The sequence below is a fragment of the Ipomoea nil genome, unplaced genomic scaffold (assembly GCF_001879475.1).
Source record: "Ipomoea nil cultivar Tokyo-kokei standard unplaced genomic scaffold, Asagao_1.1 scaffold1043, whole genome shotgun sequence".
NCBI classification, from domain to species: domain Eukaryota; kingdom Viridiplantae; phylum Streptophyta; class Magnoliopsida; order Solanales; family Convolvulaceae; genus Ipomoea; species Ipomoea nil.
The window spans coordinates 7,820,851-7,965,029 of NW_017617471.1; the positions used below are offsets into that span (position 1 = coordinate 7,820,851).

General features: G+C 33.5%; 10 protein-coding genes, 2 long non-coding RNA genes and 1 other non-coding gene across 16 annotated transcripts; 7 read left to right on the top strand and 6 right to left on the bottom strand.

Moving 5' to 3' along the window:
* Window positions 1-6,303: 6,303 nt before the first annotated feature.
* Window positions 6,304-8,018, top strand: LOC109182210 (geraniol 8-hydroxylase-like). Its single transcript, XM_019332314.1, has 2 exons — window positions 6,304-7,161; window positions 7,368-8,018. Exons 1-2 carry the CDS (start codon window positions 6,304-6,306, stop codon window positions 7,971-7,973), a joined length of 1,464 nt encoding a protein of 487 aa, XP_019187859.1. The 3' UTR covers window positions 7,974-8,018.
* Window positions 8,019-10,687: 2,669 nt separating this feature from the next.
* LOC109182212 (alcohol dehydrogenase-like 7) lies at window positions 10,688-14,343 on the top strand. Of its 2 annotated transcripts, none has more exons than XM_019332319.1 (11): window positions 10,688-10,878; window positions 11,425-11,574; window positions 11,660-11,796; window positions 11,915-11,961; window positions 12,166-12,491; window positions 12,595-12,677; window positions 12,753-12,828; window positions 12,934-12,998; window positions 13,224-13,319; window positions 13,409-13,570; window positions 13,847-14,343. In XM_019332319.1, exons 2-11 carry the CDS (start codon window positions 11,508-11,510, stop codon window positions 13,961-13,963), a joined length of 1,176 nt encoding a protein of 391 aa, XP_019187864.1. In that variant the 5' UTR covers window positions 10,688-10,878; window positions 11,425-11,507; the 3' UTR covers window positions 13,964-14,343. The 2 variants fall into 2 exon arrangements, with proteins under 2 accessions (XP_019187864.1, XP_019187865.1); XM_019332320.1 differs by having other exon boundaries at window positions 10,688-10,874.
* A 2,868-nt stretch (window positions 14,344-17,211) lies between these two features.
* On the top strand, window positions 17,212-25,852 carry LOC109180892 (L-ascorbate oxidase homolog). Its single transcript, XM_019330596.1, has 7 exons — window positions 17,212-17,524; window positions 17,679-17,788; window positions 19,688-19,958; window positions 23,473-23,575; window positions 23,676-24,021; window positions 24,818-25,183; window positions 25,281-25,852. Exons 1-7 carry the CDS (start codon window positions 17,372-17,374, stop codon window positions 25,603-25,605), a joined length of 1,674 nt encoding a protein of 557 aa, XP_019186141.1. The 5' UTR covers window positions 17,212-17,371; the 3' UTR covers window positions 25,606-25,852.
* TRNAR-UCU lies at window positions 20,127-20,199 on the bottom strand. The gene has a single exon. It is a non-coding gene; the product is annotated as a tRNA-Arg (tRNA).
* A 3,486-nt stretch (window positions 25,853-29,338) lies between the features above and the next one.
* LOC109180958 (putative tRNA pseudouridine synthase Pus10) lies at window positions 29,339-34,143 on the top strand. Of its 3 annotated transcripts, none has more exons than XM_019330683.1 (14): window positions 29,339-29,651; window positions 29,942-30,321; window positions 30,682-30,802; window positions 31,106-31,333; window positions 31,477-31,548; window positions 32,042-32,129; window positions 32,219-32,289; window positions 32,372-32,491; window positions 32,665-32,739; window positions 32,815-32,895; window positions 33,162-33,235; window positions 33,321-33,381; window positions 33,559-33,614; window positions 33,765-34,143. In XM_019330683.1, exons 1-14 carry the CDS (start codon window positions 29,484-29,486, stop codon window positions 33,838-33,840), a joined length of 1,671 nt encoding a protein of 556 aa, XP_019186228.1. In that variant the 5' UTR covers window positions 29,339-29,483; the 3' UTR covers window positions 33,841-34,143. The 3 variants fall into 3 exon arrangements, with proteins under 3 accessions (XP_019186228.1, XP_019186230.1, XP_019186231.1); XM_019330685.1 differs by having other exon boundaries at window positions 32,042-32,110; window positions 32,209-32,289; XM_019330686.1 differs by having other exon boundaries at window positions 31,106-31,261.
* Window positions 34,144-36,409: 2,266 nt separating this feature from the next.
* On the top strand, window positions 36,410-37,243 carry LOC109182098 (RING-H2 finger protein ATL64-like). The gene is made up of 2 exons (XM_019332150.1): window positions 36,410-37,010; window positions 37,052-37,243. The coding sequence occupies exons 1-2, from the start codon at window positions 36,445-36,447 to the stop codon at window positions 37,059-37,061; spliced, it is 576 nt and encodes a 191-aa protein (XP_019187695.1). The 5' UTR covers window positions 36,410-36,444; the 3' UTR covers window positions 37,062-37,243.
* Window positions 37,244-40,303: 3,060 nt separating this feature from the next.
* On the bottom strand, window positions 40,304-46,300 carry LOC109182097 (prolyl endopeptidase-like). Its single transcript, XM_019332149.1, has 12 exons — window positions 45,914-46,300; window positions 45,514-45,733; window positions 45,190-45,390; window positions 44,996-45,066; window positions 43,910-44,072; window positions 42,601-43,194; window positions 42,072-42,452; window positions 41,908-41,983; window positions 41,656-41,719; window positions 40,856-40,991; window positions 40,655-40,768; window positions 40,304-40,544 (listed from the first exon to the last, which is right to left on the bottom strand). Exons 1-12 carry the CDS (start codon window positions 46,234-46,236, stop codon window positions 40,479-40,481), a joined length of 2,409 nt encoding a protein of 802 aa, XP_019187694.1. The 5' UTR covers window positions 46,237-46,300; the 3' UTR covers window positions 40,304-40,478.
* Window positions 46,301-46,807: 507 nt separating this feature from the next.
* Window positions 46,808-56,024, bottom strand: LOC109181908. The gene is made up of 14 exons (XM_019331877.1): window positions 55,585-56,024; window positions 55,399-55,483; window positions 53,911-53,950; window positions 53,569-53,817; window positions 52,619-52,718; window positions 52,159-52,233; window positions 51,829-51,927; window positions 51,250-51,366; window positions 51,033-51,148; window positions 50,766-50,865; window positions 50,124-50,482; window positions 48,222-49,968; window positions 47,970-48,107; window positions 46,808-47,829 (listed from the first exon to the last, which is right to left on the bottom strand). Exons 1-14 carry the CDS (start codon window positions 55,714-55,716, stop codon window positions 47,062-47,064), a joined length of 4,125 nt encoding a protein of 1,374 aa, XP_019187422.1. The 5' UTR covers window positions 55,717-56,024; the 3' UTR covers window positions 46,808-47,061.
* A 3,588-nt stretch (window positions 56,025-59,612) lies between these two features.
* Window positions 59,613-62,314, top strand: LOC109181031 (rop guanine nucleotide exchange factor 1-like). The gene is made up of 5 exons (XM_019330783.1): window positions 59,613-60,100; window positions 60,555-60,671; window positions 60,757-61,295; window positions 61,374-61,715; window positions 61,795-62,314. The coding sequence occupies exons 1-5, from the start codon at window positions 59,830-59,832 to the stop codon at window positions 61,984-61,986; spliced, it is 1,461 nt and encodes a 486-aa protein (XP_019186328.1). The 5' UTR covers window positions 59,613-59,829; the 3' UTR covers window positions 61,987-62,314.
* A 10,567-nt stretch (window positions 62,315-72,881) lies between these two features.
* Window positions 72,882-75,119, bottom strand: LOC109181078. The gene is made up of 2 exons (XR_002054161.1): window positions 74,386-75,119; window positions 72,882-73,128 (listed from the first exon to the last, which is right to left on the bottom strand). It is a non-coding gene; the product is annotated as an uncharacterized LOC109181078 (long non-coding RNA).
* Window positions 75,120-91,875: 16,756 nt separating this feature from the next.
* On the bottom strand, window positions 91,876-93,729 carry LOC109180881 (cytochrome P450 CYP82D47-like). The gene is made up of 2 exons (XM_019330584.1): window positions 92,730-93,729; window positions 91,876-92,577 (listed from the first exon to the last, which is right to left on the bottom strand). Exons 1-2 carry the CDS (start codon window positions 93,699-93,701, stop codon window positions 91,954-91,956), a joined length of 1,596 nt encoding a protein of 531 aa, XP_019186129.1. The 5' UTR covers window positions 93,702-93,729; the 3' UTR covers window positions 91,876-91,953.
* Window positions 93,730-106,710: 12,981 nt separating this feature from the next.
* Window positions 106,711-107,721, top strand: LOC109181346. Its single transcript, XR_002054177.1, has 3 exons — window positions 106,711-107,013; window positions 107,099-107,145; window positions 107,443-107,721. It is a non-coding gene; the product is annotated as an uncharacterized LOC109181346 (long non-coding RNA).
* Window positions 107,722-110,780: 3,059 nt separating this feature from the next.
* On the bottom strand, window positions 110,781-114,968 carry LOC109182313 (probable alpha-amylase 2). The gene is made up of 13 exons (XM_019332452.1): window positions 114,493-114,968; window positions 114,132-114,197; window positions 113,877-113,910; window positions 113,656-113,693; window positions 113,186-113,312; window positions 112,866-113,092; window positions 112,561-112,706; window positions 112,350-112,462; window positions 112,168-112,256; window positions 111,773-111,895; window positions 111,547-111,582; window positions 111,335-111,433; window positions 110,781-111,206 (listed from the first exon to the last, which is right to left on the bottom strand). Exons 2-13 carry the CDS (start codon window positions 114,147-114,149, stop codon window positions 111,015-111,017), a joined length of 1,242 nt encoding a protein of 413 aa, XP_019187997.1. The 5' UTR covers window positions 114,150-114,197; window positions 114,493-114,968; the 3' UTR covers window positions 110,781-111,014.
* Window positions 114,969-144,179: the final 29,211 nt, after the last annotated feature.

The window sequence follows — 144,179 nt, forward strand, 5'->3', positions numbered from 1 at the left end:
TTACACGAGCATTGGACGCCGCTGTGGCCGAGGACTGCTCCATCTTCTTCAGATTGGACTTTTCCAGATCTTCTGGATGGTAGTTCCTCTGCGTGAACTGGTTCCACTGCGGAACAGCTATGGATATCACCGAAATTGGAGATCGAGCGATCGAAATAGATGGAGCTCCTTCCTTCCGCTGCGGAAGGGCTATGGAGATCGACGATGGACAAACTCGAATCGCCTTCCGCTGCGGATCGGCTACGGAAGTCTTCTCCGAAAATAGATTCCTCTCTGGAATCGTTGTTGATGCCGATCGAATTGGTGATCGAGCATCGGCTCAGTAGAGACTGCGGCGGCAGCGGCGGCGGCGTAGGATCGCCGCTCTGATACCATATTGGAAGTGGTTACATGCTGAAGGTGAATGGGTGAATGGAAGACTTCATTGATTAACACAGTGAGTACAGAATGAGGTGACAACAGAATGTGGAAAACTGAGATACAAAAGGTGGTGAAGAGAGCTACAATATAAACAGATAAAACGGAGAGAAAACTGTTGGAACTAACTCTCAAGAAACAAATACCATATTGCCCTCACACTATATTGCTTCTTCTTCTTTATTGGACACTGGTGCCTGGTGCCTTTTGTTGCTCTAACACATCCAAAAAGGTCGGTAGTTTTTACCTTTCAATTTTTACGTAAAAATACTATGACTTTTTTTTTTTCATTATGTCTATTTTATTTATCAAATTGGTTATGTTGGCCCGTCGAGTAATTAGCCCGGATCACGAAACTAATATTAACGCTGTCTGTGGGGAACAATACAAAAGGCGTCGTGATCTCCATATCAACATCGTCCTCCTTGGTTGCAGTCTGACCATCGGTTTCCCACCGTCGAGACTTGCAGACTTGCAGTCAAATAGATCCTGGCGACCGAGCAATTAGCATGGAATTAAACTGATATGTCCATTTTATAAAAAAGACTCGCTGCGAATGGGAGGTAACCAATTGCTTTTTACATACATAATAAATACAATTTAGACTTGATTAAATTTGTATAGTTTGTCTAGTTCCTAGTTTTCTACATTCGTTTAACCCCACCCCCCCCCCTACCCTCCCCCCAGAAAAAGTATATGTAATAAAAATCACATTACAATAAGACGTACCTTAAGGACAATTAGTTGAAAAGTCAAAAAGATGAGGTTCGAATTAATGGAGAAGATAATATTTAATGGAAAAGTTAACGAATAATCATATAATTAAGGATAAATTAGAAAATCTTAAGGAAAAATTAAAATCTGATCAATCTGAGCCATTCATTTGATTAAAACAATTTTACCGTCATTTTTTCTACCAATTATAGGCCTAACTCTCTTTAGCTCTTATTAGCATATAATAGTAGATATAAATAACAAAATTGATATTTGCACAAAATATAAATGACATCACTTATTCATTTTCTTGCCAACTAGTCAACTACCTCTTCTTTTGATTTAATTCTAATGGATGTAAAAGATATATTGAGTACTTTTACTCACAATTGTATCTCGTTTGTTAAGTGTTCTGCGAACCGGACCGCCCATCTTTAGATAGGGAGTCCGCTTCCAAGTCTGAACGTTTGGAGTGATTTGTCAACCCTCCTTTTTCATTTGTACTGCTCTTTATCATGATTTAATCTTTTTGAAAGGAGCCTGTACGACATTTATTCAAAATATGCAGAAATAGAGATTGGTGGACCTGAGTCCGAGTACATAATAGTTGACTGAGATAAAGTAGTAGATGCTAGTGTATGAGCTAAATAATTGTCTACTCTAGGAATATAACGAAGCGAACAATAATCAAAAGATAGCCCTGCAACTATCAATGGCATAACCCAAGTATGAGCGTGGCGAGTGTGCCATTGATGATAGGTATTGTTGAAGCACCAAACAATCCGTGAAAAGTTCGACTGACCTTACCCCACGATTTCTTAACCAGGATAAAGCCTCTTTGCATGCAAAAGCTTCCGCCATTAGAGGTGAAAAATAGTCCATCATGGGAGTCAACATAACAGAAACATAACCTCCTTGCCCGTTGAGTAGAATTGCCCCCATCGTCGTTTTGTTTGTTTGGTGAACATATGCCACGTCGAAGTAACACTGGTGCCGCATGGTTGAGGAAGCAGCGTGGTGTTGCGTTACTGGTGCAGTTGGCCGAGGGAGCTGTGGTGTAGGCGCAGGTGGAGTCGGATGCGTTACAGTGGCTGTAGCAGTAGTAAGTTGGTTTCCATTGTGCACTGTGGTAGCTACTGGAATTGCATCCATCACGGCAGTAATATTCCGGCCAATTGCCGCAGAGGTGGTTATCGTACTTGTCCGACCGGGGTGGACCAGTTTCCATGCTTGTACAACCGAGGTTGCCATTGCAATCACTTTCCGTGGTCTGGGTAAACATGCCTCCCATACAGCCCCATTTCTCGTACGCCAAATATAGTATAGAAGAGCCACTGCATAAACAATCTCATTATCATCTAAAATGTTTAACAAATCATTAAACCAATCACTGAAAATATTTGTGACACTATTGGGGATTGGAAAGTGGGATTGTGTCCAAATGTTGGCCGTATAATCACATGTGATTAAAGAATGCACAATATCTTCATGCATGATCCCACACATGGCACATGTTAGATCAATATCAACTCTCTTTATAAGTAGGTTCTTCGTAGTGGGTAAAATATCATTTAGAGCTCTCCATAAAAATGTTTTCCACTTTGGGGGATCTTAAGCTTCCACAAATTCATCCATTTATCAAAGGTCCCCACCGGTTGAGTGTAGTCACCAACTACTGTTCTATAGCCATTCTTAACTGTATATTCTCCTTTTGGGTCCCCATACCAATACCATAAATCTTCATAATCTGGTGATACAGGTATTTTTAAAATTCGTGCCACATCTTCAGGTATAAAAATATCCGTGAGAATATCCTTATCCCAAGTTCCTGTTTGTTGGTCCATTAGTCCCATTATCTTTGCCTGTGCTGGGGTGGTTTTTTTGTTACTATTTTCGAGATATGCTCATCATGCAGCCATGGATGATCCCATATGAGGGTTGATTCTCCATTCCCAATCCTGTGTCTCACTCCTCCACAAATTAATTCCTGTGCCGCCAGTATACTACGCCAACAAAAGCTTGGATTATTCCCCAAGCGTGCATCAAAGAAAGTGGTAGTTGGATAATACCTGGCTTTGTAAACTCTTGAAACCAAAGATTGTGGCTGTGTTAGAAAACGCCACGCTTGTTTGCCCAGCATAGCAAGATTAAAGGCACGTAACTCCTTAAACCCCAAACCTCCATATTTCTTGGGAATGCATAGCTTATCCCATGCTTTCCTGCTTTCCAATGGATACCCTGGTCATCCTTCGATCTCCACCAGTAACGGTTCATGGTCCTCTCAATGGCAGTGCACAGAGTCATAGGCAATAAAAAGACACTCATTGAAAAGGTAGGCATAGACTGAACCACACTTTTCAATAAAACCTCCTTTCCTGCCTGTGACAAAATTTTTTTGTTCAACGAGCCAATCTTCTGTCTTATTTTGTCCTCAATATATGAAAACTACCAATAAATGTGAGTATAATTTTAAAAGAAAAAGAAAATCACATTCAGGGAAATAATTGGCTAGTACAAAAGGAAACAGTGTGGCATTTGGGCTGGTATAGAATGATGCCTTTGGGGTCTCATTGAAATAAGAAAGAGACAATCCATATATAGTGACTGCTCTGCTCTTTTCCAGAAAATCACATGCCTTTGTAGCTCTGCTAGTTGATTGTCCATCGTTGTGGTAGGGTAACCCTTACAGATGATTTGCTCATAAAATCTTATGACTTTATACCAACTTGCATTTTACCCCTTACTTTTTAATCCACCTTCGTGTTTGATAACATAGTTAGGTTATCAATTAAATTTGATTTATTTGATTATTATTAGCTATTTGACTTGATTAAACAGTCAATATAAGTGGATTAATTAGCTTTTTGTAACAGCTTATTGCTTCAAAATGTTAAAATTCAAAAAGTTAGAGAAAGTCATTTTGTATGTAATCATTTATCTGCTAACAGCTAATTTACCAAACATCTTTTTATAATAAGCTAATGTTATCAATTAGTCAAACCCACTAAAACAATCAATTAACAGCTATTTGCCAAACATCTCCATTACTTCTAAGAACATTCTCAAGATGAATTTTTTCCTAAATTTTGTCTTTATGTGGGTGGGAGAGAGTGTGAGATAAAAGGCATATAAGGTTTGGGTTTGGGGGGAGGGGTGGGGGGAATGAATTTGCAGTTAAGTGGGTGTTTTGTGGGACTTGTTGGGGAGACAGAAAAAGAAAGGATGTTGGAGTTGGGGCTTTCCAAACTAGAGTTTGGGCTCTTGGACTCTTTAGACTGGAGTTTAAGCTCTTCAAATTAGTAAAAGTGGGAAGATGAATCCCTTATCTTGCAGAGTCAATGATAGAAACTGACTGAGCCACTGTTTGAGCGACTTACGATTTACCTATTCTAGTAACACTTGGACCCGCAAAGGTTCTGGGGACTTAGGACAAACTAACGTTACTTTATCTTTAATTTATTTTTATTTTTTATTTAATACTCGTAATGAGATTGGGTGATATTGAAAACATGCACATGCAGGAATGAGATTCAGAATAGAAGGTATGGAACGACATGCCCAATTTTGCCAGGACACAATTTCACCTACATGTTGCAAGTGAAAGATCAAATTGGAAGCTTCTAGTATTTCTCCTCTCTTGCATTTCACAAAGCTGCCGGTGGTTTCGGAGGTATTAAGATCCTTAGCCGCCCCAAAATCCCTGTCCCCTTCCTTGATCCCGCCGCTGATTGGAGATTGGTACAAAGCCAATCACACGGTACCTACTTCTCTAATAATAAATTTATAAATATTAATAATAATTTATTATTTAGAAAATATTATATAATTAACAATCAATTTACATTTAATAATTATTATATAATTAAATTAATTTTATAAAATATGTCCTTATATAATCCGTAATTATTAACCTCCTTTTACTAAGGTTTTTTTTTTGGGTGATTTTGTGACTTTGTGGAGTGTCGGTAAGCAAGCAGAGCCAGTCGAATTTTGACCATTGGATGTACTTTTATTGCTGGGTCGGATCATTCATAGCTTGCTGTCTCTATGAATAGCAATAGGGCGGTGGTGGGTGCGGGGATATATCCCCTGCCCCTGCACCCGCTTCCAATCTACTTCCCGCACCTGTGCGAATAATGAAATTTTTATCACATACTCGCTTTTACGGAGATTTTACGGGTGCGGGTAATATTCAACCCGCAACTTTAATTATTAATATTATACTTAATTAAATCTAATAACAATTTTATACTACAATTCTAGTTATCACATAAATTTTTTTATAAGTTTGAACATAACTTTATATAAAATTTAATAAGAGCCAATGAAGTAAGTCCTTAATTGGAACTAAAATTGTGTTGGTAGTATAAATTGTATTAAGTGTTTATTCATTATGTAATTTGTATTGTTCATATTCAATTTTCATAAACAAAAAACTAAAAAGTTTAATTTATTATGCATTTTTAATTATAATAAAATATACACAAACTTATATAATAAATGAATACTAATAACAATATATATATGACTGCGAGTGCGGGCCGGGCATACCACCCCGCACCCGCCTCCATACCCGCACAGGTATATAAAATTTTCCACATAACAGCATCCATTACTCAAATTGTGCAAGTATTTTAAAATCGGTAAAAATAGAGATGTGGGAAACTCGTTGAAAGCGGGTAGAATTGTCATCCATGCCTGTCTCTGAGTTGTGTTCCAACCATTTTAATGGGACCAAATAATAAAAACATTACTTGCTAATTATAACATGTGAGTTCACTTGTCAATTTTTTGCACACAAAACTATATATATATATATATATATATATATATATATATATATAATCCAAAGCCCACATCCATAAGATTTGCACGCACCATATCACATTCACACACACTGTCGTATATAATCAACTAAAAACACATTACCATATGCACATACCAGTGTTGTTACTGGCCATTCTCAAGCTCTGAGCTTTTGTCGTTTGTCGTTTTCAGATTCTTCTATACACGTTATTTTTTTTATCAGCTCTCTATACAAATTATTACTAGTCTGATCGAGTGACATTGTGCATGGAAAACTGATCTGTAAGTGACATTGTGCTTTGTCTTTCCACTATACATCCTTGCATTTAATTTGAGGTTCAGAGAGAGAGAGAGTCGTCCATGGATATGGATTACGAGAGGATTTTGGTAGCACTATGCTTGGCCTGGACTTTGGTTCAATGCCTCCGTCTATTATTAGCAAAAAGGGGCAGCAGGAAGTTTCCCCCGGGGCTGTTCCCGTTGCCGGTGGTCGGAAACCTTCATCACTTGCTTGGAGACCAACCCCACAAGTCCCTAGCCCGGCTAGCCCGAAAATACGGTCCTGTTATGATGCTGAAATTGGGCATGGTAAACACAGTGATCATTTCTTCATCCGCCATGACCAGAGAAGCTCTACAAAAGCAAGACTTAGCCTTCTCCACCCGCTCAATCCCTGACGTCCTGAGAGCTCGCAACCATTGCCAATTCTCTGTTATTTGTCTCCCTGTCTCATCCAAGTGGAGAACCATCCGCAAGATCATGAATTCCAACATCTTTTCCAGCAGCAAGATCCAAGAGCTTATTACCTTCTGCCAAAACAACAGCCAGGCTGGGGAGGCCGTGGATATTGGCCGCGCAGCTTTCAGGACTACAATGAATTTGCTCTCAAACACCATTTTCTCCAAAGATTTGACCGACCCTTATTCGGATTCGGCCAAAGAATTCAAAGAACTGGTTTGGAACATCATGGAGGGAGCTGCAAAACCCAACCTGGTTGACTTCTATCCTTTTATGGAAAAGTTTGATCCCCAGAGATCACAGCGTCGCATGAGTGTTCATATCACTAAGGTGCTAGACCTTTTCACAGACTTGATTGATGAACGGCTGGAGGAGAGGAGAGTCAGCGGCAACAAAAACGTTGATGTATTAGATACACTTCTCAACATCAGCCAAGAAAAACCAGATGAGATTGATAATAATACCATAATTAAGCATCTTTGCTTGGTATGTTCCCTTCTTTCCTTACCTCATTGCTTTAATAACTTTGTTACTTGTTAATACATGACAGTGGGATGGTTTAATTTTCTGTATTTTCACCCAAATGCAATCTTTAATTAGTTCTTTACCTGGCCTGTGTCAAATTCAAGACACTTGCATGCTATAATTGCTTGATGTTGATGTTCCATATTGGTTGTCTCCTATATCAACAGGACTTGTTTGCTGCCGGGACTGATACATCTTCAAACACAGTAGAGTGGGCAATGACAGAACTTCTTACTAACCCTGATGCTATGACAAAAGCTCAAGCAGAGCTTGCAGATGTTATTGGCAAAGGCAGACTATTAAACGAAGGTGACGTTACTAGCCTTCCATACTTGCAATGCATCATGAAAGAAACGTTCAGACTACACCCACAAGCTCCGCTCTTACTTCCACGTAGAGTTGAACAAGATGTGGTCCTATGTGGATATACCATACCTAAGGACTCCAAGATTCTATTCAATGTATGGGCAATGGGGCGGGATCCAAGTATTTGGAAAAATCCATTGATGTTTAATCCTGAAAGGTTTTGGAATTCTGAAATAGATGTTAGAGGGCGTGATTTTGAGCTTATTCCATTTGGTGCTGGTCGAAGGATTTGCCCTGCAATGCCAATGGCATTGAGAATGGTTCCAATAATGCTAGGGTCATTGTTGAACTCATTTCGGTGGAAGATTGAAGGTGACATAGCACCAAAGGATTTGAACATGGAAGAGAAGTTTGGAATTACATTGGCTAAAGCTCATCCTCTTAGAGCCATCCCTATTCCCTTGTAACATAGTAGCATGCCAGTTTTATTCTCCATCCATATATAATAGTTTTCAATAACTATATATGTTGCCCCGAATTGTATTTTTATTGTTATAGTAGTGTTGTTGTTGTTGTTGTTGACTATGGAAATGTTGAAGCAATGGGTGGAGAACTGTGTGGGAATGGCAATCCATTACTGCAATTTCGGCGCCCATTATCAGTAATCATGCAATGTCAACTAGCAATTCTACCATTCCCCCTTCGACTTGGCTAGTGAAATTAAAGTTGATGCGTCTGTCCAGCAGAATTAATGATGAACTTGGATATTATGGTATTGTGGTTTTTAATTTGATGATGGTGGTGGATTTGTGGCGGCAAAGTGTGGTTCATCCGTTGTCTAAAGGATCAACATCATGTAGAAGCAATAGCTATTAAGGAAATTTTTTCTTGAATTATTTTTCAAGGTTGGCGTAATGTCGTCATTCATTCGGACCTGTCAATAGGTGTGCAGGTTCATTAACCAAAATCTTTGGGATAATTCCTAGGCAATATTATTAATCAAAAGTCTAACTTTAAAGTCTAACGAAAATTAATTCCTATGCAGGCAAAACCAACTTTAAAGTCTAATAAAAATTAATATTAATTCAAAATTTAAAAAAAAAAAGTAAAATCTACAAATAATATTAATTTTTTTTGTATTTAAATTGTTTAAAAAAATACATTTTTAAAAATATTATATATATATATATATTGGTTCCAATGAGAACAGGTCTTCCCGTGCGGTCAGTGCGGCATATACCATTAGGTATGCATAAATGCATCATACAGTGTTCGAGAATACACCAGAATGAAATGGAAAAAAATGCACCACAAAAAAAAAAAAAAAAAAAAAAAACACCACACATAATGGTGTATTTTTAAACACTGTGTGGTGCATTTATACATACCTAATAATGTATGCCACAGTGACCGCGCGGGAAGACCTGTTCTCATAGGAACCTGACCCTATATATATATATATATATATATATATATATATATATATATATATATATATATATATATATATATATATATATATATATATATATATATATTGAATACCGCGGCAGAAAAGGAGAGGAATGGTGGAGGCACTGTGGAGCCTATGGCGGTGGATCGCCGGAGCACATCTCCGGTGGCAGAGGAGCGACTGACTGCGGAGGAGAATGATGCGGTTGAGGAGGAAGGTCCTAGGCTATGAGCTGGTGAAATTCCTTTATTACATTCCACTCTAATAGATCTTTGACCCTAAACCTAAGGGAGGACCATATTAGTTAACATTTACAAAATCGAGAGCTTTATTGGGTAACAAAAATAGTCAAGGATCAAATTGATAATTTTACAATAGTCAAGGGACCATTTTGGTAATTAACTCTTTATATTTTCTAGTGAGCAGTTGCTAGAGATTTGGTTGAAAGGACCAAATGTGATAAGAAAGTATATTTGTGTACTAAACGTAGTAAAATTAATAGTTGTAACCAAATGTAGAGAGTGAGTAATAGTCGAAAGACCAAAAGTGGTAATAACTCTTTAAAAAACTATTGTATGCAAAGTTCAAGTGAGAAAGATGCTTCAATAACTTTTCAAGAAATTTAATTGTTGTATTTTTTTGTGACAAGGGAAACCACAAACCAGTGTGCGAAACCCTTAGGTTGTTCCCGACTTTTCGCTGAAAGTGTAACCTTATAGTTATCAAGTCAACATCCTAACTAGTTTGACTGAAATTGCCCTGAAAGTGTTTTTTTATTTATGTTTTATAAGTTGATTAAATATAAATGATTAAATAATCAACTTGGTTGGTATGAGTGTCCATACACTCTCATTCCTTAAGTTAAGAGAGGTCGGGAGTTTGAACCCCTCTCGTATGAAAAAATCAATCTCCAATCTAGCAGCGGCTCAGGTCTAGGGATGAAAATTCTACCCGACCCTACGAATTTTAAAATAGTCGCACAATTTGGGTAATGGGTACGGGTATGGGGGGAAATGGACTAGGGATGAAAATTCTACCCGCCCCCCTATGGGTTTTAAAATACCCGCACAATTTGAAAATGAGTGCGGATATGAGAGGGAAATTTGTATACCTGGGCGAGTGCTGGGAGGTAATCCCGCCCCACACTAGCACTTATATATATTGTTATTAGTATCATTTATTATATAATTTTATGTATATTTTATAATTATTAAAAATGCATAATGAATTAAACTTCTTAGTTTTTTGTTTATGAAATTTTAGTAGTAACAACACAAATAACGTAATGAGTAAACACTTAGTACAATTTATACTACCAACACAATTTTAATCTCAATTAAGGACTAATTTCATTGGCTATTATAAAAAAAAAAAATTCATGTGATAATTACAATACTGATTTTTATTAAATTTAAGTGTAATATTAATAATTAAAAGTTGCGGATTGAGTATAATCCGCACCTGCAAAATCCTGGCAGAAACAGATATAGATTAAAATTTTCATTACCCAGCGCGAGAACAGAATAGAGTAGAATTTTCATTACCCCGCACGAGTAGGAATACGAGTACAGAGAATGAGTTGAAAATGGAGGTATGGGGACGGGGATATATCCCCGCACCAACCCATCCCATTGCCATTCCTACTCAGGACATCTTACCAACAAAAAGTACAAATGAGTAAATATTATTAAGATGGATTTAGACGATTACCTAACATTACCCGGGAAAAAAAAAAAAAAAAAACTTATCTTGGACCATTGCAGCCGACGTTTTCAAGCTTTGGATACTACAGAAGACGCTGACAGCATAAGAGAAGAATGGAGAGCAAAGATTCCCAATTTACTGAATAATCTTCTTATCAAATAAAGATGGCTGCCAAATGTTGTGTACACCATTCCACCCAAACTCCTGTTCTGTACGTATGAATATCTCTCCATCTATTCATCTCTGTAAAATGATAACTCCGTAGAGCAATCTTGTTTTGTGATACTGGGGATTTTTTATTTATTTTTATTTTTTTTGGGTAAGGATTTTCAGTGCTGACCACTTGAAGTTATTGTAAAGATGAATTGCAAACTGCTTCAAGTTTGTATAATTTCCATTTTCTGTGTCGGTTTGGTAGATGGTTACTATCATATAAAAAAGCAGTGAATTTGGCTCACAAAGAATTGAACTTTACAGATATATGACCTATTGCACAACTGCATTTGGTTTTTGTGATTATCCATCCAATTTAATTCACTGTTTGTGGCTTTATACAGGTGTGGTTATTCTCTTTTGTTGTAATGTTGAGTGGTTACTCTCTTATCATCTTTGAATTTTCTCAATTTATTAAAATCCAGTTAAATTTTATTTTGGTCTAACTTAGAGAACAAACTATATGTTGGGCATATATTCATATGTCATTCAAAATCCTCACTAGTAAATTGAGATATGATGATGGGGTTAACAGTTTCTCTTCTCAGTTCTTGAAACCGAGCAAAACTTGCGCTAGAGACTAAAGAGGGAGAAGAGTGTGTGGCTGTGCGTGTTGTATTTAGTTCTTGAAATGGATTCAAAAGCAGAAAAACAAGCGCCAATTGGGAAAACAGCTGGGAAGCCGATTAGATGCAGAGGTATACTTTTGCGACATTTTATTACTTTGGTTACTGTTTCACCGTTATAATCATTGGCTGTTTGGTTTCATTGAATGCGGTGCAGCTGCAGTGGCAAGGAAAGCTGGGGAGCCACTGGTGATAGAGGAGGTGATAGTGGCCCCACCGAAATCTCATGAAGTTCGCGTTAAGATTATCTGCACTTCTCTCTGTCACACTGATGTTTTCTTCTGGAAACTACAAGTAAACATTATGGCTAGTTTATCGTTTACAGTTTTTCTTATAAAGGCAGCTTTCTAATCTGTTTTGTTTTGTTCTTTTTTTTCTTTTTGTGTATTTTTTCTCTGATTTCTTGCTCAAGCAATTCCCAGGTTGTTTTCCAAGAATCTTGGGCCACGAAGCTTTTGGGTATTCTCAGTTTCTTTTCACTAATTTAATTCTTCAAAGATTCACTTTTGTGATTGTTTGCATAGTTTGATATGTTAAAGCATCAAACTTTATTAATGGTTTGATCTGGAATATTCTTTTGTTAATTGTAGAGTACTTACAGCATAAAATCGAGGTTTATATATGCTTCTACTATTCTAATTCTTCAGCATGTACTAAATTTAGGATTGTAGAGAGTGTAGGAGAAGGTGTTGAGGATTTTAAGGAAGGCGATTCAGTAGTTCCAATATTTTTGCCAGACTGCACAGAATGCATAGACTGCAAATCCAAGAAAAGCAATCTGTGCACGAAATTTCCATTTAGGGTCACTCCTCTTCTGCATAGAGATGAAACAAGCCGATTCACCGACCTCGAAGGAGAGGCTTTGCACCATTTCCTGTTTATATCAAGTTTCAGCGAGTACACTGTTATCGACATTGCTAATGTCACAAAGATTGATCCTAGCATCCCCCCCAACCGGGCTTGCCTCCTAACCTGTGGAGTGTCAGCTGGTATGCCCCACAGATTATTTTCGGTTTATATTTTCGGTCTTTGAATTGGAAGCTGAATTTGGAACAGTCTAGATGACTTTATTTCCACACGTTTTCTGTTCAGGATTAGGCGCTGCAATCAGATCAGCGAATGTGGAACCGGGATCAACTGTTGCTATCTTTGGTTTGGGAACAATTGGATTAGCGGTATTCCTGCTGCATTTTGCTAAAACATGAATTTCGGTATGAGTTTCTCGAGGTGTTATAAGAATTATTTAGCAGGTTGCGGAGGGAGCCAGGCTTTGTGGCGCTGCAAGAATTATCGGTGTGGATATAAATCCAGATAAATTTGAGATAGGTGAATACCCTTTCACTTTCTCCTTGGATTGTTATTTTGTGGTTTGATCTTCTTTCTGCTACACATCTAAATTAACATCTATTATTCCTCATTTCCTTCTTGTAGGTAAAACATTTGGGGTTTCCGACTTTGTCAATTCTTTGACTATTGGGAATAAATCAGTAAGCCAGGTAGTTTTTCTGAATCAAAGCATAAGCTGTCAATCCAAAACCTATAGTTAGTAGTGAAGGCGCAACTTTATTTTCTTATACCGCCACATGCGGGCCCACATTTTTGAGAGGCAAGGTGTTGGACTTGGCCCTTCAGGCCCCCGTCAAACAATCCCCTAGCCACCTGGTGCTGGACTTGGCCTATCTATCACCCAACAAAAACTCATCTTTTGTTCACCTGAGCAGGTGATATGTGAGATGACTGGGGGCGGTGCAGACTATTGCTTTGAATGTGCCGGCCAGGCAACATTGATGCAGGAAGCATATGCCAGCTGCCGGAAGGTTTTTCCCCTCCCTTCCTTAACGTTTTACATGTACGTTGATCGGTGAAATTTGGTTCTAATCTCTGTGGCATTCAAATATGATTTCAGGGTTGGGGCAAGACAGTGGTTTTAGGAGTTGATCAGCCCGGAACGCTGAACTTGAACTCTTTTGAGGTTCTTCACAGTGGCAAAACCCTCACCGGGAAGCTGTTCGGAGGTCTCAAGCCAAAATCTGATATCCCCGTCCTTGCTAAGCGTTACACAGATGGGGTAATTTAAGAAAATCTTTTGATCATAATAAGCGTTACGATCCATTCCCAGCTTAATGGTTTTGTATGCTTGGTCTAGTAGACATTTTTGTTCTTACCATAAAACCAACAAGAGATCAGATTGTGTGATTTTGTTTAGTTCTATACTCATCCTTGTTGAGCATGTAATATTATAAATAATAAACGTTTAGCCCAACTATTAGCTTAGCCTTTTAGTTAAAATGGAACATACACATCTTTTAATTATCCTAGTATTGATCCTCGTTTACGTGTGCAGGAACTAGAACTAGATAAATTTGTGACTCATGAAGTGGGTTTTGAAGACATCAACAAAGCTTTTGACTTGCTTATTCAAGGGAAAAGCTTAAGGTGTGTTATTTGGATGGATAAGTGATACTTCTATGGTATCACTATGTGTATCTTACATTGCTCTTTATATGCAATTGCTATATATATTGTGTAAGTAACATATGTAATACCTATGTTTGTGTCTGTTGATTGGCATCGATCAATATCTCTTGCACTAGGTACACACCCAAAATGCTTTGGGGGAAGTTTTGGGTATCAAATCGTTTCGATAGTATTGATACAAACTTAAATATTTTGTATTCATTCTTTTGTTGTGTGCAAAAGACATTGATGCTGATCGGGTTAGTGATTGAACCTCTATAATTTGTATTGCTCTGTGTCATTGAATAAGTTGAAACAATATATTTATTACATGCGTGCATGCAATATGTTTGCATACATATGCCAAGTTATATTTTGAATTGATATATATTTACTCTTTGGGTTGCATTTTACTAGTTTTTACAGTAGTTATTAGCATGTTTTTTCCAACTCAAATGTAAATCATATTGCTCCGAAAGAGTAGTTCAGTGGGTGTAGCATGATTCTCTTACGAAGGTCACAATTAAGTTTGAGACGATTTATTTCTCATGCGTGGGTTGTGAGCTATTATTACACATGAGCGTTTGGCGTGAGATGGGGATAAACTAACTTACCAGACATGGAGGCTGCATGGGGGGAAGACTGGCATGCAAAGAAGTACTTAATTACATCCATCAAGTATTCAAGTATTAAATCATAATATAGAGTTAAGATATCGTTTCATTGGAGATAGTTCTTGTAATGTTAGAAATTGATGCAAAGTGAGGTTAAACACAAGTTAAAACTATCATTTTAGAAGCTAAATCGATTTGAGTTGATATAAAAAAAAAAATAAAATAAGACAAGTAAAACAAAAGATCATGATTTGGTTGATTCAAGCTAAGATGCAAATATTGTACTAAGGATTAGATAATTAAATCGAGACATAGGGTAAGTGAGATGCACATAAGTGTCCAAATACCACTCTCGTAACAATTATACACAATTTCACAACAAATCCTAGAATACCAAAATAATCTCATTTATGCAATACAACTCAAATAAACATCAATAGCAAGAAATCAAACCAAATCTTAGTCTCAAAACACTTAGCTACTCATAATATAACAATAGATACACAATATTAACTCAAAATACTTAGCTACTCATAACATAACAATATATACACGTTATTAAAGAATTAATTGAAAGCATAAATAAAAAGCAAAAGAAAGAGATGAATAAGAAAACTTCTCTATTTAAATCTTGAAATCCTAGATTGCAAAGTGTCTTGAGCTTGGAAATGGAGAGAAACAAGTAATCTACCATAATCTATGCTATTCTAGAGCTAACCCTAACGAGATAAAGAAGGGAAAATGAAAGTTATGTTTTTGGGTGGAAGAAATCTCTTGATGGATACTCGATTGATACCACATAACAAATGTTCAAACTTGACAGTCAGCACTCGGTATGCGGGGCCAGTCAATCTTGGCTCCCTAATTATTCTTCCATAACCTCCAATTAATTAACCATAAACCGCATTATTACCCATAAATCCTCATTATTACTCATTTCCATACTATAAAAGGCCTTAGAACAAAGAAGAGAGTCAATCAACATCCCTTCGGAGGACACAACTATACATGTAAAAAAATTATCTACAAAATAGTGAATTTTGACTAGGCACCGCTCAAAAGGGCCTGTGATTTTTACCTTTCGATTTTCATGTAAAAATACTATTGTGACTCTCTTTCTTTTTTTCTTTCCATTATGTCTATTTTATTTACTCCAATCGGTTATGTTAGCCCACTGAATAACTACCCTAAGTCGTGAAATCAACAATGACGAAGTCTGTTAGGAATGATACAAAAGGCCTCGTGATCTCCACCACAACAACGTCCTCCTTCGTTGCAGTCTGACCATCGGTTTCCCACCATCGAGACTTGCAGAGTTATAGTCGAAAAAATTCTAACGATCAAACAATTAATAGGGAATTAGACGGATATGTCCCATTTATGAAAAAGACTCAATTGCTAATGGAAGGTAACCAATTGCTTTTTACATCCATAATAAATACAATTTAGACTTAATTAAATTTGTATAGTTTGTCTAGTTTCTAGTTTTTTACATTCGTTTACACCCCCCCCCCCAAGTATATGTAATAAAAATCACATTACAATCAGACCTCAAGAACAATTAGTTGAAAAGTCAAGAAGATGAGTGCCCACAAAAATTTATTTTGTATTAAGCACGTGGGAAACCATAGGACCCAACTTCTGTTCATGGTGGATCCCGCCGCCGACAATGCTGCTTTTAATAATTTCATATAAATCCATCATTATCATTTCAACTATATATGATCATAATTTTTGAAACAGAACTTCTCACAAGATATAATACTGTATTAATCAAAATTTCATCCACCAGCTCGTAATAGAGTTGAACCCAACAAATCTAAGAATATTGAATAGATATTAAAAAAATTGTCAACCGTTACGTTTTAAAATATTGAGAAAATGGTCAAATAGGCCACTCAACATTACTCAATAAGTTAATTAGACGGTTAAACTTTCAAATGTTACAATTAAGTCTTTAAACATATTATTTTAGAACATTGAGACTCAACAACTTGTTGGTGACCTATAATTACATGTCAATAGGGTTCTGGCGAGATTCTGACCATATTCCAGAAAAAATACTGGCAAAATGGTCACCAGTGTCGTTTGGTTGCCTTCTCCTTCGTCGGAGAAGGCAAGCAGTTTGGTTGCCTTCTCCGGCGACCCATCTGGTCACCTTCTCTTTCGCCGGAGAAGGCAACCAATCGACACCGACGACCATTTCGCAGGTGTTTTTTTGTCAGAATATGATCAGAATCTTGTCGGATGTTCGCCGGAACCCTAGTGACCTGTAATTATAGGTCACCAACTGATTGTTGAGCCTCAATGCTCTGATCTAAAATAACATATTTAAGCACTTAATAGCAATATTTGAAAGTTTATGAGTTTAATTGATTTCTTAACATGTTAAGGGCCTATTTGATCTTTTTTCTAAAATATTTAATAAAAATTTAGTACAAATAACAAACTTTTACCGCTGTTGAAAAAAAACAAACAAAATGTCAAAATCAAGAACAGAACACAAAAATGACGAAAAGGTGTTAAAGTTATTTTAGTTGAGAGCTTATGTTCACAAAAGCAAAGGCAATAGATGACAGTAACATATAAGAGATACATAATAGTTACCATAATTCCCCCTACGGCTAAGAAAAGCAGAAAAAAAGCATATAATTTTCCACCAATCAGCTCCCACATTTTAAACCCACCCATACGCTCTCACTCACTATATTCTTCATTCATTCCCTTCTCCATATTCTTCTTCGATCCTCTTTCTACTGCTCTGCGGTGACTCAAAGCTCACCGCCCTCCGCCGCACAATGCCGATGGTGACGTCGAACGTAGCGGTGGCGTTAGTGGGCGTGGTAGTACTCTGCTACTTAGCGGCGGCGGCCAAAGCTGAGGACCCCTACAGATATTTCACTTGGAATGTTACTTATGCCACCATTTATCCCCTTGGCGTTCCCCAACAGGTAGCTTTCTCCTTTTTCACTTTTTGAACATTCAAAACCCATAACTTTTGACGTCTGATCTGATACCAAATTAAAACATGTGTTCTATCTCAACTAAAAAGTGTCGATATAAATATCACTTATTATAATGCATATATGTTTGATGTGTTGATAGGGTATTTTGATCAATGGGCAATTCCCAGGGCCTGAAATTGAGTGTGTCACCAATGACAACCTTTTTATCAATGTCTTCAACAGCCTAGATCAGCCTTTCCTTCTTTCTTGGTACGCCCCCCACTTTCTCTCATCTTTATTTACTTTCCTCCTTTCTTCTTTTAGCTAGTATTCATGATTTCACAATTTTATCTACTTATATTTACAAAAATATAATTACACTTTTCTTCTTCCTATTTTAATAAAAATACATCAACATATTACCACCGTAATCGCTCTATTTCATTTTAAAATAAGTTAATCCCACTAACACTTATATTTTCTCTTTTTGGTAATCAACTATTAATTTACTATTCTTGATTTCTTGACTTTTTAAAACCAACTAATTTAAATTTAAAATGTCCACATTTCATTATATAAATAATAATGGTGATGTTTGGTGAAAGAAATGATATTTTAGTCATTTTAAATTGAATTTAATTTATATAAAAAAGTTGAGAAAACAAAAGTAATAGGTCGATGGAATTTAATGCTTTGTGTACTCTTTTTGAGACAAGTATGAGAATCAATAAATGATACTCCGTATATTAGTTATAATGTTATAGTTGGGTGAGACCTATTGAAGAAATGGCTGGCAAATTTATCATTGTAATTCATGAATTATTTTTTTTTAAGAAATTAAAAACACATAACTCAATTATAAATCAAGAATTTTATAGTCTAATGGCACCAAATTGATTTCTTATAGTCTCAGTGAAATTTATGTAAAATAGATTGTATACAATCTTGAATAAACAATTCTATATAAGAAAAGATCAACCGACTTATATAAATAATTTTTTTTTGATATTTGCACAAAATATAAATGACATCACTTATTCATTTGTTTGGCAACTAGTCAACTACCAATAAATGTGAGTATATATATATATATATATATATATATATATATATATATATATATATTAAATCACATTCATTAGGGCAATAATTGGCTAGTACAAAAGGGAACAGTGTGGCATTTGGGCTGGTATAGAATGATGCCTATGGGGTCTGATTGAAATAAGATAGAGACTAATCCATATATAGTGACTGCTCTGCTCTGCTCTTTTCAGAAAATCACATGCCTTTGTAGCCCTGTTGATTGTTCATCCTTGTGGTAGGGTAACCCTTACACATGATTTGCTCATAAAATCTTATGACTTTATACCAACTTGCATTTTACCCTTAAACTTTTTAATCCATCATCTTGATAACATTGTTAGCTTTTCAATCAATTTTGATTTATTTGATTACTATTAACTGTTTGACTTGATTAAACAGTCAATATAAGTGTTTGATTAATAAACTTCTTGTAACAACTTATTGCTCCAAAACGCTAAAATTCAAAAAGCGATTAGCTTTTTGAGAAAGTCATTTTGTATGTAATCATTTATCAGCTAACAGCTAATTTACCAAACATTTTTTTATAATCAACTAATGTTATCAATTAATCAAACCCACTAACACAATCAATTAACAGTTATTTACCAAACATCTCCATTACTTCTAAGAGCATTTTCAAGATGGATTTTTTCCTAAATTTTGTCTTTATGTGGGTGGGAGAGAGTGTGAAGTAAAAGGCATATAAGGTTTGGGTTGGGGGGCAGGGGGGATAAATTTGCAGTTAAGTGGGCGTTTTGTGGGACTTGTTGGGGAGACAGAGAAAACGAAAGACTGTTGGAGTTAGGGTTTTCCAAGCTCGAGTTTGGGCTCTTGGACTCTTTAGATTGGAGTTTAAGCTCTTCAAATTAGCGGAAGTGTGAAGATGAATCCCTTATCTTGCAGAGTCAATGACAGGAACTGATTAAGACACTGCTTGAGCGACTTATGATTTACCTCTTCTAGTGACACTTTGACCCGTACGGGTTCTGAGGACTTAGGATAAACTAACGTTACTTTATCTTTAATTTATTTTGATTTTTTATTTAATACTCGTAATAAAGATTGGGTGATATTGGAAACATGCAGGAATGGAATTCAGAATAGAAGGAATTCATTTGAAGATGGAGTATATGGGACGACATGCCCAATTTTGCCAGGACACAATTTCACCTACATGTTGCAAGTGAAAGATCAAATTGGAAGCTTCTATTATTTCCCCTCTCTTGCATTTCACAAAGCTGCCGGTGGTTTCGGAGGTATTAGGATTCTTAGCCGACCCAGAATCCCTGTCCCCTTCCCGGATCCGGCCGCCGATTGGACCTTCCTCATCGGAGATTGGTACAAAGCCAATCACACGGTACCTACTTCAATTCTCTAATAATGATTTTACCAGAAAATCATATTTTTATTAACCAATTCATATTCATAAGTAGTAGTACAAAGCCAATCACACGGTACCTTTATTAACTAATTCATAAGTAGTAGTGTTTCTTCAATGACAAAAAATAACAAATCAATATCCACACACACCCAGTGGGACTCGAACCCACAGTCGCTTGATTAGAAGTCAAGCGCCTTATCCATTAGGCCATGGGCGCAAATATTAAATATTACTCGTTGGCCTTCTTTGGTAAAAATATGTTTTGCTGATTAAGTACAGTATAAAATGTTGTAGCACAATTTGAAATCTGCTTTACTTCATTTTTTTTATTATATATAATTATATTAATTTATAAATATTAATTATATTTTATTATTTAGAAAATATTATATAATTAACAATTATTTTACATTTTAATAATTATTATATAATTAAATTAATTTTATAAAATATGTCCTTATATAATTATTAATTAACCTCCTTTTACCAAGTTTTTTGTTGAGTGATTTGGTGATTTTGTGGAGTGTCGGTAAGCAAGCAGAGCTAGTCGAACTTTTGACCATTGGATGTACTTTTATTGCTGGGTCGGGTCATTCATAGCTTGCTGTCTCTGAGTTGTGTTCCAACCACTTTAATGGGACCAAATAATAAAAACATTACCTGCTAATTATAACATGTCAGTTCACTTGTCAATTTTTTACACACAAAACTATATATATATATATATATATATATATATATATATATATATATATATATATATATATATATATATATATATAGGAAAATGACATTTTTTCCCCCTGAGTTATATACTTATAGCACTTTTTCCCCCTCAATTATTTAGGTAAGCACATTAGCCCTCTCAATTATTTAAAAAGTGGTGTTTTTTCCCCCTGATATATTAAATTGACATTTCTACCCTTAAAGTAAACATTTTATTTATTTTACTTCTCCAACAAATTATTGCGTATACGTAGGGATGACCACGATTCGGTTTGAACTGAACCGGACACTAAAGCAATTGAATTAAAAGTTTCCGGTTATGATTCAGATCTAGAACCCTATATTTAGATGTCAATTTATTAAAATTATGTATCAAAAAAATTGAATCTTGAACCGTGAACCGGCGGTTCCGGATCCGGTTCGCGATTTTGAACCGTCTTTATTTTAAAATAGTCTAAATTCAACAATAAATGTATTTTATTTTTTCAGTTCGGAACATGAACCGTCCGTTCCGGTTCACGATTTTAATAAACTCTAAATATTGGGTTTCGATTCTAAATTGTAAGTGGAATATTTCAGTTTGGTTGCTATAGTGTTTGTTTGGTTTGAACCAAATTATGGTCATAATTTGTTGGAGAAAAAAATAAATGAAATATTTATTTTAAGGGTAAATATGTCCATTTAACATTTCAAGGGGAAAAACAGTCACTTCAATAATTCAGGGGAAAAAAATGCTATATGTATATAATTCAGGGGGAAAAAGTGCCATTTTCCCATATATATATATATATATATATATATATATATATATATATATATATATATATATATATATATATATATATATAGGGAAGGGTTCAGGTGCGGGTACAGCTTCTCGTGCGGTTGTGCGGTTAGATCTGAGCCGTTGATCAAATCTAAATCAACGACTCAAATCAATGAAAATAAAAAATAAAAAAAAACGCGTGTTTGGAAGAAAGCCACGCACCTTAACTGTTAGATCTTAAGCACAAACTCACGCACATTAAGTACAAAACCCACACACATTAAGTACAAACTCACGTACATTAAGTACAAAATCCACGTACATTGTTGGACAAGAATTCGCACTTTTGGTAGACGCTTTTGGTTTTGATAGACGCTTTTGGTTTTTGTAGACGCTTTTGGTCATTTAGACGTGCTGCATGCTTCTTCATCCAACCACATTAAGCACAATCTCACGCACATTAAGCACAAAACCCACCACTTTAAATATTAACTCACAGACTTTAAGTTTCAACAACTCTGAAGTTAAGCACAAACTCACGCACATTAAGTATAAAACTCACACACATTAAGCACAACCTCACGCACATTAAGTACAAAACCCACTCACTTTAAGTATTAACTCACAGACTTTAAGTTTTAACAACAACTCACGTTAAGCACAACCCCATGCACATTAAGCACGCACCTTACGCACAAAACTCACGCATCTTATATACAAAACTCACACACATTAATCACAGATCCGCTCACCTTAATTTTGACCTAGATGCAAAAATTACAAAATTATCACTGCATCTTTTTTTTAAAATTTTGGCAATCCTGGACGTTGATTTAAGCGAGATGAATGGCCTAGATTAAACCGCACAACCGCACCTGAGCACCCTAACCGCACCAGAACCTAATTGTATGTATGTATGTATCTATGTATGTATGTATGTATGTATGTATGTATGTATGTATGTTCTCATTTTCTACTCTCAATTTTCTCTCACACATAGAACCTTGATGTAGACACTTGTATTGGGACCCACATAAAAAAAAAAAAAAAAAAAGTAACTTATCAAAGTACGCCACATCAAGGAGTAAAATTGAGAGAGTAAGATTTGGGAGTATACGTAGTAAAACTTTATATATTGAAATTGACTAGCAGATATTGACATTTGCTACAAATTAAACATGCAACTCATTAATGTAATTATCATACAAAAATGTTATGGTTTAGGAAGTAGTTTATTGGTAAGCTACATTTATTTTTAAATGTAACAAAAATATTAATAAGGTTTAACTCATATTAAAGATTTTATGTAAAGGGAATCAAACTCTCCTAGAGAGTGGGGATGTACTGTTATTAGTGTTTTGACTAACTAAAATGTCAAACTCTTTGTATTTAGTATTTTTATGAGAAAATATAAAATAAGTTGGTCATAAAACATAGATACAAATAGGGTTTGATGACGTAGGTAGTTGATGAATTTATAATTTTTTTAAGATTAGAGAATCATATTTGTAAGAATTAAAAGAAAGGGATTAGATTTATAATTTAAAATCAATTGATAGACTAAAAATTGTGGATTTCTTTTTCTCTAAAATTCTATATATTGAATTAAGTTCGTGCTGACAAAAAATGTAGATTCCTTGAAACACCAAATGATTACAAGTATTCATAATAGGGTTTAGCCTATGTAGTATAGAAATGTGTTGTGATTTGAGGCTTATTATATAAACGAGTTTACACTGTATATACCCTCAAATAGTGGCTGCGAATCTCTTGTCTATATATACCCTTAAATAGTGACTACTCATTTCTCTTGTCATTATATTAAAAAAAAAAAGGATAATAGGAAATAGAAAATGGGAAATGACAATTTCAAAGAATATGAAAACACAAAATGACACCAATCTATCATAAGTTGAAATAGTAGTAACATTTTGCATAATCTATGATGTTTCCTTTCGAATGATGAAATGATTGATCACTTGAAATGTTTATATACAGACCTTGAAAACAGTACTTGACAATGGGCATAGGTTGCCTCCCCCTGATGGAATCCTTATCAATGGTCGCGGCCCTAATAGCAACTGGTTCACTGTTGAACAAGGTTAGAAAGAAGATTATAACCGCATCTTAACCAATTCAACCGACTCAAATTGGATCTGCTAATCTGAGCTTCAACATGAAACATATATGCATGTTTGTAGGAAAAACATATAGGATCAGAATATCCAATGTGGGACTGGAAAATTCACTCAATTTCCGGATCCAGGGACACACCATGAAGTTGGTCGAGGTGGAAGGAACACACACAATGCAAACAACATTCGCCTCCATAGATGTTCATGTTGGCCAATCCTATTCTTTGCTCTTCACAGCTGATCAGCCTCCTATGGACTACTACATTGCCGTCTCCTCCCGATTCACCGTTGATATCCTCTCTACCACCGCGGTTCTTCACTATAGTAACTCAAACCGCCCCGTCTCTGGCCCACCTCCCGGTGGACCTACCATTCAAATTGACTGGTCTATTAACCAAGCCCGTGCAATCAGGTACTTTCACTCATTGTAAAGTTTTACGATACAATCTCACATCAGTTTCATAAGAGATTGCGAAGTCGTACTTAAATTATGACTAAAACCTCCACTTATGAGTTAGCTTTTGTAGTGACGTATCATTTGGTGTGTTTGTTGAGAGATCAGAGTGGAGTGAGAAAGGGCTACTTAGAAGTATGGGTGTCAAAGTGGACTAAAGAGTAAAGCCGCATGTCAACCCTAAAGCGCCCCGCGGTGGGAATGGTTAGGACTTAAGATTTTTTACCTGCAAAAATTTGGACCTTGCGGGCTTGACCTACACAGGTTGACAAGCTACGCGAATTAGCTCGTGCGGGCTTTGAAGTTGACCCGCGAGCCTGCATGAGGCTGGTAGCCCGTGGGCTTTGTGGGCCAGTTCACAAAGGCCCATGAATATTACATCTTGCAATGAGGCGGGCCAGACTTTATTGATACCCTACCTGAATACCGGCCTTGTGCTTAATAAGGTACAAAGTGAAGCCATCCAAAGGAGAAAAATGTTACTTTGTGCTTGATAAGATCTAGAGTGTGAGCATCTTCTCAAGAGGTGAGCAATGATTCTATTCCACATCGGTTTCACAAGAGATTGTGGCCGAAATGGTAAGTTGGGCTCAAACATCCATTCATGAGTTAGTTTTTGTAATGGAGTTAGGATCTTGATCTGAGTGACATATCATCTTACAATCAATTTTAAATTTTAGTTGAAATGAAATACGTATACGTTATTCACTTTCACCTACCACTTAGACTAATTATTGTCATGGTATGGGATTAGGTCAAATCTTTCAGCAAGTGGACCTAGACCTAACCCGCAAGGTTCATACCATTATGGTATGATACCAACAAGCAAGACTATTAAGCTTGCAAACTCTCCTGGTCAAGTGAATGGCAAGCAAAGATATGCTGTCAACAGTGTATCCTTCATCCCTGCTGATACTCCGCTCAAACTCGCCGACTACTTCAAGATCGGAGGCGTTTTTCGTGCTGGGAGTATATCGGATTTCCCCTATGGTGGTGGCATTTACCAGGATACATCTGTCCTGAATGTTGACTATAGGGCATTTCTTGAAATCATATTTCAAAATGACGAAAACATTGTTCAGAGTTGGCATATTAACGGATACCAGTTCTGGGTTGTTGGGTACGTAAATACTACTTAATCTCAATTATCACAACATATATCTATGTAAGATCATATGTTATGTTTTTTAAGTTGTTGTTTTGGTGTAAAAATGCAGAATGGATGGAGGAGAATGGACACCGGGGAGTAGGAATGAGTATAATCTTCGCGATGCAGTGGCTCGTTCCACTGTTCAAGTGTACCCAAATGCATGGACCGCTGTTTATATGGCACTTGACAATGTTGGAATGTGGAACATTAGGTCCGAGTATTGGGCACGACAATACCTAGGACAACAACTCTACATGAGAGTCTACACGGATTCAACCTCGTTAAGAGATGAATATCCTATCCCAAAGAATGCTCATCTATGTGGCAGGGCAGTCGGCCACCACACACGACCTTCTTATGTTGGAATAACCTCTCCAAATTCTGGTAATTAAGCCAAGAGGACTATCATTCTTCTAGATTACACAGTTTTTTTATTTAAATATGTAATCTTTGCTTTCAATATGTAGTGCTAAATAAGCAACAATGCGGACATAGAATCATGTTATATTTGTATTCTTGATGACCTTATCTCAAGGTTACGTTCTATGACTTCTATTATCCCCTCCTACTAAACATTAAATTTGGTTACATATTGTTTTAAGTTCTGAAATAGTGCAATAATATTGCACAACGAATGAAGTGTATTTGCTCATTTATCCAAAAGGCATTGCATGCTTTAAAGAATAAGTAATTACTAATTGTTACGACACTAGCTAGATAAGACTTTAATAGATTTGAGCAAGTTTTTGACTCCTAATCATATTCGAGTTACAATAAACTACCTCCATTTTTAGAAAAAAAAATAAAAATAAAAAATACTCATGATTTTTTACAAGGTAGTATTTGTTCTATACTTGCTCAAACATTTTCAGCCCAAAGAATCTAAACACTTACAACCGGAGTTTGAACCTATGACCATTCATTTGAAATGATAACCGCTACATGGTAGTTGGCTTAACAACTCCATTTGACAACGCTTTTACAACAATTATACTGTGGCCCGCAGTCCACAAAGCTTTGTGGACCATGGTCCAAAACGGCAGACACTATAGTGTATCTAAACTGACACTGTCTCACGTATTATTTTTATTATATTATATCAAATGAAACTGCAATTGAGTTGAAATGAAACTGTAGTTGCGTTGAAATGAAACTGCAGTGTTTACAAAATGAAACTGAATAACAATTTCACATATTTGAGTGTATATTATCTAGCGAAACTGTAGTTATATCAAAATGATATTGTAATTGTGTTGAAATAAAACTCCAATGCATATTTGATGCCTGAACCACAATGCATTGTGGATCGCGGTCCGCAGTATAATTTGTCTTTCTACATTCGTTATGCTATGGACCCGTGTCCACCATGCATTGTGGACACAGTAACGGTGCCGTTAGTGACACCGTTATCTTCCAGTTTTTTTTTTTATTTAATAATTTCAGACCGCTTCGTTATAGGAATATATGTTTATAATTTTGTCACTATATGTTCATAATTGTAAGTTCATAATGTCAGAGCTCTGTGTTCATAATTCCATAACTGTACATTCATACTTCCATAACTGTACATTCATAATTCCGTAACTGTACATTCATAATTCAATAACTGTAAATTCATAATTTTTGAAGCTCTATGTTCACAATTTTAGAGCTCTATGTTCATAATTTTATCACTATATGTTCATAATTGTAAGTTCATAATGTCAGAGCTCTGTGTTCATAATTTCATAACTGTACATTCATAATTCCATAACTGTACATTCATAATTCAATAACTGTAAATTCATAATTTTCGAAGCTCTATGTTCACAATTTTAGAGCTATATGTTCATAATTTTATCACTATATGTTCATAATTGTAAGTTCATAATGTCAGAGCTTTGTGTTCATAATTCCATAATTCCATAACTGTACATTCATAATTCCACAAACGAATAATGCCGTTAACGACGAGACAAAATCAATTTTTTTTTTTAAACTGGAATGCCACGTTTTCCCTAAAAACGACGTCGTTTTGGACTTGTGTCCACAATGCATTGTGATTGTGGACACGAGTCCACAGAATAATTTGCGGCGCGAGAGATAACATGACAAATTATACTATTGCAAATTATTCCAATGTGAATTCAGATCTAAATGTTCACAATTTACCTTTTACAAATTTACAATTTGTATACTACGAACACACAATGTTAACATATATGTAATTGATTACCTTGTTTTGCATTCACAAGTTCCTTTCAAATATTGCAGTCACACAATATTAACATATTAGGAGTTGATGACCTTGTATTGTATTCACAAATTCTCTTCTACAGTTGTTATGTGTTTTGACTTATAAACACAATTTATATTCTAGAAGTTCACAATTCCAATACTAAAAATACATAATTTATACGTCATTTAGGACCATGGTCCACCTTGCAATGTAGACCCTAGTCCATGGTATAACAACTCTTATACTATTGATCATGGTCTACACTATAATGTTAATCATTGATAGATATTTACTTTTAATATACTAAAAGATTATTTTTAAGTTGTATACCAAAAAAAAAAAAATTAACATTCAATATATTAAAAAGGGAAAAATGGTCAAATAGGCCATGAACTTCATCAAAAAGTTAATTAGGCCCTTAAACTTTTAAAAGTCACAATTAAATCCATAAAGATACTATTTTAGAGTATTGAAGTCCATAAACCGGTTAGTGACTTGCAATTGCAGGTCACTAGGATTCCGACGTACTTTCGACCAAACTCCGGCGAAAAACACCGACAACCGACCCAATCGCGTTGACCTTCTCTCGCAAAAGAGAAGGCAGACCAACTGGTTTTCCTTCTCCGGTCCAAGGAGAATGGCAACCTTATTGATCGCCTTCTTCGACGAAGGGATCGAAAGGTGACCAGTTTGGTCGCCTTCTCCTTCAACTTTAGAACGCGACCAAACTGGTCGCCTTCTCCTTCGCGGGAGAAGGTAGAGAATTCGACCAGCGACCATAGTTGTATATTTATAGCAATAATATATTATTTGAATTGAAATTTTATAATTATTAATTTTTAATTTAAAAATAAATTATAATAATTATAATTACAATTATAATTTTTAGAAGGATAATAAATAAAAAATAATTAGAATATGATTTTTGTAAATTGGTAAGTTAACAAAAACTTGAAAAAAAAATTGTAAACTATTAGAAAGAAGAATTTTCTACATTGAGTGAGATACTAGAGGATGATGTGTATGCTATGGCCTATAAAAAATTAAAGAAAAAACTTCAACTTGTCTGGTTGCTCTAAAAATGACCCACTTAATAAGATAAACCATAATCCAGGTATAATGCTTGATTTTAGTGGTAAAACAAAAGTTTTTTATAAGAACAATCACATTTGTGATTTTTGTGAGGTTTTTGCAGCAAAAATAAAATTAATAAAAAATGGAGAGATGGTTTGTTAACAAATGAGAAGTTAGATTTTTGTGTGATTTTTTCTCTTACAAAAACACCTCTCTTTTTTTTTTAGGAGAAAAAAGAAAAAAAAAAAAAAAAAAGAGAAAGAGATTACCTGCGCTTAAAGCGCACAGTGTGCCCCAACGGGCGCATGTTTTCCACGCGCCCGCTGGGACGCTTCATAGTGATCGGTGGACATTGACTCTGAATTCTATTTTTTTGTTTATATATATATATATATATATATATATATATATATATATATATATATATATATATAATTTTGCCAATCTTTTATTTTATTTCTTCTTTTTTTTTTGGTAAACTTTTTTTCAATTTAAATTTGTTGTTTATTTTTTTTTAAATTATGCAATGTAAATGTAGTATATAATTTTAATTTTATAATTATCATTTCAATTAAATATAGGTATTCTATTTTAATTAATTAAATTTTATTATAATTATAAAATTAAAATTAAAATAAATAAATAAAAATAATTAAAATATAGTAGAGTAAGATGGTGAGTCCACTAGAAAAAATTTAAGACTAATGATGAGAGATTTTGAAATTGAATGAGATAGTTGATATTGGAACCCATAAAAAAAATTAGGCATCACTAATGAAGTTGTTCTAAGTGGAAGTTTTTATTTTTTATTTTACTTGCACGTATCGCCGAACAAGTCAGAAACAGTTGAATCACATTGACGTACGCAATATTGCAGGTATTCCCGATTTCCCGCACGCTTTTTGAGTGGAATACTTGATAAACCTCCAAAACCCCGAGCCGTAAAGAGAAACCTACCCAAAATCGTAGATTCCGGCGATGGCCAGTGACGAGAGCGAGCAGCAGGTTATCACAGACAACGGAGAAACGCTAATTAGTTCTACTATAATCGCCGAGGACGACAAGGACAAGGATGTTCTGAAGCTTATTAGCGATGCTGTTCGGGAAGTACCTGCGAACGCCATCAAGGACTTGTGGTCCATTGGGGTTCGTTCTCTTCAACCTCTCTCAATCACGGTTTTTGTTGATTCAATTTATTGTTTCAATTTGAGTTTTGAAAGTATAATCTTTTGCTTTAGTTTATGAGCTCACGTTTATCTTCAATATCTTTTCCAATCTATTGTTTAAAATATGTTATTTTGAAACATTATAATGTTTGATGTAAAGGCAGCTAGTTGAGCATTCAAGTGAGTTGAGTTAATGAATCTCATTAATTGAACATTTTTGAAGTGTGGTCTTATATTGAAGGTTTTAAAGTTTCTTCTCTTCTGGTGCAGGTGTGTGCACGCTGTATCTTTCGAGTGTTGGGCCTTCATGAGCTGATTTGTTCTCACCCTTCACTCTCATATTCGGTGTTAATAACTGTTTTAGGAGTAGTGAGAATTGAAGGAGGTGATGGGGTTGATAGTTCTGCCAAACATGAGCTGTTAAATATACAGGAATTAACTACAGAAGCAAATGTTTGCAAAATCTGTTTAGGTGTTTTGCAATTTGTGTTTTCTGATGAGAATGGAACTTTGTTGAAGAAGGATAGTGCATATGACTTTGCTTCTAAAATCGCTGAACTTGTAAAGCAACAGCAACATCATCAAATTGGTAGTTTTTCTCTTGAAGTCTCACTACCTCCACTTGTAACTGAAAATGATCAGGCAATTTGGTGAGTTCCCTTTTGATTAATATCCTCAGAATTTCTGTAATCTTGTCTAAACTTGGTTTTAGTACACTTCTTAGTTGATTTGTTTTATCTGGGTGGAGATTGAAGAGGGGGATAGTGACGCTTCATAATTTGGTTTGCAAGTTCTGTTTATTTGTTACAATCTACTGGTGCTAGTCTTGGGTCCTCCCCATAATCTGATGTTTTCTAATAGATATGCTATAATTGTCTCCATTTAATATTGGTCTTATGTGTTTTTTTATCATTAACTTGCATAAGTGTCATCTGCTTGTCTACATTCATGTGATATCACTATGATAGAGTGAGAGAGAATGTAACAGGTGATACATATTTCTCTTCCAGGCTTTATGTCCAAAAGAAGTATGAATCTGAGCTTTGGTTCCAACAAAAGGCTGCATCTCAGTGCTTTTCTACTAAAGATGTCTTGAAATTGTTAGTAATAAAGCCTCTACAAACATTATTGGTAAATTTCTCCTTCATACTGTATTTTGATATTCTTAGAAACTTTTATTTGTAAATTAGAATTTGTTATTGTGGCAATATCATACATGTGAATGAGTATCTTAGAAGTCATAAGTTCATTTCTTGAACATGTTGATTTTAGACTAAAGGAGTATAGATGGGGAAGGGGCCACAAAAGCAGCCTCCCAAAAAGAGCCCTGTTGTGTTAGTGTTAGGGTTAGGGTGGATATATATAACTTATTTTTTCTTGAGCAGCTATATGTTGAAAAGTCTAGTGTCTGACCAACTTTTTGAATCACTGTAGGGTCTAAAACATATGGAAAGCACTTTCCATATTCGACTGACATATTCTGGCTCATTAAGACAACAGAATGCTAACGAAAGAAATGTAGGTAACAAGAGGAGGAAAACAGATTCTGCTTATACTCAGTCTGTTGATATTCAAAAGGTTGAAGGAGAAGCATTCACCAGAACTTCGTCATTGAAGTCACAAAAAGATTGCTTTGATTATGTAAAACTTCTAATAGAGAAGGTAGTTTTACAGCTTTATGCATTTCTTCCACCATACTCATTGAGTCATTGTGAGCTTGAATGCAAATTACTACTAATCACTATTTTGGAAGAACTTGGCTCATTGGCTGCTTCTTAAATCATGTGAATTGTCTACTGTTCTAGGTCATTCAACCTTGCCACTTGACAACTCAATGCTATAGGAATCCCATCTACATTGGGGGGAGGTACCTTAAGGTGTGTGATATCCTCCTTTGAAAGCTTGTATTTAGTTAACATACTCTCATGAAATATTTGCAATATATGTATGGATTGCCATTATTCTCTCACGTATAATTATAACTTCCTTTTCCATGGATGATACATCAATACATTATCATCCGTTATAACTTCAACCAATTACTTCTGAATTGATACCAATTTTGGTCCTAAGAATCATAGTGGCATATTCAATTCTATTCATCTATTATCAATTTGACCAAATTTATTTCCTTGACTTTTTGAATTGACCAAATTTAGTCCAAAATGTCTGAAATACGACATTATATGGCATTTTGGATTGAGTTTGGTCAATTAAAAAAGTTAGAGGACTAAATTTGGTCAAATTAATGATCAATGACTAGAAGTGGAAATGACACTATAGTCAAAAGGACTAAAAGTGTTATTAACTCAATTACTTATGCTTGTAACTTCCCTATGTGATGTCAAATGAACATCTTGCTCACTGCAGTACTCAAGAAATGTTAGCCAGACTCGATGGGTTATTGATGATGAAAGAATGGGTGAAGCATCTGTTGAGGTACCACAATTCTCTTCTGGTAATTCTCATTTTCTAAAAGTTACTTTTGAAGTGTGTGATTGGGAACAATTGACACTAATAATAGCTTACTTCTCAAGGAAATATTAGGTGGATGCATTCTTCCATTGTGTCAGGGTGATGGGTACAAGTTTCACGCTGCTGGTAGGGAGGATATTGATGTAAGAATATTTTCCGTAAGTTAAAGTGGCAATTGGATAATAGTATTCAGATCTGGAACAAATCTTTTGCTTTGTTCCTCAGGTTCGGATGTTGGGTACAGGCCGTCCTTTCCTGGTTGAGATACAAAATGCACGACAAGTTCCTTCTGAGGGGTTCATAAAAGATATAGAGATCAAAATAAATAGCTTAGAAAATCAACTTGTAAGTTAATAATGGATTATCCTATTCTCTCTCTCTCTCTCTCTCTTTTTTATTAATTCTTTTTGGGGGAAGGGGAAGTGCTGGGATAGGGAGATGAGGTGGGGTAAGGGGTGGCATCATGTATGTGTGTGTATTCGTTCATGATTTGGATTTACTACATGATGTGCATACAGGTAAAGGTCAGGAATCTTAAAAGTTTAGGCAGCCAAGGGTGGGCAATGATAAATGAAGGAGAAGCAGAGAAGCAGGTATGTTCCAAGCTTTGGAAACCGAATTGCTCATTGTGATTTTATCAACAAATTTTGTTCTTTGGTTGCACACAGAAGCAATATTCTGCATTGGTTTGGATTTCTCGTGATGTCAACAATGAAGATTTGCAGACTATATCATCAGTGAAGGACATGGTGTGTTTGGTTGACCTTGTCTTTAATATATAGACTTATAAAATGGATTGATGGCATTGTGGGTTTTACAATATTTCACGCATAATTATATTAATGTGGTTGACATGCTTGGCACAATCGCTATTCAGGATTTAAATAAATTTCATCACTTGAGCTCTTGCATGTCAACATTTTTTCTCAGCATTAAATAAAGTTGTTCTTTCAAGTTGGACTGATATCTATAATATGGTTTTCATTCAACAAAATTTTTCTGTTTGCCTTTTCAGAAAATTATTCAGAAAACACCAATCAGGGTTCTCCATCGTCGAAGTCCTATGGAGCGAGAAAAGATCATACATTGGTATTAATTATTTCAAGTGACAAATTATGATGTGAAGTTACATCAACCATGTCTGATTACTTCAGTCTCCTGTTGCCTGTTGCAGGATGAAATTAGAGAGGCTTGAGGGAAGTTCTCAGTATTTTCTTTTGCATCTATGCACACAGGTTCTTTTTCTCCTTTTCTTTTTTGTTTTATTTTATTATGTGTTTGTTAATTTGAAGGGTATCAACACGCAAATATGCAATGCATTATGTGACGAAGTGGTGTATCTTTAACACCATGTAGTGTTTTCTTGATTATTGGTTAGTGGAGTATAACGTAATGAAGGTTATGCATATCAGGCTGGGACATATATTAAGGAATTTGTTCATGGAGATCTCGGGCGCACCAATCCCAGGTATTAAATTGTTCCAACCATATGACAAGCCTGACAAATTAATCTCATTTATATTTCGACATTTAGGCTTTTTTTTTGTTCAGAATATCATCCGTGGAAAAAACTTAAATAAGAAAATGTCAAAATTGTAATTGATGTTGTATTTTGCAGTATTGGGTCAATGCTTGGATGTAGAGCAGAGATATTGCAACTTGATGTCACAGACGTGAAAATGGACTGCTTCTAGACTGAAACCCGATTGTTTCTTCCTTGACAACATGAAACACGTATCCCTCTAGTGCAAAGGAATGCTTGAAAGGGTATATTAATGAATCAAGAATAAACTTCAGAATTCTTGCTGGGGTTTATTTAATTTTTCATCATAGAGGAGTAATATCCGATTAAACTTTATCCTTTGAGTCTTCTAACTCAGGCAGTAGGATGTTTATTTGTAGTAGTTATTTCTCTTTCTATTGTTTTCTTTCAACGAAAAATGTTATTTCTCGAACCTCTAGTTTGGATCGCTCTTATATTGGTTTGATTTTTTGCACTTGTAATCACCTCATTAAAATATAATTAGTGGCTGTTGCATAAATATGGGTATATCTTAATACTCTATAATATGTCATTACCCGTGGTAAGTTCAAAAAATAAATTGAGTTTGACCGGAAATCAAATAAATTTTTGATATTTTATCATAGATGTCTCATAATTTAAAAATAACGTTGTAAAATCTTTCTGTTCATGTTGTACTATTTAGACTTTGAGCAATAAAAAATTAAGGTTAATTTTTATTTGTATAAGAGAGATTTATCCTCTTCACTATGTGTCTTGTTACATATGTGATGGAGTTTAAGTGATATACTTCCCACTACAAAGAACTTGATTATAAAGAGAGTGGAGATTGATCCGACTTGTGCCATGTGTGGGATCATGCATGAGAGTACTATGCACTCTCTAGTTAGATGTGATTATACAAGGGCCATTTGGGCTCAATCCTACCTTCCAATCTCCAATAGTGTGACAAATATTTTTCATGCTTGGTTTAGTGAATTATTGAATGTTCTAGATGATAATGAGATTATTTATGTAGCTGCGCTACTATACTATATATGGCAAGCAAGAAATGGGGCTGTATGGGATGCATGTTTACCGAGACCACGAAAAATTGTTACTGTAGCCTCCTCAGCTGTACATTCATGGCGGCTGGTGCACCCCGACCGGAATCATCTTGTGGCCGAACACACTGGTAGACTGAACGCCACAATTATGGCCCCAACCCAGGATGTCACTGCCACACTACTCGATGCTACGATCGCCGCTCCAGCTGCATCACGAAGCCACCCTACTGCTGTGTTACCGAACCGGAGCGTAGCAGCCTCACGGACGGTCACATCCCAGATTGGCCCTGCTGCAGTACGGAATCGGTGCCACTTCGACGCCGCTTTTTGTCACGAGACAAACAGGGCAGTCGTTGGGGCGATTCTCCTCGACGGACAAGGAAGATATATCTCAGCTCTTTTTGCACTTATGCTAGACTGCTTCTCCCTGCTTATGGCAGAGGCGTTCGCATGCAAAGAAATCTTGTCTTGGTTATGGGACCGTGGGGAACGATCTGTCGAACTCTTCACGGATTGCTTAACGCTTCAAGAGTATCTATCATCTGCGACTAGTTCGCCTCGCTCGTATCTTGGCTATGCTATTGATAACTGCAGAATTCGTATGGCTTCTTTTGATTATTGTTCACTTCAATTTGTTCCTAGATCAGATAATTACTTAGCTCATACTTTAACATCTACTGCTTTTATTCAGTCAACTACTATGTATTCGGACTCTGGCCCGCCAGACTCTATTTCAGCATATTTTCAATAAATGCCGCATAGGCTCCTTTCAAAAAAAATACTACGGAGTATATAGTAATATAGTATCCCTTTGTGTTGATCAAATATCAATTTGATTCTTCCTCTTATGGGATTGGATATTCAGCAAATATGTCAGACGACCAAATTTTACTGAACTTGTCAAAATAAATAAATGTCTAAATTTGTCAAATACTTTGTGATTAAGTAATATGAAGTGACTCTCCCAATTACGAGGTCATGAGTTCGAGCCTTAGTGGGGTGGTATTGACTCGTTGGGCTTCAGTAAGTTGAGAAAGTATATGAATAGATACAATCTGTAACGAGCAGTAAGGAAAATGTGCTGTGTAATTAAATGTAGATAATTTGTATTTTATGCTTATTTTTGTGTATACATACAAATTCGTATTTTTTTCAATATGTTTTTTTTTCCCTAAAGTTGTTAACACTATTACAAAACGTATTTTTTTGTGATCTAGTTGTACGAAGTAACTCTCCTATATGAGAGGTCATGTATTCGAGCCTCAGTGGAGGCGGTATTGACTATTTGTGCTTCAGTAGGTTGATAAAGTAGTTAGAAACAATACTATGTATAGTACTATATATATACATTGTACTTATATTCTTATACATTTGTACTTTTTTTTTTTTAAATGCCACATTTCTTCTTTGTTCATGATGCATGCATTAATTATTTATATTATTGTTATCCGTTGTAATAATATAATTTGACCATTCATGTCATATGTCATTTAATTTTGAGTAGGTATAGTATATAATACATGAATATAATGAAGATGTTACTATGTTAGACGAACAAAGTTGACTGTATCTGTTAAGGCAGATAGAATCAAAGCATGCTAAACTAACGGCGGCGCAACCAATTAATGTAACTTCCTGGAAAACACCTATAACAGCTCTCATCTATCTATCTATCTCCACCTTTATATATATAGAGAGAGAGAGAGAAAGAGGGAGAGAGAGAGATCGAAATGAGATCCATAACGAGGTTGTGTTCGGTGATGCACAGACTCATCTCCGTTTTCTTCTCCGCATGGCTCCCCCATGCTTTGAAGATCACACTACTCTCCGCCATTCTGGCCGTGAGCGCCGCCGCACATGCGATCACGGACTACAAATACAACGCCATGATCAAGAAGAGGACTTCCAGGTTCGTTTACTACCGCCACAAGAGCCACTACTACTACTACTTCTCGCGGCGGCGGCCGCCGTCCTCGGCGGAGGCGCTGGAGTGCGCGATTTGCATAACGGAGTTCTCGGACGGGGAGGCGGGGATGGAGCTGGAGAGGTGCGGGCACAGGTTCCACGCGGGGTGCATGGAGAAGTGGATGGCGCATGGGACAGGGCAGGCGAACTGCCCCCTCTGCCGGGCTCCGGTGGCAAGGGAAGGCGCAGTGGAAGAGCACCGGAAAGTGAAGAGTGAAGGGCGGCTGCTGAGCAACGCGTTCCGGGAAGAGTTGGGGCTTCTTTTGCTTTCGGGGTTGAGAGGCGTAAGTTGCTGTCAGGGACACAATACAGCGGACTGCAAGTTGACTAGTTGCAGGAATTGGTAGCATTATATTGCTCCGATCCAGCTAGGAATCATTAAATTTGTGGGGTTATTACATTGTTTCAAGATTGGCGATTAGTGGATGATTTTCCATGCGTTAGATAGGGTTTGTTAGTTGAAGTCTTGAATAGTGAGTAGTCAACAATGGCAGGGTGGCTGCTGGTAGTGATATATATTTAAGTTATAAAATTGATTTGTATATATAATTCATTAAATGAAATCACATACATTTGGTCAACTTTATGATGGTATATGCATGTTAAGATCTAGCAATATATCGGCCTGTTTGGTAAAATATTAGCCTATCAGTCAATTTTGATTTATTTGATCATTATTAATTGTTTGACTAAGTTAAAAATCAACTCCAAAATGTTAAAATTCAAAAAGTTGCTCCAAGTAATTTTTACAATTAACTTTTTGCGAAAAGAAATTATACGAAACAGCTATCAGCTAACAGTTAATTTACCAAACATTTTTCTGCAATCATTTAATATTATCAACTAGTTATACCCTCTAATTAATCCAATCAGCTAACAGCTAACAGCTAATAGCCATTTACCAAACAGGACCATAGTATATATTCAACTCCTTACATGCATATTAACTATGAATTAGTCACCTAATAATTAAAACCCCATCCGATCCCATTTTGTCCCTAGTTTAGTTAACGAAATTTGATTGGAGTTATTTACCTACCATTCAATTTTTTTTCATAATATTAAATTTAATATTAGAGTTAAAATTTATATATTTAGAAATTACATTACAAGTATTATTAATTAAATATAAAATAATAATAATAATAATAATAATAATAATAATAATAATAATAATAATACCAGTAAAGGTGAATAATAAACAAGACGATATCATAATATTTAGTTTTAATTTGTTAGTTGTAGATACAAGTATAGTTTCTTCTGGTGTAGTTCAAATTTGTAGTTGGCGGCTCAAGCACATAAATATGATTCCATGGAATTACACTCCGTCAAGTTAGTCAAGTTGTTAATTTAATAAACACAATGTTACAAATTCAACTTTCAGCAAGAGTTGTCTTTTGACCTTCTTAATTTGAACTAATTAGTTATGAACAACTTAGATTGGTTTATTTACTTGTGATCCTTTACAAATTATAATCACAAGATATTATTTACTCAATACACACTAATAGTGGCTATAAATTTTCTCCTTACTCAAATGATTCCATGGCTCTTGTATAGGATGTTAAGTCTTCTATTTCCCACGTTTTGAGGTAGGTAAATTTGGTAGAGAATAGGCTTGAATTTTGTAGTGTAGAATTAGTCTCTAAATTATTAAAAATATAAAATTGGTCCTTCAATTTTCACCTAATTGACCTTTTCTTTTTTTGAGTACATACTATCGACTCTGGAGCGTTATGTTGTGCAACCGTGTGCATTATGGTGCACATAATTACAAAAACGACGTCGTTTTGACGTTCGATTTAAAAAAAATTAGAATTGCATAACTACACATCCATAACTTCATAACTATACATCCAGAATTGCATACTACACATAAACTTTATAACTATAAATCCAGAATTGCATAACTACACATCCATAACTTCATAACTATACATTCAGAATGTGAAATTATAACTTCATAACTATACATTCAAAATTGCATGCATAATTACACATCCATAACTTCATAACTATACATTCAGAATTGCATTCATAATTACACATCCATAACTTCATAACTATAAATCCAGAATTGCATAACTATACATCCATAATTTCATACTATAAATCCAGAATGTGAAATTATAAAATTATGAACATATGTTTACGTAACTAACGATAATCGAAAATGATTTTTTTTATTTAAGTAAAACGACGCCGTTTTTGCATCTGTGTGCTACCATGCATGGTGTACACGGATGCATAACATAATTTGCCATCGACTCTATTACAATTTAGTATCTGTTTAATATACTTTTCCTATCAATTGTAGCCTAAAGAGTCAATATCTCACAATCAGAGTTCAATCTTTTGACCTTCCCTTAAGAAAAATCACATAAGTACCAATTGAGCACAAAGTGCTTGGCCCTAAATGAGCTTTTTAGTTTCACCTCTAACAATTTTTTTCAAGGCGTGAGTCCTAATTTGATGTTATTTTTTGTCTTTCGCATAACATTCTTTTTCTTACAAAATGTTTTGACCTAAACATTGCATTCTTAGCTTAAAAAGTCCAAGAACCAATCCAAGATTGAACTACTTCTTAGATTGATTCTTGCAATTTTTTTAGTTGAGAATGAAGTGGGTTGGTCAAAATAATATTTTTTAGAAGGAAAAAAAAAACTATGCAAATGACAATAAAGATATAGTTGAAGTGGACCTCACACTCTGTGTTAATCAATTATTAATTTTGGTTATATGAGAATAAATTACATCCAAATAACATGAGACTTATACCAACACTATAAAAGATTGGATTATAAGATAATTAACAATTTTATTTAAAGAAAATTAAATATTAACTTTGAAGGCTCATATTTGATATGAAATTAAACAAAACACATTGATATATGAAAATTGTCCTGCCCAAATGTCTCAGTCAACAATTAAGGAAATAGGCAAATGGGAAGAGTTAGCTATGTGAGCAATAATCACCATATGTGTGTAACTGTGTAAGAGAGAATAATGATAAATAGAAAATCATCATCATATATTAAAAGCAAAACAATAGTTTCGAAATAATAACTCAAAAATATTAAAATTATCAAAATTAAATTTTAAATGAACTTTATAAATTCTTAGTTTGGATATGGTTTTAGTTATGATATATACAGATATAAATTTAATACAAATATAAAATGTAAAAATCTTACATATGTTAAACTTAAAATTAAAAATTATATTCATTTCATTTAAATTAAAATATCCAAAAATATTTTAAATACAAAGTAAAAAAATTACTCAAAATTAAACTTGGATTAATTTTACAATGTTAGTCTAAAAAATTAAATTTGAAATAATAAGTGTTAGTAAACAAATTTTCTAAACAGAAAAACAAAAAAATAAAATCAAAAAACAAAAAACAGATGACTGTTTTTGAAGTAAACAACCCTTCCTTAATTTGTATTACATGATGTGTTACTTATTTGAAAGTTTCAAAAAAAAAACTTGTTAAATATTTAGGTAATTGAAGATTTCAGCTTGTGAGCAGTGGATAGACTTTCCTCCTAAATGACCAATTTAAGCCATGGATATTGTGATTTGTGGTTTATCATTTATCAACAAGGTATCATGTTTATCTTAAAGCGCAATTAAGGGGCAGTTTTCCCCAACCAAATATATAAATGAGAAGCTAATCACAATTAAAACATAATCTCTCCTCAACACCTCAAGAAACTGCTATAAACTCAATTCTTTAGAAGAATTAGTACTTGTGAAAGAAGTTTTACTAGTTCTTGTTCTATTGGTCATACATCTACTCGATCCAGGTTGCACCCATCACCTTAGCCATGAAGGCATACCGGTCTACAGCTTCATCAATCTGCACCCGAGACGAGATACATACACACAGTAAATCATCATATCTCAACTATATAGGAAAACTTCAAACTAGGAGAAAAATAGAATAGATGATCGAGTAAAACGGTTTACCATTTTCTGCGTTGGGAGTCCAGCTCCATGTCCAGCTTTACGTTCTATCCGACCAATAATGGGGTTAACCTGGGGGCTTTTCTCCGGGCTTGTACATAACACGTATTGCATGGTCTGGAAAACAAATTGTACGTACTAGGTCAACTTCCATTTTCGAAAAAAAAAAAAAAAAAAAACTTGGAAACAGAAGAATTCACACACCGCCAATAATTTCAATGTGTGTAATGGCACAACCCTATCGTCATGATCAGCTGTCAATAGCATGGTCGATGGGTATTGAGAAGCTTTACTGGAAGTTTGTTCCCATGGTCTTTTCACATTATGTAGTGGTGAGTACCTGAGGAGAAGATAGGAAAGGAATACACGACAATCTTTAATTTCAAGTAATAGGAATGGGCAAAAATATGAAAGTTTATGAAGAAACATCTCAAAATAAATAATAACAATAATCTCACTAAACCCCTGACGTTTCAAATAATAACACTTGGACCCTCTGGGGTTTGAAAATTTATACTAAAATCCCTTGAGCTTTAATTTAATTACTCATTTCCCACAAGTCAGGGCCAAAAAGACACAAGTGCTATTCCTATTTTACCCTTCTATTACTCACCAAAACACCACTACTACTACATTAAATTAAACAATTCCAAGATAACACTTTAAAAATTTAAAAATCTTTTAATTATATCTCTTTTTCCTATTATCTTTTCTACTGTTATTCAAGAGTATTGATTGTGCTTCAAGCGAAGCTCAAAAGATATAAATGTTTTTTTTTTTTAATTTTAAAAACTTACTAATGACATTTAAAAAATTTTCCAAAAAGAATTATATGTTTTCTCCAAATTTACTAATGTTGAGAAGGATTAAGACTTAACTTCTTTGTAAAACTTTAAATTAATATTAAAATTATTTTGTTGAAAAAGTTTTCCCGTCACTTTGTAACAATAACAATACTACAATAGTAATAATAGACAATCACAAAATATAGCAAGATAACTAACTTGAACAGCCAATGAAATTCTTCCTCCTTCTCTGAACACCCATAGTCAGATGTCCATGCATGGCCTGGAAAAAAAAAATGTAAATAACAAAATGGAAATGTAACACAATAGTAATAATAATAATAATAATAATAATAATTAATAATAATTTATGTTGGGGGAGCCTGACCATATTTGCATTAGAAGTCTGAAGCCTAGTTTGGCCATTTTCTCCATAAAAATAAAAAATAAAAAATAAAAAACTTCACTCACCAATCGTAAACTTGTGAAACCTAAGCATATCCATAACACCAACATGTGCAAGAGCACAGCCGAAAAGATCAGGTCTCTGTAACAATCATATTTCAAGATCGCAATTAATTTATTAGTCACTCATTCTGCAGAAATGTGGAGAAAGCAAAATTGATGTAACATACCTGATTGATGCAAGCCCCAATTAGAAGCCCACCATTGCTTCCACCTTCAATGCACAGCTTGCTAGGTTGGGTGTAACCAGTGCTAACAAGATACTCGGCAGCAGAAATGAAATCATCAAAGCAGTTTTGCTTTTTTGCAAGAGCACCAGCTTTATGCCATTCTTCTCCGTATTCCCCTCCACCACGAATATTTGCTATGCAGAAAACAACACCTAAATGCTTTGCAATCACTAGCCGGGGAACAGAAAAGTATGGGGTAATGTTTATGTTAAATCCACCATATCCATACAGTAAACAAGGGTGTGATCCATCCAAAGATATATCTTTTCCGGCTACTATAAACATAGGTATTCGAGTACCATCTTTACTGGGCACAAAAACCTATAGGGAAAAAAAAAAAAAAAAAAGGATTACACCAGACAGAAAAGTTTCATGAAATATTCTCGTCTGCTTTAATGCTAAGAAAGAAGCATCTGTTAACACTCAAAGGGTAGTAATATAAAAGCACAACCAAGAGAAAACCACTCACCTGATTGACATGGAATTGTGTCCGATCAAAGCCAGGGACAACTATTTCACGGAATATTTTCATTTCTGGAGCACTAGCTTGAAGGTTACACTGATAGATAATCCCAGGGACAAGGAAGTTTGTAAAGCCAATAAAAATTATGCTGTCTTTGCGGCGAGCAGAAATTCCAGACACCGTTCCAATATCAATAGGCAAATGGTGCTCTAGGATACCTGTATCTAGATTTCTCAACTGTAAAACATTTTTCACATCACTCAAATAACTTACAACCAGTTGATTCTTATTCACAGCTACTGCAGATTCAAGCACATCTCTTTCATCCTCTTGGATCACATCACACCAAGAACCAGATTCTTTAACATCCACCCTAACTAATTTATACTTTGGAGCATCCTTATTAGAAAGAAAAGTGAAGACAGTGTCATCATTGGCAACGAACTCATAAGAGGCATCAAATGTATCGATGAGCTTGATAAAAGGTAGCATCTCATTTGTCCCTTTATAGCATTCAAGCCCGTTTGGCAGTGCAGATAAGTCACAGTAGTAGACTTTGTTTACAGGATCGCAGTTCTCAAAAATAGATTGAAGTACATACTGCAGAAGAAAAATATTGAAACAAGGTCATAATTTTTAGATTCTAACAAAATAAATGAAGAATTGGCATACTATCATTAACAGTAAGAAAGAAATATCTTTAGGCCAAGTTCAAAAAAAAAAGTGTGATTCTTCAGTATCAGGCCACTAACTTAGCTCAACTCAACTAAACTTTGATTACAATATAGTTATAAACATTCCGCTATGCCAAACTAAAATAATAGAATTAGAGTCCCAATTTTAGCCTGATTACAAAACAGTAAAATACTTTTTCAAGCAACAACCCATAGAGCATTCCACCTCTCTCGCTTTATTTTGTTGCATGATATTACAAGGAAACATGAAATACAGATTAATATGTATTTCAAGCATCCTTAGAAAAGAAATACTCCATATCTCTTTTGACCATGTCCTAAGAAAAGAATTATGTAAAAGTTAGGGAAAGAGCTTTTTAGGCCCCTGAGTTATAAGTTAATAGTGAAATCAATCCCTAATATTTAGCCAAAATGCATATGTTTTCCCTGAGTTGTCACACTTATAATTAATCCCAAATTTATAAACTAATATAAGGAGTTGTCACACTTATAAAATTATTGTGTTATCCCAAAAATGCTTTCTCCCTAAATATAGTTTTGTCTAGGAAGATCTTTAAACAAATATAGTTATTAACTCTTTTAACAAATCATATAATGTAAATGAAAATATGATATAATACCTTTCCATCTTCGGTTACTAAAGCTGAACGTGTATGTTTTGGGTTATCTGGATCTTTCCAGCACAAGATATCTTCAGATTGATCTGTACCCAAGAAATGATAATAGAGCTGATGGTGTAAATTGGCATTTGTCTCCGTCCCAGCATCCAAATTATCTCCATCCCTAGGGAAAATGGTTATAGATGTTAGCACATCAGGAAACTATATCAACTGCTTTAACGGGGGGCAATTAGAACTCAGTGGTGGCAGAATTCTCCAAAAAGGTGTGGTCTGAGAGCTTCAGTTTGTAATTAATAGAAGCGTTTAACGGGTGCAATGAATCTAGCTGGGTTATGTAATAAATGGGTGCATCCATTTATCACCCATTTAATTAATGGACTGAGTCACAAATGGTTCAATGTAAACACATGAATCCATTAATACCAAGTCCATTACTTTTCAATTTTTATAATTAGCAGTATTGTTTACATTTTCCTCTTTCTCTCAGTTGACATGCGACAACCACCACTACACCATCACAGTTACAAATTACCACAGTACTACTCACTACCATTGTCATCCCCTAACCACATATCACCTTCTATCATTACAAAATCATTTCTTTTCTATTTTGCACTTTTTTCTTGATTTGAACAACTCATACTCCCTAATATACTACTAGAAAATCAACAACTAGTGCATACCCGTAAAAAGCAATTATAGAGATGGTTGGCATATCTTATGGACTATATTTGGTATATACTCAGAAGTAGAGAGACATATACCTGCATCACATTAAATTGACCACTAAACTAAAACAACTAAATTATACTAGTAATTTACCAATTAATTATAGTTGCTTTCTAATTATACTTGTTAAATCAAAATTAATGAGTACACTAAAAATGGTTGTAGACAATTTTTCCCTGTTATGCAGTAGGAATTTTTCCTTGTTCAAATTTCAGTGTAAGGCCTTATCAGCAAGGCACAACAAATCTCCAGCAAAATAAGTTGGTAATAGGTTCAAATATACGGATTGGAATGGGCAGGTTAGTAGGTCTTGATCCAACAATTATTCCAACAAAGAGAACATTTCCCTACACTTACGTGGGAGTTGGATAACGGCTGTAGAAAAAACCTTTGCCATCATGGGTCCAGCTAATACCTGAGAACTTCACCTGAAATCAAGCCAACAGCACTCAGAATCTGAACGTAATGACACTGAATATTACCCTTAGCATGTAGATATACATTATACAACTTCCTGGAGTTGAAATTGATCTTCAACACCTTGAGCTTACCCAAGAAATAGTATCTGGCAAAACATTCTTATCTTCAATCCGCATAACTTTGATGGTGACCCAATCACTTCCACTTGAACTAATCGCATATGCCAAGTACTTAGCATCCTCGCTAACAGCACATACGCTCAGTGCAACTGTCCCATCATCGCTTAACCTATTTGGATCAAGCAAAACTTCTGCTTTCCCATCCAAACTATCCTAAAACACAAAAATATATCTTTCAAAGTAATGAAAAGCACAGCTATAGGTGCAAAACTGCAAAAGGCACATAATTTACGAAGTTCATCATGCCAAGCAAATAAAAATCCAATTTTTACTGACCTGAACGTAAAGGACTTTCTGTGGTTGAAGCCCAGTATTATGGAAGTAAAAATACTTATCACCGGCGAGGAATGGAACTTCGTACTTGGGGTAATCATACAATTTGGTAAGCTTTTCCATTAGCTTCTCTCTAGTATCACAGCTCTTGAGTACCGAATCAGTAAGCTCCACTTGCCTCCCCACAAATTCCTTAGTCTCCTCTGAATCAGGGTCTTCGAGCCTATCCAAAAATCATCAAATTAAAAAGGAAAAGCCAGCAATACCCTCAAAATTGCATCAATTTCGACGCACCGAACTGACTGACAACAGTTAATTCATTCAAGAAAACCCAGGGAAAATCTCGTCCCATTCCAAAGCAGGTGAAAAGGAGAGCAAAACAAAACGAAACGGAAAAGATTACCATCGATAAGGGTCGGGAACGAGAACGCCATGGTAATTATCGGCGACGGAATCGTCACGGCGAGCGACTGGGTACTTGAGGGGCTCGATAAAGGCCTCCGTGAGAGAACCCATACTTCTTGGCGGAGAAACAGAGGGAGGAGAAGGAGCGGGGCGTAGTAAAGTTGTGAGCGGCCGCGGGGCTCTTCGATGCAGGAGGGTAAAGAATTGGGTTGACGCAAGACCGAAACTGAGAAAATTGAAAGGTTGTTTTCTAATCGATTTCGTTAATCTTCTGAATGAAAAATTGTTGATTATTTCAGTCTTAAGCCCACCAGTATTCATCCCTACATATAACACTTGCTTTCACGCAATACTCCATGGGAGTTGTGTGGAGTGTTATCATTTCTTTATCCTAATTTTGGCAACAAAAAAAAAAAGTTATATGAGTGTGCTTTTTTCAGTTTTCTTTTTCTTTTTTCTTTCTCATTACAAAATTATGAAAAACAAACATGTTTATTGACATTTTTATTTTGCATATTAATTTTCTAATAAAAAATACGAAGTTAGTGATAGATAACAATAATATCAAGTAGTGGGTGCATTAAATCTAATCACTATCTGAGCTAGTCATCTAATCAAAATTAACCATTAATTAGTGTTTAAAGTTTAATCCACTGGTTCAAACATCGACATCAAAAATGTAAGGATTAATTTAACCATTAAATCATCGTAATTTATATTTTTCTAAATGCTCTGTTGGATTGAAATGTGCTTTGGGCTGAGGATTCAACTTTTTAGGAGAAAGAAAATGAACCATCAGCCCCATAGGCTCGGTGCCGTTTGTGGGGAGGCTTTTCTTTTGCAATTAATGTTCTCTGTCTCTCAGAATACCAAAAAGAAGAAAAAAAAAAAAAAAACCCAAATATATAAAATTCGCATTAAAAATAACTCGGATAAAAGGCTCATACACAACAAATTTCCAGCAACTGAAGATTACATGCAACATCAACTAGTGTAACTGTGGCACACGATAACCCCAAAAAGAATGTTATAGAATGCTCTTTACTAATATACAATCACAAAACTTGACACATCAACTGCTGACCTCAGTATCAAAAGTATAGATGTAAACGATCAATAAAGCTTGGGGTCACTGAATCTATCCTGTCAAGAAAAGTCAATCATTTGAAGCTCATCTAAAATGCCCCTTCCCTTGTTATCTGGCTGCTGGGAGCCCACCCCCACCTCAACTGAGGATAGAATACTATTAGATGTTGATGGAACACTCTGTCCAGTTGCAGTTAACAAAGGTCCAGAAGTACCCAATGGCGATGTGGCTGTAGCCTGATTATCGGAGGCTTGTTGGTTCAATTCTATAGGTGCAGGTGAACTTGATTCCGGGGCAACCGAACTTGATTCTGGTGGTTGTGGAGCAGCATCCGGCGTTGGTGGCGCAGGCTGTGCAGCACCAGGTTCTGGCGGTGGAGCATTGGAGGCGGACACTGAAGGAGTGTCTGATTCGGGTATAGAAGCCCCTGCTGCTGCTGCTGCTGCTGCTGCTTCTGGGTTAGGTGTAACACCCGGTTCTGATGTTGGTGCAGTGCCATTTTCTGGCGGAACTGTTGCAGCATTTGGCGGTGTGGTTTTAGATCCTTCTAATAATAATGGTTTATCTGGCTTCTGTAGCAAGCCCTGCTTGTTGGGAGTCTTTGTTTGACCAGGATTTGGACCATACAGGGATGACATTCCAGGCGGCAGAATTTCAATTGGTGGCTTTTTCGCTGCGTCTGCCAAACTCGTGAGCTTGGGTTCCTCAAGAGAGGCTAGGAAAGCAGCAGCAGCATCAGTTTTTGTCGATAAAATATGCTCCATTTCTTTCTGCAACGTTTTGTTCCATGATTGAACCAGTGACCTCAATGAAGGTCGTCCATGAGCCTGCAGACAAAGAGAATTGATATTGAAGCACTAACTGTAGAAGTTGAAATGTAAAATAAATCTGGTGCCATTAATATATATGCAACAACATCAAAGGTTAAACTGTTAAACAATAATAGTTGGTAGGTAGAGAAAAATACATGAGCATGAAGAACAGCTTCTGCGAGCATCCCCGTTTCCTGCCATGCTTTCTCCATTAGAACATTGTCACCCAAAAGTGCAGCTGCAAATGCTGCTTCTCGTCCAGAACCAACTGATATCAAGTTGTTCGCCAAATTCTGCAAAACAATATTTGCCCTTGCTAAGATGAAAAAATCTCACTGTCGATAATTTGTTGCACATATAAGAAAACAGAGTGAAATCTGAAACAAAAGAGAAAGCATTTTACGTACACCGAGTCGTGTCAACTCCCCATGATTTGCTAGCCTCAAAGCAACTCCTCTCAACTCCTTACCTTGTAAAGCTCCCTTCACTGCACCAGCAGCTGCTAATCTTTTAAGAGCTTCACGAGCAATGTCAGCTTGCCCGGTAGCATCTGCAGCGTCAATAAGATCCATAAACTCATTGGCAAATTTAACTACTCCTTGAACAGCATCCACAACGTTTTCCTTCTTTTCGGTCATGTTCATAATATCATTCAGATTCAAACCAAGAGCTTCTTGACCTATATCTCTGCTGTTGCTCATTGTTAGAAGACACTGAAGTCCTCTTCTTAAATCATTGCTTTGCATGGCCAGATCAAACTCCAACCTTTTAGATATTCCAGGTAAGTGAAGTGCTTCAGTAGCATAACCCATCCCAAGCATAAATTGTGCCAAGTCATCGTGATGCTCCCTACCAAGTCGAACTGCCCATTTTACTGCACTAACAGAGTCCCCATAAGCTGCAAGACAGCGGCAACGAATACCTGGATGACTGAGGGATATTGCATGAGCGCACATATATCTATCCACTAGCCATAAAACACCATCCCTGACACCCACAATGACGAGAGGTCCAACTGGTCTTTTTTGCTCTGCTGGAAAACGAGTGACAGCAACTGCAACCCCACCACCACCTACAGCAACCTCGTTAACTCTCCTCTCTTCAGTAGGCATCCCTGATTCATCGCCGTCAACCTTGGATTGCTTAGGCAACAAGAATGGAGGCACAGAGGGTGCATGCTGAAAAGAAGCTAACCGGACAACCTGTAGCATGGGAGGTCTTAATGCTATCCTCTCTTGAGAAGTAGTTTGCTTACTTTCAACAGTTATTAACGCTAGCTCTCCATGTTCAGCGACAGCCCTTGCCTGCGATTCCTTCTGTTGCATCTCCTCTTTTCTGCGTTTTGTTTCTATGTCAATAGGTGCAACACCAGCATCCACAAATACACACTCAATAGTAGTTGGTGTAGCAACAAATAACTGCCTTCGTTGCCAAACAGCCCCAGTAGCATGTGGAATTGCCACATCTCCCAGGCACCTAAACTGTGGACGCAAAGAAGATATGACAATGTTTTGAGGATAAGCAAAAGCACAATATTCAACTGTTTGATCCCATGCTGTCCATTCAGGTTGAGGAAGAAGATCACCAACTGGCTGAAATGTTTCCCAGCTGTATAATTGGAAATTCTGTGCAGCCACTTCAGTTGAAGTTCGCTGAGAAGCGAAACCGTCATCAAAAGTGTTAAATGAAGAAACAGCACCATTTCCAAATCCGGACAACGGCATGGATTGAATTGTTGAAATTGCTGTAGCAGCAGCAGGACTAATCCTCCGAGAAGTTCGATAGGCAACACCAAGTAGTGCACCTCCATGCAAACCAATAACTGGTTCACTGCGAGTACCCACTGACCTCATTAGCACATTTGAGGTCCCATCATCCAGTAAGATACGGGCTTGAATAGCGGCAGATGAAGCAGCAGAAGCAGCAGCAGCTGCAGCTTGTGCAGCAGCTGCAGCAGCTTCCTTAGCTTTTCTAGATGAACCACCTTTAGGAATGATAGGCATCCTTGGAGGTAGTGCAGATTCCAGTAAAGCAAATCTATCCCGACAAGTGTCCCATGCCAATAGTCTTGCACTGCCAGAATCAACTATTGACCAATCACTTACCTTGTAGATTGCAAAGTAAGGGATATCAGGCCATACAATTGCCACATACCTGCATGATGTGACCAAGAAAAAACACTCAGCTCAAAAGAACATCAAAGAAATAGCAAATGCCCTAACAATGTGGAAGAGCTAGTAAAAATTATGATATCAAAGATGCACAAGTAACTTGATAGTAAGTGGAGCAAAGCATGCATGAGTACTTACTTTCCCGAACTGCTTACAGAAAGAACTGAGTATGAATCATGTGGAACTGGAGTAGTTATATGCTTCTTAGTTTGCTTAACAAACAGCTGTTCAGGGCTGTCTACCCTGAACCTTCCCGTGTCACTCAAAGATCCATTACTTCCAAGGGCTGGACTAGCAGCGTTAGACAACTGAAATTGCAGCAGCTTCAATTCCCTTTCAACTACATAGATAGCTGTATGCTCACGACTTCCAGGAGGTGTTGGCAGTGGAGCTACAGGTGGAAGAGATCGTGAATCAAATTCACACAAAATGACACCTATATTGGTTCCAGTAGCAACAAGATGAGGCTGCAGAGCATGTGCAACCATAGAGTATACCTAGAACAGCAAAGCAAAATGAGGTATATTGTTCCAAATATCTGAATTCTATATTTCTATCCTCTACACATTCATGATTCATTCATCATAGCAAGTTTCAGCTGAATATCTTCTTATTTTTCAAGATAACACTTGGTTAAAGGGTTCCCAGGATTGAATGGAGAAACTGAATTGTATAGACAACACTGATTAAGTTATGATAAGGTTAGTTGACTTGGATTTTCAGGTCATCTCAAGATAAGAAGAAGTTAAAAGGATGTTACGTCAAGGATAAGCAACATACTCTGAGCTTTTTATGCGAAGCAAGTAGTTGAGGAGGGACTAGTGAAGAAAGTTCACATAAAGGCCTTGTAAGAGCTGAATAAGTGGGGTGTTCAATAGCCCTGCAAAAGTTTCACAGAATGATATGCTCCCATCAAAGAAAGAAAAAACCCTTGAATTGTGAATAGGAACTATAGCCAAATGTTCCTAGCACTTCTTTCCCTACAATGTAAAAACTTTAAATACTGAGCACATTATGTAAGCAGCTTCAAGGGGTGGATATGCATACCAAATATGGGAATCTTTAACACATGTCAGGATATCAAGGTTTGGAGCCCGAGGGTGGCACCAAGACGCCACACTATGGCAAGTCAGTTTTGAAACTGGTTTTATTCTGCGTAATTCCTGGAAACAAATTACTTCAGTAAGTTGCAGAGGAGAAAGACAATGGTCAACAAACATATTGAAAATAACAGAGCATTTAATGAAGCGATGAGATGCACCACCTTGAATGAAATTGTGTCCCATATTGCTAATGTTTTATCAGCACCAATTGTAATAAGTTGGGGGGCACTACCCATCACTCTAGAAAGCTCCACAGCAATAACACCACCATCATGAGCCTTGCAAATACAGAGGGATTAAAAGCAATCAGCAGAAGTAAAAACATGTCAATAAAGTCTCCTCTTAAAAACCATGGAAAATATTAATACATTCACTTAGAAAAGAGAACAAAAAACAGAGGATGGGAATGGAAACAGAACAGTTCTGCACATGCTACATACAATAGTTGCAGTGTTGCACCACAATGAGTTATAAATTTTCATCCCTCCATTTTCACAATGAAAATTATTTGGTTCCATTTTGTATTCCATTTATACATCACATATCAAAAAGTGGGCATTTAAGTTATTGAACAAGAAGGCAATATACTGCACCACAACTTCAGTTTCAAATACAAGAAAATGGTAATAGAAGAAATTTTTGCCAACAAAAAAATCTTTCACCATTTATTTACACTTTGCCAAACCACTTGGGATTCTTTGTCCTTAAAAACTAAAAGTAGAATTATGAAGGTAATATACCTTCAAACTCAGCTTAGGCACAAGTTCTCGATGATCATGAGCATGGTCTGCACTCCAGAGTATAAGCAAACCATCACTACCACCGGAAACCAAAAGTGCCTGCATACAAGAGAATGGAACAAAGAGATGACAATGAGAGATTAAGATTGAAACAACAAAAACAAAATGCAGTACTAGTGATGTTAATGGGTAAATACTGTAATTATCTTGTACAGTAAATACAAGACGAAGACAAATAGCAGTATGAGATCAGACAAGGCAAAATTAACAAATTGAGGTAGAATGTTAGCCGAAAAGGACCCTAAGCCAATAAATTCTAGTTAATAGTACCTCGCCAGATGCTGCCACAAATGTCATCAGGCAAGAAATTGCTCCCTTGTGACCTCCAGTGTATCTTCGAGCAATCTGACATACATGCGCAAACATAATATCAGTTTTCATCTTCTTTGGCTTAGAATAATACTCCCTCCATCCTAATGTGTATGTCATGTTCAAATAATGGGGCTTGACTTAAACTATTTACAATTCAATTTTTTTATAATATTTAATTCAATATTAGTGAATAATATGTATATATTTAAAATTTTCTATTAATATAAAAATTCAAATTCAAAATTTATAAGAAACTATTAAAGTAAACGAATAAAGAAGAGATGATTTCACTAATAAAAAAGAAATAGGAGATATAAAATGGGACAAATGGAGTAAAAAAATCAGTAATCAAGAGAAATTTTGACAAATCAAAAATCCCTAAAGAACCAAAAAAAGGGGAGGCGGAAAATAGACAAACCTTCCATGTGATCATTGAGAGAACTCTAATCACACCGTCTGACCCACCAAAAGCCACAAGAGGGCCCTCACCACCATTTGATCTTGAGAGGAACTCCATACTGTAATTGTGTAAAAGAAATAACTAAGGCAATTCACTCAACATACCAATTCTAATAATTACCAGGGAGAAAAAAATAAATTTGTCATCCATAACTAAAGATATCTAATCTCAGTTTCTAAATTCCTGGATATCTTATGTATTTTATTGTTTGGAACTTCAAAAGTGTTCCCATACACATGAATAACATAAACATTTTATATAGAGAGAAAAAGAAACAGTAAACCAGATCTTGTTATTGTCAAATGGAAAATAGAAACACGAGATGCATGCCTGGCTATGCAGTTCTATAGTAGTTAGTAATCTATGTAATGAGTAAAAGCATTAGAAATGATGAGTGCTTTCCATTTCCATCTGTTGATTTAATTCCACAGCCTGCACCTACGAATCCTAAGATCTTCTGACTTGAAAGGTTGTAAGTACACATTAATTTCAAATCTAACATTTTACAAAAATAGTTTGACTTCAAGGGAAAATGTTTGTCTCAAAAAGTAGTCCCAATAATTAGAGCTACAGTCATTTTCAAACTAACACCCAATTACTAGAAGAATACAGATTGAATTGAAGTCAGTTAAGCAACGCAAAAATTGCATGATACATTCCAAAGGCATAAAGATCGCTTTCAAATATCAAAATTTGTAAGATTCATATAACATTTCATTGGTTACTACAGTTTTATAGTAAAAAAATCCACAATTTCCATGGTTACAAACTTGCATTACTAGTATTATTACTCTGAAAGATGTGAATTAGCTAGCCGTGCATAGTTTTTTCAAGTATTAAACTTCTCAAAAATAAAAATGATAATCATGTTTGACAAGAAGCTAAAAGACAGAAGACTTAAAACTTGCCAAAGAAGTGGTTTATTGTCAAGGTCCTGCTTTGGTACATCACGGCCACGCATTGTCACCAAATCCAAAAAGATGGCTTTATTCTCACAACATATGACAAGAAAATGTCTTCCTTTTGTTGATGGGGCAGGAGAACTAAAAGCAGAAGTGACGTTACTGACAGCTGTTGGAGCCTCAGCAGCAGCAGAACGGTTGCGCCAAAGTTGCCAAAAGCGCACGTCATCATCATAAAAGCTGACCTGCTTAACACTTCAACCATGCAAAGCAAGGGTTGTCTCAGCTTAAACAACATAGGAGCAGAAACTCCAAGCATCTAAAAGAAGAGTGCAAGCAATTCATTACCTCCCACCTCGTATGGCTTCTGTTGGTTTCCCTCTAGACTCTGTCATAAAGAACACAAACCAGAGTAGTATTAAGCACAATCCATGATAACACAGTAGAAAGTAAAATCCACTTTTACAATTTTACAACCATGAAGTAAATGTAATTCCTTAACATAAAAGGTCCTTTTAAATAAGCAGACTACACAATCAGGTAAAACATATTTGCTTCCCGAATTCAATTTTTAACCTAAGTAAATAGAACTTATACCACCAACAATAGGTTATCTTTTGTACAGTAGAAATGTTCTTAATTGTGAGCAGTGTAACACAAATCTTCCCCAAGCTCTATATGATGAATGGAAATACTTGCTTTTATCATTTTTCTTATTGTGCTTGTTTGGCCCATGTAGATAGGAGGCAATTTTTTTTTTTAGAAGAGCTTATAAAAATGAACTTTTCAAAGAATGTATTTTTAACACTTGGCAAACACATCTTATAAGTTATAAGTTCTTTTACTACTTAAAGACCCAAATCTACACCAAAAAGCTCTTCATGGAAAAGCCTCAAATTGAAGCTTCTACAAAAAGAGCTAAAATTGCCTCTTATCTACAACAAAAAGCACTTCATAAAAACCCATGTTTACCCTAGCTTATGGCTTTGGGAGTAGATAAGAGACAATAAGGTCTTGACAACAAGCACTTTACTACTTTAACCAAAAAGTTCCAGCTTGATATCTTGACCTAACAAGGCCATGGCTTATAGAGTTATAGCTGTAACCAAAATTTACAAAACCCAAACTGAGACATATATGTCCCTTGGGTTATGATAACTAAACACCATGACCATTCATACCAAGAGAAACTCAACAGACCAAATGTTCAGCATGCTATTTCCATCTCTCTTGACATAATTTGAGTGTGATACTCTGATACTCAAGCCTCTGTTGTCCCAAAAAGAGCATGCATTTCTTTTTCTAAATCATGGGGAAGTCTTAACTAAAAAATTGTTATTTGGTTATCCCTAGTGTATATCATTATTCTTAAGATAGAACACATTAGGCAAATTATGAGAGCTATAAGCCACTTAAGCAATCTTTAATATAAAAGGAGGATCAAAATCCCAGATTCAGGCAACTCAGATCAGGTCAGACCAATCCCCCGATACCACAAATTTCTATGGAGAAAGACCTCTACCAGACTATACTCTAGCAGATTGACAGAAAACAACCACCTTATAACGTTAAAATACCTAGAATGAACTTGAAATTTTTACTAGGATTCCAGTCCACCCATTAAATCCAGAAATGCTAGTGCACATTTATTTGTTAACAATTCTTATACGGAGTATATTTTATCAAGGCAACTCTGATTCAACTTAACTACCTCTATCCTCTATAATTCTATATAATCGAGATCAAATCAAAAGAACAGGTAGATGAAAAAGAAGATGTAGAAGCAATTAGAACATTTATGATTCCACTATCCAAGATTCGTGAAGCAAAACCAACCTGATTCACCCTCGGCAAGCTTTTCGAGCTTTGCCCCGACCAAACGCCTCTCATCAACACCACCAGCCTTCAGCTCATAAATGACCTAATAACCAAAATCAATTTAACAAAAATATCAAATTGAATATCTTGAAATCAGAGAGGGAAAAGGGGAGTAAAGCTAAAATCAAGACTAAGCATATAAACCTGGCGGTGCTCCCAATTCCAAACGGAAACGTGATCCGATGCATCCGCAGTCACGATCCACGGATGCGTCGGGTGCATATGAATCTTCACTATCTTATCATTTGTCGGCCGGAAAGCCCTTAACCGCAGCATTTTTCAACTTTCAACTTTCCAGAAGTGCAATTGAAGAGCCACTCGGCGATGGATCTGACGATGAAATACGAATTTGTATACTTAAATGTAACCTCTACTCTAAAATGTCAGTAAGATTCAGTGAAGAATCTGATCGTGCTACCGATAAGAAACATCAAAATTTTCCGACCATTCCAATCAAACACCTTACGCCAGCTGGGAGTTGAAGAATGAGGAACTGGTCACTGTAAAGTGTAAGAATTAAGAAATGGCAAGCACTTTGAACAAGACGAGTTTCTCTTTTTCTCTGGGCAAATGAGGGTTGTTTTGTAAACATTTTACATACTTTTCGACATGTTTCGATATAAATTAAAACTTATGTCCTTAATTACAAATAAATTTCCATTAGATTATTGCTTATTTGTAATTATCCCTCTTTAATTTTTCAAAATTTCACATTCATCCCTTTATAGTATAGGAATAGGGTATTAGCCCCTATTCTGTTGATAACTTATGCTTATTTCATTATTATATTGAGTTAATACCCAAATGATCATCGACTATAATGGTTTTTTTCAATTTCGTTCTAAATGACTTTAGTGACCTAACGCAGTCCCAGACTTTTATATTTTTGTTCAATTTAGTCCTCCAGTTATTATTCCGTTAAATTGGTGTTAAATAAATGGACAATTTAGTAATCTCAATATTGGTCTCTCTTTACTCTTAGACCTATGAAGTGCGAAATTTCTCTTTCTTTTATTAACTAATCCTAGTATTACTCTCAGACCTACAAATCAAATTTTATGTTCGCAAGTTTGGGAGTAATTCGCAAAAGAAATAGGAATTTCACACTTCGCATGTCTATGAGTAAATAGATGTCAATATTGAAATTACTAGATTGTCCATCTATTTAACACCAATTTGACAGAATAACAAACGGATGACTAAATTGAGCAAAAATACAAAAGTCTTGGACTATATTGAGTCACTCAAATTATTTAGGACGAAATTGATAAAAATCACTATAGTTGAGGACCATTTTAGGTATTAACTCTTTCATTATTGTTTTGTACGGAGTACAAATTTATTTTATTTTTTGGGTTATCAATGCAGGAAGGAGAAAAGAGTTAAATAATCACTTAAACTTCCTATATAGTTAATTAGCATTCTAAACTTTTAAAAAGTGTAATTACACTCTTTAACATGTTATATTGAGGTAATGAAGTCTAAAAATCGATAAATGACATGCTATTACAAATCATTAAGGTTCCGCCATCAAATGTATCCATCTTCGTCGATAATCTGACGTCTGACGACGATCGAACCATCGCCCGATCACCATTTACCAAATAAGACCGAGCAGTTACTCACAACTACCTATAATCTAATAATATAATATTTGTTATTTTCTCTTTATGATTTTATCTCATAATATTCACCTCCTGAGAATATATTTTTATCATTAATTATCGTGAATTAATTGACACACTCAACGTCTAAAAAAAAGAATATATTTATTTATTAATCAAATATAAAAGGAACCAATTAAATACTATCTCGTAATAAAGTAAAAATTAGATGACAAAATATAAAACTGAATATATTATACAAACAAAGCTACTTTAAAGGGAATGACACGAAATAAGGGTGTCGTTTCTTTTCATTAAGGGTCTGTTTGGAAAATTCGAGGAAATCATTTTTCGGGTTTCTGGTGTTTGGGTAGCGGAAAATGAAGTGGTCAAAGGAAAATTGTGGATAGTCAATGAAAAATGAAGGTTGATTTTCGGAAAATGACTTCCCTTTTTTTGGGGGGAAGTCATTTTCCATCTTCTAAACACACACACACGCTCACTGCTTCACTGCTTCTTCGAGACCTCCTCCTTCAACATTCAGCCAGCAGAGACAACTCTACCAACACGTCCTTCCCCAACAATCCACAAAAACTTCATCAACACTAGAAAAGCTACATAGGTATATTTCATAATTTTTCATTTTGAATTTTTTTTCTCCATTGTAGTTATTTTCCGACTGTGGGGAGGGAAACCCACAGCCGAAAAATTTTGTGCTCTCTTCATTGGTTTCCCCAGCCAGAAACCAGTTATGGTTTCTGGCTGGAGAAACCCGTGGCTCTGGTTTCTGATGTGGAAACCCGTGAAGGATAGATAGATAGAAATCAGTGAATCAGTGATTATGCTTTGGTTTGCTTATACTAGCTCAGTGATTTCCGAAAGCAGTGATTACGATTATATAATTTCGAAAGCAGTCATTTTCCTGTTCATTTTCTGAAAAATGAACCAAACACCAAAAGACAGTTTTCCATTGTGCAGCCAAACACAAGAAAGAAAAATATTTTTTGAAAAATAACTCATTCTCGTGCTTTCTAAACGGACCCTAAAAAAAGGCACCCTTTTGGACCATGAAACAGAATATAATTTGCCCTGATACATGGTAATAGCAAATTAGCTATTGATATTTGTTGGAGATAATGAACCACAATCGATTTAATATCCCTTAAAATAATATTTATATATATACACACGAAATATATATAAAATATTATTGAATATATATATCCGAAATATATATATACACACAAATATATATAAAACGGATCAAAAGGTTATATATACGTATATATCTACGAGAAAGATATAACAATATATATCAACCAAAAGGAACTTATAATCCTCAGATTATAACTCCAAATCAACAAGAAAGAACGGATTTTTGCTTAGAGCATAATCCTAAAACAAGAAAGAAGGAGAAGAAGAAGGAAATGTACGAGTTAGGCAAAGTGCCTGTCTTTCCTTAAAACCTTATTTGCCACCTCCCAAAAGTGCTAGGAGCGTTGTGGCCTAGGTTTCCCAGGATAAAACGTACAACGGTTCGACGTTTGAGCACCCAAACGAACGAACCCGGCGAACAAGAGCACGGGCAAAACACAGCTTCAAGAATAGAGTAGGAGCAGAATTTTTGAGAAGAAAAAGTGCTTAGCTTTGTGTGTTGTGTACTCTCGTGTTCTTCCCTCAATAGTTGTCTCTCACTATGCAGGTGAAAAGCCTCTACTCCCACTACACTCTTATATAGGAGGTTGGTACTTAATAGCATTATTATGACACATTAACCAACATAAATTCAATTTAAAAATTGAATTATAACGTTTGAAACGGTCGTACTTATTATCGAAATAATATCAACGGTCACGAACTTAATATCCGATTAATTCGTACCGACCATAACGACCCGTTTCAAATATCTGAGTGACCGAGAAGTCCGTACAAACCCGAAAGGTTAACGAATTGGGACCGAAAACCACACCCGAATGGTCCGCAAAGTACCGAAACGGTGTGGCACGAATCAATGCATATAGCATTGACTCGTGCTCAGCACGAAAGTAGCTCACACGAAAGGAGCTCAAAAGCTTAATTCACTAATTAAGCTTTCAATGTTTTAATTGCATAACTTTCGTCCATGCAAGCTTTCGTTCATGCATAATGCATCACCCCAATTTTCATAATTAAGCTTTCAAAGCTTATCAAATTTAAGTTGCACGTGATGTGCTGCCAGCACATGCATAGTGTTTTAATAATTTAAATACTAACATGCCTGATTGGCACAACACGAAAGTGCTACAACGAAACATAAGTAGCACGAATCTAATGCTAATTCTTAATTAGCATTAATCTTAAATTTTGACTTCTCTCAAATAAGTTCACTTTGAGAATCAATTTCTCATTCACCTATTACCCATTTTGAGCGTACATTATATCAAATTCTTCGTCTCACTACGAAGAACCCGAATCCACATTAACCCGACCCAAATTGGAAGTGGATCCCACATATATTTGTACCACAAAATAATCACTCAAAATATCATTTCAATGCTATTTTTCCAACAATATTGTGATTAACCGGAATTGTCCGTCAGTTGTAGGGCCTACGCGCTCTCTGTAACCGCCGAACACGCACACGACTGAAACGCCAATCGCGCCACCGCAACGGCTAATTTGTCAACAATCATATAATTCATTCCCCGCCTTTACTGTGTCGTTGCCCTCTCCATCTTTCCCACCGCACCAACGCCGCTGTGAAGAGAAGCCAGAGTGACCGCTTTTACTTCTTTATTTACTTGTTATGGCGAGTGATTTCGACCGTCGGAGCGAGCGCTTCGACGGTTACAGACTCAGCGCCGATGAGTCCGATAGCTCCTCCACGCCCACTAGTGCACACTCTTACGATCTTCGTCGTCGTCAGGCGGCGTCGTCCACCTCTCTCTCCTCCTTCACGCTTGATTTTGACTCCAATTCCGAGTCTTCGCCTCTGGTCGTGTTGCCGCCTGTCGTCGCCGGAAGACACGTCACCCTCCCGACCGTGAAGCCCGAAAAATGCGAAACAGAATTGCCAGGTGAGCTACGTATCCATTTAGCCAGCATTCTGTTTGCTTAGGCTTCGCCATGAAATTTAGAGTTTGACTGGAATTATATAAGATGTCTATGATATAAATATACTAACATAAAACTTAAAAATCTTAAATTACGAGTAGCGGGACTTGGTAGTAGCAGAAGCTTTAGAATTATCAGAATGTCTCTCGCCATAGTTATACTCCGTACCATATTAGACCTGTTGTTAATCGTTTTGTCTACCACTTCTCTCTTGAATACTAGATGATTGTATTCTGTTTATAGAAATTGTTTGAGGATCATTTTACTTAGAAGCTTATGTGTCATCATTATAGTCGGATAATCAGTTAAAACGACTTGAATAATATTATATCATATGGAAAATTCTTACATAAATCTCTTGTATATGTTTGATATTCTCTGCTGCTATTTATTTTCATTCAATGGTTATGATTCCAGAAGCTGAATTGATGAAAGAGCGGTTTGCTAAGCTGTTGTTAGGAGAAGATATGTCTGGTGGAAGGAAGGGAGTATGCACTGCTCTCGCCATCTCCAATGCCATTACAAATCTTGCTGGTATATATATATCTTAACTCATGTTTCTTCCTGTAACTCATGTTTGTGGTCGAATGGCATAATAATCTGCATAACAATTTGGCAGCTACTGTGTTTGGGGACCTGTGGAAGTTGGAGCCATTGGCACCGCAGAAGAAATCAATGTGGTGCAGGGAGATGAAGTGGCTACTCTCTGTAACTGATTCCATAGTGGAGCTTGTTCCTTCAGTGCAGGCATTTCCCGGGGGTGGGACGTTTGGGGTTATGGTGCCTCAACCCCGGCCAGATATTGATGTCAATCTTCCTGCCCTCAAGAAACTAGATGCAATGCTTATTAGCATCTTGGATGGATTTCATGACTCTGAATTTTGCTATGTTGATCGCGGGGTAGTTGTTGCCGATGGAGAACAAATTGAAGCATGCCCTCTTTCTCCATCCTCTCGCCGGTCTTCAATCAGGCTTGAGGAGAAATGGTGGCTGCCCTTCCCAAAGGTCCCACCTAATGGTTTGTCCGAGGAAACCAGGAAGAGATTGCAGCAATGTAGGGATTGTTCCAACCAAATTTTTAAGGCTGCTCTAGCAATCAACAAAGGCGTGTTGTCTGAAATGGAAGTACCAGAAGTTTACACGGATAGCTTGCCCAAGGTAAGGAGTTATGGTTTTAAGTCATGAAATTTCTACTTGATATAGTGTTGGCTAAATTTCTACCGTGTAAATTGTCAGAGTGGAAAAGAGGCTTTGGGTGAAATCCTGTACCAGTATATCACTACTGATCAGTTGTCCCCGGAAGGCCTTGATTGTTTGGACCTCTCATCAGAGTATACAGTTCTGGAAATGGCTAATAGGATTGAAGCTGCTATGCACGTTTGGAGGCAAAAATACCAAAAGAAGAAATTGAATCCAGGCAAGAAATCTTGGGGTGATGCAATGAAAGCCCTGGTTGCTTATACAGAAAGAGACAGACAACTTTCACAACGAGCCGAGATCCTCCTGGCATGCCTCAAGCTAAACTTCCCTGACCTCCCTCAAACTACCTTGGACATGAACAAGATTCAGTACAATAGGGTGAGCATATTCTTGATTACATACTTACATTGGATTATATAAAAAGTTGAGTTGAGGATTATTGTATATTTTGATGCAGGATGTTGGGCAGGCAATCCTTGAGAGCTACTCTAGGGTGTTGGAAAGCTTAGCTTTCAACTTGATGGCAAGGATCGAAGATCTGTTGTATGTAGATGAAGTCACACAACAACGTTCTGCTGCAGAGTCACCTGTGCTCAACCAGAGAGAGAATCTTGGTGCACATTCCCTACAGAAGTGGGCATTTTTCTGATTCATTCCTACTTTAGAAAGACTGAGAAAAATAAGAGTTATGCTCTTCAGCCCCATTAGTTGAAGCTCCAGGAGACTACTACAAAATATGTGCACACAAATGGGATCTATCTGGTGTATGCATTGCTGTTAAGTTATCATACGACTTCATTTGGTTCCCTATTTAGGAATACCTTTAGGGGCTTTCAATCCTGGTGTATGTCCGATCCGGCAGGCATTTTATTGGTTCATTCATAGAATCATATATAGTTGCTCTTGTATGTTTAATTAGTGTACATTCAATGTGCTAACATAACCTTTCTGCATGTATAATAGTTGAAATTATATCATTTCATAGTTTCTCGTTGACTTTGCAAGTTCGATCTATTTCTTTACGAGTTATGTGTATTTAATAGTTTTTCAAAAATAATTTGTAATTATGATCAGTGACATTTGTGTTAGGTACCATACTTTAGGCATATACAGCGTATCGTGTGATATTTGTAATGTAATTAGTTGTATTCCTTTGAGTGCACACACATCTTCCTACAGTTGAGCTCCTATAGAATTTGTGGTATCAAGAATTATATATCTCTGTAGATTTTCTTCAGAAAAAAAAATTGACCCATTGATTTTTAATCTAACTTCCTTTAATACTTGTGATGGATATGGTAACCCAAGTGTTTGTGGGATAGCTATCAACCTTTCTATTATAACTACCACATTGTAGTCCGTCTATTATAACTTATGATGCACAAAGTGTAATACCCAAATAGAAGACCTTTTTATGGAGAGCAATATGTGATATTCTTCCCACCACTAATAACCTGATTATAAAGAGAGTAGAAGTGGATCTTACTTGCCCAGTGTGTGGTTTAGATCATGAAAATGTGTTGCATGCTCTAGTGTTGTGTGAATATTCTACACTAATTTGGAATGTTATACAATTACCTATCACAAATATTGTTAAAAATTCTTTTCCAACATGATTAATGGGTGCTTTGGCAGTCTTGACAAAGGAACAATGTGGACTTATGGTGGCTGTGTTATATCACTTATGGAACAGCCGGAATTCCGCCGTATGGAACGGCTTGCTACAACGACCGTCTGTCGTTTGGAGAAGGGCAGCCGCCACTATGCAGTCCTACCGCCATGCCCGTCACTGCCCCACGCAACCAGCAGCGCCACCGACGGTAGAATCGGAAGTGTACGACGGCCTAAGATGCTATGTGGATGCCGGTTTCCGGCAGGACACCGGGGAAGCCACGTATGGTATCGTACTAATCTCCACGGAAGGCTTTTTCATAGTAGCAAAAAATGGCAAGCTACCGTTTTGCTTCTCACCACTTATGGCGGAAGCACTAGCTTGTAAAGAGGCATTATCCTGGCTACTTGAGAGGAATATCACGACAGCATATCTTCTCACGGATTGCATGGTTTTACGGAGTATCCTACGCCAACAAACTACACCTACCTACTCTTGGAGTCGTGGTTAATCAATACAGAGCTTCCATAACGTTATTTAATCAGCTTTCATTAAATTATGTTTCTAGACAGATTAATTTACATGCTCATACTTTAGCTTCTAGCTTTTACTCAGGAATATTCTATGTACTGGAATTCTATCCCTTCTGACTCTATTTCTGCTTTGATTCATTAATACAACCGTCTGGTTGGCTTTCAAAAAAAAAAAAAAAGAATTATTCATTTTTTACACCTCCAATTAAAATCTCTGTGACTAAAGTAATGAGTGGTGGACCGCTCCAATAATCCAACTACTCTTTTTTTTTTCTTTTTCTTTTTTTTTTTTTTTTTTTTGAAAACAATCCAACTACTCTAATCACAATTTATTCAAATGAGTTTTTAAAGAATAATCAAAGCAGTAAAATCTCCTAAGGGCATCCTTAATATATAGTAAGGATTTTGGTGTATTTTTTAGGAATTTTTGTATGTGTGATTAGGAAAGAGAAAATAGTAGGAAAGAGGAAAAAAAATGCTGATTTCGAAAAATAAAAATAATAAATTAAACACTGTCATTAACGTGCCCGCTGAGCACCATTTGTGGCCTTTACGCGAACAGAGAGGAAATAACATAAAATGAGTGAGCCTCACTTTTCTGAAAATTTTCCAAATTTGTAGGAAGCACTCTAACCTTCTTTTTTTTTTCATTATCTTTCTTCCATGTTCACAATAATTTCTTAAAAATCGTGAACAAATCCCTTAGTGGGGATGCACTAATATCCTCCTAAATCTGCTAGGCCTCTATTAAGCCAAACAACCCTTTATAATTTAGAGGTAAACAAAAAGAGAGAAAGTGAATAATGTTCATATAAATCACTTAATTACACATTAATATGCAATTAGATCATCGACATCCTAATTACATATTCGTGTGTAGTTCAATCGTCTATAAGAAAATAAAAAGAAGCAATGATTACACCTTTTGGGCAGGGGTTGAAATGACAAGTAGGTAGGGGAGGGGACTGGAGACTTGGAGAGGCAGAGCCTCGCCAGGTTTGAGAAAAGGGAAATTTAAAGCATCATTAGTATCTGTTGGGTACCCCTCCCACCTACAACCACTGTAAAGTGTATTACACATTTGGATAAAAAAAAAAAAAAAAAAGGCGTAACGTTACATCATTTACCTCATTGGCCTTCTTGTGACTTCAACGTGGAAATCATTCTTTCTTTTGAATCTTTCTTTTTTCCTTTTCTTTTGTATTTCAACTTCTAAGAGCATCCACATCAAGAGGAGAATTGAGAGATAACGGCATATGCTTTCACTTGAGTGGGGTTAATAACAAGTGTGAGGAAGAATTAGTTATTTGCTTATAGCTGTTTGATATAATTTCTTTTCTCAAAAGGTTAATTGAAAATGTTGTTTTGAACAGTTTTTTGAATTTTAGCATTTTAAAGTTATAAAATACTAATTAACCAAACACTTATATTAATTTTTTAATCAAATCAAATAATTAATAATGGTCAAATAAGTCAAAATTTCTCGTACCAACCAAATCTCGACACATTCGAAAATGGTTCAATTTTTTGATTTAGTCACTTTCAAAAATGGTTTCAGCTTTGACTTGGTCTTTATTAAAATGACCAAATGTATTCCACCGATGATGTATAAGATTACACGCGGCAAACGTGTTTATAGATAAAGGGGTTTGCCCTTTAAAATACATAGATAGATACATATATGCGTGTATTGTTTATTTTGTTTTATATAATTTATTAACATATTAGTCAAGCACTTTGTACACAAATGACATCCGGGTTGGACTCTCATATGAGAGTTTGTGAGTTCAAGCCTCAATGGAAGTGTTATTAATTTTTTGTGCTTTAATAGATTGAGAAAATAGTTATAAACATATAATACATTGTTATAGAGTCAGTAACATTCAAAACATATTAAAAAAATAAATTTTATTTTTAGTCCTCAAATACTGTGACACTGTCCTATTTAATATTTCTCATTTAATTTTACCACATTACATGACTTTCATTTGTTTGTATTAGTTGTCATTTTAAAATTTTGTTATTCCGCTATTTAATAAATATGACTACCATATTTATTAAGAGAGATCATAAGAGAGTGGAAGAAATTATGACTAACATATAATTTCATCATTCAATTTAGAGGGTTTACAAGAGAAGGGAAGAAATTGCATATTGATGGCAAGAGGTTAGAATGATAAAATTACACGTTGGAACAAAATTAAAAAAATATAACTAAATGTGATAATGAAACAATAGTCGACGACTAAAATTGAAATTTGCTCACATTAAACTAAAAAAATCTTCTTAATTGAAAATATAGCTTCCAACTATATAAGTTAATATTACATCCTTACAATCTTAATTAAATACAAATTAATCACATTATATAATGTTTTAAAATGTAATTAGATAGCTTAAAGTAATTTATCATTAAGCTTCTATTTCGCAAGTTTACCGGGAAAAGTTAGCAAAAAGTTTTTTTTTTTTTTTTAAAGTAACTAAAATTTAAAAGTTGAGAGTTGATGTTTATTTTATTTATTTTATTTTTTTTTGAATATTATTGATCATGTTACATGTAGTATTTGTTCAAATATACTTTCTTAACCTACCGAAGTTCAACAAGTCAATATCGCCTCAGTATATTTGTTCAAATATATTTTCTCAACCTACTAAAGCCCAACAAGCCAATATCGCATTCACTGAGGTGAGAATCCATGACCTCTCATTTGGGAGAGTCACTTATATGCCACTTGATCACAAGGTCTTTGGCTAAGAGTTGAATATATTCAATTAGTTGATTGCGGTTAAAATTATTTGATAAAATTAAATGTTTGGTCAATTGAAAATGTAAAAACACAAAAACAAACGCAATTTTAATAAGCGCGCAAACACACATATTAATAATATATATTATTATTGATAGATATGAATATTTTTTTTTTAAAAGCTAATACTCTATTACATTATAATATCTTATGGGGCGTTGTTTTCCTTCGTAAGGTGTTTTGTTTTCATGTTTCAAAAAAAAAAAGTGTTTTGTTTTCCTTTTTAAGATGCGTTGTTTTCTATCTTAAGGTGAGTTTTTGTTTTGTTTTGTTTTTTTGTTTTTTTTTACAGTTCTCCTGCTCCCGGAACTTCTTATAAATATCATCCTTGTAACTTATTAGTCTTGAGTCCTGACTGCAAGAACTCCAAAAGCCGTGACGGCGGTGATGATAATGAAAGCACTCAACCCCAACGCAATCCAAGTCCTCTCCGATCGACGCGCCATTTAAAAAACAAATATCATTCATTTGAGGCGCATACCATTAAAATTAATTAGATTGATGCACAAGATTTGATCTCACAATCTCACCTAAACAAGTGTTCTCATACGATCATATATATATATATATATATATATATATATATATATATATGTTGGTATACCGTTGGAAAAACCCAATAATAGTCCTACGAAAAGATTATTATTTTATGAAAATTTTTGGGAAGGAAATGACGAAGGGATATGGCTCGGGTTGGTGTGGGTGGTTAACACGACTCGAGCGAATCACTATTTCTTTAAAACCTTATTTGCAACCTCCCACAATTGCTAGGAACGTTGTAGCCTAGGTTTCCCGGCCAGGATAAAACGTACTACGATTCAATCGTTTGAGCACCCAAACTTTGAACCCAGCGAACTAGAGCAAAGCATCAAACACAGTAGGATAAGAAAGGAGTAAAAGGAGAGATTTTGGAGCTGAAAAAACGTGTAAGTATGTGTACTTGTTGTTCTAAAATTTCTGCTGCCCTACTACTTATATACGACTATTGGACTTCAATAGCATTAAACATGGCCATTAAACCTAGCCTTGTAACATATGAAACAGCAGCCATCATGTGAGACTTAAATTTGAATTTTAAAATTGAAATTAATAGTAAATTAATTATGTAACTGTTGAATTTAATCTCACAACGGTCTGGTTGCAGAAGGCTGTGTTGGGCTACTGGCATGGTTTGGTTCGGCCCCAAGACTGAACCCATGCTGGCTTAGTTCGGCCTCAAGGCGGAATTTTGTTCAGTAAATTAAATGCATCAAGAACACAAAAGCGTCAATGAATCACCTTGATTTTGTGGTCTGCATAATTAATTCTTCCCCAACATTAAAATCCAAAAGACACTACACCACCTGAAATGTTCAAAACAAATCCTCATATGAGAGCTAAAAAACTGCATAATTAATACCATGCTTGAAAAAATTTCTAGGGGCTCCTCAGATACTTAGAGGGCGCTTAGGTGGTGATTAATCGCCGCCTAGGTGTTCATATATTTTTTATTTTACTATTTTATTTGTTAAAAATTTGTTTAATTTTTTAAGACTTAATAATTATAAACTATTTAATACTTTAATAGTTAGTACTAAAATATTAAATATTAACCTAAAAACTTTTAAAATTTGAACAATTTATGGTTATTTCGCTCAAAACGATGTTATTTTGAGTGAAATAACTCATTTAAAAAAGAAGAAAATGATAGTTGATCGGCCGAGTATGCGACCTAGTCCGTGCCGAAGATCTTGGCGGGGCTTAGGCGCCAATTAATCGTCGATTAATGTTCATGAAACTTTTTTTTTAGAATGCTACTGACTCTATTACATTGTAGGTTCGATCTCATGACCTCCCACATTAAAGAGGTCACTACATGTCATCTGAGCACAAGGTGTTTGACATATAAGATCACTTAAAATATTTGAATATTATAATATCACAATTTTTTTGTTTGGTTCAAGAAAATGTAACATTATCATTTAAAAAAATGTAAAATTCGTAAACAATGTTTTTAATTCGTTTTTAATAACATCCGTGAAAATCATTTTCACTCCATATTCTTAAAGTTATATATTTAATTTCATTTTTTGTCTTAGATTTATAGATAAAAATTTACTTTTAGTCTTTTTCTTTTAGAACATATCTTTTTGGTCATAATATTATTGTGACATGACTATTTTTGGTTATTCATCAACTAAAAAGTTAAATTCTGTAAAATATAAGAACATTTACTGATTTAAGTTTTCAATTATGATTTTTTTTCAAAAAAAAAAAAGTAAAAGTAAAAATATAGCGCATCGGCCTTATTTATACAAAAAAATCAAAATGTCTTTCTATTTATCGATATTTCAATGATTTTGTTTGTGAAGGACAAAAAATAATCATGTCACAATAATACTAAAACCAAAGAAAGATGTTCTTGAAAAAAGAAAGACGGAAAACAGAGTATCACCTATAACTTTATGATCAATAATGAAATTAACTCTTATGTAAAAGGTCTAAAAATGTTATATTACCTTAAACATCCTTTGAATCCGTTAGATACAAAACATTGTCGGACTGAGCGTAGGACTAGTAAAAATGGACACTCCATGATTGTAGGACTGAGCGTTGTTATTTAAGCCGATGAAATTCTTTGAATATAGCGTTATGGCAATGATGAAACATTTGAATTGCTCCTTAAACATGACGAATAGCATCCTTAGCTTTATGGAATCATTTAGAGACAGCAAGAAATGACCCAAACAGGGATTCTATGAGAATATTCATCAGACACGTACTCAGACAGGCAGCCCATGTCCACCCATATCATTGATGCCAATCGACTCGGATTTAAACCAAAATTCTCACAGGGCGTTTGGTTGGAGGGAAGAAATTATGTGGGAAAGGAATTATAATTTCATGGGATTTGAATTACTGGGAATAAAGTGAGAATTTAAATTCCAGTGTTTGGTTGATAGGAATAGAATTACTGGGAATTTCAATTCCAATGTTTGGTATACATGGGAATTGAAAGGGAATAAGTAGTATAAAGTCAAAAATGTCCATTATTGTTGTTAGACATTAATTTTAGGTTAAAAAAAGAAGGGGTAATTTTGACTCATCACTATCTTTTTTTCCCAGGAATTAAAATACCAGGGGGGGACATGGGATTTTAATTCCATGAAAATGGGGGAATTGCAATTCCCTCCAACCAAACTACGGAATTTAATGGCCTTTGGAATTAGGTGGGAATTAAGTGGGAAGGGAATTTAAAATCCCTCCAACCAAACGCTCTGTCACTCACACCAATTCATATTTCACCCTTTCATCCCACCACTTTTTCAACAATGAATCCAGACTAGATCTCACCAATCACTACCAAATTATACACATTTTCACAACATTAATCATTAGCATTTTGATTCATTTACTAACACCACACAAAATATTCAAACTAGAACGTAGAACTTAACGCTTCAAAGATCACCCTGAAAGTCTTGCATAGTAGAGATCCATTTTCATATGAAGATATAGGAGATCCAAAGTCCAAAAAATTAATCAATCAAGCAAGGGTAAAAACTAAAACTGAATGGACAATTCCTCCAGCACCCTTGGACAAAGATTCTAAAAACTTAGGATTAAACTAATAAATCTTGCCAAAACAAAAAATCGTGTCAAAAATAAAATAAAAAATTGAAAAGTAAACGCTACAATTATATCAAAACACACACACATATAATATATATATATATATATATATATATATATATATATATATATATATATATATATGGGTTCCCTTGCGATTGGCTACCTAAAGCGTGTTTGTACAGTTAAATCAGAATCATTGATCTTACATAAATCAACATTTAGGATTAACAATAATTAAAAAAACGCGCGGTGATAATTTGGTCTTTTTGCATCTAGATTAATAAGGTGAGTGATATTTGTATTATTTGACTTAAGGTGCGTCGATCTAACGCTTTAGGCGCGCTGTTTTCTTTCTTAAGATGCGTGATTTGTATACTTAAAATACGTCAATTGTTAAAACTTAAGGTGCGTAATATTTTAAAACATTAAGTGCCTGGTGATGGTTTTACGGCTTTGGAGGCTGGTCAGCGGACCAACACTACCGTAAAATAATGTAAACAAGAGTTTATGATGAAAAAAAAGAGTAGAACAATAGAGAGAATAATGTGATATTATTTCTCTAGAGCTTCGACCGCTTAAGTGCCAAGAGAAGTCAAAATCCTAGGGGGGATACTTATACAAGAATACAAAATCCACACAAGGAAAGTAGGGTTGGCATAGAGCCAAAATCTACAAGGAAAGTAGAGTTTATGCATAAGGACGAATCAACTATGGAAACTGGCCGCTATTGCGCCCTAATTGCCTAAGTAAATAAAGGAAGCTACTTGAATTAAATGCGAAAATTAAATTTGGTGGACATGTCTGTAACCGCCTCTGGAGAGTTCTCAATCGGTGATTATCCTGGTTGTTGAGGAGATGCCCCGGGGGGCTGCAGTGTTTGGGCGAAGATGTCCCGAAGCATAGCCTAGCGCCCAACTGACCTCCTGAATGGTTCCCAGCCTGGGACGAGCTGCCTGCGGAGCATGGTCACCCGCTCAAATTCTGTAAGGCGTTCGGTCGGGGACACATCGATTGTCACATCTGCCCGCTTTGCTCAAGCCAACTGACCTTCATCTGGGTTGGTAATCGTACTTCATGGTGGTCGATTGTTGAGAACCGACTGGATAGGATCTCACAATACTCTTCCTGGAATCGTAGGTGTTGCCCTTTTGATACGTGTCGTATAACGTTTCACAACTGAACGGATCTTATCTTCCCGACTGGTGTCCATTTCGGGGGTATCTATCACAAAATTTGTGTTTTTAAGATGTTTTATTTGTATGCTTAAGGTACATATGTTTTTGAATTAATCGCACAACGGCACAAAAAGATATACCTACACCTAAACCCTTTCATATATATACAAAGACTATTCATAATCCCTTTATACAAAACATACTGTTATGCTAAGACCTTCAACAATATGCTCAGTTATACCAAATTGAAAGATACATCATTCATTAAGAAAAGTTCCATGTTCCAAACTGATAGTCGAGCTATACATTTATTATTTACATATTATCAAGCCATTTGGTAAATAACTATTAGCTAATTAGGTTAGTAAATTTAACTAGTTAAAGCAAACAATAAAAAAATGTTTAATAAATTATCTATTAGCTGAGATTACATGTAAAATAACTTGATCAAAAAATTGATAAAAAAAAATGTTGTGCCACTTTTAAATTAAATTTTAACATTTTAAAACAATAAGTTGTTACAAAAAGCTAATTAAACAAACACTCGTAATGATTGTTTAATCAAATCAAACAATTAATAATAATCATTAAATAAACCAAAATACTAATGATTATTAAATAAACTAAAACTGACTTTAAGCTAACTCTATATGTTACCAAACAAAACTTATATGAAGATAACAGTGCATTTGGTTGGAAAAAATTTCAATTCCATTGCCACTTAATTCCCGTTTAATTTCAAAGGTCACAAAATTTCTTAATTTGTTTAGAAGGAATTGCAATTCCACAAAATTACAATTCCCTTATTTTCTTGGAATTAAAATTTCATGTCCCCCTTGATATTCTAATTCCATGAATTTTAAAAGGAAAAAAAAAAGATAATAATGAGACAAAATTACCTCTCCTTTTTTAACCTAAAATTGATGCAAGAAAACAACAATGACTATTTTGAATTTTATACTACAACTTATTCCATTTTAATTTTCACGTATACCAAACATTAGAATTGAAATTTCAATAATTTTATTTCTGTAAACAAAACACTAAAATTTAAATTTCACTTTATTAATTCAAATAATTCATGTCCTTTAAAATTGCAATTCCTATATCACGTAATCCCCTCTCATCCAACCAAACGCCTGTAAACAATTTTCTTACCACTAAGTGCCATGCTCCATACATATTTTCAGCTAGTATGACAACGTAAAAGCTTCCCGTGCAAAAACCATTACCAAACCTCCATTTTTAGGTATTTATGACCGCCATTTCTCCGCAATACATTAAACGAATACACATCTCTATTTCTCCAAAATGAACACTTTTCTAATAAAAATAAATTAACACTAGTTATTACAGTATACAATATATAATCAAATACACCATGAATGATTATACTACAAAGTAATAGTTAGAATTAACACATTAGCTCCATCTCAAATAAAAGCTTAAATTGGTAATTGAATTACACATTTATGTAAATATATTATATGCTCAACAAGCCCCTTCGAGTGTGTGAACCAGTTACTTCTGATTATCTTCTCCATAGAATATAGATTTAAACCCACCTCTTGCATGAATTTATTCTAATATCAAATTGAAATATGTGTTCTATAGTCAACTATATTAAATTTATATAATTATATGCTCAACAATTATCGACATTAAAGAAAGATCCTGAAATTGATAGATATCAAAAGTTAAGCCAAAAAAAAAAGAGGAAATAGAAATCCATACACACATGAATGCATAAAATGGGAATGCACACTAAATTTTCAGAAACAAAAGTAAATAATGAGAAATTATAATATACACATTATGCTGCAATGATATACTATACTATTGGGTAGTACACATTGATGTATGGCAACATGAAAATATGCATTACATACATGATGATTCAACTTGGCTCCATCCCATTAATATATACATGGCAAAAAAGGTCAGACATCAATCATGAGCCTACATACATACTCATAAAAGCAAACTTATTTCCATACTGGGGCTACCCTAATCATATTACCCCATTGCTATGCAGTCCCATCCACCCTCCTATCAACACAAAACAATAAATAATCATCAATATCAAGACTGCAAAAATTTTTTAAAAAAAAAAAAAAACAAAGAAACAAAATTACATGTCCAGGATTTAGCATTAATAACCTTGAACCTCTAAGTTAAGGGTCTCTCACACCCATGTCTTTGGGTTCTGGGACAAGAGATAAATCGCGAGTTGTGACTGAGTGATGTAAGGCCTGGGTAGTACCCAGGCCAACTTTTTCACCACCAAGTTATGTCCCAAGGGCGAATAAGGCATTAACGTTGTTACAAACCGCTACTCCAAACCGCTGCTTACATTAGCGTTTAGACCAAAACACCGAACATGTTCAATTCCATTTACCAAACAAGGCCAATGAAATCTTGAAACATTATTAAACATAAGCAACCATAGTAACAACATACTTCAGTGGTATCACAGTTGCATAATGGTAATGCATGTTATACTAAACCTATATAACATTAAGATCCTAGTATAGAAATACCATAAAAATTAGACAGCCAAGGTTACCCAGAAACAGAATAGTGGAATGGTTTCAGATACACTTCTATTAATGAAAATGTTCCAATATGGAAATGGATTAGCAGCAAATGAACAAATGTTTAACTTTCCCATCATTATAGATGGGAAAGGACTGGTGAAAAAACATGTCTTTTCATGATTAAAATAGCAAAGAACTTGCACCTTTCTGGTTATATGTATATATGTTTATGGATCTTTGTCGTATAGGCCTATATACAATCACAAACAGATAGATTTTCAAGTTTTAAACTAGGGGAAATGGCCAAATATTGCCTTGAGATTGATAGGGTAAAATCCAACCAAAAAAATCCAAGAAACTTCACTGTGCACATATGAGAAACGGTTTCACACATAGGGTTTTAGTAACATCAAAATGTTATCATTTCCAGCTAGAATACACAACTTTTTTCCCAAACAAACAAACTTCTTAAACACATCAAACCATGCCTTGGAAAAGGCTAAGAAAACATAGATACACAGATAGATACAAGGTGATACTCACAGACCAATATTTCCAGGTGATTTTAACCAGAAATAAAAAACATGTCTCGTCAAACATAAGATCACAAACCAACAGAAGTGATTCTCTCACAAACATGATCTACATATATATCAAAGACCCAAAGGTGATTATATCAAGATTTGACAGAAGATAAACATGGGATACATATAGATACACCAACACACGTAAGAGATCATAGTACTGTACCTGTAGAGAGAGGATTTACCTTATTCCCTTCGACACAAATTAAGACGGTGAGGAAGAAGACACGTCGAAAGCTGAGAGTATCACGGGAGTTTTACAAAGAGAAACCCACAGATCTCTGTTGGCAGTATGCCCACCTCTACCATAATAGATTTCTTCTTTTTTTTGGGTCAAAAAATAGTGGAGGTGGACAGAATGCCAATAAGCTCTGTAGGAAACCCTTTGCCAAACCTCCATGAAAATGAAGCAACCAAGCAAGCAAAGAGCAAGAACATTATTTGGTTCTTAAAGCCATGATCAAGAACAAGTGAACAACTACTAGTCTTGGAGAGAGAGGAGATGGGCAGGTGGGCACTATTTAAGATGTGAGATGTGAGGCATATGTTGTGGGATTGTGGTAAGCTAGTAAATACACTCACCAAAAGAGAGAGAGAGAGAGAAAACGGAAGTGTAATAAACAGTGTGTGGGGGGAATAATTAATAGCGAGGGGAAGGTGAATTGAAGAGATCAAAGAAGAATCATGATTGTTTTTCTTGCCCCCAAAATCCCCTTTGTTATCTCCCTCGTTTGTGATGAAAAATTTTTGAGAAAGAAAAAGTGGGAAGAAGCGAAGCGAAGCGAAGAAACCATTTTGCTTATTAGACTACTTACGCCCCAAAAAAAACCCTCGTTTTTGGTGAAGAAGCCCGCAGCCACGCACAACCCTATTTCTCTCCATAAAGACTGAAAAAGAGAGAGGGTGGGCGCTTAAAGCCATCCCATAAAGGCATTTTGGGTCTTCGCAAATGACTTCACTTGAGAGAGGACGGTCTCTAGAGACTAAGGATCTAGTCTTGCTAATGATGGTGTATGAATAACTTTTTAAAAGAGTTAATTTTATTTTCTATTCTAAATTTATAGACGACAATTTATTTTATTTTTATCAAAATATTATCTTTTGATCCTAGTATTATTATAACATGATCAATTTTGGTTCTTTATAAACAAAATCGTTAAAATTTTGTTAAATTAAAAAATATTTTTTTTCTTTTTAATACAAAGTGCGTCGACTCATTATATTTTATATATATATATATATATATATATATATATATATATATATATATATATATATATATATATATATATATATATTTTTTAAATTTCATAATGAAGAGCGAAATGCCTTTGTATTTAACGAAATTTGAACGATTTTTTGATAAATGATCAAAATTGGTCATGTCACAATAATACTAGGACAAAGAATGGATGTTCGATAAAAAAAAATTAAAAGTGAACTGTTACCTATAAATCTATGATCAAAAATAGAATTAACTCCTTTTTAAAGCAAGAGATTCTTTGTATACAACAAATAAAAATCTAACATTTGTTAGTAGGTTGAATTACTATAATTTACTCTTTCACAAACTTAGGTGGCAATTTCACTTTTTGTCACGAGATATTTTAACCAATTTATAGCATTTATTAGTTAGAGAGATGTGTTTGGTTATTAGTTATAAGCTAGTAAATTACTTGTGCGACGCACGGATACTATTTTTTTATATATTTAAATAATAAATTCAATGATGATTATAAATCATTTTAATATTTGAAGGTGTACGTTTATTTGAAATTATAAGATCTGTATATTAGTGTTGGAATTGATTACTTAACAAATTATATTACGAAAAGTCTAAACAAAAAATAGAAGGAAGAGCATGACTAATTGATATTATTTTAAGTAACAAAAATATACAATTATCAAATGAAGGTAAACTCTATGTTTAATTACCATGGTAAGATTAAAGTGTTAAATACAGGTTGATAGTATGAACGTAATATGCAGCCTTTAATTACCCACAAATCTTTGATTAAAAAACCATTATCCAATAATTAAACAAATCTTTCATCCTCCCAAATGCTCTGTCGGGCCGGGGTATGGGGGGCCCTTAGGGTTGGGGTTCAGCCTTTTGGAAGAATAATTAAATAATTATATTGCCAAGTAGTTTGTTTGTAGCTTAATAACACATATATATCTCTTCCAAATAGGAAATCACAGGTTGATGTATTTATACGTCATTTCACGTATTTAAAATATATTTAGTGTACAAACATGTCCATCTATTTACACCATTCATCAATCTTCAAAGCGGTAGGGGCAAATAAGTTGACTAAGAATCAATGGTCGAACCCTTGGCAGTTGGTTATGGTGAATGAGTCTCTTGACTCTCTTCCACTCAATCAAACCATCTAGGTGGTTTTTTTTTTTTTTTTTTTTTTTTTAAGTTAATGTTATCAAATGATGAAAAATAATTAATGTAATTAAGTAACGGCTAATAATTGTTTACCAAACTGATACTGTACAACTCTTTTTTCTAAAAAATGGTAATGAATTTAATTTGAAGTTAATATGGATGCACATCACGTATTTTCTTAATCATTTCTTTTAGCAGATTAATGAAATACAACATCAACTGCATAGATTATTAATAATAAACATAGATTACTATGTAATCCTTAATGAAATAATAAATAAATAAACAAGAACTATAATAGGATTCTTTTAACAATCCAATGTATGTTCCCTTCGCGAACGAAATAATGAAGTACAATTTATATTTTAATCATTTTCTCTTATGACTTGTAAAGTATTAGCAACCAATTAATAAATATAAATTGTTTAAAATGTTATTTTTATTATCAAATAATCCTCTAATTAGTTTTTTAAAAATAATTAAAGTGATACATGAATCACACATCATAATTATATTGCTCTACCAAAACGAACCATATAATTATCATATATAAAAATGATAGAAAAAATTGTGCATATTAAAAAAAAAAAAAAACTTTTCATCAAAAAATTAAACATAAACAAAAAAATAGTTGTAATTGAAAAGAATGATACGGGGTATATGATACACAGGAAAAACAGCTTTTAATAATTAAAACAAGACCTTTTGTTGTCTCACGTCCTTTCTACGGTCAATGTAAGAAGTGTATACATCAATATAATGAATAAAGTTGTAATTAAGACCACTGTTATCCCATCTCAACATATAAAATGTACTGGCATTTTCAACTTTTTTTTTTAAAGCTGCTGGCTCTATTATACTATAGTACTGAGGTTCGAACTCATAATCTTCCAAATGAAAGTCCAATCCGGGTACCATTAAAACATATAGTCCAAGCATTTTTTACTTAATTTTTTTTTTTTGAATAAAATAGTTTTTTTTTTAAAGCAATAAAATAGTTCTATTATAATTATTAATAAATATATTAATACAATTATAATCTTTAACGTATAAATCACATTCATTTACAATAATTTATAATAACAGTTTAATTTTTAAAGAAATATATATAGAGTATAGAATAAATATCTCAATAATTAAAATGTACAATTCCATTTTTTTTTGGTACTACTGATTCGGTTATAATGTAGTATCTATTCATAAATACTTTCTCAACCTACTGAAACACAGATATTACAATCCCATATGTATTTATGAGTAAATTTGTAAAAAAAAAAATCTAGTACTTTTTGGTTGATATCTATAGAGAGTTAGATGGAATGTTATTATCAAAAACAGTGAAATTGGATAAAATTAATAAAAAATTAATTTGAAATAAAACTAATAAATTTTAAACCTTGGATATAATTATAACTATTTTTTTTTTACCAATAAGTCTATTTAAAAAAAAAAATATTGCAATTCAAATACCTAACCATGTAGGTCTAACACTCTAACTATTCTAAGATGAGGATGAGGTAGCGGCCATGTATTCTTCTGCTAAATGCATAAAGTTGAAAATGTGGACGAATAATGAAGTCTAAGGAAATTGATTTAAATCATGATTTGATTTTGACAAATATGGGGTATATTTAATTTCATACTAACTACTTTTTAGAAAAAAAAAAAAAACATTTTAATTTCATGAGCTATGAATTCAGTTCTGGTATAATTATGTTATAAATATCATCAACTTTAATTTTTAGGTTGTGAGCAAATGGATGTTTTTAATCTCTTTATTAACATACATGCCTATCAAAATTTAATACGGAGTATTATTTTTTTGAAACTCTAATCCACCGAACATAATAATGAAAGTTTACATTTTATTTCTTTCTCTGGTTCCAAGTTTGAATTTAACTTCAAAACATTTATGGTCATTAGTGGAGTAACGTAAAATGTTGACCTTCATTACCTGAAAAAATATATCAATATAATGAAAGTCAGTGATTTATATTTTTTGTCACTATGAGAGGGGGGGGGGGGGGGGTGGGGGGGGGGGATACGAGAGAGAGAGAGAAATATGGAATAGAATTTCATTACTGTATAGTACTAAATTTGGTGAATTAGCATTTCTTAAGATTTCAATTAACTAAATTTTGACAAACCCATTAAAAAAGTTAGGAATAAGGTTCAAATTGGCCACTGAACGTAACCTGAAAATACAATTAGGCCACTGAAAGAAAAAAAAAAAGTGCAATTAGGCCACTTGAACACTCCAAATGTATGCAATTTCACCTGATAGCAGGTTACCATCAATTTTAGCAGGTTACCTGCTTACGTGGCAGCTGAGTTGGCATTTTTAATAATTTTTAAATAATTTTGAATAAAGTTTAATAATAAAGTTTTTTTTTTTAAAAATTATTTAAAACAAATTTAATTTTTTTTAAAAAAAATTTATTTATTTATTTTTTTCAATTTTCTTTTAAAAAAATTTATTATTAAAAGTTATTAAAATTATTTAAAAATTATTAAAAATGCCAACTCAGCCGCCACGTAAGCAGGTAACCTGCTAAAATTGATGGTAACCTGCTATCCGGTAAAATTGCATACATTTGGAGTGTTCAGTGGCCTAATTGCACGTTTTTGGATGTTCAGTGGTCTAATTGCATATTTTTTTTTCGTTCAGTGACTTAATTGCATTTTTAGGTTACGTTCAGTGGCCAATTTGAACCTTACCTATAATATATGAACTAAATCCACCATTAATAAGTTTGGTAGCAAAAGTATAATTTTTCCTTCCCTTTAGAAGAGGTAAATAGAAGTCGAAGTTGCACGCAAAAAAATTTATATGCTATATAATTCGAACTTATAAACAAATATAAATTTTAAAATGGGACAAAAGCTACTTAAAAATGTCTCAAACTCTATTTTTCTCAATTCAAATGAGTATATTTTGATAATCAATTTATCATTCAACCCCCCCACCCCCCCCCCCCCCCCCCCCCGGCGTATAACAAATCACATACAACTTATCACTTAAGGAGAACAGAAATCCACTTTAATTCGACTCAAATTGGGAGTGGTCCCTACAGAAAGCTATACCACAAAATGACTATTTTAAATATTATTTTACGTCAAAATTTTCAACAGAAAATCCCACTAGAAAAACCTAAAGGAAATAACATAGTTTATGAAAAGAGTATATGATATTTATGTATTTATGTGTTAACAGGATTTATCATTAAAAAAATGTTAATAAAGAAAATTATACGAAAAAATTAATCAAAAGAAAGAAAAAGAAAAGCACAATTATTGGTATTATATTCAAAACCCAATCTTCAAAATTGTTTATATGAAATTAAATGTCACCATTTGGAAGAAGACAATCTTCTAGATGTACACATTATGATAAAATAAAATTGTCTTTCAAAAGTAAGTGTACAAAAAGATTTGATAAATAAATAGACTAGATTGTCACTATAATTAACATTTTATATAATAATTCTACGAGTCTTATAGAGCTCATGCTTAAGATTTCATCTCTTAATACAATTAAGAAAATATATATGAGACCCGCATGAGCAGTTCAACTGGTCACAGAGGTGAAATTTTGGAAGAATGATCAGGGAGCAACTTCTCAAAGTGAAGGGGGTTCCTTGTACGCAGTGAGCACCGGTCTGGCCTCTATGGTTCATGTTCAGTTGAGTTACCATGATTTACATCCTCCCAAATGCTCAATGTTCGGTCTAGCCTCTGTGGTTCATGTTCAGTTGAGTTACCATGATTTACATCCTCCCAAATGCTCTGTCGGGTCGGGGTTCAGCCTTTATTGGAAGAAGAAAATATATATGGGATGTAATCACTCATTTAGAATCATGATTTACATCCTCCCAAATGCTCAATGCTCGGTCTAGCCTCTGTGGTTTATGTTCAGTTGAGTTACCATGATTTACATCCTTCCAAATGCTCTGTCGGGTCGGGGTATGGGGGGCCCTTAGGGTTGGGGTTCAGCCTTTATTGGAAGAAGAAAATATATATGGGATCTAATCACTCATTTAGAATCATTAAATATGTTTGGATGATTATTTGCTAAATGTTACAAGTTGATTATCTTTTGAACTTCTAGTTCAATACAACTAGTACATGCATTTTAATACTAATGATTTTTTTTTTCATTTTAAGAAATTTCTTGGTATTCAACTAAGTTCAGTTCTCATATCCCCTGATTCCATGAAAGTATCTTCATTAAGTATGCAATCAACGTATAGAAATATAAAATGGTTTCCTATTATGGGTTCTAGGTATTTAAACAATAGACAAATAATGCTTATAATCAACATAAATATTTAGTTTTCTTTGATAGCTCCTAGAGGTATGCTATGGTAGTGATATAGGAAAATGGACAACATAATTAAATTGCACTTTTTTGTCTCTAAGTTATAGGAAAAACTACACTTTTTGCACCATACTGTATATGGATTTGATACATATTATCACATTTGTTTGTCTATTTTTGTTATTCTATTATTGGATTCAAACCCTTTAGTAATTAAAAAATCAATTACCATTTTACTCATCAACTTTTGAACAATGAAATAAAAAATAAGGGAAAAAATAATTTAAAAAAAAAAAAAAACAAAAAAGGCCATTCTCCATGCATTAAGTATGGAATATATATATATATATATATATATATATATATATATATATATATATATATATATATATATATATGGATGAGTTCTGTTGCTGAGATAGCAGCTTCCCGTGCGGTTCTGCAGTTAACACAAAAATATGCACCTTAAGCATTAAAATGGTGGACCTTAAGTACACAAACCACGCACATTAGGCACACAAATAAATCACCTTAAGAACACAAACCACACACCTAAAGTTTTAAAATGACTCACATTAAGTTTCAACAACTGACGCACCTTAAGCATACAAATCACGCACTTTAAGAAGGAAAACAACATACCTTATGAAGGAAAATCACGCACCTAAATCTTTAGATCGACGCACTTAAGTTTTCAACAATTGACGCACCTTAAGCCACACAGTACAAAAAGCACTCACCTTAAGCACAAAAACCACGCACCTTAAATTTGACCTAAATGCAAAAAAAAAAAAAAAAAAAAAAAAAAAATACCACCGCTTTTAATTATTGTAAATCCTGAAAATTGATTTAGGTAAGATGAATGGTTCAAATTTAATCGCACAAACGCACGAGATACACCCAACCGTACGAAAATATTTTTATTTTTATATATTTATTTGTTTTGAATACAATTCTAATATTTGAACCAAACACACCCCTAAATGTTCCAAACAACACTTACTTCATATTTGAAAAAAGGGATAGTCCCCCTAAATGTTCCAAACAACACTTACTTCATATTTGAAAAAAGGGATAGTCATGCTTAACTTATAATCTTATATATGATGTCGAATAAAATTATTCAAAATTTGACTCATCATACTTAAAAAAAAAAAAAAAAAAAAAAATTCCCCTTTGGTTTGGCCATAGTTTTTTTTTTACCAATTAATTAAGATTACAAATCAAGACAACTAATCATGTTCGTGTAAGAATAACGAAATACTTCCTCATATATTTTATGATAATTGTATTTCTATAACTCGAATTTGAAACACTTAAAAAAATAATAAAAGACTCTAACCCATTCAATCCAATAGTGGTTTTGCCTATTATTATTCAATGACAAACAAATTAAACACTGCATTGATCAATTTCAATAATTCTGTTCACTCCAACTCAAATACCCAATCAAAGAATCCCTCTGTATTAAAATACCAATTAATTATAACGAGTTGAAACAAAAGCTGTAATTGCCAAAATCAAGTATTTACCATGTCAAAATTTGTATACTTATATAACAGTTTTTACTACATTTTAATATCAAGATATGAGGATGTTATATTTTAAACCTATGTCTAACAGCATACTCACCCTTGCCCATTGCCATAAACACCCTCTTCTGTTACACACGTTTTCATGCATGATAACTCACGTTTTGACCTACTTTGTTCTGTTCATTCATAAACTTCTCATAAAATGGGCAGTCTACTATCAAATCACTTCAATAATTTCATAAGTTTTATTAAATACATATTATCATATATTGATTACAGATTTATTTAATCACTAAAAAAGTACTTTTTTTGAAAAAAAAAAAAGAGAGTACTTTTTTAGTGATTAAATAAACCTGTAAGTGTGTTTTGATAAAAGAAAATTTTATCTAATACATACATCAGGATAATGATTTATAATATATTGGAAAAAAAGGTCAAATATACTCCCAAATTTTATATGAGTAGTCAATTAGGCATTCGAGCTTTTAAAAATTGTAAGTAAGCATATCAACATGTCATTTTAGTACATGGAAACTAAAAAATCGGTTAGTGACTGATGATAGCACATCTTTAGTGTTCCGACGATGCTTCGACTACCTCTGAAAAAAACCTAGCAATTGGCGACCAGCATGTTGCCTTCTCTAGCTAATCGCCTTCTTTGAACGGTACGGTGACCGTTTGGTGGTCGTTGGTTACAATTTTTTCCTCCCCAGAGGTAGTCAGAATATTGTCGGAACCTTAACTACCTGTTTTCAACATTCACCAATTGATTTTTAAGTTTTAGTGCACTAAAATGACATCTTGATATGGTTAATTATAACGTAACATTTAAAAATCCGATAGTCTAATTAACTTCTGTATAAAGTTTGGAGTTGTATTTCACCATTTTCTCAAAATTTTCATCATCATTATAAAAATAAGAATAAGAAAAGAATTCTACAAGACAGGAAAAGAGTCAAACATGATACTATGAACTGCATACTTGCATAGTATGGCTGGATTCTATAGGGTATAAGGAAGCTAGCTTCAAACTCTGAATCATAAGTAGTTTTGACCAAGTTGAAGCTGCACTCCCATTATTGATCCTAAATATTCAAAAACCAATTTATATACTTATATACTAGTGGGTAAAACCACCTTAATTGGTCAAACTACTCAGCTCCCTTTATATTCTCCACCCCCCCTCCCCTCCTACCCCCATGTCACATTCCCTTTTCCAAGGCCAATAAAGAAGCAGAAACATTGAGAAATGCAATAAATGTTTGTTTAAAAAAATAAAGAATAATGACCATATATGAAACATAATTTAAAATTACAAAAATTAAAGATAGCTAGATGTGTATTAATGGCTCCCTCCCTTTTGCCGTCTGATACGTCGCACTCATCACTCCACACCCCCCAGTGCTCCCTTTCGTTTAAGAAACCCTTTTAAAAAGTGGTGATTTTAAAAAGTTGTTTGAATAAAGTTAGTGTGAATTTTTAATTAGAAAAATTGTGAATGTTTATAGAGTGTGTCAATTTAAGAGAAATAATATTGTCGGTCTCTCAAATTAATTGAACTATATATTTAGTTCTTCAATTATTTATTGTATAATTTTAGTTTTTAAATTGTTATTAAAATAACATACAAATTTAGTTCCTCTCAATTAATGAAAAATAAGTGATTAAAAGATTAACTAAATTTAAATTATAGTCATAACTTATGAATCAAAAGTGTTATTTTCTTATTAATTTACAACCAAAAAAGAAGTAGACATTAATTAAGATGGTTTAATACAAATTTATAGGAATTTATAATTTTAACATTTTAATATGAACTTTGAATTATTAACAATATGTAGTATATTCAAATTCAAGTAACTCATCCAAGCTAATAAATAATGACGATGGAATATGGCATTTTCCTCTTTTGATCAAGTAGTTTCATTTCAGTTATTCTTTAAAATAAACTAAAACAATGTGTCAACCCAACAGTTTTGAGCAGTATTGATAAGCTGATTACTGTGAGCATATAGCCATTAATGTGTAATCCAACTATCAGCTTAAGCTTTTAGTTGAGATGGAACACATGCTTCAATTATTACTAATGAAATTGTAAAAAAAAAAAAAAACGGATGCAACAATTGTGCCATAATCATAGTAAACTCATAGTTATAGAAATACCAAATATCTTTTGAAAAAAAGTCAAGAATGGTGCATCAAACATTTAATTTTGAAAGCAAAAAAGGTTATTTGTTGCCTTGTTGGATACTTAGGTTGAATGGTTGTTGTAAAAATAGGTATTATAAGTGCAATGAAATTGAGGTGTAAAATGTGTGTGGAAATTTGGTGTCATATATTATTTCCAAACCAGTCAACTTCCTCCAAGCAAGGCTGCGTTACAGATCAGAACTTCCAAAAATACAGAAGTAGCTAAGCTTTGAAAACATCTGAGGCAATTAATAACAACTTTTTGGGGATGCCATGCCAGGCCCATCCTAAATGCACTATTTATTGCTTTGAAACTGCCTCCCAACTGAAGCCATTAACTTCTTTCTTGCTTTCAATTGCAAACATTATCATCAAAACTCAGATCCAAAATATGCATTATCATATCCATTCCCACACCAATGCACATCACACTTAATTGCGTTTCCATCTCATTCTGCATCCTGCATGCTTGCTTTGACTTTTTTTTTTTATGATAAAACAAACCGACTCGGATGAGCGAAGCAACAAGAGTTCAGACAGACCCGAAGTACTGTGCTTAACCCGAGCCTAACATGGGCCTCGCCTGGTCCTCGGGCCGTGCTCGGCCAGGGACCTCGGTTAGGGCTTCGGCAGGTCTTGTGTGCGGTCAAATTTGTTGCAACCGATTCCTCTTTTTTAGGGGAGACGTTAGGAGCTTCTAAAGTATAAATAACAAGTCAATTCTCTTGTTAAGACATCTTCATCTTCATTTATCTAATCATCTATTGTAACAACATTACATATTCCTTGTAATCATTCTACAACATTATCATCAATACAATATTATCTCGCGATATTTTTTCTCATTCATTTAGGGGTGTGCAATCGATTAACTGTTTTGCAGAAATATTTGTGGTCATAATGCAAACGTACGGTATTTTCTTCTTGAAATTTCTAATGTCTCGTATCAAAAAATTAAGTTACATCCTTAAAAATAATGTTTAGCGGAACAGTGTTTATGGGTCTAGTCCCAGTCTCCAAATTGGATTGGTCACATAAATTTGGAGTGAAAAGAGCTTTTTCGAAACATTAAAAGGAAAAGAAAAGAAATGGTAAAAGCATTAAGTTGATGTGTTGGCAGTTGCTAAAATCTGTCGCATTAATCTCCACGGATGGAGGTACAGACCAGTTGGCATTTCTCAGTTTTGTTGTCAGAGCTATGATTGAGTCTTTGGGACGCTCAACTTTCACCCAACCATTATATAAAAAAAAGAATTAAAAAAATTCACCCAACCGTTTACCATTACTTAATGCACCGCTAAATAATTATCTCGCTTGTTTTATCCATCTATATACTATTAAGAGTAAATACCCAAAATGGTCCCTCGACTATAGTTAAATTCACAAATTGATCTTTAACTTTCAATTTCACCCAATTAAATCCTTAATTTTGTAGTTTTAACACAATTTGGTCCTCTGTCTATTTGACCGTTTGTTGACTGTGATTTTTGAGGATATATATGTAATTTCATGGTTCATCGTCGATTTTTTAAGGTTCCGGTTGTATTTCCAGACCGTACTGTTACATTTGAATCCACTGTCGAAAGCAATCTACCAAACCCGGTCACCTTCTTCATCCTCCCTTTGGATTCAATGTAGTTGAATTCGTACCAGAGCGAAGAAGACGACGTGTTTCCGAACCGGTGCAACGTCATCCTGGAGGCCTCCACGTGCTCCGACGAGAGCTGAAGGTTCTTCTGGAGATCGTCGATCACGGTCAACAAACGGTCAATTAAATGGAGGACCAAATCGTGTCAAAATTACAAAGTTAAGGACTTAATTGGGTGAAATTGAAAGTTGATGACCAATTTGTGAATTTAGCTATAGTCGAGGGACCATTTTGGGTATTTACTCTACTATTAATAACATATACCACCTAAGTTCCTCTCTACAATTATCATGTTTGGTAACATAGTTAATAATGAAATAATATGTGTATTTTTATAAAATATAATTTTTATTGATGGATAGTATACTACAGTCGTTATATTATAGACCGCGGTGCATGTGCACCGCGGTAAAAAACGGCGCCGTTTTTTTAAGTAAAGAAATGGCCAGCCGTTAGAGTTAACGGAGTCCGCTTGTTTGGTGTATTAAACACCAACTGACACTATAGTATATCTAAACCGACACTGCAGTTATATCAAAATGATACTGTAGTTATAGTGAAATGAAACTGCAGTGTATATAAAATGAAACGGAATAACATTTCACATATTTGAGTGTATATTGTACAATGAAGCTGTAATTATATCAAAATGATCATGTAGTTGTGTTTTAATGAAACTATAGTGTATATAAAATAAAATTAAATAACATTTTCACATATTTGAGTCTATAAATATCGAATGAAACTATAGTTATATCGGAATGAAACTGTAGTTGTGTTGAACTGAAACTGCAGTGTATACAAAATGACACTGAATAACAGAGTTACTTTTTGCAAAAGGGTGCGAAACGGCGAAAACAAACACTGTTTATTTTCATTTAAAAAAAAAGACGCGCGGTGCATAATCGATTATGCACCGCGGTGCATAATATAATTTGCCAGTATACTAGGCCTGGACCATATGGACCGACCTAATAAAGTAATTGGATCAAGGAAGCCGAAGAAGGATACTCAGTACAGAACAACTCAAGAGTTCGTTAAGGATTGTGCTTATTATTCCCAATATAATCATAATTGAACTCATTATTTATAGTATAATAGAATTATGTTTTATTATGTAACTAAGACTCCCAATATAAGGCAGTCTAGAATTCTTATTTCTTGTAGGGTTCTAAGCTCAAAATATGTATAAATAGACCTCTTAGGAGAGGGGGACAATTTTCTCTATTCACGAGCAATAATCTTCAATACAAAGTTCCTATATTTTCTTCATATATTTCTCCTATATTTTTCCTATATTCTCGTTATTCTAACGGTAGTGTTGACCTGTCGTTGACTGTTCAAAAGTCATAAAACCAACACTTATTATGTGTATAAATTTTATTGGGTAAATAAAAATGAATAGATAAAAATAATAACTTACTTTGTAATTTAAATCAATCAAAAAATGACACAAAAAGTAAAAAATAGAGTAGAAAGTGAGAGTACATGTAATATTATTCATTGATAAATTAATTTTGACTAGTTTAAATTGTTACAAAATGATCTTACAGCAAGGTTATTTCTAAAAAAAGTTAACAAGCACAAAAACGAAAGGTTTAGGGTGTTAGTACGAGTTGAGCAAAACGCTCAATTCTTAAAACCTTATTTGCTACATCTTAAAGGTGTTAGGAGCGTTGTAGTTTAGGTTTCACAGGATAAAACGTATTACGGTTTAATGTTTGAACACTCAAACAATTAAACCCAACGAACTAGAACAGGGGATGAAAGACAAGAGGTTTGAGAATGAAGATGAGTAGAGTTTTGAGAGCTAAAAGCATAGGATCATTTTGTTGTTTTGTCTAAAATCTACTGTTTGGGGAATTAATAGCAATTAACATGGCAATAACACTGATAATAAAATCGTAACTTTCATAACAAAAAACCATTACTTTGGAAATTAATTATAAAATTTTAAATTGAAATTAATTTCGTAACGTTAAAATTAATACCCAGAACGGTACTGCGAGGAGTGGTTTGAATGATTTGAAACGTGAGTAGCTAAAGGGTGACTCCAATCAAGTAGTTTAGGTCTTCTTTCGAATGGTAGACATCAGGTACTACTCGGACAGTAGCTAAAATGTTGGAAAATATTTTCGAAAAGTTAGTATAACTTAGTTCGTAAGGTCAGCCACTTTTCCGGACAACATTCTTGCCCGCAAGTGCCGACGTACATGAGTCAAATTTTTTTCCAGGCTCATTCTAAGATTTGATTTGCACCCTCCATTGCGCGCGAGATAGAGCCTCTATGCCATGCAATTGAACATGCCTCTAAAAGACTATTGTATATATAGTGGTGCAAATTCCCTTGTTTTCTACCATGGGACAAAGGCTACTTAAAAGTCTTTAATTTGCAACACAAATGAGTCTTATTTGAAAATTAATTTCTCATTCACCCATTATCCGTTTTGAGAGTACAATATATCAATCTTTCTATCTCATTGCAAAGAACCCGAATGCACTTTGACCCGATCAAAATCGAAAGTGGACCCCACATATATTTGTACCACAAAATAATCACTTACAATTTTATTTTTTGCAATTTTTTCAACATAAATTTTTGGTAAAATGACTTATTGCATTAGCTTATTTTTTAAATGTTTGGTAAAATTGCTTATTGCATTAACTTAATTTCCTTTTTGTTTCCGTAACAACAACAACAACAACAATAATAACAATAATACCAATATTCTTTATTTTTAACAAATAGTTTATACAAGGTGGATGGTTTGATTTATGACCATTTTTTTGGGGGGAAAAATTGTACTTTCCGTCTTTTGTTATAGGGTAATTGTAGGATTCGTCCTTGAGTGTTGGTTATGCTTACTTTTCGTCCCTAAGTTATCATTGGCGTTGCATTTTTCGTCCTTGAGTTATAGAGTTTATTGTAGAATTCATCATTGAGTGTTGGTCATGCTCACTTTTCCTCCCTAAGTTATCATTGGCGTTGCACTTTTCGTCCCTGAGTTATACTTAAATTGCAAATTTCGTCCTTAATCACTACTACATAAACGGTATACTACGTGACTTAATAAGCGGATGTTTTTTAAATAATCACTGTCTAATATATTTTGTTATACTACATCACTTAATAGACGACTATTTTTTAAATAACCGCGTATATACCTTAATTATTTTTTTACATCGCTTAATAGACAGCGGTTTTTTACATAACCGTCGTCTAATATGTTGTGTTATACTACGTCACTTAATAGACGACAGTATTTAAAACAACCTCCGTATATAGTTGACATACATGGCGGTTACGTTGTTTTACCGTCGTATATAGTTAACATACACGGCCGTTTCCAAAACCGCCGTAGAAAATGTATATTTACAACGACAATCACTTATTACACGTGCGACACTTAAAAAATCGTCATGTATGTGTAAAAAACCGTCGTAGTAGCTATGTTATGCAGTATTGAATGTTTTATTATTAAAGTAACGAAAAATAGGTGCAACGTTAATGATAACTTATGGACGAAAAGTGAGTATGACCAACACTTAGGGACGAATCCTACAATTACCTTATAATTCAGGAACGAAAAGTGCAACACCAATGATAACTTATGAACAAAAAGTGAGCATGATCAACACACATGGACGAATTCTACAATTACCCTATAACATTATTACATTATATATATATTGTAATATTATGAGTATATTTTGCAATTGTTGAAAGATATAATATAAAACAATTAGACTTGCATAATTATGAAATTAATAAACTAGAAAATTCCAATTGGAATATTAACCATCGGACTAGAACGTTAACTTATTAACATAACTATTGATTGCTCCAAAAAAAAAACATAACTATTGATGGAATAAAGGGAATTGGGCTGGCCCAATCCAAAATCAAAGAGAATTATGGATCAAGAAGGACATAACCAAACAAGCAAATTATAGTATAGAATATAGATCATAGTTCACATAAAAGGCTCGTTATATCGTGCACCGCGATGCATAATCGATTATGCACCGTGCGTCAGACACTACAGTGTGTCTAAATTGATACTGGTTCACGTATTATTTTTATATTATCAAATGAAACTACAGTTATATCAAAATGAACAGTAGTTGTGGTGAAATGAATCTACAGTATATATAAAATGAAACTGAATAACATTTCACATATTTGAGTGTATATTGTACAATGAAGCTGTAATTATATTCAAATGATCATGTAGTTGTGTTTTAATGAAATTATAGTTTATATAAAATAAAATTAAATAACATTTTCACATATTTGAGTGTATAAATGTTGAATGAAACTGTAGTTATATCAAAATGAAACTGTAGTTGTGTTGAACTGAAACTGCAGTGTATACAAAATGAAACTGAAGAACAGAGTTATTTTTGCGAAGATTCTGTTTCTTTTCATTAAATAAAACGACGTTGTTTTGACAGTGTCGGTTTAGACATACTGTAGTGTATGACGCGCGGTGCATAATCGATTATGCACCGCGGTGCAAGATATAATCAATTGATGAATTTGTACATTGGAGAAATATAAAGACAATATAACTAATAAAATTATTTCTCTTAACTAATTTATTGATAATGAATAATTTTTTTTAATAAAGACATTATAGGGACAATGTAGCGAATATAATCAATTGATGAATTTGAATGTAAATAATTTTTATATTGGAGAAAAATAAATACAATATAACTAATGGAATTAATTTTCTTATTTAATTTATTGATAATGAATAATTTTTTTGAATAAAGACATTGTAGACATTTTTTGAATAAAGACATTTTGAATAATTCTAAATTAAAGAAATGCAAATGTATTATTTTTTGTTGTAGCTACTAAATTATTATTTAATTTAATAAGAGTAAAATAGAGTACTAATTATGCCAACTTTGATTGGGATGAGGTTCGAACCTAAGACCTTTCTTATTGAATTCAATGAGTAAGTTAACGGTGAACTAACAGAAATTAACGAAAAAGATAATATTTAACGGAAAAGTTAGCGGAAAATCATATTCATTAAGGATAAATTAGGAAATCTTAAGAAAAAATTAAAATCTGATCAATCTGAGCCATTCATTTGATTAAAAAATTTGACCGCCATTTTTTCTACCCATTATAGGCCTAACTCTCTTGGCCTCTTATTAGTATAGTAGATAGTAGATAGTAGATGTATCAAAAAAGAAATGAAAAATAGACATAAATAAATGAGACCAACCTCCTTCTTAATGAAAAAATAGACATAAATAAATGAGACCAACCTCCTCCTCCTTCTTCTTCTTCTTCTTCTTCTTCTTCTTCTTCTTCTTCTTCTTCTTCTTCTTCTTCTTCTTCTTCATCATCATCATCATCATCATCATTATAATTATTATTATTATTTTGAGCTTAACCTTCATTTACTATTATTAAATTTTTAGATTAGATTACAAATTTTTGTTTATTAGTTCCATCATATGTATATAAACTAATCACACCAAAAATTAATTTACCAAACACTTATATTAACATATTCTTCAATCACAAGAAATCAAGATGAATAAATTCCTAATGACACACACATATAATATAAAGTTAGATTATTTATATTACACACTAACGATGTGATAGATACATCCATAAAAGGACTAAAAAGTTTTTGTTCAACCATATAAATTTGACTCAAGGCGAGGTATAAGTAGGGCTTGAAGTGGAGTGGCTTTGAAATTAGTCAATCCACAACTTTCAGTCAAATCTATTGGTTCATTTGATATCCTTCTCATATCAAAGCCATGAACTAGGCTAGCCAATGCCAATTGAACAATTTCTAAGGCCAAAGATATCCCTGGACACATTCTTCGCCCGCTACCAAATGGAATCAACTCAAAATTGTTGCCTCTAACATCAACATCTTTGTGATGGGTTAAAAATCTCTCGGGTCTAAATTCATCAGGTTTTGCCCACACTTTTGGATCGCGATGGATCTTCACAAAGTTTGTTATTAGACGGGTCCCCTTTTGAATGTGGTAGTTGTTAATGATGCAATCTTCCATAGCTTCGTGAGGTACAGAGAGTGGAACTGCCGGATATAAACGCATTGTTTCTTTAATCACAGCTTGCAAGTAAATCAACTCTTTCAGGTCAGATTCCTCAACACGTCTTTCTTTTCCAACATGGGTGTCTAATTCATCTTGAATCCTCTCCAATACCTCGTAATTATTTAGTACTAAAGAGAGAGCCCATATCAATGTTACACTAGTTGTGTCGGTTGCTGCTAGCAACATGGCCTACAAGATGTATTGCTAATTAGAACTCTGGCAACACATGGAATACATAAATCACAACTTTTTTTTTTTTTTTTTTTTTTTTAGAAAAAGACAAGTAAAATTGGAGTGAAAGATAAAAGAAGGAAATGTGAAAAAGGTTTAATTATACATACCAAGCAAGTGGATTTGATAATCTGGTCAGTATCATATCCACCAGGAAGACGACTTTGATGAGATGATGATGCAGTAGTCTCAAACAGTGATAACATGGTGTCCATGAAATCAGCTTCTTCTTCCTTAGACGATTTAGACTTCCTTTTTCTTTTGTGCTCCTCCATCCACCTCTCCGCAAAGCTCTCCATTTCCATGGCAGTTTCCCTCATGGCCTTCTCATGTCCCCCTATATCCAACCATCTCAGCCACGGGATAAAATCCGCCACCACCGCCGCCCCAAACAGCTCAAACAGTCTCCGGCTGGCCCTCTGAAACTTGCTCTCTTCCACAACCTCGTCCTCTCCGAACAACATCGAAACCGACATGTTCATCACCAGGCTGCCGAACCACTGCCTCATCTCCATCGCCGCCGCGCCGGAAACGGCGTCCTTGTTCTCCGACCAGTGGTCGAAGGCGCGTTTGATGGATCTTCCGATGTGGGACTTCCTCAACGGTCTTAGCAGCTCGGTTCTGCGGTTCGACAGGAGCTCGAGCACGACGATCTTTCGCATCTCGCGCCAGTAGGCCCCGTACGGTGTGATCCCGAGCATGCCGTAGTTGTAGCCCATGATCTCGGAGGCGAGAGCTCTGGGCCGAGTGGCGAGCTTCTTGTCTTTCACTGTGAAGCATTCTTGGGCTGTTTTCGCGTCGCTCACCACCACCACCGGATGCGCGCCCAGTCTCAGGCGGAATATAGGGCCGTACTTGTCCGCCAGGGAGGCCAGGATCAAGTGAGGAGGCTTCCGGCCGCCGGCGAGAAGGTGGAGATGGCCGATTATGGGCCAGGCACCTGCGGGCTCTGGTGCCATTTTTTGGTTATGTTTGGGCTTTGACAGTAACGTGTTGCATAGAAAGAAGAGGACGACGAAGGTGCAGGCTATAGTAGATGTTGATATTGTAATATTATTGGACAGTGGAGAAAGGAAATCCATGGCGGCTTAGGCTGCTACTCAAAATATTGACATAACCTCTTGATTTATAAGCAAACTAATTAAGCGGAACTTGCAATGTCTACCCATCATTATCAAACATACATTAAAGAGTATATTCATGTATTCCTTTGATCCAGTATAACGACCATCGCAAATTATGCTGTGGAAACGTATTCACCATGCACACGTGCATGGTGAACACAGGTAAATCCATAATTTATATACTGTAGATTCATAATTTTTTTTTTTTTTTGAAAACGTAAATTCATAATTTTGATTTTCATTTGTTGTTACAGATATTATGAATCTACAGTGCAGAAATTATGAATCTACAGTATAGAAATTATGAATCTACAGTATAGATGTTATGAATTTACAGTATAGAAATTATGAATCTACAACGTAGAAATTATGGATCTATCCCTTTAACAACAAATGAAAAACAAAATTATGAATCTACGTTTTCAAAAAAAAAAAAAAAATTATGAATCTACAATGTAAAAATTATGAATTTACCCCTGTGTTCACCATGCACATGGTGAACACATTTTCACATTGAAGGACCATAATATGTTATTTGGAAAAATTTTTCAGATTCGCGATACAGATGTAGAGGGTCGTTGCAACCAATTAAAATGTCATGGAGTACATGAAAAATTAGGGAGGAAATTTTAGCACAATAAAGAACTAGGAGGAAATTAAAAGAGCAACTTGAATAAAAGTTGGATTAAATGCGTCAAAAATTAAAAACCAAAATAACAATTACCATGAATACAAAAACAAATTAAAAATTAAAAATTTCTCTTTAAATTTTTTTTTTTGAAAACCGAAGCAATAGATTAAAGCAAGCTCGAGATACAAGAAGGCAGGTTAGACTCCCACACACCAAGAACGTAGGTAGAACCAGTTGCCCGTTCTAGCACATTAGTCACGTGATTCGTTGACATTTTAACATGACGAACCAATACGTTCTCAGTGTCACGAGCAATGAACTGACATTGCTTAACAACCATACCGACATATGACAAATCATGTTTAACGGAATTCAAACTAGAACATACATTTAAATAGTCTTTTAATTATTTATTTATTAACATTTGAAATTAGTCATGACCAAAAGATAAATACGGAGTATACCAAAAGAAAAACTAATCATATTAATTTTAAATCAACCCATAATGACTTTACACACACACATATTAGAGATATGCCAGGGATGTCTTAGGTGAAAAATGAGGTTAAATCTCAACCATTGATTTCGTTCAGATCTAGAGTCCAAAATCAAGAATTTTTTTTTAAAATCATTATGGTAATTTTTTTTTTTGAATGTTACTGGCCCTATTACATTGTAGTATCTGTTCATAAATCATTATGGTAATTTAGTGTAAGTTCAATTTGTTTTTTCTTTGGTGCAATATTTTTCTACATACATTTAATTAATAAATATATTTTGAAACTAATTAGATTACAAAAATAATTATAATAAAACGTCAGCGCACTACGAGTTCAAAACTTTACTTATTTCAATAATCAAAGAAAATCTTCTAGTTGGATTTTATTTAATTATTTATTTATTAATCATGTGTCCTTACTTCAATTGGAGTATTTCATTGTGGACTATTAGATGATAAGAACGTTGAACCATGGGGTTAAAAATGTCGAATTATTTTCAATCTTGATTTTGTTTGATTTTGATGTTGAACCATTTTTGCTCCATGCTTTATGCATCATAATAAATTAAAGGAATATTTCGTTATCAAAATTTAAACATAAATGGAAACATTAAAAAGGAAAGATGGTACATTTAAAACTATTTTATCATTGTTAAAGGAAAAAATCAAAATATACATGTTATCATGAACATTATTACAATAACATTTTTTATATTAATAATAATACCTTACGGACATTAACTCTTATATAATTTAGTAAAATTTCAACACATTTGATGGTTTTCATGTAGTTTGATCTTTGCAAGGTCGGCCTAATTTCTTTAAGATTATTTTATACATACGAAATTTATTATTTATATACTTGGTTATTATATTTATTGAATTTATAAATTGGTTTTAGTTGTAACTTGTAAATGAAAATAACAATTAAAAGAAATTAACATTGAAAATTTGGTGAATAATTTTATATTTAAATATATGCACACAAAAAATTGTTAAATTTTGAATTAATTTTTCCTTTTAATTAATATTATGTTTTTTTTTTATTTTACACTATAATAACAACAACAATAATAATACTCCGTAATATAGTAGTAATAATAACAGACGATTCAAATTGAACTATTAAACCTGATCTCTTCGTGTGAAAAGAAATTAAAAATTTTATGGATTATTTTTAATGAATATTGTTTGTTTCCACATTGAGCATGGGCTGTTTAGACGGAGACATATCAGGACTGAGGCAAAAATTCGTATGCATTTACGTCGACGACGAATAACCATTTACGCCCACTAATAAAGAAATAGCAATTTTTAGTGACAAAATGTGTTTAATTGGCAAATTATTGTGTGGACCATGCGATGTGATTTTAACGTTAAAAAATATATATATATTTTGTGTATTTATGTATTAGAATAATGAACTTTTTGGGATAAGATAAGATATTTTATGTGTTAGAATAATGTACTTTGTGTTAAAATAATAAAATTTTTAAAATAAGATAATACATTTTACAAGTTAGAATAATGTATTTCATGTGTGTTTGGACCGTAGTCACAACAATGATTTGTGTTTAATAAGTGACGGCCATGATAAGTTGATAACGATATGGTCATATGGACAACGACCTTAACGCTTAATACTGTTAATAATTTAAGTCGCAATTATATTAGAAATTTGGTAACTTTCACATGTGAGCTGAGTTGTGCTGTGAAATCATTGAAATGCAAGCTATTTATTATTAATTTTTTTTCTCTTAAGTATAGTTTGAATTTATATTTATCAAATTATGCTGCTTTTAATCCCCCCAATTTGAGTACTTCTTACCTTGTTAACATTTTATGATATAATGTTATTAAGTTATCATTAACATGTCATTATTTCCATGTCATCTACCCGCCATTTCATACTTCTATGCCTGCCAGCGGCAGTGTGGGAGCAACTTCTCAAAGTGAGGGGGCACTACTGGAAATTATGGAATTTCCGACCACCTGAAAGTGATCTTAAATAAGTTGATACCAAAAAGTGGTCGGAAATAGCAACAAAGGTTTTTCCGGATACCAAAAGTGGTCGGAACAAGGTTTTCGACTTGATTTAAGATCAATTTCAGGTGGTCGGAAATTTCATAATTTGTAGTAGTGGGGGTTCCTTGTGTGCAGTGAGTAAATGTCTAGTCTCTATGGTTCATGTTCAATTGAGTTACCATGATTTACATCCTCCCAAATGCTCTGTCGGATCGGGGTGTGGGGGCCCTTAGGGTTGGGGTTCAGCCTTTTGGAAGAATACTTCTATGCCTGCCATATAGTTTCACGAAATATTTAGAAGAGTTAATACCATCCGAGATCCTTCGAGTATAGTGGTTTTGCCACGTTTAGTCCTAACCTTTCAAATTAACCATTCATGGTCTTTCGACTTTCAAATTTAACCATTCGTGGTCCAAGTTAACCACTCAGGGTCCCTCAACTATTAAATTTTAACCAACCATGGTCCTTTCAAGAGGACCACGACTGGTTAAATTTCGAAACTTGAAGGACCATGGGTGGTTAACTTGGACCACGAATGGTTAAATTTGAAAGTCGAAGGACCACAGATGGTCAATTTGAAAATTTAGGACTAAACGTGGCAAAACCACTATACACGGAGGACCTCAGATGGTATTAACTCTATTTAGAATTTAAAATGTTATTATTAATTAGAATCTTGTTAATTAGAATTAATCATTGGTTACTTAATTAAATTACTTTTTTTTTTTTGAAAACTAATTAAATTACTTAATAAAGTAGAATTAAAATAATTACCATTCTATTGCAATAATACTAACTTGTCAACAAGATTATTATTTTACTAAGAGTGCGTTCAGAAACCCGGAAAATGACTTTTGGAAAATATTTTCCGAGTTTTCGGTGTTTGGCAAGAGGGGAAAAAATGAGGTCAATAGAAAATGATACCTTAGTCAAAAGAAAATAGGTATATTTTGGGGAAAAATGACTTCCTTTTTTTTTTTTTGGGGGGGGGGGGGGGGGGGGGGGGGGAAGTCATTTTCCAAGGGATGCACTTGTAAAAATTTTTGGGCCTTATTTTTTACGGACTTTTGCGAGTCGGCGCAACAAACTCGCAGTCTAGGATTCATGCAACCATAGCCCGCCCCATGCGGATTGACAGGCCCCGTGGGCCGGTTTGTGGACTTTTTTTTTCTTTTTCTTTTTCTTTTTCTTTTTCTTATATATATATATATATATATATATATATATATATATATATATATATATATATATATATATATATATATCAAAAGAGTAGCCAAACAATTAAAATTATCAAATAATTAAAATTTTGAAGTATTCAATTCTTTTCATTTTCCTACTCATTTTCTGGAAAATGAATCAAACACACAAAGACAGTTTTCCGTTGTGCATGCAAACACCGGAAAGGAAAATGTTTTCTGAAAAATGACTCATTTTCCAGAAAACGTTTTTCAGAAGTCATTTTCCTACTTTTCAAACGGAGCCTTAATTAGACAATTGAAATTAATGTTAAAAAGAATCTAAAATATATAAACTATTTCAAATGATAAATTCTACTAAGTTTAGAAGTTAATTATAATGAGTTTTTTTTTTTTTTTTTGGTCCCACGACTATAGTGACACTATCAGGATTGATCGGTGACTTTCAAACCTGCAATTTCGATCCACGACTATTGTTTTTGTTTCAAAAATGGTCCTTCTGACTAATTTTCTGTCAATTTTTCACCGGAGAAAAAAATTCCCCATTTCAAGCAGGGACAAAATAGACATTTACATTGCCCTTGCAATCTCAGACCGTTGTTGACCTCTTATTCTGATCTGCTGTCTTGGGATATGAAGATGACCCCTACGTCTGCCTCTTCAAGCAGGGACAAACCTCGTCGGCGATCACCATCGAAGTGTTGCCATTTCTTGATCGGTCAATGTTTAAGTGCAAATATCTAAGAAGCTCTCGCCAGAGAAAGCTGACGAAGCAACCAATTTTGACTCTCTCGTCTTCTCTGATCAATTTCACTTCTGTCCCGGAAAATTCGCAACCGCCTCTGCTCCAGTAGAATTTTCTGGCATATGACTCTATCATGACGAAGGACGACATCGTTTTGTTTGTGAAGGGCGTCAACAACCGTCAAGGTATCAATCGGAACCCAACGGAATTCCGTTGCGTTTTCTTCCCAGGAGATGAAATAATAATTAACGCCGTCAAAACGAACGTCACCAGCTCAATACAAGAGATCTTTCGCTGTAATCGCTTGGAATTCTCCGTCGGAAAACAACTTATCAAAGTCTCCCTAGAAATCGTGGGACGTAATCCGATCATCGTCCCGACCGTGGCGTTTTACAACCCGCCGCTCTACCTAGCCAAACCGGGGAACCGAAAGTCCAAGCTCTGCGCTGCTACCATGGTCTGTAACGTTGCCAAAAACTTAAAAGAATGGGTTATGTACCATTCCAGAATCGGAGTCAAAAGATTAATACTTTACGACCGCAAGAGCAATATAAATGTCTATTTTATCCCTGCTTGAAATGAGAAATTTTTTCTCTGGTGAAAAATTGACGAAAAATTGCACGGAAGGACCATTTTTGCAGCAAAAACAATAGTCGTGGACCGAGATTGCAAGGTTTGAAAGTCATGGATGAATTCTGATAGTGCCACTATAGTCGTGGGACTAAAAGTGCAAAAAACTCAATTATAATAGATTAAATAAAAAAGCCAACCATAAGTATTGGCCAAGCACCACACACCTCACCTCATATAAAAATTAAATTTATATGATCAATGAGGTAAAAAAAAAAATTAATAAAAATGTTAATAATCAGTGAACCATAAAATACTTTTCTCGAAGCAAAAGAGAATTACAAAGGGGAAGCCGACGCGAATGGAAACCCAACTTGCCTGGGCAAAACCGACGGGCGACTTTCTCAAATTAAGTACGGATGGTTGCTGCAAAAGTTTGGGCAAGGCGGGTTGTGGTGGGGTTATCCAAGACAAGTATGGGACTTGGCGAAGAGGATTCACGTACTTCATTGGCAGATGCGCGGTAGAAGACGCGGAAGCATGGGGAGTTCTTCAAGGCATGCGCATGGACAAGGATTACGGTGCTCTTTGTCTCATAGTGGAGAGTGACTCAAAAGTCACGGTGAACAACTTACAGAGAGAACCAGCAGGGAGACCTCAGCGTAACAACATTGTTCGTAGATGCATTCAGGAGGCTGCAAGTTTTACCCAGGTGTACAGAGAGCAGAATAAAATCGCTGACTTTTTGGCGTCGGAAGCTGTAGCCCATCCAGCTGGGCTGCGAACCTTTGAAGAGCCTCCGGTTGAAATCGCAGAGATGGTCTACCATGACCAGATTGGAGCAGTTTCGACAAGGAGGATTTAGTTTGTTTACTGGGTGCCCCTCTTTTTGATAAAAAAAAATAAAATACTTTTCAAATCTTAATTTTTCAAAATTAGAATTTGTACCTATTTCAAATGTCTCAATTTATTACAACGTAGTTAAAAATAAAATCATGTAATCAATCATAGCGTAGCACCCTATCACATTGATCCAACAAAAACAACGACTTACGTAACTAATTTGATTACATATGACAATTTAAATATATTTATAATATTAGTGATATAATAATCTAAACGCAATCAATTTCATGATGCCGGCCACCACTACATTATTGACTTTAATTTAATTCATCTCCTTGTCCGCTACTTGTACAAAGAAAATGAAATTGTTGTATACACGGATTTAGCTCAATGGTTTAGTCGTCAGTATTTGAAAGAAGAGATCAAAGTTTAAATTTTGACAGTATTAGTGTGGAGATATGTTGAAAGTGGACAGATTTTTTATGCTCATCGACATTTGACACTGTTTGTTGAGCTATTGAGTTACCCTACATGATTTTCATCCCCAAATGCTTTGTGGGACCCTTAGGATTGGGGTTCAATCTTTTGGGAGAAGAAGAAAACGGAATGTTTTATTAATACAAAACAATATAAACTAATATCATGTTTGATGTAGGGAATAGATAAGAAATAAAATATCATTCTTCAAAATAATTAAGTTTATTAAGAATGAGTTATTCCCTTGCAAAGTGATTTTTAATCTCTTTTTGGATGACGAGAAATTCCACAATCCTTTTAGGTGTAAGTAAATCTCGCCTTGTGATCCTAACCGACAAAGGAATACAAGAAAATAAACGGACTTAGATTACCTATAGCTGACCGCCTCAAACCTAAGGAGTAATTAATGATTCAAACTTGTGACCTTGTGGTTATAAGCGTGGATCTCTTACCATCTTAGATGGGGTAACCAAAGTGAATAGTCCATCGTATGAGAAGTGGGGCCCGGGACATAACAAAAACAAGTCATATATATATATATATATATATATAGAGAGAGAGAGAGAGAGAGAGAGAGTATCGAGAGTATTCATCATGCCTTTTAAATGTCTATTTTATTTATATATATTCTTTAAATTAACCAAACATGGTACCTAAAGTTTATTTTATTTTTTTTTTGTCGGGCTTCGCCCTTCCCTTTATCCCAAAAAAAAAGTCTTTTTATTTTCTGTGAGCTAAATAATGAAATAAAACTCATATTTTATTTCTTGCGCACGACATTTCTTATGGAATAAGATTCATATTGTTGTAAAGTGATAATATGACTTTGTTGGTTGCTTGCAAATGTCACAATGACTCATTATTTTACTTTGTTGGTCCTAGACTCCTAGGAAAGCTAAGATGCTGTTTACTAAAATAAAAAAAAATAAGGATTTTATGAAAAAATTAGAGAAGTAGAATAATGGAAAATGAAAATTTTATTTATTAAAATTATCTCTTCAATTGTCTGATTTATCTTCATTCTCCAACTCTATATATGATTTTGGAGAACTCAAATGAACTATTGTTTTTTTTTTTTTTTTTTTTTTTTGTTTTTGGTTTTTTTTTTTTTTTTTTTTTTTTTTTTTTTTTTTTTTTTTTGTAAAAATGGTCCTTCCGGTGCATTTTTCAGTCCGCTTTTGACGGAAATGGTTCTTACTCCGGTGAGATATTGACGAAAAATGGGCCGGAATGACCATTTTTGAAAAAAAAAAAAAAATAGTTGTGGACCAAAAGTGCGAAAAACTCTTTATTAATTTTATAAATAGTTAATTCTATTTTCTGTCATAAATTTATAGGTGACGATCCACTTTTTTTTTTTTTTTTTCAGAACATCCTCCTTTGGTCCTAGTATTATTGTGGTATGATCATTTTTTAGCCATCATCAACCAAACCATTTAAATTTCGTAAAATACAAGGACATTTAGGTCTTCAATTATGATTTTTTTTTAAAAATAGAAAATATAAATATAACGGGTGAACGCACTTTGTTCAAAAAAAAATATCAAAATTTCGTTTGTTGACGGAGAACCAAAAGTGATCATGCCATAATAATACTAGAACGACTAAAATGAGATGTTCTGAAAAATAAGGACTAAAATAGACTCTGACGTATAAATCTATAACTGAGATTGAAATTAACTCATTTCATAAGTACTAGCATCGTGTCACATTAATCCAACAAAAATAATGACGCGTAACTAATTTGATTACATAAGAAAATCTAAATATACTTATAATATTCTTGAGATAATAATCTAAATGCAGTCAATTTCTTGATGACAAATTGACAACAAGAACAATAATATTAACTTATTTCCTTAAAGCTTCAACAAGAAAAACGAAATTGTTAATAAATAACTATTATTACTACTATGAACAGATACTACATTATAATAGAGTCAGTAACATTTAAAAAAAACTATTATTACTACAAAATAGTTTTAATAAAATATATAAAAAAATATTGGAGCACTAATAGCACATTTGATTTATGAAATTAGCTAAAAATAAAATAGCATTCTTAAGAATAGACTTATTTTACTATTTAATAAGATTTTTTATTGTCGGGAATAGTGACTAGTGAGGTATTCATCTTACAAAAGAAATGCGGAGTAACTATTTCCCATATTGTTCGAGGGCGACAAGGGGGAGAGAGAGAGATCGATAGAGAGAGAGATCGGTAAATAAGTCATAGGGTATTTAAAAAATTTTAAGATCAATTTTATTCTTTAAATTAACCAAATAATGAATGCAATTTCTAAAGTCTGATTTTTTTTTTTGGGTGCAAATCAAATAATGTAATAAAATTTAGAGCAAATTCCATTTTTTGTCCCCGACTATTGTGGCATTGCCACATTTAGTCCTATCTTTTAATTTTGCCATATTACATCTCTAACTTTGAACAACTTTCACTTTTAATCCTTGACTATTGTGGCATTACTACATTTAGTTCTATTCTTTTAATTTTGTCATATTGCATCCATAATTTTGAGCAACTTTCACTTTTAGTCATCGACTATTGTGACATTGCCATATTTAGTCCTATTCTTTTAATTTTTTCATATTACATCCGTGACTTTCTTTGTCACCATTAATCTTTCGTTACAAATTTTGTTAACTTACCGTTTAAAGATATCACTATGTTGCAATATCGTAACTTATATCACTATGTTGCAATATCATAACTCATATAACAAAGGAAAATAAATCCTTACACATATCGTAACTCATATTTCTATGAGTTACGATATTATATCCTTGATATTTACGATATTTCTAATGCGTTCGAAATATGAGTTATGATAGGTGTAAGGATTTTTTCCTTTGTTATTTGTCAATTCTAACGGTAAATTAATGGAAATTTTAACAGAAGATTAGTGGTGGCAATCAAATGAAAGTCATGGATGTAATATAATAAAATTAAAAGAATATGACTAAATGTGACAATGTCATAATAGTCGATGACTAAAAGTGGAAGTTGCTCAAAGTCATGGATGTAATATGAAAAAAATTTAAAGAATAAGACTAAATATGACAAGGCCGCAATAGTCAAGGACTAAAAGAGGGAGTTGTTCAAAGTTAAAGATGTAATATACCAAAATTAAAAGAATAAGACTAAATGTGGCAATGCCACAATAGTCGAGAACTAAAAGTGGAATTTGTTCTAAAATTTATATTCTATTCCTTCCCTTATATTCCATTCGTTATGGAATAGGATTTGTATTCCTCCGAAAATCATATTGTTAACCAAATGTGTTGTAAAGTGCTAGTATGACAAGTTCTTTTCTATTCTTATTGTAGATATCCTTCTATTCTTAGTGCGTAAGTTTCAGTTATGTTTCTCTCACTTCTCTCAGTGACTCTAGATAGGTGTTATGATACGTCAACCGAGCAGTGAGAGGACTTAGGGGTCTAAATAACCTACATCCTATCAATGTAGGTAACCAATTACCTAATGCTGACTAAGTTCTAATACTTAGTCAGCCTATTGATTTGCACCACTTAAATTACTATTGTTATTATATAATAATAGACTTAATAATAATAATAACAATATAGGGAAAACGTTACAAATGTTTCTTTTTTTAAATAAACTTTTTAATTTTTTTTTATGTGTGTGTTTATGCAGCGCGATGACGCCTTATCTAACTTTTGACATCCAAACTCCATTAGCATCTTGTAAAAGGAAATTTTTAATGCCATCTGGAGCATACTCCAGCAAGGTGGTACCCCAGTCCATCCCTTGTGTCATGTTCGCAAGGTGATCCACACATCTATTCCCTTCTCGAGCGATGTGAGAAAACCAGATAGAATCAAAGCCCTTGCTCAAGTGTTTGCAATCTTTAATGAGTGTCATCACACCATCATCGCTTTTGTCGTGGCTGTCCATAATTGCCACTACCGCCGTCGAGTCCATCTCAACTTAGAGTTTAGTAAAACCACTCCTCAGCTGTAGACCCTCCCTTAGGCCTCACAATTGAGCTGAGAAACTATCAGTGATCCCGATCTTTTAGCGGTAAATCCCATAACCCAATTACCTTTGAAGTTCCGAACTAAGCCCCCGACACTTGCTAACCCTGTGTTTGCTTTCCTAGCGTTGTCCGTATTAGTGCCTAAGTTGTACTTATTATTATTATTATTATTATTATTATTATTATTATTATTATTATTTGTACACACATATACCATTTTTTTTTAATATCGGATGGGGGAAATCCAAAAAGCCAACAATGTTTTTTGCATTATACAATGGTTAATCGCCATGCCGGGAACCCATTGGCATCATCTTCTAACAGGGTGCGTATATTATCCGGTGCATCCATAAGAGGGTGAAGACCTCTAGTTTCCTTTCTGGATGAAACTGCCAATATATCCGCAATCCGATTTTGCTCCCTAAATATGCTGGAGGTAGTCCATTCTTCAAATCTTGCTATTTCCACCCTGCAGGCTTTAAGAATATTCTGGGTAACGGCACATATACCATTTATTTTAGTCTTTTAAATACTTATTCCATCTCTGTTCTCTAAAACAATCAAACACAACAATAAAATTTATAATGTCTATTTCTTAAGGAACCAAACGAGGTAATATAATTAATATTCTATTCATTATTTATTCCATTCAATAAGGAGTAACATTCTTATTATTTGTCAAAAATCTTGTGATCAAGTGGCATAAAGTAACTCTCCCAAATAAGAGGTCATGAGTTTGAGCCTTGAGCTTTGGGCTTCAATTTACATGTAAAAAAGTCCATAGTATTAAAAAAAAAAAAAAACATTTTTATTATCTTGAAATCCATTTTGTGAACCAACACATGCTATTAGTGAGTTCGTAGCTTTTATTTATGCATCTCTTTGCTGAAAAAGTTTTAATTTATAGCTGGTTCACTGCTGGAAATCTCGCTATTTTCGTCTAACATTTCCGTCCAACCGTAAGTTGGTCGGTATTTTAATAAAAACTTCAACTTTCAATCGCAAAAGAAGGATGGACGGAAAGTTGGTCGGAAGTTCCGTCCAACATTCGCGCGTTGGACGGAAATTCCGTTCAACATCCAATGTTGGAAGGAAATTCTGTCCAACCTGTAGTGTTGGTTGGTAAACTCAAATTGGCTAATAAATTAAAAATGGTAAGAATTTTAACACTCCTGAAGAAGGTGCCGCGGAAAATCCCCCGCATATATATATATATATATTTTTTTTTATAAAACTAAATCAGATCTGAGGGAAGCCAAAAAGCCACTTTTGCATTCTCCCAAGTCCCAAGTCGCGAACCAAATACTTAGCAAATTAAATCAGATCTTCAGATCTTAGGGCTTCTTCCATCGTCACTCTCTATCTCTCAGCCGACGCTCCTTCGCTCCGCCCTCTTATTCGAAGCCGCGAACCGCCCTCTTCTTCGAAGCCGTGAACCGCCGCGACCTGCAGTAGATGCCACCGCCGATGCCGCCATTCCGTCTCGACTTGCCGTCGACACTGCTAGCCTCTGCCACCGCCACTGCTAGCCTCCACCACCTCTGGTAAGTCTCCCTTCGAATTTTTTGTAATTTATTTCTTCTCCTAATCTCTAAAATCAAACTGCACGGCTCAGATCTAGACGGATTCGCTTTCTTTTTGCTCTAAATGCTCTTTCTTTCGGTGACGGTTCAGATTTGGGCAACTTCGCTTTCTTTTCGCTCAAAATATACTCGCCGGAAGATGGATGATGGATGAGTCTTGGTTTATGCTAAACTTCATTCTTTTCCTCTCTTTCTTTGAGTTTTTGCTGATTGAAGTTTATTGTTAATGTTTTTTAACCCTTTTTTGTTTTTATTTGTTTTTTTGTTTTTGTTTTTGTTTTTGTTTTTTTTTTTTTTTTGTGAATTTGGAATAGCAAAAGATTTTGGATTTGGGTTAGGAGGCTTATTTAGTTTGATGAATTTAAAATGCTGAAAAGTGTGGAATGAATTTGATTTAGTGTTTAGCTTTTTCTAGATTTTTTATTAATGCATATAGGAAACTGGAAAGTTGCTTCCTAGGAATTAATTTTGACCCCATTTCCAGTTTCATGAACTTTAGCAACTTAAAGAAAGTGCCTAATATACCTGAATATTGAATCATAAATCTGTGTTTTTATTGAGTTTAAGCCAGAGTGCTGAGTGAAAATCTTGTATTGTTTAAACTGTCTGACTATTTCGTCGTGTCTATTAATTTTCTAATAGGTAAGGGATGAGCTTCGTAATGAAACTTTGCAGCTTGCTAGTAAGTTCCTAGCCAGTTTTGTCATGAAACTGTTTCTTTTAAAAATGCTATATACAGATGCATTTTAAACTCTCATCTTGTACAGGGGAAAATCTAGAAAAAGAACCAAGGATCATGGAGCTTAGAAATCAGGTCAGATGTTTTAAAAAATTGTAGTAAATATATACTAGACAAAGTTTTAACATTAAAGCATTGATTGTAGATGACTTTTGTGTTGTGTGGATTACAGTACAGAATAATTCGAACACCCTCGACTCAAACATAAATCATTTTGTAAAATGCATAGGTATCTAAAACAGTTCCCTCAAGAATACCATGAGTTCGAAAGGTGATTGGTTTTGGTCGGAACATGAATATCCCTAACATGTATGGGTGCTTTTGATGGATGGTGGTGCATTTCAAGTTTAATTGATGAAATGTTTATCTCAGGTTGCTTATGATGATTTTGTTGCTGCTGGATCATTTGCAGCTGCAAGAGAGAAAAGACTTCTAAGTTTGTTTTTCCAAGTATTGTTTATGTTTTCTGTATGATTTTTGCATTTTGAAATCTATCACGGTCTAATTTTGGTGAAGGTCTACACTTGATCAAAGTCATTGAAGAAGGTTGTGGATGCTTCATTGATCAAAGCCATTGAAGTAGTGCCGGATTTGAAGGCTTATTTGGGTGCAACATACTTAAGTAGTATCAATTTAGTATATATTTTCATGATTTTTTTTTTTTATGAACATGACCATAATTTTTGTTGTAAAGAATTTTGATGTTTAAATATATTTTCAATTTTCAATTTAGTGTGTCCATTAATTTGTTGATGACATATAATTTATTTACAATATATATAAATAAAATTTTGGTAATATAAAAATAATAAAAACATTCCATATGATTTAAGATTTTCCTACCAACAGTTGGAAGGAAAATTACAAAATATAATATGTGAGTTTTCCGTCCAACATTGGTCGGAATTTCCGACCAACGCACGTAGTTGGACGGAATTTTCGACCAACGCACATGGTTGGACGGAAATTCTCACGTTTTAAAAATGGTGGGATACTTGCCGGAATTTCCGTCCAATTTTTGTTCGTTGGACGCTATTTCCGACCAAAAATCATAGTAGGACGGAATTTCCCACGGAGGTTTTTCCGAACGTTCCTTTTGGTCGGTATGTTGGACGGAAACGTCGTTTCCGACCAATATATCGCGTTTTCCGTCCAACAAAATGTTGGACGGAAAACGCGAGATTTCCAGCAGTGGTTGAAGACGAATACACTCCATTGAATTCAAATTCATTTGAATCTTCTCGTTGTCCCTCTTTATATATTGTTTATAAGATAATGGCCCTGTTTGATAAAAAATTGGCCTATATGCCAATTTTAGCTTATTTGACCACTATTAATTGTTTTATTTAGTTAAAATATCAATATAAATGTTTGAATAATTAGCTTTTTAAAACTCCAAAAGATTAAAATTCAAAAAATTACTCCAAGCAACTTTTTCAATTAGATTTTTGAGAAAAGAAATTATACCAAACAGCTATCAACTAACAACTAATTTACCAAACACTTTTCTACAATCAGTTAATATTGTCAACTATTTATACATTCTAATTAACACAATCAACTAACAACTAACAGCTATTTTACCAAACAGGGCCAATAACTGTGTCCATAAGTTATATGCAAAATTCGATCGAGCTGCATTTATTGTTACAATAATTTTCCTCTAGTTTTTCAATGTATATTTTTTGGGCTTTATCTAAAAAGTCCAACTACTCATGCTAACTTTCTTTTCATTTGTCAAAATATATCTTATCTTCTTCTAATAATAGAGAGGATAATAGGTTAGGAGTGGGTCAAGACTAATTACATTGACCATTCGATCTATCCCTATACATTTTATGTGGCAAATTATGATGTGGAACTGTGTCTGATCTAAAGTAGATACGGTTTCAAAATTGGTCATAATTATGAATATATAATTTAAAAATTATAAATATATAGTTCTATAATAATTATGAACATAGAGTTGTAAACATAATTCATGAATATATAGTTTTGTAATGAGTTAATTCCAGCAATGGTCCTCTGACTATTGTGATTTTCCAAAATTGGTCATTGTCTTTTAATTTGGACAAAATAAACCCTTGACTATCATATTTGTTCCAACATTGGTCCTTCCGTTAAAGATCAGTTAGTTAGGTGTTAATTTAGAGGCTAAAATGGTATTTTCCTTAGCTATTGCTTTCTTCTTCCTCCCTTGTCAAACCAGCAGTCCTACGCTTCTTCTCCTACGATCTTCCCCTCTTAAATCAAACAGCCTTCCGTCCATTAAAAAAATACTATACCTTGCCAAAAGGTGCCACTAATCTGTGTAGAGCTGCTATCCTGTCTCCAAGTGTTTCTTTCCTCACCTGCTTATTAATCATTTAATTTACAACCCCCCACCCACACACACACACACACACACACATATATATATATATATATATATATATATATATATATATATATATATATATATATATATATATATATATATATATATATATATATATATATATATATATATATATATATATATGAGTAAATATTATTTTATGAAAATATATGTTGCATTTTGGAGGTTTGATTTTCTTTAATGTTGGAATATGTGAATTATGAAGATTACCTTGATCACTGGACATGAAGATCTTTGTGATCCGGTTCGTGGATTCTTATGTTGTTGCCGGAAAACTAGCTACACCTATTGATGCCACCACCGTCTGTGTAGGTGCCGGAGATTGAAGAAACCAGTGAGACGGCCGCGGCGGAGAATTATTAGAAGAATTATTCATACTTCCAAACCTAGCCGCAGGAATTTGTCGGCACCCCCGATGCTTCGAGAAAAAACATTGTGGTTTAGGTCAAACGAGTTATGTTGCTCGCGTTTGACGGCATAGTCCGAGTTGAACGCCAGGATGATATTGCAGTACTGCGACGATGACGACATGCTTATTCCTTAATGTCAGAGTTGTTTTCATGTTGATGATAGTACTGCTGTATTGCGTCAGCTACGGCCGCCGCCGACCACACTGGAAAAAACAATATTAATCCATCCACTAACGCCGGCTGGTCGGACAAGGGAGGAAGAAGAAAACAATAACTAAGCAAAAGACCATTTTAACCCCTAAACTAACGCCTAACTAACTTATCTCTAACGGAAGGACTAATGTTGGAACAAATATAATAGTCAAGGGTCTATTTTGTCCAAATTAAAAGACGAGGACTAATTTTGGAAAATCGCAATAGTCAGAGGACCATTGCTGGAATTAACTCGTTTTGTAATTATAAATATAGAGATTCAATAATTGTGAATATGAAGTTAAAAATTTATGAATATATAGCTTTATAATTACGAACATAGAGTTTTGTAATTGTGAATATGAAATTTAAAAATTATAAATATATAGCTTTATAATTGTAAACATATAGTTCATTAATTATTTATGAATATAGAACCATGTCCACCTTGCAAGGTGGACACAATTTCACAGCACAACGATTGATTTTATGTCTATCCCCACTCCCGACTTAAAGTGGTGGATGTTTTTAAAATCTACCCTTGCCTCATTAGATGTGGGTATTTATAACTTTTTATCTTATTACAAATTTTCTTAAAAAGTTCTAATTTAAATTATTTAAAGTATAAAATGTTAAAAATTATCAAACATAATAACTAAATTGTACTTTATCATCCAAACCATAATTCCAATCAACCGACATAAAACAAGTCATTGCAAACTCAAGATCCATTCCAATTACTGAATACTCAACTCTCGAATGGCCATTTTATTGTCTTACAGAGAATTATAACAAAATATTACAGCCATTGTTACAACTGAAATAGAAAGTCTTATTCAAGAAATCTTATAAGTAAACTCCTCGATCTCTAACTAATAGTTATACCTGATGACAAATTCCCCCAATCTTTCACAAGATGGGTGCTCATTACCGCCAAGAGATTGTTACTTCTGCCAGATTGCATAGCGGTGGCCACTAGTTGCAAGTCTCCACTCTGCCCCAGCCGGGCACCACGACCCATCACCGATCTTCATGCAAATCTTTTCTCCAATTATTGCTGCATATACATTTGGCTGAGCCTCGAGAATTCTTATAGATGATCTGCTGTTTATGCCTTGATTGCGCCGGATATCAATCTATAAATGCAATCCGGGAGTTAAACAAATACTCAACTTTGTTTATAATATAGGAAAATAGAAGAAAAATCACAAACTAGTTATGTAGAGATTATTGAATTGAATAAGGTGGTGCTTAATTAACATACCAGCCTAACGATTTGGTCATGAAGTGAATTTCCCCAGTCATAGAAATGATCGTAAAATACTGCTGGCATCCCTGGATGAGTTAGTATGTAGGCATAGCCCTGGAGTTGACAAGCATTAGAGAACAAATATAAGAGACATTAATCTATTGCCAAAAACAAAATAAAACTTGTAAAGCCTCAAAAGACAGTTGATTGAAAATATTTCTTTATACCTCCATAATATGACTGGAAGGGAAAGGCCAGTGAGCCTGCACAGAGCAGTACTTCTTTAGTTAGCAAAGTAATTGAAGGAAAACGGGCACTGTTTGTACAGAAATAGCTAGCCATATCAGAGAGAGAGAGAGAGAGAGAGAGAGAGAGAGAGAGCAGATTACATAACCCCATTCCAAAAGATGCAATGCACAACTTAAAGACATTTAGAAAACAATAAAAGGTCACCTGAGTGGATCCCGTGTCATGGTTATCAATAAAAGTGACAGCCCTTGAAGGCCACCATCCCATGACTCCTGGAGGCTTCCCTTGAGCGTCTCTCAGACGCCAGAATTCTCCTTTCACAGCTTCCTAAATAGATTGTAGGTCAATTTCATTTATTAATCCACCTAATTTAGTTGCATAAAATGCTCTACATAGAGCTTCAGATGAGAAATAAGAAACTAAACTTGCAGGCAATTCAATTTCGATAGAGATACAAATACCTTAACTCCTTAAGATATTCGATGTAGATAGTTCCTAAGAATATAATCTTAGTAGAAGAGGATTTACATTGATAAACAACCTAGTGACTAAAGGTCATTTAAAAGAGGGCATAAACATTTAAAGTGAAAAAAGAAAACCTGTAGGATTGCTTTAGTTGTGAAATCAAATGCAGCTGAAAGTTGCCCAGTTCCATCAATCCAGTTAATGATCCTTTGTCTGTGACTATCTGCATGAGATTTAAAAGGGAAAAAGTTAAAATATAAGGAGAAAGTCACATAGAAATATAAAGAGAGGAAAACTTTAGTAGAAAGCAGAGTACCTTGGTTGTAATCCAAATAGGTGCCTCTATAATTGCATGTATCCCAATATTCACCAATAGAAAATATTGGCTTTGCTCCCTCTATATATTCCTTCACATACTTCGTGGAGTACCTATATATGCATCCAATAAAAGATTAGCAATAAGAATAAATTGAATGAGAGGAGGATGGAAAAGTGAAAAAGAATTAAAAGCTCAACATATTCTCTACCCTTTGGCAAAATCAAAACGAAAATCTTGGAACCCAACACTGTATCTTAGCCATCGTAACCAGTTAATAATGTCCTTTCGAACAAAGCCTTGAGTATGATCGATATTTGGAACACCATGAAAATTGTCTCCAGTGCTTCTGTTGCCCTGAAAGGCAAAATTAGATGGATAAAGCAAAGAGAAAAATGCTTTAATTTAATTTAGATACGATAAAAGCATTTGGTATTTCTAACATTTCAAATATTATATACCATCTGGTAGATTTCTCCTAGAGTTTAGCTTTAAGACTTTGTGTAATATTCTTACCAGTCCACCACTACAACATGTAACAGCATGCTCATCCCAAGGCAATGGAATTCCATCATATCGGTTATACCTCCCACCATGCCCTTGAGTAGTCCCAACACGATGATTTATGACTATATCAGCCATTGGTCTAACTTTGTACTGCTTCATCTTATTGAGTAGAGCCTTTAAGAGGTGTTCAGAACCATATGAAGAATTGAGATTATAGAGATTTTGTGGAAGGTAACCTGTCATGAGATAAGAGAAACATTTCCAGTATAGCAGTAGAAAGGGAAGCAAAATATTGGTTCAACTTCAACAAAAGTATTTTTGGCTTTAACCTTCTGGTGAAAAGGAATGAGAAGCCGGAGGCAACCATGCACTTGTAAATCCAGATTTTGAAATATCAGGAACTTTTCTCTCTAAGTTCCTCCACCAATCATGCTTGTGAGATTCCCAATTGAAAGCCTGCATATACATCACTTCTTGTTGTCATCATTACTATTAAATTTACAAAGGATCTGTTCTTCAGCGAAAGAGGCACTTGGCTTCTAACTTTATCATTTTATAATTTCTTAGTAGTTACTCCACACCAAATAAATTGAGCCAGCATTCAGCTCCCTAAAATTTGCATGACTCTTGAGATCACAGAGCAAATAGCAAAGTCAAGCAATTGCCTAATGAATATAGATAAAGAAACATGCTTCCTATCTGAACTATGAAGATCTCTCATCATAATATGCATCAAATAATTCAAATTTTTTTCTTTGTAGTAACAGGAAAAGTAAAAATTTTAACATAATCAAGTCACCTGTAAGATGATCTCTTGTCCATTGCGTATCACAACCACTGAAATATGCCAGACCAAAATTCAGTTAGTATCATTTACTTGTATCATTTCCCAACTTAGATTAGATTTATAAGAAAATTACAAGCTTCTCAAGGCTTTCTATCATAAATAAATAATCCAATATATGAAAGCATAGTCAATAGCAATGAGAGCAGATTTCTAAACGAAAACAGAGCACTTACAGGGGTCATTCTGTTGCGAGTTATTATCCCATCCCTGTACAGCAAAGAATCTAAGATCAGATAACGAAAGAAAACATCCCCCAAGTCCACTGATACAATATATCAGTGATAAACTTCTTTGTACTTTTTATTTTAACTCTCTGTTTTTCCTCTTAATGATCTCATAATCAATTCTCCATATTTTGGTCTCTAAATGTTTAGATGATGAAAAGGAAAGGAGCAATGAATAGAAACAAAATGGATTAGGATGCATACATTGGTATGATAACCCATATCCAATCAAGCGCAATTTCAGAGTGATCGAGGCACGAGAACAGTGTCCTGCATCCAATAAATACTGTCATCCATGAGTGATGATTCCATCAAAATACATGAATATGAATACAAAATAACACATCTAAAACCAAAAATTATAGTATTCCGTACAGATAGAGCAAGAAGAAACAAAAAAGTGCATGCATTAAGTTAAACAAATCAAACATAATGGTTGGATAATACACAGGCAGTTTGGTATTGTGACTCAAAATCAAATAAGCCTCACCACTGGCCAGCTTGATCACTAAATGTTCATTTAACAGGGAAAACAAAACGATTAATTTGAAGAAATTCAACATACCTGTGCCCTATGCTCCAATAGAAAGCCCGATCGCAGCGTGAGTTCACCTTCTGCGGCTCGTCGGTATTTATAACAAAAGGAAATGCTGAAAAGCTGTAAAGTAATAAAACAGGATAAATTCACCAGAAACGGAATCGCGAATTGCAAACCATAGAGAGCAGGAAATAGAGAAAAGCGAGAATCTATGCTCGCGGAAAGGAGAGGATTCGGCAAGCACGGCACGGAATGCGCAGGCAGCCAATTGCGATATCCAGGATTCTGCAGAATGGGGGCGGGGATAGATGTTTGCGGATGAGGATCAAAATTCAAAAGGAAGTCCACTTTGCAGATTCGGCTTGCTCAGGTATCGCTCCTCCGATTGGTGTACTGTTCATGGGTTTAACGGTTGAGAATTATGAGATTGAAAGTGCGTGGACTGTCGTTTCTGGATTCGAAGTTGGTGGGAATTTCATCAAGTTTTGGACAATAGGCTGGAAGAGACTACTCAATTTCCACTTTTCACTTGTTTTATGTTTCCCATTTTTTTTTTTTTTTTTAGAACAATGATTTTAATAATATAGGTATCAACGTATCAAACATTTAATTTTTATTTAGCAAGCATTCTTGATTCAACAGGGTTGTTAAGTAACCAAACACGAACAAATAGAGGTTGTTCATGTTAGTTCATTAATGTTTGCAATTATGTTAACAAACACTAATGAATTTGTTTGTTAATATTAGCGAACACTAAACAAGTAAACACATGTATAGATTCATGATCTTCATTTGTTCGTAAACAAAAAATAGCATATGTTAATGAACAATAACCAAACAAATAACATAATGACTATAAAAAAAAATTAGGATAAACTAAAGTAGTTGTTGACATTGAAAATCGGATAAAGATAATATTAAATATTTAGATATATTTTGGACAATATTGATATTATCTAATTTGTTTAATTAGATAATATAAAAGAGTTTGAACTCTACCTATCTTACAACTATAAATAGGAACTCTCATAAAGATCTTGAAGACATCTTAAATCATCGTAGAAACATCTTGAAAATCATGTCAATCATGTTAATCCAAACCTATCCTGAAAAGTAAAAGATCCTCCATGAAGATAATGCCAATAATGTTGATTCAAACCTCTAGATTCAAACCTTGAACGAATTCTGGAGGCCCCTTTAATAGAATATTCAAGGCATCCCAGTAAAGAATTAGAAGACTACACAAAGATCTTGTACCTACACCCACACCGCATTGATACTACTTGTAACCAGAATTTTGAATTTAAATATATAATTCAATTTTCTTTATTCACAAATTGACACACCCGGTATGAACAAAGAAAATTGAATTATATATTAAAATTCAAAAGTGCAGTTACAAGTAGTTGGGTCGTGCAGTTACAAGTAGTTTCAATGCAGTGTGAGTACATGATTTGTGCACTGTAGTCCTTTGATTCTTCACTTGTATGCCTTGAACACTCCCTTGAAGGGCCTCCGGAATTCAAGTGGCTTGATCTTCAAAGAAGAGCTTATATGTTTGTTCTTCGTTGAAGGGTTGAAGGGCCTCCGGGTTCAAATGACTTAATCTTCAATGGAGGCTTCGATCAGCATGATTGGTGCAGGGAGGGTTTTTTTTTTTTTTTTTTTTTACTTTCAGGATCATTTTATTGTGATCTCTGAATAATATTTTCTAGATGTTTACATATTTTTATCTAGGATGAATGAGAGCTCCTAGATAAGAAGAGTTTTGATAAGTTCAAACTCTACTGGTATTATCTAATTAAACAAATTAGATAATATCAATATTATCCAAAATATATTCAAATATTTTAATATTATCTTTTATCAAATTTTCAATGTCAACCGTAGTATTTTAAAATTGTTTGTGAACCATCTTAAATGAGCATGTTCGTGGACACTTAAACGAACACTAAAAAAATCAGTTTATGAACATTATTAAATGAACACTATCGAACACTTTCACAAACTCTTAGCAAACAAGCATACAAATACAAATAGTCAGACATTTGTTTATTAAATCAGCTCTAAAATTTGTTAATTTATGTTCATTTACTTTAATAAATGAACGCTTACTGAACACAAACACAAATAATTTATTAAAAACTTTATTCACTTACACCCTTAAATTTGAGAGTAATACTAAATTTGAATAATTTGTGAACTTAAAAATAAAGGATTTAACTTAGTTGTAAGCTTGTTATAAATAGTAAAGAAAAATATATTGTTATTAACTCCTTTGTTCTGAAGTTGAAAAGAATTAATAGGACTAAACAAGAAATTAAATAAACGATTTTTTTTTCTGATAGCTTTACTGCACATTTGCACCGTCATTCTAGTCAAAAGTGACATTCCATCACTATATCATGCATTGTTCATTTGCTCAAACTAGTGCTCATTTGGAAGAGTCACAGTTATTCCGCTTGACTATAAGGTCTTTGGCAGATGACAAATCTTTATAGAAATGTTTTTTAACAACTATGTAGTATGTTTTAATTTTGAGCAAATAGTAATTTAATTTTAATTTTATAATAATTATCAATGAAATTAAATGTTGGTATGTTTATTTTAAAGAATTAATTTTAATTACAATTACAAATTTAAAATTATAATAAATGAAGAAATAATTAAAATATATTTAAAATGGTGGGTCCAAAAAAAAGATCATAGTTTTTAAAATTAAGTGAGATAGTAGGTATTGAGGACTTGAGGTGAATGTTAGGGCACCAAAAAATTGAAGAAAATATATACTTCAATTGTTGAGGTTGTTTTAATATATTTTAAGTACAAAATGTTATTTTGAAAAAGTTTTAAAAGTGTATTTATGACCACCGTATAATAATCGATCTTTTACTTGTTCGGACCTTTCTCTTTGGATCAATCATAGCTTTTCAATGTATACTATAAACTTGTTACATTTTGTATTTAGCAAGTTGTGAAGCTAAGGTTTATGCTACATTTCAAAATCCCTTTGATCTCTAAGTTTTCCTCCAAAGTAACTAGAGGAGTGGAGTCAATTCAAAAACCTTATGATCAAGAGACATAGTTGTGGCTCTCTCAAATGAGAGGTCACAAGTTTGAACTCTAGTAGAGTCGTCGTGGAGACATTAACTCGTTGTGCTTCAATAGATTGAGAAAATATGTATGGACAGATACTACATTTTAATATATGTATGGACATATATTACATTGTAATAGAGTCAAAAGTACTCAAAAAAAAAAAAAAAAAAAAAAAAGGACAACAATTGTAACATACATGCAATGTATAGATCTCATTTCATCTTACTATAACTATCCTACGTTAACCAACATCACTTTCAATATTTTTTCAACAAAAATCGTGGCTAAATTATATTTCTCCATTCTCATCTTTCATGACCGCGAAGGCTAATGAATTGAATATATCTCTAAGCTTGGATTCATATACACTTTCACCAAAAAGATACCCTAATGTAAACCATACAAATGTGCCTTGTCAAACAATACTAGAACATATTAACGGGCAAATTATACTGTGGACCACGGTCCATAATGCATTGTGGTCCAGGCATCAAATACGCACTATAGTTTCATTTCACAACACAACTACAACATCATTTTGATATAACTACAATTTCGCTAGACAATATACACTTTTGATGATGATTTGGACAACTTGGGTGGCGATGCATGGTGGCCTGGTATCATTAATATCAACAATTATACTGTGGACCATGGTCCAAAACGGCAGACACTATAGTATATTTGAACTGACATTGTCTCACGTATTATTTTTATTATATTATCAAATGAAACTGCAATTGAATTGAAATGAAACTGTAATTGTGTTAAAATGAAAGAACAATGCATACAAAATGATGTTTGGAAGAATTAAACTTACCTGTGACAAAATTAGATACAGAAATTAAATCATATTTTATCCACTCAATCACCTCTTTTGGAACTATGCCTTCTAATTTTAATTGCAATAGTGGAACATTTTGACGAGGACTGGTCACCTTTGGAGCAGAGCGTTGACATTCAAAGGAATTAGAATTAGATGCATAATCAACTAAATCGTTGTAAAAAATGTTACGGCCGAAAACAAACTATATATGGACTATCCTTTTGGGGTGCCATCCTCGCTCTATCATTTTTGAGAATGTCTCTAATATTCACTTGAGCGAGGATCTTGAAACTAGATAATTTTTGCGGGAAGACAATCTTAGTCAATCAATCCGCCACTTCATCGTACTCCTAGGGAATATGATATATAAAAATATGTCAAACAATATCAAATACTTTTTCAATATCATTTACTAAAAGTGTAACTTGAGTTTTTGTCTAGATCTTTTTCTCATGATTAATGAAGTTAATCTATGAATTAAAAGAATTAGACAGCAGATAAATATCAAGATTGAACTTTCAATACCATATCACAACATCACCATCCAACACTTAGAAATAATTGTTTTTTTTTTTTACCCGTACGAATTTAACTCACTAGTTCAGTAAGCAGTATCTGGGAAAGAAGAAATAATTAAAAAAAAATTTTAAAACTTTTCTACTCATACAACTCCTTCATTAACCACTTTAATTACCAAAGAAAATATGAAGGCTATGAAAAACCATTATTGAAGGGTAATTAAAGTGGGACAATTCATTTTCAAAAGAAGTGGGATAATTAGAACATTTACTTTGAATTATTTTCACTCATGCAATCCCTTCAAGTTAATGAGACTTCCACAACCATTACTCATAATGATTAAATGTTTCAATTATCCCACATGCATAATATCTATCTATAGCTACAGGTACAAAAGCTATCAACTGCAGATACAAAATGTGTCATAGATATAAAATCTGAGTTAATAATTGCTGAAACATAATATGATAGCTATAAATACAGAAATTATCAATTACAGATACAGAATATGTTAACTATATATACAAAATCAAAATTATTTGAATTAGAATCTAAAATGCAAGATAGACCCTGGTCCATAGTATAATTTACGGTAATTTCAGGCAATTTATATCCTACACCACGGCGCGCGTTGCACTATGCACCCAGATGCAAAACGACGTCGTTTTAATTTATTTATTTATTTTTTAATTTCCCGCCCTAGTGAATGGCAGTAGTTTTTTCTTTAAAAAAAAACCCGTTGTTCAAGAATGTACATAATGTTATACTAGAATACACATAATTGTATACATGAATGTACATAATTATATAACAAAATATACATACTCTTTTTAAAAGATAATACACATAATCTAACATAATACATAATAAACATAAACTTTTAACATAATACACATCAACTCTTAACATAATACACACAAATTTTCTGATTCGGATGTACATAATTGTATAAAAAGAATGTACATAATTGTATAAAAAATGTACATAACTATATGAACCAATACACATAACTGTATGAACAAATACACATAACTTTGTGAATAAATACACATAATCCCAGCAACTTCCTACCGCGCCTCCCAAAACGACCCCAAAACGACATTGTTTGGGAGGCGCGCGGCGCACAGTGCTATGTGCGCCGTGGTGTAGGGTATAACGATTGGTAATTTCATTGGTACGGCGGACACATGGCCCATGACGTGAAAATGGGAAGACAAATTAGCCCACGACATTTTGATTCCTTTCAGAATGGAGTCGTAAATAACATGATCACGATAGCCCATGATCCTGGAGAACTCATCATCTCAATTTTAAAAAATTATCAAGAATTCTTGTCAAGAAACAGATCAGACAATCTTATTTTGTCTTGACAATATTATAATCAAGAACATATGGACCTATTTGGTAAAAAATTGGCTTATATAGACCAATTTTGGCTTATTTGATCATTATTAATTGTTTGATTTAGTTAAAATATTAATATAAATGTTTGGTTAATTAGCTTTTTGCAACTCCAAAATGCTAAAATTTTAAAAGCTACTCCAAGCAACTTTTTCAATTAGCTTTTTCATAAAAGAAATTATCAAACACTTTTCAACAACAGCTAATGTTATTAACTAGTTATACCATCTAATTAACACAATCAGCTAACAACCACAGGGTCATATATTCTCTGCAGTTGGAACCCAGCAACCGAATTAATTGTAGAAATCACATACCATAATCAATAAATAAATACATACATACATATACATATATTAATTGCCATAAATGTGAAAGTTAATTGCACTTAGGATTCATTTTTTAAACTTCATGGGTTAGTTTTTTGTTTTTTGTTTTTGTTAAATTTAGTTTAAGGGTCCACTTTTTATTATTTAGGAGTTTAAATTTATGCTTAAGCTTTGAATTTAGTTTTTGGTTTAGTTTCCTAGATTTGACAACAAATGCGTAGTGCAGTTTTACTTTGTTGTACTCTATAATGTTGAAAGCAGCACTTTATAGTGCCGTTAGTTGCACTTTAAAGTTTGACTTATTTATAAAAATATTACTGTATTTTTTTATAATTACTTTTGATCTGTTAAATCTTTTAAGATAAATAGCTTTGATTGATTTATATTTTTCTCAAGATGGATATATAGGTCTAATTGATTCCTAGTTTTCTCATTCTATATATATATATATATATATATATATATATATATATATATATATTAATTGCTTCAATAGTTCACTAGCACCACGTATGGCAAATTATGCTATGCGCACGTGCGCAACTTGCAAGGTGCGCACGGCGCTAAAACGGCGTCGTTTCCCGTGAAAACGACACTGTTTTAACTAAAAAAAAAAATTTGTTCGAAACGCCGTTAACGGCATATTCGTTATGAAATTATGAATATACAGTTATGACATTATGAATGTACAGTTATAGAATTATGAATGTATAGTTATGGAATTATGAACATAGAGCTTCGAAAATTATGAATGTTCGGTATGGAATTATGAATATACAGTATGGAATTATGAATGTACAGTTATGGAATTATGAATGTACAGTTATGGAATTATGAATGTACAGTTATGAAATTATGAACATAGAACTCTGACATTATGAACTTACAATTATGAACATAGAGCTTCGAAAATTATGAATTTACAGCTATTGAATTATGAATGTACAGTTACGGAATTATGAATGTACAGTTATAGAATTATGAATGTACAGTTATGGAATTATGAATGTACAGTTATGAAATTATGAACACAAAGCTGTGAATATATGCTCCTATAACGAAGCGGTCTGAAATTAAATTTAAAAAAAAAAAAAAAAAAAAAAAAGGAAGATAAACCGTTATCCGTGCCCATGAAGCACGCTGGGCACGAGCCAAGAGCATAACTATCCACCACGTATAGTACGCATTAACACACACATTGGTTAGTCCGCAAGCAATGCAAAGCCCAGAGTCAGACGGGCCTGAGGCGTGCACTCTTCAGTCGTTATATCGTGCACCCCAACTTCTTAAACTTTGTCATTTTCTCGCTTTAATTTGTACCAATTCCTCAGCCCTTCCAGTCTTAACCTTTAATTTCCTCCCTTTCCATTCTAATGTGGGCCCTCCCATGCCCCTTGGATCTATAGTCCAAGCCCAAACAAATGTTGTAATGAATGTAAAATAAATACATCTACATACGTTCAACATTTAACTATATGTGGCCAGTGAAGATTGTCAAAAATATGTAATTTTAATGTTAACAAGAATTGGACCGTAACCTTCTAATAAGAGAATTATATTCTATCTATTCGACCATATATGCATTTCTTATGGGAAAAAACATCAGACATATTTTGCCAAGAAAGTGGTGAGAGTTATACAAGGAAGAAAATAATTGATGATTTAATTAGTGGAGAGTGAAATGAAAGAATCAATTACAATGCATAATTAGATGAGAACTGGTTATGAGAAAATTATATAATGAGTTATTACCTTGTATAGTTTGGACAATTTTGGTAGTTTAATTATTAGTATATGTATTAGTAATTTTGTTAATTTAGTATAATTAGGTCCATTATATTTAAAAATTAATAAGTGTGAATTAAAATTATACTATTTATTTATGTCTGTTACTTTTATTTATACATTATGTTGTAAGAATTGTACTGTACAAGCAATATTTTGATAAAAAAAATACTCTTACCGTACGTTATAACTTCCGTTATTCTTTTCAACTATTATTGTCATGCACAATCATCCACCATATATTTTCTTATCTTTTTAATGGTAATAATAATATATAGACATTCTTCCAAAAGGCTGAACCCCAACCCTAAGGGCCCCCACACCCCGGCCCGACAGAGCAGTGGGAATAAAAATATATAGTCATTATATTATATATTGGAGTACTATATAAGTTATTTACTAAAATATAAATATCAAATTTATAAAAATGGTTTACATTATTATTATTATTATTATTATTATTATTATTATCTAAATGAATTTAAAATTTTAATATGGAGCATCAAATTTTGCGCATCGCGCATAGAAAATACTAGTATGAATTATAAGAACGTACCACAGATCAGAGAAATATATTGATATTCTATTCTATTCTTCTTAGTTATTTATTAAGACTCATACGATTAAAGTATGAATTTCAAGTTATCGTGACTCGAATATGATTAGGAATCAAAATTCTTGCTGAAAGGGTTTCCTACCCTAAACCTATCCATTATCGTAGGGTCGTAAAATGTAGATAAGATGCTTTGTGCAATTTAATTAAGGACAATTTCCTTGATCAAGTCATGTGCGTTTGTCCTAAAACAATTAAAGAAGACCTTTTTTTAATTTTTATTTTTTTGGTAATTGACAATTATTAAAAATTAAAACGATTATATGGGAACCATTGATGGACTAACATTTTTCCATTAAAGAATTTTTCATGCATGTGTTACTCTATCACATTATCTCAAGCATGTCACAGAAAGAATTGACACTACACACTTTTGGTGGTTTCTCTACAATTATGAAAAAAAAAAAAAAACATTTTTTAATTTGTAGACAATAATTATGCAACATATTTCCAAAGATACGACATTGCTGTCAAGAAAACGGATCAGATAATTATATTTTGTATTGTCAAGACCTTATATTCCCTGTGTCGGAACCCAGCAGCATGAATAATTGCAGAAATCATGCATACACAATAATACAACTATACTATTACTTGTTGATCGATCGAAGATGTATGTTATATGTCGTTTTCCAGTTTAAAACGATAAAACTCTTATGATAAGCATATTTTTTGGTTAGCAGTTTGATTACCTGAAATGTGATGGATCATATATGGATGTGTACTAAATGTACATATATAATATCAACTTTTAACTAATTAAAATACGATAAGTATAAAAACAAAAATATGAATTATTTGTTGAAATTTTTAGCATAAAATGACATAGAAAGGGCCTATTTTGTGGTACAGATATATGTGGGTCCATTTTCGATTTGGGTTGAGTTACAATTGATATATTGTACGCTCAAAACGGATAATGGGTAATGAGAAATTGGCTCTCAAAATAGATCAATTTGAGTTGGAAAATGAAAGTTGGGAAGGCTTTGAATAAACACTTGTCCACATTGGTTTTGGGAAGTGGGTTTGCACCACTATATATGCAAGAGCGCGCCTTTTGGAAGAAGGTTGAATTTTATAGCATAGATGCTCTCTCTCTCTCTCGCGAATGATGCAAATCAAATCACAAAATAAGCTTGAAAAGGCTTGGCTCGTGTACATCGGCTTCTGCGGGCATGAATGTCGTCAGAAAATTTGGTTTTTTTTTTTTTTTTTTTTGAGTACTATTGACCCTGTTTTATGTAATATCTGTTCATATACTTTCTCAGCCCACTGGAATCCCAACGATTCAATACCGCATCCAGTGAGGCTCGAACGGGTATTGCTCAAACTATTATTTGTGGGTACTAATCGAAGTACTTGTCGGAGTACCGTTTTGGACAGTGTTAATTCTGATCTGTATGAATTAATTCCAAATTATATTTTAAGAATTAACGGTCATAACAACTGTGTTAAACTCCAAATTAAGTTGTTGGTTACAAAGGTAATAATTTCTGATTTCATTTAAAATTTTAATGTCATTGTTAATGCTATTTATTCCATCTTCTCCTAAAAATAGCTTGGCTTTGGGTAGATGGTTTTCTGCTAGTATTTTAACCTGAAAAACACTTTGGTTTTCTCTTTTCATCTCTCAAAATCATTTTCTTCTAAAAATTCAACCAACACTTCCATTAAAAGGAACGAAGTGCTCGCCGTTGTTCTAGTTCGCCAGACTTTTTGTTTGAATGATCAAACTTAAAGTCGTGATTCATTTTATCCTGGGAGACTAACGCTACAACGCTCCTAGCACCATCGGGGGGTAGCGAATCAATTTTAAGGAAAGTGTATTTTACTTAGTACTTACGACTTGGATCTTTCCTTGCTTTCTTGTTGGTTTATTTTCTAAAAATTAAAACCATGTTTTCGTATTTATTTATTTATAAATAAATAAATTTTCTTTGGTTTCGTATCAAGCTTGATTGGAATTAATTTTTCAAAATTAAATTTCATTTTTCGTTAGTGTGTGTGCGTGTGTGTGTATATATATATATATATATATATATATATATATATATATATATATATATATATATATATATATACTTTTTTGGTTAGTCAACTTATTGACCACCAATATTATTGGGAGCAATTCTAGTCAAATTGGTCCGGCTTTTGACTTGGTAATCACAAAGTTACAAGTTCGACTCTGACTCTCAACGAGAGTGACTTAGGAAATATATTTTGGTTTACCTCCTTGTGGTCTTTTGCATAGTTGCTGCGAGTTTCTCTCGTCACACAAAAATATGAAATAATATATAGTACGTAAACCGGACATTCTTACAAAATATGGTGCATGTTCATTATGATGATTACATTTTATAATTATCATAATGCTATTATATTTTTATGAAAAAATATATAATATAATTCCCGAAAAATGTTACAATTTCATAGGTTATAATACTGTATATTTTTGTAAAATTATACTTTATTTTTTGTTACATATGAGAGAATGTACAACTTTGTAAAACATGTGATACACTTTATACACAATTATTCTAATAAATTTTATAGCTAGTGACGATATTATACACCTTTTACATGGTATATCATCACAGATTGGTTCTTGAGAATTAATTTTTGAAAGATAAAAGATTAAAAAGAACAAAAATTGAAAGAAGTATGTACATAGACTTCTCATGCATGTATTTTGACTGACTTGAAAGTCGTCATTATTGGTAAGGTTATAGTGCAGTATTGTGTTTTATCAAGAAGTTAAAGGATACGGAGTATATTGCAAGTTTGCAAGCATTTTTTTTTCTTTTTTTAATTACTATATTTTTTCTAAACACTATATGAAAAACAAGAGAAAAGAGAAAATTTATAATTATATAGGCAAAAATTTGTTTGAGACCATCTCACGAATCTTTGTTCATAAGATGGGTCAAGTTGTAAATAATTGGGTGTGTAAGTATATATCACAATTTCAGCTATAAATATTATAATATTTATCATTAGTAATAATCAATTTTACTGTAAATAGTATCACAATTTCATTTATAAGTATTACAATAATATATCTATCATAAATAATAATTTATTTTTAATTCAAATTTGTATTATATTTTATACAATAAGTATTTTAATTTATTTCATAAGTAACATTTCATATATAAGTATTACACTATTTACATTAGAATTACACTTTACAAGTTTTACAATTTTAATATAGTTATAAGTATTACAATATTTATCATTAGCAATAAACGTACGCACACACATTATGATTTCTGTCATAATATAAGTAACAAGCAACCATCCTAAATTCGACCCTTTTCATGAATTAAGATTTGTTAGACGGTCTTTAAGCCAATTCAAATAACTCCAACCGAACCAAATGTTCGAATTTAGTTGTAAGCATTTATTATCTAACTATATTGTAGTACTAACCTTGCCCCATGATTAAATGTCATCTATATCACTATATGTGACAACTCGATTGCCTGTTCATTACAAGTGACATCTCATAAGGAAATAAGAAAAATAAATAAATTAAAGATAAAGATATTATTAAAATATGAAAGTGTCCACAACTCAATAAAGACTTGAGTAAACCAAGAGCTAATCTGCACGAGCTTAGTTCACTAGTTCAGTAAGTACTCCTTAGTATTTAGGAGAAGAAATCAAGATTCAAATCTCGACAGTGGTAGTATGGAGATTATATCCAAAATGACAAATCTTTTGTGCGTACCGACATTTAACCCTATCTGCTGAGCCATTGAGTCACTGTAATTTACATCTCTCCAAATGTTTTGTCGAATCGGAATGTGAGAGACCCCAAGGGTTGAGGATTCAACCTTTTGGGAGAAACCAAGAGCAAAGCTAACTAAGACATGAACTTCACTACTCTATGGAAGCATTGAAGCAGCTAGCAGGTGTTCTGGTGGCATAAATCCGCTATTTTAGTAAGTTTTGGAAATGTATGAATGAAAATAAAAACGTTTTGAAAGCCTTACAAAAAATAAAAGAAATCACTTTAAATAATAAACGTTTGATTGTCACAATCAATTTTTAAATATATTTATTTTACTTATAGTGGTTTATTCAATTTATGTGTTAAAATAGTTTGGTAATTTTACTTTTATTAATACTCCGTATTAATTTAGTTTTCGATTATAATGGTTTTATCTAATTTAATTCTCATCTATAGTGGTTTTATTTAATTTAGTCAACTATAATAGTTTTTCAATTTAGTCCTCAACTATAAATTATTTATTCCTCAATTTTTTGTGTGTGTGTGTTGTTAGAATATAAAATTTATATATTTAAAAGTTATATAAAAATACTATTAAGTATAAAAATTCAAACATATATATATACACACAGACGTCCTTTCAATTTTTAATTATAGGCCTAATAATCCCTTAAAAGATCGAGGTTAAAACAAATAAAAAAAATCAGACAAATCAAATACAATATATTAATAACAGTACAAAACTACTATATTTTTTTGAAAGCTACAAAACTACTATATAGTAAAGTAGTAAGTGGCATTAACAATATAATTAACATCCTCTTAAAAGGGGGAAAAAAAAAACAATAATTAACATATATAGTAATGGAGCCGGCCGACCTATTTGTCCCTATTTTTTGTTTAGGAATTCTTCATTGACTCTAACTAATTGGACTCAAATGCCCTTGATAATAATGTATTTATAGTGCATTATTATTACTTTTTATGCATTAGACTTTTCTCTCTGAGGCTTCGCTGATGGAGGTTAAGGCAAATTATGTCCATGCATGGTGTATACGAATGCAAAAATAACGTCGTTTTATTAAAAACGCGCGTCTTCCCTTAAAAAAAAATCATGTTCGATTCCCAGCAACAACATATGAACTAAAATTCCAGAATCGATGAACTATAATAACAGAATCGATGAACTATAATAACAGAATCGATGAACTATAATAACAGAATCGATGAACTATAATTCCAGAATTGATGAACTATAATTCCAGAATCTAATCTATGAACTAAAAATTTCAAAATGAATGAACTAAAATTCCAGAATGAATGAACTAAAATTCCAGAATCTATGAACTAAAATTTCAGAATCGATGAACTACAATTCCAGAATCGATGAACTATAATTCCAGAATCAATGAACTAAAATTCCATAATCTATGAACTAAAATTCCAGAATGAATGAACAAAATAATGTTGTTGCTGGGAATCGAACTTGAATTTTTTTTTTAAAGGGGAGACGTGCGTTTTTAATAAAACGACGTCATTTTTGCATCCGTATGCACCACAACATGGTGCATACGGATGCACAACATAACTACTCGAGGTCGTAACGTAACGAAGGGTTCAGATTGGGCCTTCAACGATATTGATGTGGAATCGGATAGTGAGATGGAGTCTACGAGGCAAATTATGTTGTGTAATTGTGTTCACTTTGTAAAGTAGACAGTTCCAAAATTGTCATAATTGTGAATATAGAGTTTAAAAATTATGAATATAGAGTTCTATAATTATAAACATAGAGTTATGAATATAGGGTTCTATAATTATGAACATTGAGTTTTATAATTATGAACATAGAGTTCAATAATTGTGAATATGAAGTTAAAAAATTATGAACATAGAGTTCAGTCACGACATAATAATTGAGGCTACAAAGGGGTCGGATGGCATCCCTTCCGTCAAACTGCCCAAGGAGCTACGTAAAGATCGAGTTGTGCCAACAATGGAAATCTGCATTGATCGTTTAGTTTTTGGACAAAAACATTAGTCTTAACTTGTTCCTCGAGCGTTTGCCAGAATGTGAGGGCTCCAAGGTAGGTTTGGACTCATCGATATAGGATTTGGTTACTCTATATGTGGCTCGGTTTGATAATAGGCTAGACTATATGCATGTGTTGCTTGATGGCCCTTAGAAAATATTCGATCATTACTTGGTTACGCAAAGATGGCAACCAGACTTCGATCCGACCACGGTTATGATCTCTAAAATAGCAGTCTGAGTTCATCTTCCCGATTACCGGTGGAATACTTTTTATATATAGAAATTAAAGGTTATATAGCTAGTGATTAATTTGATTGGCATAATTTTGGATGGAGACAATACATGAATTAATTAAAGCAATGCATTAAATTAGGGATTGACGTCCACAAACATTTTTAGCATCGAATGTACAGATCCACCAAGATTGTATATATGCTATATATCAACGTGACAACTTAATTCCATATCTCATTACTACAGTGACATCTCATAGAGAAAAACAAAATAAATAAAAATAAATAAATCACGAAGATTGAAATATCAAATGGTCCAAACTAGATAAAGCTGATCTGATCGATTGACGCGTGAACCGTACTCTAAGCAAGTATTGAGGCTAACTAGCTTTTTTTCTTTGTGAATTAATGATGAATTTGGCGGATTAAATGTGGATAGGATGACGGATTATTTTATGTTTAAAAAATAAAATAAAGGGAAAAGGGTCAAATAGGCCCTCGAACTTTAACTTAAAAGTCAATTAAGTTCTTAAACTTTTTAAAGGTTCAATTACACCAATCAACAATTCATTTAGGTGCAATGAAGCCCAAAAACAAGTTAATGACCTGCTATCACAGGTCATTAGGGTCCAGACCACATTCCGGCGAATTTTTTGACAAAAAAAAAGGTGACCAGCAACCGATCCAGATTTGCCGAAAATTTCGCCGATCACTTTTTTTTTTTGGCCGGAAAATTCGCCGGAAGGTGGCCTGAACCCTAATGACCTGTGATAGCAGGTCATTAATTTATTTTTGGGCTTCATTGCACTTAAATGAATTGTTGATGGGTGTAATTGCACCTTTAAAAAGTTTAGGGCCTAATTGACTTTTAAGCTAAAGTTCGAGGGCCTATTTGACCATTTTTCCTAAAATAAATTATAATAGTACTCCAACTATCATGTAACTTGATGACATATGAGTTACTATTTCAACTGGAGGGTCACATGATACTATAGTAGAACAGATACTATATTGTATCCAAATATACTTTGACATTACATGATCTAAATTTGGAGTAAACCCTAGTTTATTCAAAATTATACATCAAAATAACCACTTAAAATGACAATTTATACTAATTTTTTCAATACCAACCACTTGTCCATTCATTATTGTGTGGACCATAATATCAAATAATATACATTCAGTAGACAAACAATATAATATACTTTTAGTATATTAAAAATATACATTGTATTAATAAAAAGTACATTATTTTGTATAATGTACATACAATACACGAAAATTATACTTTTAGTATATTAAAAATGTACTTTTTGTTCTAATCCACACAACACTGTGTGGAGGAATAATTTGTCCCACTTGCCTTAGTAGGCATTTAATTTCTCTTCTCACTAGCAATATTGATCGAAAACAACTTATCAATTTGGGAGGTCTCACAAGTTTTGTAGCATCACCAGCGGCATCACAGCTTTTAGGATTTACTTAATGCTTAGGCATTTTCGAAATATCTGATCAATGCTTATCTGATTTTCTTAAACAACAATTATTAAAACAACTCAAATAACTTCTAAAACTAGAACTAATTTCTAAAGAATAATTCAATGCTTCTCAATTTTTACTTTTAAATTTATTAATTAATTACCTGAAAACTTTTCAAATATGTGTTAATTTAGATTGACTATAGTATTTGCCAAGCACCTTGTGCTCAGATGGCATGTAGTGACTTCTTCCATATGGGAAGTCATGAGATCGAGTCTCAGTGGAGGCGTTGTTGACTCTTTGTGCTTCAATAGGTTGAGAAAGTATGTTTGAACAGATACTACAATGTAATAGAGTCAGTAGCTTTCAAAAAAAAAAAAAAAGATTGACTATAGTATTTGATGGTTTTATTAGATTAGACCCGTCATATAATTGGGTTATCAAGGTTAAAATTGGTAGTGAATACAAATATATATTAAATTAATTGGATGTTTGGCCAAAATGCGCATTAAATCCAAGCTTATTAGAGTGGCAAATTATACCATGGACTATATAGTCTACCTTGTATTGTAGATCATGATGCTTCAAAAATAACATTTAGATTCTATACTTCCAGTTAATCATTTTTGTAACTGTAAACAAATTGAAAGCACATCACATGATAATTACAAACACATAACATGATAACTACAGACACATAAATTGTTACATGGCTTACACCTTCTTGACAAATTAGGCAAGTTGGAAAATAATTAAATAAAACTGTAATAGATGTATGTTCAGGTTTTCAAAAAATGAACCAAATAGAAAATATACAATTTTCTAATTTTGATCAAACATAAATTAAAAAGACCTTTGCTTTTTGACTTTAGGAACCTTAGCACACATGGGGAAATCAGCAGAGCCTTCGACCCTTACCGGTGCATGGGTCATACATGTTGCACATGCCACCCCGACATGCACCCACCCCCCCAAATAAATATTGCATTAAATGCAAGGATGGACTTTTGACATTGACACCTACCATCCCAAAGTTTAGGACTCTCTGACCTCATGTTAGCCTAACGCCCTAACCTAAGAACCAACAAGCTAAGCATACTAATTTAAAATATCGTACGATCCGACCTAAATTCACGAATAGTCCAATTGATACCTATGTATTTCTCTTATTATTATTATTATTATTATTATTAAAATTGGGGTAAAGCAGGGAGGGGTATCCCTATCCCATCCTCGTTCCCAATGGAAAATTGACATTCTTAACTTCCATCCTATCGGTGGATAAAAGTTGAGGTAATAATGATTCTGATTCTTTACAAGTAGTATCCCGGTAACTTCTATCATATCGGTGGATAAAAGTTGAGGTAATAATGATTCTGATTCTTTACAAGGTAATATCCCGGAGTTTGAACCTTTAACCATCCACTTGAATGGATAATCGAGATGCCATCACACTACATGATAGTTGACATATATATATACTCCGTGTATAATTACAAGTAATTAATAATTACAAAAAATGGCAATATTTGTAAAAATTTAGATGATTACACGTACCCCTCTTAGCTAATTTCATCTTTCCCGTTAAAAGTTAATAAAACCCCCTTCTTTTCCGGGATTGATGTCTCACCTTAGACAAGAGTAGATAGAAATTAAGGTGGGACAACAAAGGATTTTGATTGAGTTTATCCTAATCAGTTCAGGTGATGTGACCCTTCATCTATCTCCCAATTCAACCTTTGTGTCCCGCTTTCCTGCAGCTGCCATCCTATCACATAAATGCTACACCATTTTCTTTTACCTCATTAACTGCAACTTCATTGTTTTGCCACTTTAGATTCACCAATTCACATGAAATGTCTTTAATCTTGTCATTCTTAACTTCACAAATCGACGAAATTAACAAGTGTTTTTGTCTCCAATGATGTTACAACCAAACTAATCTTAATTATATGCTTCTCGTTATTTCTGTATAATAAAGTGCCTATATATAATAGTATATATGATAAAACAAAAACAAAAACTAAACACTATATGGCTATTATATTCCATCTTTATCTATTTAACCATCTTGTAATGATTAGAATTTAGAAAATTACTGGATCGAGAAATGATCTCATTGTTTAATTTGTTTTTATTTAAGACTTGATTCATTAAGAAAAATGGTAGATGTAGTAGTTCATGAATTATACGGAGTAATATTTGTCTAGTGTTCAAATTTTATTGGATGAAGAATAAAAATAAATAAAAATAATGATCAATTTTCTTTTATTAAACAATGAAAGCATGACAAGTAGAAAAATGAGAGTACATATAGAATTACACCATGATTGAGGTTATATACAATGAGAAGACTAACACTAGCTGGAAAAAGATATACCACGCAATTTTTTTTTTTTTATATATCTATTTAACATTAGTTTTTTCGTGTAATAAATTTGGGTGAATAGTACTAATTTCAAAAACATACAACGTTGATCTTTAAAAAAAAAAAATCCATGTCATAAATATTTTTTAGTAAAGTAAAGACTTTCAACGTCAATTTTTTATTAAAAACAAAACTGATGTTTGAAGTTAAATTTATTTTTTCAATTTAAATATGCCACGTCGATTTTAATTGAGAATCGACATTGTATTTTTAAAAAAACAAAAACAAACAACGTCGGTTTTTTTTAGAAAAACCGACATGGCATGTTTAAAGTATATATACATGACACCGGCTTTTTGGTAAAATAGACATCATATATTTTTGAATGCTACTAGCTCTATTACATTGTAGTATCTGTTCATATACTTTCTCAACCTACTGAAACACAAAGAGCTAATAAGGCCTCCACACTGAGGCTCGAACTCACAATTTTCCAAATGGAAGTCCAACCCGGGTACCATTGGACCACATAGTCCTGGTAGACATCATATATTTATTTCATTTAAATATATATATATATATATATATATATATATATATATATATATATATATATATAGGGACGCACTCAGGTGCGAATAAGTGCCCAGGAAAGAAATGCGAACAAATCAGCGCGCGACACGTGTCCAGATCTAATAACTTAAAAAAAACGCGGTGACATTTTCGTAAATAATTGAACATCGAAGTGCAAGTAAAATCTCTTATAAGTGCACCTATTTTCACCTATTAGTGCATGTAATTTTGCCTTGTTAGCATTCACTTTCCGCAACCATTCATGCACCTGGGTGTGCTTATAACTATATGTGCAACTATTTATAACTATAAGTGCAACTACTTATAACTATATGTGCACCTACTTTCACCTATAAGTGCACGTAATTTTGCCTTGTTAACGTTCATTGATATGAGTTCGCGGGTAGTAATACTCCTGAAAACCACTCGCAAACATTCATACACCTAGATGCAACTACTTATACCTATGTGTGCAACTACTTAGAACTATTGGTGCAACTACTTAGAACTATAAGTGCAACTAAGTATTGATGCTCAGTGTAAATTTTTACTTGCACCTATAATACATTTTACATGCACTTGTAATACATTTTACTTGCACCTCGATGTTCAATTATTTACGAAAATGCCACCGCATTTTTTTTTAAAATCAGTGTTTCTCATCCATTAGATATGGACACGTGGACGAACAGAATCCATTCCTATTTCGCGCCTGGGCAAGCCGTTCGCACCCGAGTGCAAGTCTATATATATATATATATATATATATATATATATATATATATATATATATATATATATATATAACAACAATATTTTAGAAACTCGTCCTTAATTGTTAGTAATTTTTTTTTAGAATATTTATTTTTCCCCAACCTGCAATTTAAACTTGTACAAATTATCTCACAATTCACACCATTTACTAAAATAATAATTAAAAATTAGTCCTAAATTAGTTATTCACAAACTAAACCATAAATTAAAGGCTAAAGTGTCATCCCGCACCATGAACTATATCAGATTGTTCATGCCGCACCCTGAACTTTCATAACATACATTTAGATCCACAAACTACTATTTTTTTTTTCACCTAGGACTTTTTAAAGGTTACCTACAAGTTGCAGGTAATAATATGCTGACATGGATTTTTTTTCTCTTTTAGCACCTTGGTCATTCTCTACAGCTCTGCGCTTGGATATTCACTTCCCCAGCATTTTCAATGAAGAAAGCGATCAAGCTCCATCTTTCTCTATTTAAAAAATAGCCAATTAAGTGGTCGTGGCTTGACGGAGAAACACCTGCGGCAACAAATGAAATTTCTTTATGATCAACTCATCCGCGGTTGTCGCCCTGTCTCTTGCAAGCTCCTGAGGTAATATATATTACATTTCATGTCCCTCTCATCTCTTCCATTCCTCCATCATATATATATATATATATATATGTGTGTGTGTGTGTGTGTGGGGTTTAACCTTTTCATTTTCATAAATATTATATTATATTTGAAAAATCAAAATTTTCGAAACAGTTCTCCACCGTTCACTCACTCTCCGCTTTCCATACTTTATGCAGAGTCAGTAAATGAGCTTCAGCTTGCCTAGCTCTCAGGTCGCCTTAATTCCGTTCCGGTGATGCAAGAATCGGACTTTCGAAGACCGCCGCGGATGGAGGCGCCGCTGGTTCAACGTTCGGAGCAACTTATTCGCTTCACCTTCACCCTTCAACTTAATATATATACACTTGTGATGGGTGTGTAGTATATAATGGTATTGCTGTAAGTGAAATTTTGTTCTCTAAATATGAATCCACTCTTACATATGCTTTGTTTCAAACTACATTTTTATTCATACCCAGAATATATATATATATATATATATATATATATATATATATATATATATATATATATATATATATATATATATATATATATTATCAGTTTCTCAACCTCTCAATCTTCTTGGAGCGAGGCAAGCTTCATCCTTAATACATTGACCTTTTGGCAATCAATATGTGCGAAGAGTAGGGGTACTCTCTGAGTAGCGAAGAGAAGAGGAAGGAGAGAAATTAAATGTTCATCTGCTAGGCGTGGTTGGGCTGGCGATAAAGTTGGGAGCAGCGGCGCCGCTATAAACGTAAATAGTAGTACATGCATGTGGATGCCTGGGATTTTTATTTTTTATTTTTTTTTTAATAGAAACAATAATGCAATTAAGGGCCATGCATAAAAATCCATTCATAAGCAAAAAAACTAAGAAACTGAGAAAGAGGAGTGATATAGGACTTCTGATTTTAGTTATTTATAATAAAATTTAGGGTTGATTTAAAAAAGAAGATCCACATAAGCTAATAACCTTTGCCATGCATCATAGTAACCTAGAAACCTTTAAAAAGTTCTAGGTGAAATAAAAATAATAGTTTGTGGATCTAAATATACGTTATGAAAGTTCAGGGTGCGGCATGAACAATCCGATGTAGTTTATGGTGCCGTATGACACTTTAGCCTAAATTAAACATAATTAATATGTAAAAAAAAAAGTTATAATGCTATAATATATATAAACCATATCAATACTTGCATGATCCATTTCCTTATATGATTGGATTGAAATTATTTCATACACGAATTTCATCACATAATAACCATACTCAATAATTTCCAATTGTATAGAGCACTATAAAAAACTACAATACAACTAATAAGAAAAAAAACAAAATCTAAGACAAACAAAATGTAATTAGCTCAAAAAAGTGTAAAGTACTTACCGGACATGTAATCTATCTCGATTGTTTAATTAATCAATTTGATTTTCTTATATCTAATATATCGTTTGATCTCATACATCTTTTCACATAATAAAATTTAAAATAAATATATGTAAATACTTATCTAACCATTATATTTATAATAGTTTAAAATATATCAATTTACATATGTGTGAATGATATTCCTAATATCATCACGTGGTGAATTTCCGATGGAATAGAACTAATAAATTTCATTCAAAACAAGATAAATCGCCGAACACTATTGTGTCACTTTTCTAGTATTGAAAAATTAAGTTTCATTCGTGTGGAGAATTGTTGGAAATATTGATTTAAAATAAAATTTAAAGTGACCATTTGTGGTATAATTTTTAGTGGGGTTTACTCTTCTGATTTGGTTCAAGTTAAAGTGGATTCAGAATCCCCTAATTGAGAGGTTTAATTTGGTAGATCAAAGCTCAAAATGGATAATGGATCGAAAATCGATTCTCATAGTGCACCCATTTGAGTTGGGAAGACATGCATGTAAGTAATTTTTGTTCCACATCGGAAAATGAAAATGAGTTTTCACTAGTATATATACAATTTCACTTTTTAAGAAGTTTGAATTGTATAAAATAGAGATTTTTTTTTGCGCATGGAAAGTGGGTTTTGCACATTTTGGATTTCTATTCGTATTAGGAATTAGGATGGAATTGAAAACCTAAGGGACTTTTTTTTTTTTTTTTTTGAAATATGGCGTACCAGTATATTAATTCAAGAATTGAATGATAGAGTCAGGAGGGATTAAATCCCAGTACATAGAATGATCCTGATCATGGGCTAATCTAGCAAGAGTATGCGCATGTAAATTTAAAGTTCTCGGAATAAAACTAATCGAACAATAAACAAAACTACTAATAGCTGTCCTGCACTGCTCAATCACAATTCCAACATAAGATAAGTTCGGTGTAGTTACTGCATGAACCGCATTCCTTAAAACAAGACAATCCGTAAGAATATCCACCTCGTTCTCGTTCCGGTCTTTAAGCCAAGACAAGGCTTCCTTGCATGCCAGCGCTTCTGCCATAATAGGAGTTAAACACCCTGGGAGTTTTCCGTTCGCCGCTGCTTTGAACAAACCATTTGGACCGAGTAAAACCGCCCCATAAGTTGCATTTCCCGTGCCCGGATCGTATCCGGCATCGACATGGCACGTCGTCCGGCCGGCTGCCACTATCACCACCCCGCCAGCCGGTGCCGTCACTGGCCGAGAATGCAGTGCCGTGTAGCTCGCCTCCCCCGCAGCTGCACGGTGCCACACCACCTCCGGCCTCCGTACCGCATGTTCCCAGACCGCCTCGTTTCTGGCCATCCATAAAAAATAGAGGACCCCAACAACGCGTCTGACCTGTTCGCCTGTGAGCATATCCATAACAGTCATAAGCCAGTTCGGGAAAGACGTTGAAAAAATATTCATAATAGGCAATCCCGAAATATTCCACACAGCTCTAGAATAATCACATAATAACCATACTCAATAATTTCCAATTGTATAGAGCACTATAAAAAACTACAATACAACTAATAAGAAAAAAACAAAATCTAAGACAAACAAAATGTAATTAGCTCAAAAAAGTGTAAAGTACTTACCGGACATGTAATCCCGAAAACCTAAGGGACTTGAAAACAATAAATTATAAACTCATTAATTTTTTTAATAATAACTCCTAATTCTTTATACGTATATGTACTTCAAGTGCCTTAAGTTTGTTTGTTTCTTTTTTTTTTTTTTTTTGTTTTTTTTTTGTTTTTGTTTTGTTTTGTTTTGTTTTTTGTTTTGTTTTTGTTTTTTTGGCATAAATCTTCAAAAGTATCCTTTGATTTATAAAATTGAAAACTATCGATCTTTTCAAAATCTACAATTATTGCGGTTTTTCTTCACTAGATTAGCCGTCCCCAGTTTAGAAAAAGTAATTTAAACGGCAAATGATTGTATGGATCAGGTTTTACACAACGCTGTTGACCACGATCCAAAATAATATCATTGAATTTTATGAGTTAGAAATTTAAATAATACATTATGAATTAGATTAATGTACACTATGTGTTAAGAATAATGAAGCTTCTGTAATAATATAATGCACTTTATGAGGAATAATAATATACATTATGTTTCAGAATAATATAATGTATATTATGAATTATAAAAATGTATATTGCAGTGAATTGCGTGAAAAAAAACGATATCATATTTAGACCGTGATCCCCACAACTCTGCAAATCGCATGAAAAAAAACAAAACAAAACAAAACAATATCATTTTTAAATCGTGATCCATACAGCTCTGTGAATCACGATCCACACAATAACTATTGAATTTAAACCCCCATAGACGTTTGATTCTTGTTTGATCGAAATTGTATGGGCCCCACATGCAATTTTAGACTTTATCTTAACATCGTCAGTAACAGTAGTTAAGCGGATAAGGATTAGGTTTCGTATGTTTTTTTAATATGAATTTGGTGTTTAAAGTATTTTGCTGAAATGATTCTGTTCTAGAAACTCATGTAATGCTGTCAATAATGCAATATTGTCTGAGTGGAAAACGTACAAATGATAATGGAAATAAGTTGATTATCGCTATAACTAATCTAATCCGGTTCAATATTTTATTTTTATTATTCTTGTCCTCAGGGCCGTATTTTAAGTTTTTGTGGCCCTGTTCTAGTAAATAAATGTGGCCCTACAAAATTACAATTTTGAAAACCAATACATGTAAGTTTCGAACCTTTGACCTACAAGTTAAAATACAATAAATACATATTCTCACCACCTCTTCATAAAACCTTTTATATTCAATTGAAAACTTTTAATTTTTATTTCGAAACTAACTGTGTAAAAATTAAATATTGAACCTCTAAAATTTGGGGCCCCTCTAAAATTGGGGGCCCTGTGCGGTAGCCCAGCTTGCACAGCCTAAAATCCGGCCCTGCTTGTCCTTTATGGTTATAACGTGATTTGCAATCACACCTTTACATCATCAGTAAATTATACTATCGATTATACTCACATTATAATGTAGATCACAGATAAATGTTCATTATTATTATACTAAATGTTCATTTTTAATATACTAAAAAATTATTTTTTTCTGTAATATACCCAAAAATTTAACATTCAATACACACATACAAAAAAAAAAAAAAAAAAAAAAAAAAACCCTTCAGTAAATAAAGTTCAATAATGCACCAATGAACCATCTGTCAGTAGTCCAGCTTGTAAAGTGAATCATAGTCGGGTATAATGATATCACCATCTGATTTTTTTTTTATTTATTTTTACTCCAAAATTAATTGATTTATTGCAAAATTCATCAATTTATAACAATATCTAATCCATGAAGTTAAAATTTTATAAAAATCAATAATATGGTACGGCTTATCTAATCCACATTGAAGAATGCAATCATTCCTTGCGGATAATTTTAAAAGTACCAATTTATCTCATATGCTATATCTTTATGAGTCTATGACTATTTATATTTTACGTTTATTTTGTCCAAGATTTTAATAATTTTGTCTGATTTTTTTGCTTAATTTAGCTCATTCATTTAAAAAAGAGAGAAGAAATTGTTAGTTATATATGATTTATATACGATCTAGCTAGGTGGATCAATAACTATCAACTTGTCACATGTATGGTATGAAAAAAACATTTAGCAGTATATTTTATATTGTATAAGTGATAAATCAATAATTAAATAAACTTATATTTCTCCGTCTCATTTTATAAGAGATAGTTGGATTTGATACATTTTTTTAAGAAAATAAATAAACTTTGAGTTCCTTCCCAAAAATTTTCGTCAAAAAGTGATAATAAGTTGAGAGCTACATAAAAACGAAAAAATTAAAAAAGTAAAAGAAATAAGCCACTACTGTGTAGTGTGATGACATCTCTGTTATCATTTTATCTGGGTAGTCACAGGATCAAACCTGGGTAATGGGACATTGGTTCTTTGGGCGGAAAAAGATTGAGAAAGTATAGAACAAATACTAACTAGAAAAAATCAATCATGAGTGTTCAAAAACAAAAATGAAAGGAATCTAAAATAGTTTCTTAAAAAAAAAAAAAGAAGTAAAAAGCTAGTAATCTTAAAAGGTATATCTTATTTTGAGAGGAATTAAAAAGAAAAGCATACCAATAAAGTGAGACAAAATGAGTACAATATAAGGATTAAACTGATATTTTAGTTGTCACTTTAATTTGTAGTTTATGTCCTTTAGAATATTTCATGACACTAAAATCATAAAGTTAGGGATATAATTTAGTCATGATTTTGATTATATTTTTTAGTTTTATTATTTGATGAACAATTTAATCGCAATTAATTCATAATTTTGGTGACATTACCAAGTTTAATGCTAAACTTCATTTTTAGGTTATTTGTCGTTCTGTAATGAATTTCCTCAATCAATAGAAAGAGAATTTACATTTTTACTCAAACACATCATAACAGTGCCAGAGTGCCAGTTCTGGAAGAAAAAGGCAAGGAATCCGAGTCATCAACACCTAGAGTTTATCACTTTATCCGCCACGTGTCAGTATCTTGACCTTTGATCTTCCATCACATCCCACTTTCTGATCAGTTTGGCCATTTATGGGACCCCACCTGAAGTCACTGCTGTCTGCCACTCCAAGCTTTACACATAAAAGTTGAAATTGTAATCATTGGAGGTCTAATTAACGTCCCTTTTTTTTTTTTTTTTTTTTTTTTGCTTTTTTTTTTGTTTTTTTTTTTTTCAAATGCATCATTCTTTGTGGCAGTTTCCCTTTCGACAGCCGTAAACCAACCTGTTTTATTTTTTAATCACATTTTACTTTTCTGTCTTGTACTATTGAGTAACATTTTCCCAATTAAGTTATTATTATTAAAATAATAATAATAACAATAATATTATTAAGTATTTTATATGGTTCAAGTTATTAGGTTTGAGTAGACCTGAGTGTTTAGTCAATATTAAGTACTTAGTTGTCTATATAAATTTTCCTTAAGCACAAAGAGTGAATATTGTCTTTACTGAGGCTCGAATTCAACACCAGCAACTTGGTGCCAATGGCGGACCCAGAAAATGATCTGAGTGGGGGCGAATATTAAAAGACGTTAGAAATGGCAATGATAAAATATCAAACAACCATAATAAGGTTAAAATACAAAATACATTATAAATTACAATATATTTATGAGAAAATATGAAACATAATCAATTAGATAAAATAATTTGAATAATAATATATTCATAAATACTTTTAAATTTTAATTTCTTTTAGTTAGATCGATTTTTCTAAATTAATTCGAATACAATAAAGTATATTATAAACTTGTATACTAAATTAATTAAATGATTTATAAAAACTAGACTAAATGAGCATTTGATTTGTTAATTAAATGATTCATAAAAAATTTATCTTGTGAAGAAATGAAAGAGAGAAGATAATTAAAAGTGTTGCTAATGAGATTTGAACCCATGACATATGCTTTTTACAACATAAAATTTATAGTTAAACCAACTAAGTTACTCAAACAAATGATATTTTCAACATAAATATAGATTTTATATAATATTTCATGCAATATATGTATACATATACATACATAGATATAAAGGGGTGGGGTGGGGGGAGTACACTGGGACCGCCCCTGCTTGGTGCCACTTGACTACAAAGTCCTTAACATATATATATATATATATATATATATATATATATATATATATATATATATGCTCTGTTTGGCAAACCTAGCTGAAATGCTATAAGCTAGGAGCTGAATGCTGAAAAGGAGCTGAAAGCTGAAAACTGAAGAGCTGTTAAGCTAGCTGTTATGATTGAAAGTGTTTGGTAAAATTAGCTTTTTGATAAGCTGATAAATGTATAAAGACTAAAAATGACATCTTCATAAAATTTAAATTAGTTTGTTTACATATTAAAATTTAACATTTTGTCTTTAAAAAAAAATTAACATTTTGAAATAAAACTATTAGTATCATGATCTAGCATCTCATAATGAAGTAGCAATATTGTTGCAAATATAATAATAATAATAATAATAATAATAATAATAATAATAATAATAATAATAATAATAATAATAATAATAATAATAATAATAATAATAATAATAATATTTACGTTGAAAGTTGCGGATAAAGGAGAAGAGAAAAGATTTTTAATTAGGAAGGGTAATTATGTCATTTCTTTAAAATAATAAGGATAAAGATGGAAAAAAAAAATAGAAAGCTAGGAGCTTATTTTGGGAACATTACTAAACATAGCTATAGTTTATTAGTAGCTTAAAATAAGCTATAAGCTCTGCCAAACAGAGCCATATATATATATATATATATATATATATATATATATATATATATATATATATATATATATATATATATATATATATATATATATATGTGTGTGTGTGTGTGTGTGTGTGTGTGTGTGTGTGTGTGTGTGTGTGTGTGTGTGTGTGTGTGTGTGTGTGTGTGTGTGTGTGAATTTTTATACTTAATAGTATTTTTTATATAAATTTTAAATATATAAATTTTATATTCTAACACACACAAAAAAATTGAAGTGTAAATAATTTAAGTTAAATCGCATTAATTAAACACAACACATTAAATAGGAGATAAGGAGTAATATTTAGAACGATGAAGATGAAATCGAAATGGTTTCACATCATTTTTTTTTATTGAATTAAAAAAAATTTTGTAGTTAGGATATTGACTCCTAAGTGCACATAGTTTTTGCTCTATCTGTGCTAGTTATAAAGTTAATTGTAAACTACGGTTATTATTCATTTATATATGTGTCAAATGTTAATTGAAAATTTTATAGTTTCAAGTAAGCCAAACACAACAATTGAACTTTTTAATTTGAAAAAGACTCCAAATTGACCTTTGGATTCAATTTTTTCTTTTTGGCAATTATTAAGCCCTTTTAATAGGTTAGGATTAGTGATTACCATCAAGTAATCTATTAAAATTTATTATTGTGTCTTTCATTTATATTCATAAGGTAGACTTGGTAAGAAATATGTTATAATCATAAGATTGACATGACGTGACACGAAAAGATGTCAGACTTATAAAATGAATAAATTAAAAGTGCTTAGTCATGATTTTTTTAAAGCATTAATGGTAATATAATATTTGTTTGATCCATAAAAATATTATATTTTTTTCTAAAATATATTATATATTTGAAAGTTTGACTCATTTGAGATGGTCTTGCACCCAATTAAATGAATTTACATTTGTTGATTTATATGGAGTATTAAATTTTACATGAAGATCAAAGTGCAAACGCTGCCATACATAGCAAAAAGGAAATCAAATAATCTTCTTTATTTTTGTCAAACCATGAGGTGTCCTGAAAATGTTTTAATTGTAGGACGCACCTTTAAACCCGTACCATACTCAAAATAATCTTTGTTCGCACTGGGTTGGTCTAATTAAGGGCGAATTGTTGACTAAATTGATTTTTTCATACGAGAAGAGATTCGAACTCCCGACCTCTCATGAGGGATGAGAATGCATGGCCGCTCACACCAACCAAGCTGGTAGAAATCAAATAATCTTTAACAATGAAATATCAGGTTTTTTAAAATTAAAAAGCTATTAAAATAGTAGTGTCTCTAATTTACTACTTTGTTGAAGTAAAATTTTTTAACTTCTTTTATATATATATAATTAAGTTAATTTATGAAAAATTGTCTACAATAGGGTTTCTTATGTCATCGGAAAAAAAAAAAAAAAAAAAAAACCTATTGTAGACAATTCAGACACCCCTATAAAAACTAATGTGAGATATGAGTTGTTGATCAGTGTCTAGATCAACCTCTCTAAAAAAAAGTAAAAAAAATAATCAATATTTGAAGTATTAAGTCTACGCACTCTTAACTTTCAAAA

Bases quoted from the DNA above. Each gene is read 5' to 3' on its own strand.
- LOC109182210 (XM_019332314.1), top strand. From the start codon at position 6,304: ATGGATTACGAGAGGATTTTGGTAGCACTATGCTTGGCCTGGACTTTG. The intron at 7,162-7,367 runs GTATGTTCCCTT...CTATATCAACAG, and splicing joins TAATTAAGCATCTTTGCTTG to GACTTGTTTGCTGCCGGGAC.
- LOC109182212 (XM_019332319.1), top strand. From the start codon at position 11,508: ATGGATTCAAAAGCAGAAAAACAAGCGCCAATTGGGAAAACAGCTGGG. The intron at 11,575-11,659 runs GTATACTTTTGC...AATGCGGTGCAG, and splicing joins GAAGCCGATTAGATGCAGAG to CTGCAGTGGCAAGGAAAGCT. The intron at 12,999-13,223 runs GTAGTTTTTCTG...TCACCTGAGCAG, and splicing joins GGAATAAATCAGTAAGCCAG to GTGATATGTGAGATGACTGG.
- LOC109180892 (XM_019330596.1), top strand. From the start codon at position 17,372: ATGCCGATGGTGACGTCGAACGTAGCGGTGGCGTTAGTGGGCGTGGTA. The intron at 17,525-17,678 runs GTAGCTTTCTCC...ATGTGTTGATAG, and splicing joins CCCTTGGCGTTCCCCAACAG to GGTATTTTGATCAATGGGCA. The intron at 23,576-23,675 runs GTTAGAAAGAAG...GCATGTTTGTAG, and splicing joins CTGGTTCACTGTTGAACAAG to GAAAAACATATAGGATCAGA.
- LOC109180958 (XM_019330683.1), top strand. From the start codon at position 29,484: ATGGCCAGTGACGAGAGCGAGCAGCAGGTTATCACAGACAACGGAGAA. The intron at 32,130-32,218 runs GTAATTCTCATT...AGGAAATATTAG, and splicing joins GGTACCACAATTCTCTTCTG to GTGGATGCATTCTTCCATTG. The intron at 33,236-33,320 runs GTATTAATTATT...TGCCTGTTGCAG, and splicing joins CGAGAAAAGATCATACATTG to GATGAAATTAGAGAGGCTTG.
- LOC109182098 (XM_019332150.1), top strand. From the start codon at position 36,445: ATGAGATCCATAACGAGGTTGTGTTCGGTGATGCACAGACTCATCTCC.
- LOC109182097 (XM_019332149.1), bottom strand. From the start codon at position 46,236: ATGAATACTGGTGGGCTTAAGACTGAAATAATCAACAATTTTTCATTC. The intron at 45,067-45,189 runs GTAAGCTCAAGG...GCTTGATTTCAG, and splicing joins TGCCAGATACTATTTCTTGG to GTGAAGTTCTCAGGTATTAG. The intron at 41,984-42,071 runs GTATGTTACATC...TGATTGTTACAG, and splicing joins TTGGGGCTTGCATCAATCAG to AGACCTGATCTTTTCGGCTG.
- LOC109181908 (XM_019331877.1), bottom strand. From the start codon at position 55,716: ATGCTGCGGTTAAGGGCTTTCCGGCCGACAAATGATAAGATAGTGAAG. The intron at 53,818-53,910 runs GTAATGAATTGC...GCATGGTTGAAG, and splicing joins GAAGCCATACGAGGTGGGAG to TGTTAAGCAGGTCAGCTTTT. The intron at 50,483-50,765 runs GTATGTTGCTTA...TTGCTGTTCTAG, and splicing joins CTTCGCATAAAAAGCTCAGA to GTATACTCTATGGTTGCACA.
- LOC109181031 (XM_019330783.1), top strand. From the start codon at position 59,830: ATGGCGAGTGATTTCGACCGTCGGAGCGAGCGCTTCGACGGTTACAGA. The intron at 60,672-60,756 runs GTATATATATAT...ACAATTTGGCAG, and splicing joins TGCCATTACAAATCTTGCTG to CTACTGTGTTTGGGGACCTG. The intron at 61,716-61,794 runs GTGAGCATATTC...ATTTTGATGCAG, and splicing joins ACAAGATTCAGTACAATAGG to GATGTTGGGCAGGCAATCCT.
- LOC109180881 (XM_019330584.1), bottom strand. From the start codon at position 93,701: ATGGATTTCCTTTCTCCACTGTCCAATAATATTACAATATCAACATCT. The intron at 92,578-92,729 runs GTATGTATAATT...TACATCTTGTAG, and splicing joins TTATCAAATCCACTTGCTTG to GCCATGTTGCTAGCAGCAAC.
- LOC109182313 (XM_019332452.1), bottom strand. The intron at 113,313-113,655 runs GTGACTTGATTA...ATGTATATGCAG, and splicing joins GACAAGAGATCATCTTACAG to GCTTTCAATTGGGAATCTCA. The intron at 112,707-112,865 runs GTAAGAATATTA...TTTGCCTTTCAG, and splicing joins CATGTTGTAGTGGTGGACTG to GGCAACAGAAGCACTGGAGA.